Source organism: Folsomia candida, unplaced genomic scaffold (genome assembly GCF_002217175.1).
Source record: "Folsomia candida strain VU population unplaced genomic scaffold, ASM221717v1 Fcan01_Sc011, whole genome shotgun sequence".
Taxonomy (NCBI): domain Eukaryota; kingdom Metazoa; phylum Arthropoda; class Collembola; order Entomobryomorpha; family Isotomidae; genus Folsomia; species Folsomia candida.
Genome location: NW_019091203.1, coordinates 3,690,972 through 3,835,150, shown reverse-complemented (window position 1 = coordinate 3,835,150; position 144,179 = coordinate 3,690,972). Strand labels below are relative to the sequence as shown.

The following is a 144,179-nucleotide window of genomic DNA, read 5'->3' as shown; positions in this document are numbered from 1 at the left end:
CTGTTCAAATAACATGTGTGAACATCATAGAGGTTTAAAATTATATCCATATCTCTCCATGGGCTTTTAGGCAATTTATGCGATGCCGATCAAGGCTAGTCATTAATTGCATTAAAATTATCAGGATGGTTAATTCATCTTGATCAGGTCAATTCAGTAAGAGGAGGCTTAGATGATCAGTGTTGAATTGTAGAAAAGTTTCGTTTCTGTTCAGTGCGGTATCTTCATGGTTGGAATTGAGGACCATAACCTCTAAACAAACATTTTTTTACCGTTTATTGGTGTATTTGAATTACTTGTCATTCTACCATAAAATAATCCAATATTACCCGGAAACTAGGGACTTGATCCTCTTCACGATGAAGCTGCCGTAATTTTGACCGGCATTATCGGTTCTTATGTGAGACAGCTACATTGTATTCTATGAATCCAAAAATATACGTGAATACTCCGCTGGTCGGGTTGCAAGCGTAGCAACAAAGCGACTTTATTTCTATGAAGGTCAGGACGCAGTAAAACGCTATAACAATGAATATTAAGGTCAATTCTTGTTCGTAGCTTGGTGCATCTTCAGGCATAGTTGTGGCCGTGCTGTTCGTTTGACTCGTCATGATTCTCGCTACATTTTTTCGACTCATCAATGCTTTAATCGATTTCGATTAATTTGCTATGCGGTTGGTCAGCTAAAAACAAAAATTCAATCCTTATGTGCATACAGCCTTATGCCCAGCGATAAATGTTGCAGTTTTTTCAGATATAGACTAAAATTGATCAAGTACCTAATTCAAAGCATAAGCCACCTAACCAGCAAGATGCAAGTATAAATTATATGTACAAACTGTGTAAATGTGCCTTGCAAGACATTATATTTCTATACTCGAGTGTTTTGTGTGCCTTTTTGACTGTTTCGTGCATTTTTGCTAGATTTTTAACGTTTGCCCCCGATTTTTTTATCATTCATCGAATATTTAAGAAATTAAAGAATCTATTTAATTTTTTAAAATTGTAATGGAGGATTCTGGCTTTCGTCGATACTTCAAATTAGTTGCGTACTTTCCCCTAGATATTTTTAGGGTTGTTTTTACATCGTCATCAGCTTAGTTAATCAGATTTTAGGCTAAAGATCATATTTGGGAAAAGTGCAAAAATCGCAATAAATAACTATCACATTAATTTTATCTCAGATTTTGTCTCCTATAATGTCGCATATTATTCTTTCACAAATCTTTCTACTTTCATCTTCAATACTATTTCCACCGCAAATGACAAAACATCCAACCCCACCAGAATCACAAAAATTGTAAACACCGAATTTATTTTTCCCATCTTGAGGGAAAGTTTTACTGGAAGTTTATTCTTAAACGCGCGCTCCTCCCATTTCATGGCGAAACTTTTTTCCTTCAACCGTACCTCATGACTAAAGTATTGCATGATCAAACCGCTTTGCCTGAACAGCTCTAATAAGGAATAAAATTCTGTTCTGAGACGATCTATGAAAGAAATGTGCTCGTCAACAAGCATTGGATCATTCGGCACTACGTAGCACCTCGGAGACGACTCGGTTTGCTCTGTCCGCAATATGGCGAGATCCCAGTTGCCCATGGCATTTCGTTGTGTCGTATTTCCATGCCGCAGCACGGATGACACATCGGATGGATGATTCTCCCAGAAAAAGAAACTGTTGTTGAACCTTTCCGTTATTCCAGCACGTTGAAAGACCTCTTTATAAGCGGTGAGTAATATGGGACTAAGATCCGGAACGGCGATTATTTTATACCCACCGGACATGAGCTTGCTAACCGATTGAATAATTTTCGGGCCGAAAGGAACAATAACCCCACTTGTTACGCGGCTTTCATACGATGACGTGACGATGGAGGACATCAAGGAAAATAGACAGAGCAGTAAGGTCCCCTTCTCTTCCCAGTGATCTTGTCGAAGTAGGATAGCAACTACATCGAAGAATTGGATCGTTTTGAACGAAACCACGAAAATAGCTCCGCTCGTGACAAGAATTAAAATCCAGATCGAATTGGGAAAAGGGTTCGACCAGAGGGCAAAATTGGTTAGGCTCAAAGTTTCCCGTGTTTCTGGCCGGTCACAATATACAAATTTATATACTCCTCGATAAAGAAAATTTGAGATGCAACGAGGAGTTAGTTCAGTCTCGCAAGGCGCGGAATTAATAATCGAGCCGACTTTCACGCTTCCAAACATAATAATTCCAGTGGTTGAAGCAAGTGAGGGTTCTTCTACAGTCGGAGCATTCTCGCTCGGTAGAAAGACAGTGCTAAAATTGTAAAATGTTGCCATATTCTGGGCTAAGGCATCTTGATATGAACATATAGTTATTCTGTATTGCAAATAGTTTAAGCAAGAGGATCGGTTTGATGGCTTATAATAACCCCAGTCAGCCAACATGGCGATCTTGTTGCCTTGCTGATCATTCCAGAGACGTTGACGGTATGCATAAATTGCTGAAACTGTTTTCAACTCTGTCGGAATTTCGAGGAGAGTGTTAAGTGGGGATTTCACTTTTCGAGACGCGATTTCTATAATTCCCACGTTTTCAACGAAATGATAGAAATAAACAAACAATGGCCTTCGAGACAAGTTGGGTAAAATTGAGGTAGTTTTGAAATAAGTTGGAAGGAGGAAAATTGCTGGGATTGATGACAACTGTGGAATACTGGAGGATTGTGGTGATGATGATGAGTTATATATTACAACTTCTAATGTGGGTTGCTTTTTCATATTAATGAGATAATGCTGGGAAGCGGAGATGTTAGTAGAAATGGACCACGTAATTGCTTTGTCCTGATTAGACTTGAGGAAATCTTGCAGAATGTCAGTTGGTCTATAAATCTCAGTTGACACATGAATGTAATTGGAAGCATGCAAGGCTTCGTTAATTAAAGTGTTGAACTCTAGAAATGTGACTGCTACCGTTGGAACGTAGATTAGTAAGATAATAACGCCGGAAATTTTATTCTGCTTCATGCTGTAAACTCGTGGTCATATAGATTAGGAGACTGCGAGAAGTTTATGGCTTCATATTTGGAAAAGATAATAGATTACGGGCTTCATTGATTCTTGTTTAAGGTACCTGCTATAAGTTTTGGATTTATATAATTTGCAATTATCCGCAATTTTAAATAAATGGACATGCTACATAGAAGAGTGTTATGGCACCATTATCTCATTTCGCGTCTTAATTGATGTACATTTCCTGAAGTATTGATAAATTGACACCTAATCAGAAATTCCTATTCTTCATAATGCTTCTGAATTTTCAAGCAGTTACGCAGTGCAGAAAATTCATCATATGGACGGCTCAAGTACACAATTTATGTCACTCATCTAAAATAGTTGTTATTGATGCGAAGCCCACAGTTGCAAATAATATTTTTAGTTAACTTCTAAGGCAAAACCGTTCAACTTTTTTAAAAATCTGCAGGTTTCCTAGAATCCAATCCAAATAAATTTAATCAATAAATATGTATATATATTAAGTATTTACAGAATGAGGCCAAATGCAATTCTCCAGTAATTCTTATAATGAGTTACCATGCTACTAACTACAATCCAGAGGTCAACGCCGCCGATCATACGCCGCCGCGCCGCCAGACGCCGAACCGTTTTGACGCGCCGCCGCCGCCGCGAAAATCTGGTCGGCGCGCCGGCGGCAATATGCGGCCGCCGATTTACATTTAAATCTGATGAACTTTTTAATTTAGTGTATTTTTAAATATCTTTTTAACTTTTCTAAAATTTTAACAGTTTTTTAAATATTATTTTTGTTTAGTTTTGAAAATTGATATTTTAAAAATTTTCGTATTGAAATTTACCAGATCACATTTACGATACCATCAAATTCAAGTTGACTACTTGATGTTCCAGGCAAGAAATAGGAACAAAGACTTAATACCTAGTTTAAACCCCTAAAATAGGGATGCATAATAAAATTATGTAAGAAATGTTACAACCAACTGCGTGAAATGAAAAAGCCGTGATCTTTGACACAGTTTTAATGAGCACCTCAAATGGTCAAAATTTGAGCGTCAAATATAACATGTTCAATTTTTCTCTAAAATTTTTCTAAAGTGCATGAAGAAACAGTTGACGAAAAGATACATTCTCCAAGAAATATGTCAAATTTTAGATAATTAGCCATGTTAATTTAGCGTGTTTCAGATCCTTCCTATTTAGCATATATACGTTTAGTAATTTATGTAGGCGCCGCCGAAGATATTTGATCACCGCGGCGCGGCGCGCCGCCGCCGCCGACCAATACAAATTTTCACGCCGCCGCCGCCGCGTAAGCCGTCGGCGTTGACCTTTGCTACAATCCAACTATGATAAGGGTAGTAATAAAATGTTGCCTTTCACATTCGATTTAATATTAACTGCTATATTCCGGTCTCAACTTAATACATATCTTGTAAAATCACTACGCATTTTCCTATACTTTCCAATGAAAATTGTATTAAAGATAAAACTGGACATTTTGGGAGAAATTTAACCAAATGTAGGAACATTTTTACCAAATGTTCCTACATTTGGTTAAAGTAAATCTGCATTTATTTTCTTGGTTAGCATCATATTTTTACCCTTGATGTTCCGTAGTGTTAAGACATTTTATTATCTTAGAAAACTGAATAAATTATTGTTAAGTTTCATTGATCTCATGTACGAAAAAATAATTTGAAGCAGATGTTAACCTGTTTTGAGCTGGGGTTCTTTAAATTCCAATGGGCCGCAGCAACATATTTACTATGCACTCGATATCCTACGATTTGTCATTCACAAAGAAAAGACAAAATAGAATATTGCGCATTTACAAAAGCAGAAACAATGGAGGTTTCAAGTGGAAAAGCTGCTATGCACACATTTCCAGCTTATCCATTCGAATCTTGTACATAGTGTGTCCTTATTCTTTTTGTTTCCACAAAAATTCTTCCTATTCGTGTGGGGTATTATTACATTGCACGAGGCACTTGATCAATTGAAGTCTATTTATGTACAAAAAAATCGATAAAGACATTTATCGCTAGGTATAAGCTTCCATTTTAGTGTTTGAAAACCAGACGAGCTGCAAAGCAAATCACTATAAGAGGTCCCCACAGTATTGATACGTTGGAGATCTTTTACATAAACCATGGCAACTGTAACGAACAATACGATGACGCCATTTTTCGAGGTGGCGCCAAGCAACGAACAAGATTGGACTTTGATAATAATTGTCATAGCGTTTTACTGCATCTTGACCCTCTTTGCGGTAAAGTCTCTCTGTTGCTATAATTGCAACCCGGCCAGGTTGGTAGTCTCAAGTTATTTGGTTTCATACAAAAATAAAGGTTTTTTTTTCCAATTCTTTAGCAGCGAAAATACCGATGGAAACGAGGAGAGCCCATACTTGCATCGGGAAGATGATCAGAATGCACGTCTGGGTTTTCGTGTAATATTACAATATTTTATGTGCGAAAGCTTAGGGATTAATAAAACAAAATTAAAACGGGCAAGTATTTGTTTTTGTAGGTTATGGTTATCAACCAGGAACCTGTCCCAATGAACAACCACGAGGATTTCCTTTAATGCAAGGTAGAAAAAGGTAGATCTTTAGATGAGTTGATGCACAATGGATTAGCCAACATTGGAACGTTTACAAATTAATAACTTGATTAGATCGGTGTTACAAAACTTGCTTAAAAGCCTATAGTACGATACATATATAATTATGTATACTATATATATCTTCTAGAGATCCTCCAGCACGATGATTGAACTGGAAAATATGAAAATTTCAGACATAGTTTTTGTGAAAACATAATACTCCGGACAAAGTTTAAAATTGAATGACGTGTTTGGCGGAACTAGTATCAATGTTCTTTTTAGCAAATGCATAAATAAATTATCTTGTCATCGATAAACTTATGTAAATATGCTGGATGATCTAATTATTGTCACTCTAATTATTGGCTTTGAAAACTTGACGAATGCATAACGAAGTACATATACATCGATGAGTATCAAAAGCTGATAAAAACCGTGGCTTACTATAAGTACACGAAATAGAACAGCCGGGAGAAGGTACACTCGGGATATATGGCTGCAGTGGGGTTATCTGCTTCACTGGCAGAAACATGTATTCGCAGGGCAAGTCCCGCGTATCGGGCCTCGCTTGATCAGCCTTCAGATGAGGCCATTAATATATTTCGTTTACAACAATTAGTAGTATTATAGAAATAACTTTATTTGAAAGGTAACCTTACTAGTAGTAAGTTACTACTGTTACTATGATATATTCTGAAGACACTGAAGAAAAGCCTACTACCGATTCATATATTTATTGGTCACAAGAGGTCACAAGGGATGGATTTTCCACCATCGGTAGTCAATAATTGGTGACAAGATCAAAATTTCCAAAACATAAGTTGATCCCCACTTTAGCATTTTTGCAAAGTTTACTAAAAATTTCCTGATTTGCTGAAAAAATCCGATCCACCACAAATATACACAGAAAACCAGCCAGCACTGAATAATAAAGGAGGACGAATCTAGAAAGATTATTAAACGTAATAATATCTTGCCCCCTTACTCCCGTATTATTTGACTCCGACAGAACCCGATATTTCTGCGTCTGCAGATACCACTTGGTCCAAACATTGTAAATTCCAAACTCTTCCAAATTTTGTAAAGCACTAAAAAACTTCTCGCCGAGAACCGTGTAAATTTCGAAATAAACAGGTCTAACTAAGCCCACGTTCTTCGCAATGTAACATTGATACACATTGTTATAAATTGATTCCACGATTAATAGTTTGATCTCTTGATAATCTACACTACTGTAAAATGCGTTTCTCTTGTGTTGCACGCCAGGGAAAATATATTTCGCGATACTATTCGCCCCAACCCCATTATTGACTGGTATGAAAGATTTGCTAAACATTTCTGAAGGAACCCCTTGAATCCTGAAATCCTCAAGGACAAAATCTTCCCACGGAAGTACGGATGAATCTCCTTTTGAAGGGTTATCATAATGCAAGATATATCCTTTGTCCATAAATTCTTTTAAAGTCGACAATTCCTTGAAATGCGGAGGAACAATTAGCCTCGACGTAAAAAAGTATTCGTAATGAGCAGCCAAAAGTTGTAGTAGTACTATCAGCATGCTATTTAATGCTAGTGGACTCGTCGCCGGTGCCTTAAACATCAGGGCAAAGTACCCCAATAAATTCCAAGTGTTTCTATACAATGGATTATTTCTTTGTCTAAAAACCCCAAACACAACGAAGCACCAGACCAGAAAGATGATTAGTACAAGCCAAGTCCTTCCTTGCAACGGGGTTAGCCACATTGCAAGGTCCGTGTTCTCACCAATCTTATCAAAGTTACAATAAAATATTGAGTGACCTAGGGAGTAGGCGAACTTTAAATGGTTTGTTGCACTATACCATCTTGTCTCATAAAATCTTAAGATGATATAACCAAACGGATTGAAGGTAGCGGTAGTCATACTTGTTTCCAAGTTAGTAGTAAAATTTGTCGCGTAACTGAGATATTCTACCGTATTAAGGGCCTCTTCACAATAGTATAGTTTCACCAGCCCACCTAATCCCTTGCAACTTTCATAGTTCGACCAAATCATTGACATGAAGACGGATATCTCAAATTTTCTGAAGAGCGGACGAAAACTTGAAGCAGTGAGGGAGGATGGATCATACTTTTTATGTAATCTCAAAATCCTAAAGTCACGACAGTATACACAGTAAAAGTAAAACTCTAATTGGACCGAGACCTCATCAAAATGCTGAACGACGGCGAGATACAATTTCCCTGGGTATATGGCATCGTGATTGATGTAAATGTCAGTTTCGAAGGATTCATTTATTACTACGAAATTCTGAAATTTGTCCGTCCTATGATTGTCTTGGCTATAAATATACCGGATTTGATGCCATTGTTGCCACGTCTTAATGTTGAAGGCTATAGTGATGGAGCACTTTTCGAAGAAGTGATAATCCAAGGAGAATGTATAGTCTTGGATTATACCGTAATATTCTAAACTTGTTAATCCTTCAGTTACTGTATACACTAATGGAGGAAGGTTTTGTTCTCGGGCTTCGTTATTTACATGAATTAGGGCTTCGTTCAGGTCTCGATAATGGAGAGCGGAATCGGTCCGGTAAAACTTCAGGGTGCAGTAACCCCAACCTATGAAATTTCCGGAATGGGCAAGATGCCCATGAACAGAAACAATCAAATGAAATAGAATAGCTAAATATAAATTCATATTTCCTCAAGTATATTTACGCTTAGGAAACTGGTATTAAATAATTACTGGCTGGCGGTGGTACATACATGCATGACTCTACCATTTTAATAATATGAAAAAATATGAAAGATTTACCACTCAGAAACAAACTATTTAGAATCGATTCTGTAAAAAATTACCAGTAAAACGATATTAATATGAAGCTCGTGTATCTTACTATATGGGAGTTTTGCAGAGTGAGTGCCTTGAAAGGAATTGAGTAAAGAAGGACACATTAATATGTATAAATATACAGGTTCATATAATAGCATACTAATGATATGTTAGACAAAGTCTATTTTTACCTCATTGCCATGCTTATTACATATGTAAAAGGTTTTGGGAGTCCTTTACGTAAAAGGTTGGCCAAATGGTGCTATGTCAAACTACGTGAATAATTAAATACATACTTTTACTCTTAAGACACCATCTGGTAATGCATGTGTACATAACTGGTCACGGAATTATTTACATAAGAATGGACGTCATGCAAAGGATTAAAATTAGAGGTAAAATTACAGTTACATATACGAAAATTATTTCTTGAAACTTATTTCTTCGTGATATTCGTAATAATTACTTGGTGGCACTCGTAATAATTAGATTGTGGTGTTCGGAATTACAAATTCATAAAATTGTAATACTTTATACTAATAAATACATGTATATACATGCAGAATTTCGGTTTTCCTTGCAACCTTGTTTCGGGAAATTATCTAGAATCATTTGCATAAAATGATGTTTTTGAGTCCGTGGTACATCCCTTAAGTGAGACCCGATTCAATGGAATCGAGTAGACCTGTCAGTAGGAATCAGCACCAGCTTATAGTGCAAAAAATGACAAAAGCGTGGCTAAAAAACCAAATTCTGCACTTAATCTCCACTTAGGAATGCTCATTCTACTTGCTGGAGTTGTATCCCCGGAATATGAAATATGGTCAAAGTTAGGGACAAAGGTGTGTTCTAAGCCTCGTAGATAAATGATTTTTGACCACGAAATGAAACACTATGTCCACAAATTCAGTGCTGCATTCGGCGTCTACAGCGCTGCGTTAGTGTGGGGAGAGGCAATTTCAAAAACTAAAAATTGGTTTCTAATCAGAAATTAACTGGCTTTCGACTAAAACTTACTAGAATTCTGTAACGTAAAAACTGTTGTAGCTGTAGCGTTTCATTTAACGTACAGTTTCAGTGGGCCACCCTGTAGAATTAAGGATGGATTTATGTTTCAAACGTTTAATTTTATTTTTAACAGTTTACATTACGTGCAAAATAGAAATTTATTACATTCGAAATTGAATTTCTTTCGGGTAGATTAATCCCGGGACTTTGTGCATTTGTGAACCAGCCAATTTAAACCGATCATTTCACTCTAAATTTCAGCTTAAATGCAACTCCTGCTCAGAGTTTTGATTGATAAAGACCAAATTAACCAGGGCAGCAGGAAAAAGTGGGAAAAGGCACTTTTACCACATACCAAAGAGAGATGGAAAATGGGAAGATTGGAAGAAGTGGGAAAATCTCTTGTTTGCGCCAATCCGAAACAACTTCTCCAAAACCTAAGATCTTCAAAATTTGACTTTATATTCGCATTATATATCAAATTCTGAGAAAATACTTAAGTTGACAACACTGTTCAATGTGAAATGTGCTAAATGTGATTTAGCCCTTTCAATGACCCCGCTGGGGCTAGGAAGCTGGGTCACTTGGAGATGAGATGAGATGAGGAGATGAGGAAATAAATGGCTCGACTTGAGACAGGTTGAGATTCAGCAGATCAACTTGTATTCTCTTTATTTCTTGCACACACACAATAGCAAAGAGGTTGGATCAGGCCAGCAGCAGTCAGGACTCGTTCTACCAGTAACGACCCCAGTGCTGTGGCTGCTGCCAGTTTATATAGTAAACTGGTACCTAATGAGTATACCTATATGCTATATCGTCATTGGTCCGTCGGTCAGATAGACAGGAATGGAAAGTGGGTTTCCATTCCTGTGTCTAAGAACTTGTATCTTGAGAGAGAAGATTCGCAATGATGATCGCGACATTAATCCATCAATGCCCTGAGGCAATCACGATTAATGAGAGGAAGGAGGGATGGGTTGCATTCTTAATGAGGCTGACCTATTATGCCAAAAGCTGCGCTTTTCATGGGAAGATTGGAAGAAGTGGGAAAATCTCTGGTTTGCGCCAATCCGAAACAACTTCTCCAAAACCTAAGATCTTCAAAATTTGACTTTATATTCGCATTATATATCAAATTCTGAGAAAATACTTAAGTTGACAACACTGTTCAATGCCAAGAATCTCTCAATTTAACATGTATTCATTTGTGAACATTGGATGAAGAATCAAAGCTGACCAAAAATGCCAGTATTTATTATATGTCATAGTTTTCAGAAATTCGCGGAGATGGTGAAGATGAATTCAAATTCCAAAAACATTGATTATTAAAGAAGTTAGCTCTGTTATATTTCCCCTATTTGAACGGTAAATACTGTATAATATTTTCCCGATTTTCCCCTACTTTTTTCACCTGCCCTGAGAAAATATACTTGCTGACGGGACAAAGGAAACCCTGGTAACGGTAATTTGATCAGGAATAAGTTTAGTTGGGATTTTGTAGACGGCGAAATGTACTTAATTTAGGCCACCAGACATATTTAGGTACGCTTTACCTGTTGGTCAAGGATAATAAACTTAATTACATACGTAAATGGGCCGGTTACTTTGTCCAATTACAGTAATCTGATCTCCGTTATTCAACTGGTATCTATTTTCAGGGTCCTTACAACTACAAAAAGTCCAATTACCGTTAATACTCTATTTATAGCCGGGGCTCAAATTCATAGCTGGGTGTCTCAGACCCGGCTACAATTATTTAAAGACCAGCTATAATTAGAGACCCGGCTTAATTTTAGATGTTATAAAATTAAGTATAAATAAACCGTAGTAACGTTAGAAGTAGCTCACCCTGCAATAATGATTTGCTATAATTTTGCACCAAAGGTGCAGAATTAGCCGACAAAATAAGTGCATATGTGTTATACAATTTTGCACCATTGGTGCAGAGCAATCACGGAAATTAGATATTTATGGTAATCATATAATTTTGCACCAATAGTGTAGGATAACGCGAGAAAATACATATTTAATTTTTACGAAATTTGGATTTTTGGCACGAACGAATTAATTCGGGATGTCAAATTTTTGTAATTGTTTCTTCCAGTTATTCTGCACTGTTGGTGCATTTTGCATCGGTTCTCCCAATTGTTTCGTATCATTTTGGACAACCGATTGTTCGATACTAACGGTGCGACTTATTTAAAAATTCTAGTCCTCCGTCGATCAATTGTCCCAATTGAGTCACACCATGTGCATACTGATTGATCAAAATTGTGTAATTATTTTTTCCCGTTATTCTGTACTTTTGGTGCGTTTTGCATAGATGATCCCAATTATTTCGCATCATTTTCTTTAACCGATTATTCGACCCCAAAGGTGCTAGTTATTCCATACTTGTAGTCTTTTCACTATCGATTTTCTGAATTGATTCGCACCAATTGCCTCATGGATTGTTCGATACCAATGGTGCAACTAATTGATTCAATAATGGACAAGGGGATTTATAATTAGCATCAATTGATGCAAAAAACTCGTGAACACACGGACGGACAGACAGACAGACGGACAAGAGGAATTCAATAGCTCTCGTGCTACGCAGGGTGAGCTAATAAACCGTAGTAACGTTATAAGTAGCTCACCCTGCAATATAAATTAGGATGTATATAATTTTGCACCAATGGTGCCGCATAAGTGCACAAAATAAGTATAAAACTCTATAATTTGGTTCCAATGGTGCATTATAATCGGAATATGTAAGTGTAGAATTTTGAGATTTTTTGCATCAATAGTGTAGAATAAGGCGACAAAATAAGGTTCATAATGATTTAGACATTACTTTGCACCAAAGGTGCGGAATAAGCCGACAAAAGAGATCATAATTTTTATATATTCTTGCACCAAGGGTGCAATATAAACGGAAAAATGATGAAACGGCCGAATTAGTATGCACCACCTGCGCAGTATGAGAGACCAAGGGCCATTTTTAACTTTGAAGACTTTATGTCAAAATTGTAGGATTATCTTTTCCGGATATTCTGCACTATTGGTGCGTTTTACATCGCTTCCCCCAATTATTTCGCATCATTTGGTGTTTCCGATTGTCAGATACCAACGGTGCTATAAATTTATGAAAAAATGGAGCAGGGACATTTTAATTAGCATCAATTGATGCAAAAAGGCCGCTAACAGACAGACGGACAGACAGACGGACGGACAGGAGGAATTCAATAGCTCTCGTGCTACGCAGGGTGAGCTAATAATGTCAACCCAATTTAAGCTTTGATATTTAGCAAAATCTGTCATCCGTCTACCATTCACTTTAAGTCTATGATTTTAAACGAGGTTTCATAGTTATCGGTTTAGCATTTTTTGTCATGATTATATGCACTTTTGTTAAACTGAAATTAATAGTTTTGTATCTTTCGACCTTATTCGTTGAGTAACCGAATGCGCAACATTTTTCTTGGATGCACTATGAACCGGGACAAAGCGGACAAGACAGGCCATAATTAAGGACCCGGCTATAATTAGAGACCCGGCTAAAATTTTGAAAACTTTGTCTCTATGTAGAGCCGGCTATATTTGGAGACCGGCTATAAATAGAGCTTTTACGGTACGTTGCTTTTACGGTTTTCTAAAAATAAATTAATTGGACACCGATAGAAAGCTAATTTCTTCGTAAGACCTGTAATTTCGTATGATCGTTCTCCGTGTAGATTATCGACCTTTTTTAGCTGTAAGGGTTTTGAAAATCCAAACCACGTCGAATAACCGAGATCAGATTACTGTAATTAGACAAAGTAATTTTCTCAACCTTCTTTAATTGCAATGTTATGGAAGAAGAAAGTATTTTTATAACGTCACGTAGCTAGTTGCACGTATGATTCATACGCCAGTTCAATTCTTCATGCGGTATTAAGCCTTGAACTTGCTCGGAAAATGGTGGTTACAATTGGATATAAGTCCAGTTCTTGGCAAGGAAATTAATTTCGTTTCAAATATTAAAATATGAACTGGAGTATGTAAAGTTTGGAAATTTTGAGGGTTTTAATTTCCGATAATATAATTTAAAACGTGTAAAATATTTTGAGGAAATTTGGAAACATACTTCAGAATTTGTTAGTGAATAGCAGCGTTTGATTTTTTGGTCGAATTGTTTGCAAATTTTGTTCGCAGTCTTTTCCAAATTCTTCATATTTTTAAATTTTGTCAAATTAAGTTTGAATTTACATAGTTTCAAATTTTTAATATTTCCTGTACAAGCAAAATTTTACTCCCTCTTGGTTGAAATCTGTTAAAACAGTTTCTCTCCTGGTCTGAAATGGAATCAATCCGATTTTTTAAAGTGCTCCGTACTTCGCTTCACTTAACAAATTACTTTGGTTCTGCACCATACACGAGAGAACCATGGGATGCCAAATACCCGGGAACATTTCTGATCAAAACGTCCCCGCCTTTGATTAAGAAATGTTACGCGGGATGTATCATGATTTTCTGCCACGGAATATTTTTCGCTGCAAGAGCTGCGTCTAGCATAATGAGGAAGGAGTTTGGCAGGTTTTGCTTTTCCATGCTATTCTGTTCGATCTGTGGCAACCTTCTGTCAACCATGTTGATCTATCTGGTCACACCGAAACAATTTTCGCAAATGATGAATGCCCAGTACGTATACTTTCGAGATTACCATAGTAAGTGAGATACCTAAAAACACTCTTAAAAACATTGTTACCCACAAATTCACACTTGACTCTATGATCAATTTATGCTCAGGCAATTACATACTTTTAGGCAATTGTGAATTTTTACGGTTACGCGAGACCAAATAACGGCAGTTATTAAGATTTAAGTTAAAGTACACCCAAAAATTGTTCTCAATTTTCCTAAATTGGTGAACTACTTGATACTTAATAATTAACTCTTTCATTAATTCATTATTAAGTAGTCCATTAATTAATTATTAATTCATTACTTTGTTATTATTAAGTTGTTAATTAATTACAAATTAATTTTAATTTAGTAATCGTAATTAGTCACTTGTTCTATGATCTAGGGCGATGGATGCCATTATATAACCCGGAGACATCAAGGGTCAACAAAATACTCGACTTGATGTCTTACACCACAGTGTTTTTCGTTGGATTAGGACACATTTTGTGCTTTCTCCACTTCCTCTACTTACCGAAAACGTCGATTTATATAAGTTCTCTGAACATTTTGCAGTTCAAGGATTATTTCGTGCAGAAATTGGCATACCTGGGTTTCGCAGGGTTCTACTTTCACTTTTTTGGAACGATCTATTCGCTCATTTTATTTCACTGTTTGGTCGTCAAGACGTACGTTTCCTTCATATTTCACAAAATTGTGAGCGATTTTAGATGCATTTTGGGCAATGGGAAGAAACATGGGACAATCACGGTGAGTCTGGAGCAATTAAGTTGGTTGAATTATTTAAGTGTACATACCTGTTCAAAAAACAGTTTTTTTATTCAAAAGTCAGAAATTGTCAAACTACTAATTTCCAACATTAATTGATTACTGGGAACAAAAGTGCATTAAATTATGAATTACCCAAATTTTTCTTGTAGAAATGAATTTTGAATTGTAGAAATTGCGTCACCCGGACAATCTGTTCATTGAGTTTCGTTCCTTACAAGTCATTCATCGCGTCACGATCTCCATCTACGGGCCGATCCTCCTCCCCACGGAAACGTTCTGTGGGGGCATCGTAATTTTGGGGGTGTACATGTTAGTCCGACATTCGCAGGATTTAAACACTACGACCTTATCCATCGTGACCACGTGGTCGATAAGCATGTTTCTCATGTACACGGGAATTCTTCGCGTCGCGGGAATAATGTTTCGGAAGTCGAAGAAGACCATAGATTCGTGGAAACATTTTGGGGAAGCGAATGAAGTGAGAAAATTCTGGAGATCTGAGTGGGACAGGAAGATTATCGGGAGATTTCGAAAATCTTGTCGTCCGTTGGCCATAGAATTTCCGGGATATTACAGATTTAATCATTTAAGCGTGTTGAAATTCATGCAGGGAATTGTACGGGGAAGTATGAGGGTGATATTAGCATTAAAATAAGTAGGCATGTAAAGCCTCAAACTTAATGAAACTCGTTTCCGTGGGAAACTGGATTAGCTGACAACTGAAGCGGGAACTCAAGCAAATTGTTAGAAATTTTCTTTGCAAAATAAACTAAAAAATTAAAAGTAATATTCGCTTAAGTATTTAATTGCATTTTAAAAGCCAAATTTAGTTAACTGTCTTTTTACACTAAATCTAGGGTAACTCTAAGAATAATTTTTTTAATAATGTCGTATTTTGCGTGAAGCCTCACTTAATGTAAAAATTGCCTCCCATAAAATATCCAGTTATTCTCAAATTCAAGAATGCAATTTGGGCATTTCATTTTTTTGTAATTTCATTTACTTGTTATCTCCTATGTCCTAATTTCAGTTCCAATTTTTCGCACTACGCAAGCATATGTACTAAGGACAATTATGACATGAAAGTAAAATCGATTATTGATGACTATAAAAAAGGTTATTTTATTAATTCTAGATTTAGTAAGCTAGACAACTTGTGAGCAAATCGAGATAAATAATCGGTTTCGGCATCAAGCTTACGACCCCCTTGGAGAGGATCACACCTCAATCGGACCACTCCCCCTCGAGATAAGGGGGTATGGTCACATGATTTTTTTGATAGTCAATTTTATCTCCCTATTGCCACATTTATTTTATTACTCTTAAATCACTTATTACTTTTAAATCATGCTAGCCCGAGACAATCAGCAAAGATATCAGTTGACGGATGCAAAATTCCTGAATTATCAGTGGAGTGATTGCTTCCACGAAATTATCGCCAAACTTTATCCTCAACGGAGACATCCCTCTCATCACTTTCTTATCAACTTTACTCTTTATTTTTCTCCCAAATTGCGAAATCCTCTTCTTCGAGAGCGTATTGATTTTCGCCGTGGCGGTAAAAACTAGTAAACAAAAAGCCAAGAAATCAAGATACGTGAGCAGAAAAAATGCCAATTTGCCCAAATTGACGTCTCCACTTTGGTGCAGTTTAATACAAGTGAAGGAAATTTCAATTTGGTTAAACGGAAAAACTAGCGCGATCGTTTTAAATATTCTTCCCGCCGTGGCGGAATTTAGCGCGGTTTCAAAAACACGCAGTTTCTCATAAGTCGTTTTGAATACATCAAAGTTTGCCAAAACGTCCGATATTTTGGCGAGCTCAGTCCACAAATAGATTACAGAGGGAAGGAGGATAAAGACTGCGTAGTAACCTCCCGACATTACGGCTTGGCGCGCTATTATGAATTCGACGAGGGAAAATATAATTTTAAACTGCAGCGCGGGACCAGCTCCACATTCTTCCGGAGAAAAGAATAAGGCCGAAAGCAGCGGAGGCTTGCAGGGGAAAATGATCGTGAAAAGTCCAAGTCCCAGGGGAAATATCCAATAGGTGACTTCCATTATGTAGCAGAACGCGATGACCAGGATGGACAAGGTTTTCTCGCTTTTGGTTGGTTCAATATCTAAAAAAAATATTGGAAAAGATTAAAAATAAGCATTTTTACACTATTAAAATTCTGGCGAACGTGGTTAATGCCGGGTTCGTGATGGTATTCGACTGCGTGGTAATTGGGTAACTTGTGGTGGGTTATCTTCAAACGATGATGGAACGTGCATATATAACGTCCTCAAAATCCTATGATCTGTAACCCATTCAGCCACCTTTTCCGTATCCTACTCATGTTAAACGTAACATGTACGGGTAAGATTGGAGACCAAAACCCACCCATCGCCCTTTTCGATAACATTATATTTGGACGCTCCCTCATCAAGCTTGATTAACAGAAATCTTGCAGCGCGAACTTGTAAAATTTAAACAGTAAACAAATCTCACCTTCTTTCTTGATTAAGAAATTGATCACCTGGACCGGAGCATGATCCCCGTAAAGATCAAGGCGTAGCATGAAAGCCGAGAAATTGATGGCTATCAGGCAAGTCGCCTCCCCCACTTGGGCGACTTCTAGTCTCTCCGTGTTAAAGAGAAGGGAGCCGATCTGGAGGACAAAGTGTACCCCTTGAATCAACATCGACCATACGGCCAATCTCCGGGTGGCATCTGGTTTTAGAGCGACCAACCCTTGTACCGAATCCCATTCATAGTTCCCACTCTTGTGAAAATTTGAATATGCAAGGTGCCGTTGGACACAGTGGGCGAGATTTTTGCTTAACATTGTTGGCAAATGGACTACAGTGGAGGAGCAGTAAGATTGAAAGGTATGCTAACTCTGCAGAGTAATTTCTCACCAACAATTAAGCAGTAAATTGTGAGATTTATGTAACTACTTTATTATGTATGTATTGATTCAGAATTGTTGGGATATCTGCCCATGTTGGTAAAAGTACCAAGTACCTTCCGCGACCGCGGAAAGGACTGGGGATATACAGTGTCGGACAAAATTGAACGTCCACTTTTTATGCCGGACTAAAATTGTCATAGCGACTGACCTACTCACCCAATCTCAACGTTCTTGACACCAAATTGTAGACCCACTAATACTCTTTCGAAATCAGTAATCAGATATTATATTTCAATTGGGGGAGATGTGAGAAAAAAATCTTGAAAATTAAAAGTGAAAATTAACGCGTCAAAATTGCACGTCCAGTTGCGTTTATTTTCAGATATATCAGGATAACTTAATTTCCTCGTCGAGATAACTTAATAAATATGACCTACAAACATTATTATACTAAATTTGATCCAAACTATTGATATCATTTGGTCGCAAAAAAGTCCCAACTGCAATAAGTGATCATATAATTTCCAACTTGAAATCGAGGTCAAAATTGGTGTTTACGCCAACGACAATTAAGAGAGAATTACAAACTAGCAAGTACAACACTTCAAATACTCCTAGGAACCTACAAAAAAACCGGATGCATTCACAACAAACTAGGAAGAGGTTGTAATGAAGTGTATCACAAAAATATGTCGCATATTTAGTGAGGAACATGGAAATAAAATCATCCGTTTCAGCCTCAATTCTAGCGGCTAAAGTCGACACTATGTTTCACAAACACGTTACTCCTACGACTATCAAAGACACCTGAAACGAAAAAATTCTTCCCGCGAGGTCATCCAGTTTCGAAGCTCACAATCTCAGAATATAACGCCAATAAATGAGTCAAGTTTGCCATGGTACATTTTCTTAACGAGAATGTTATTCGTAACCCCGTTTTAAATACTAGTTAGTCGGAATTTAATGTATTGCGATCCAATTGAGTATGTCGAGTTTGGAGATATCAATATGAAGTTATAAAATCGTAAACTCTGAATCCTACCTGAATGTACATAGGTCACAAGTTTGGTTCGCGTCCAATTCTGACATGACGAGCTTCGAAACTGCAGGGCTTCGCAGAAAGATTTTTTTCGTTTCAGGTGTTTTTGATGGTACTAGGGGCAACGTCTTTGCGAAGCATAGTATCGACTTCAGCCGCTAGTATTGAGGCTGAAAATGTCGATTTTAATTCCATCTTCCTCACCAAGTATGCGACATATTTTTGTGATGCGATTCTTTACAATCCCTTCCTAGTTTGTTTTGAATGCAGCCAGTTTTTTCTAGGTTCCTAGGATTATTTGACGTGTTGGGTTTGTCAATTTGTATTTCTCTCTTAATTGTCGTTGGCGTAAACACCAATTTTGACCTCGATTTCAAGTTGGAAATTATATGATCACTTATTGCAGTTGGGACTTTTTTGCGACCAAATGATATCAATAGTTTGGATCAAATTTAGTATAATAATGTTTGTAGGTCATATTTATTAAGTTATCTCGACGAGGAAATTAAGTTATCCTGATATATCTGAAAATAAGCGCAACTGGACGTACAATTTTGACGCGTTAATTTTCACTTTTAATTTTCAAGATTTTTTTCTCACATCTCCCCCAATTGAAATATAATATCTGATTACTGATTTCGAAAGAGTATTAGTGGGTGTACAATTTGGTGTCAAGAACGTTGAGATTGGGTGAGTAGGTCAGTCGCTATGACAATTTTAGTCCGGCATAAAAAAGTGGACGTTCAATTTTGTCCGACACTGTAAAGATTGGCAAGCATTCTTCCACGTGTGCGATTCAATATGTCCCCACGGGTTCATCACCCAAAGAATTTCCTCTGTTGAATCAATCTAACTAAATATGTGCAAATGCGAAATATTTAGCATGGCTTTTCTAATTGCCACTTACAACGGTTAATCAAGTATAATTGGATATATTGGTTAGTAGTGTCAGTAATTGTGAATTGAGCCTTGTGCAATCAACTTAATTTGACTTGATTGCTTGATTTCTAACCGATCCCATATATATTTATTTATTTACTAGTTAAATAGTTACATTAGACAACCAACAAACTTAGCAACTTTGTTGAAGCGTTTAGTCGTAGCAGGTCAAATTAACCCAGTCAGATTGACCCGCTTCGTATTGGCCCCATGTAAAATGGACCCGTTATATTGACCCATACAGTGTAATGTACCAATCGCTGTAGTGCATTAGGAAATATAGTGGTACAATTTATTTCATGATACCTCAAATTCAAGTTAAATATTCCTATCAATCTTATATTGAAAACAATAATCCTTATCAATAAAGCAGTACTACATAAATGTCAAAATTATAAGCAATGCCCCTCAAAATATCCAGAATTCAACTTAATTTTTTCATTTAACTGAAAACTGAAGTGTTTATGCATTTTTGTACACTTTTCTGCTTAATATTCGTAATTCTAAAGAAAGCAGTTGGTGGGTTCATTAAATTACGTTTGCAAAAGCTGCAAAAACTGATCCTTTGTGTAGGATCAGTATGAGGCGGGTCAATATTCTACGGTTCAAATTGTAGTTGGGTGAATAAGACTTACAATGCACATGTCAGACATGTTTCTCACGGATCCTCATCAAACCAGGACTAAAATATCAAGGAACTAAACACAAATAACAATTGGTGTGGCACTTGAGCACTTCTGCAGAATTCGCAAAGATATGAAGGTTTTAAGTTGGCAAAAACGCGCATTTTCACCATGCGAAACTATACGGTGTTCTCCACTTTCCAATCTTCGCCAGGTCATTGGTTTTCACCTTCCATACAAAATTGAATTCATTTACTTCCGAACCAAATTCTCATCAGATTTTTCATCTCCAGATTTTAAATGAAGTTTTTAATACTTTTTAATATTTAAAATATCTAAATTTAATTAACTTCGTATTAGTGGAAAAAATAATTAGAAAATTGGTTCAGAATAGTTGGTCCTATTTTTTTATTTCTTTGACTTTGCGTGGTTTTAAGGACTTTTATGACAAAAACCATATATTTTGTGATGCTCGTCCTTATCGCACATACGGTTACGAATCTTATTATATTTGGCTTTATACATATGTTTTAGAACTAGAAGGTATACGAGCGAAAACACTCAATCTGAAAGAGATAAAATAAAAAAAATCGGATTAACTATTGTGATCGAATTATAAAAAATTCCAATGATAAGAAGTTAATTGAATCCATTTTAAATAAATAGTGAAAAGTATTAAAAACTTTATTTAAAATCCGGAGATGAAAAATCTGATGAGAATTTAGTTCGGAAGTAAATGAATTCAATTTTGTATGGAAGGTGAAAACCAATGACCTGGCGAAGATTGGAAAGTGGAGAACGATATGAACGCCGTATAGTTTCGCATGGTGAAAATGCGCGTTTTTGCCAACTTAAAACCTTCATATCTTTGCGAATTCTGCAGAAGTGCTCAAGTGCCACACCAATTGTTAATTGTGTTTAGTTCCTTGATATTTTAGTCCTGGTTTGATGAGGATCCGTGAGAACCATGTCTGACATGTGCATTGTTAGGCAATTTGTCGTGGGTCAATCTGACGGAGTCGATTTGACGTTCTACCGAGTTTAGATGGAATTTAAATGTGTATTCAGTCAATTGTCAATGGTGTGGAGTTCGTAATGTATATCCCGATTAAGTCAAGAAAGGCTAAGTAATTAATGCTTGTTTGCAGATAGTTAATAAAGTCTAACTAGTATTTATTACAGTTCAAGTCACATCACAAAATTTGCTAATATCGATACGTAAATCCATAATATGTCCAATAATAATACCCACACACTAATTGCTAGGGTTGCCGCGTGTAACAAAAACGCTACCCGTTATACAGACTATATAAAATAAAATAATCAAATACTGAAATAAACTCGACTTAACTATATGTATTTGCTCTTTTGCGTTAATAAGCACTTTCACAAAATGCAATGAGAGTTATTTTGAAACTTCTTGACTTACAATGGAGGTCTCCCAACGTATGCTCACAGATTTGGACCAAACTAGCGTCGATCGATCACAAATATAATTAGTATGAAATTTGTAAATAGCACTATCTGCCAATGCTCAAGTTTAGGGGAGATATTTGCATAAAAAGAGGAGAAAACGCACCCCTAAGGCTGGCAAATTTGTCATTTTCCAAATTCGCTGCGCATTTTTCCAGTTTTGGATGCAAATATCTCCGCCAAACTTGCGCATTGGCAGATTGTGCAATTTGCAAATCTCATACTAATTATATTTGTGATCGGTTGAGGCTAGTTTGGTCCAAATCTGTGAGCATACGTTGGGAGACCTCCATTGTTAGTAAAAACCTAAAAATATAAAAAAAAATATATCTTATAACAATAAATCACATTCATTTCTTGTGCTTCCTGAAGTTATTACATGATAAAAACAACGAAATCCTTTTTCACAAATGCACTTTTATGGCACTCTCGTCTCACACTCCTGATCCTTTCCTTTGTTTACCCCTATCCGAGGAATGATCAACCAATTAATTCCTTTTCAAAAGGGTAACAATATTTTTAAGAGTATTTCTAAGATAGAAAAGGTGTGGATACTGGGTAATTAAATATGCACATAAAAACATTAATTAGATAATATCCGAGTCAAGGTTTCCAATTTATCAGTCAGTCTGATCATTTTATTTCAAATTCTAAAACTAAACTTATTAATTGAGTATTATCAATATTCTAAGCAGATTTGCATTCTCGGTCGGGTCTGCTTATGCTGAGCCCGAGCAATAAAGGAGGAGGCACTGTCCTTACGTGAAATGCCCCGCCGTGATATTCCCCCCAAATTTTGATGTTGTACATCTCGAGAGGCTGAATAAAAAATGTATTGGTCCCTAAGCCCTAAGTGACCTGGTTCGACCGGAAATAGAGGTCAAAGGTCAGTGCAGTATTCCGCTCGAAACCCCATAAACCGCATATTTTTGGAAAGCTACGGACCTCATACATATGCATATGTATGTATTAACATGTTGAGCATAATAAACGAAATTGTAAAAAAAATTATCGCACAAACCGGATTCTTTAATTAATTTGAAACATGTAACTTTTATTGCGCAATTTTTGCATTAAATTAAGCTATTTTCAAGGATTATTTTGCAGAATAGATCTTGAACCCTTGAAGTTTCCGGTTTTACTATTCACATTCCTGGAAACCAATTGATCTTGTTTCGAAGCCTATTTTTACTCTTACAATACTTTCAAACTTCCCCTTACAAATCCTTGTGTAAATTTTAACATGTTTAAGTCATTAAATAAATCTGTAATAAATATCCCTGAAATTCTATTGCCAGATGTTAAAAATTTCGCGATGTTTCCTTATAAGCAGCGAAACGCAATCGGGAGATTGCGCAATTCCTAGAAAGGGGCTTGATCATTCATAATTTTAAAAACTATTTTATCCTGAGTAATTAATCAAGTGGTAGCTTAATTAATAATTAACGTTGCAAAAAGTTTAAGTTTTTAACACAATTTTAGCTCTCCTTCAATCCAAACTTTAATAACGGAATACTTATCAAGGCGTACATGACTTGTGTAATCTTTCAAACTTCGGGCGGTCTGGCCACACCCACAAATTTCCTTGAAGATAGAAAGTTACCGATAACGGACACCATCACGTGGCATGTCAAGACCACGATGCAAATCCCGATGAGGACAGCGGCCAGGGCAAACTCGATAACTTCGCTTCCCTCCTGTTTCTCCGGTACCTGTTCAAAATGTAAATAAATTCATTCGCTGTGGAACCTTCTTTCAAGCTACATACATCAAGATTTTCTGACGTTTCGTTTAAAAAATGGACCCAAAGATTATTTAGCAACCACGTGACCCTCAATTGGCCTTTTTGAAGAAAAATTTTGGGGGGGTAAAGTTGTGTTTCGGAGGAAAAACGAGACAAAATTAATTCCAAAATTTAACCTTGCCGCCAGTATTTTTCTTCAACAGAAAGATAGGTGTCATGTGACTCCTAATCTTTGGCTTGGTTTTTGATATAACTCGCAAGAAAATACAGGTGTAGCTTGAAGAAAGGTCAAACTGTCAATTTTTATATGAGAAAAGATTGTTCATTATTGAAAATTGGAAAATCAAAATTGATTCATTCTTCATTTACGTCACTTCCGTCCGGTTGCTGGGATACCTGTTCAAAAAACGGTACTTAACTCAGTCCTAATTAAACTTTATTCGGAATATTTAGATGTTTTTTCATTATTCATTTTTTATTCATTTAATCTCAAATTTGTGGTATTATAGGGATTTCTAAATATACCCCATGTACTAAGCATATCTTAGAAAATTACGAATGACTAAAAGCCATCATCCTTTCTGAATGAATATGAATGAATAAATAAGTATTTCGTGAATATTCTTTCATTCATAATTTGAATAACAATTTATTCATTATTCTTTCCTTGTTCGTTTTTTGTCTGAAGTTCCCCTTATGGAAATGGAATTATTAAGAAATAAAAATGGAGAAATCAAATTATTCATTCATTCTTCATGACTATGAATTAATGTTTTTCAATATTTATTAATTTACAAATTTAAAAAAAACTATTCACGATTTTATTAGTAGTGAATGAATAATTTTGTCATTTTCTATCAAGTATTTTTTACTCACGTTCTGGGCCTTAATTTCGCTCTTCACCATGCCCCACATTGAAGAAATCACGACCGCGGAGGACACCAGGGCCAGGCTGATTCCCGTCAAAGGGTTGAAGTCCAACCAGGGTTGGAAGGTGAATATGAAGCTTGAACCAAATATGCCGGCCAACACGGAAAAGAATAAGACGCACTGGTAATAAGTGTCACTGTGAGAAAAATTTGGTTAAAAACTTAACCAAAATTTACCAAAAAACCAGAAAAATTAAACACGCTCTTAAAAATAATGGCACGCTTTAAGGAACTAAATAAATGCACTCTGAATTCTAAATTTAGTAATGTCCTTAAGGCTACTGTGGACAACGCGTTAATCTCACTCTACCCCTATCCAATGTATTCAAATACAATTTTTAAAAATTGAATCAAGTTCATGAGTTTTGGGATAAATGCAACTTTAGATATTTTAATCTAATTTTTGGTAGAAACAAGTCGATATGAAAAAATAGCCAATTCCTTTGCCATTGTATTAGTATAAATTTCCTCAAAATTGAAAAAACGGGTGATTTTTATAAAGCGGACGAAGCAAACCCCACTAAGGGAAAAATCGTCCATTTTTCAACTTTGACCTCAAATATTTTGACTAATTCCGTCCGGCGCACAAGCAGCCGCAAGAAACGTTGGTTGTATTGAGCTGGACCACATAATTATAAAATTTCAACAAAATCTGAGAGTTACACCTTACACCATTGCATTGTATGAGAAAGTGTATGTACTTACTACGGGGTAGTCGCGACGGCACACACCGCCAAATATATGACGCAGCTCGATAACGTTGCCTTCATCCACCACCGATTACGCCACGGTTTGCAAATGAAGCAGGTAATTAAGGTCACCACACCGATTATTGTGGCCCCGATGGCAGCATAATTAGCGATGTCGGAGCGAAACACGTTATGATTTGGGGTGGTTTTTGATCTTGCAAAAATCATGCCCCCAATGGTAATAAGCATGTGGAAGAACAACACGGAGAAAATTTTCCTGTTGAAAAAAAAAAATTTAGTATTCAGTTCAAACCAGAGAGGTTCACTTTCATTCATTTGGCTAAGAGTGAAAATAAAATTCGTCATTTGAATCCTGTTCACTGATTTGGCTAAGAATGAAAATGAAATTCCTGTCGTTTGAATGAAAATGATTGAAGGAATCCCTCAATTTAGACGAATGAGCGTAAATGAACGAAATTTGCACTTCTTTCATTTTTCATCGCAGGTATGTCTAATACATGGGGTCAAGTAGGAAATGAAGTTCGATGAATTTGAGCTAGTGCAAATGACTGAATGTGAATGAAAAATACTCACTCAGAAATCGGGATGACTGACTTTGAATGAAAACTAAATTTTTGAGCAGGTACATATGTTTCAAAGTGATGTGTTAGTTTGATGTGGGGGCAGTTCAGAAATGATGTAACCCAAAAAATCGCCTTTTTCTAAATAATTTATTAACGGCCCAGTAGTAATTGTAAGTATTGAATATAAAATCCGGATAATTCTGATACAGTCATACATAGCTGTTAAAAAATTCACTTTTCATTCAAAAGTCCGTCATTTAAATGATTCCACCCCATTTTTCAAGACTTAATAAAATATTACCTCACGAATAGCACCCTCCTCGCTTTGTAATCCAGCATTAAACCTGTGACAACCTCAATCTTGGGACCGGCGGCCGGTGCGATTTTTTCCCCGGGGGGAGCACCACCCCCAAGGGTAGCATTTTTCTCTTGATGAATATAGAAAATCTGAGGTTCGGTTCGAAATAGGGAGGACATGTGCACGTTTATATTTTGCTGTGGGTGTGGTTGTGGGGACGACTTGTAATTAGCATCATAATTGTGATACGGTGGAGGGGGACTCTTGTTTGGGGGGAAGGGTAGAAAGGTAGCATCCAGAAATTGAGCAGCCTGGCTTTTATTATCCAGCATGATTATTAAGTAATTATCCTGCTGTAAGTGTTTTATTAAGATATGACTCATCCCCAAAATTAGCACATTTTCAATATTTTTTTACCTCTGGGAATTTATTTTGAAATTCTGGTAGACCAGGTCGTTGCGAATTTTTTGTAATACGCACTACAGATTTTGACACTTTTTGAAGGAAGAGATTTCCAGGTTAGGAAGCTTTCAGAAAAATTGGCACTCGTCGAAACTAACTGAAAAACTCGGCAGAATTGTAGATAATTGTGTTGTTCTATTGGCCAAAAAGTTATCAAATATGTATGTTTTATGTATTACTGGTCTCTCGAATTAACTAAAAATTCCACGTAAGTAATTCGCAACTCAAAGATTATGAGGTTACGATAGAATGTCCATCACTTCCAAGGTGACAATTAATTTAGTACCTGGCACGCCATGGATTTGTGATTAGCATAATCTTCTTGGTATGCAACGTTGACTTGTGTGAATGTATGTTAAGTGGTCGTAACTAGCCAAATTTTAGTTGGAAAAGCGTCATAACATGGATTCGTTAGGTAGGAAATATGTACATGAGCAATTAGCATTGCTAATTGCTTATTCAAGCAGTGGCCGTGGACTGTGTGGGAACATAGGGACACTATCTCCACGGAAATTTTGCCATGACGATAGGCAATGCATTTGTCCCCACGGTTTATAAGTACAAAAATGACGTAATACGCCAGCTTGAACCATAATTTCAATATTATATTGAAATTAGTTAATTATGTACATATGTACATTGGTCTTCCACTCCAATTTTAAGATAATTGATTGAATCTATAACTAGTACCATTCAAATATGCAATTATTTTTATAGCAATCCGTTTGATCTTGTTTTATCCAACTGTTCTAAATAAATCATTATGAGAATTTATGTTCCCGCATGACCTTCCGCGGCTACTGAATTGAACCATGCTAATTTAGCTTGATTCTTTGCTTTATTTGTTTATATGAAGTATTGAAAGTTCCAGTGTGGCGTTCAAACTAAAGCATTTCATGGAAGATTTAACCTGTGGAAATTGAAATACGTATGTATACCACTCTTAAAAAAAGATCCTTTTGGAAAGTATATGCTATCCAGAAAATAATGAACCTATACTAAATCCAGGCTGGACTCTACTGTTTATCAAGTTAATGCTACTCGGGATTTTGCATAATTTATTTATATGCATAACTCGGACAGCATACATACATACTTCTCAAAAGGGTAACATTATTTTTAAGAGCGCAAAATGATAATAAAAGTATGAAGTTGAAACGTACAATACAGATGTAACACAAATATAAATACATACGTTCCGAGTCAAGGTTTATAATTTACCAATCTAACTGATACTTTTATATCATACTCTGGAAAACTCACAGTATGGATATGTAAATATGTAAGCATACATTTAGCGTATACACGTCAACCTTCGCATATCTCGCATATCTCGCAAAATGAGCATAGCAACATAACTTGCGAAGTTTTGTGAGATATGCGAGATTTCGCAAAAATTTTGCTGGAAAACCATGCGATTTTTTTCGCAAATTGATCCAGCAATTGGGCATGTTCTTATTTCGCAAAATTATTTCGCAAATTCATCCTCACCATCTCCAGCAAGAGAAATTAGAGAAATCCATGGAAACAATACGAAAATTGGTGTTTTTCAATAGATTTGTGAGACTAGAGAGATTTGCGAAGTCATATTTTGCGAATCCCCTCGCGACAGAAATATTTTGATTTTCGCAAGTTTGCTAAATGAGTGGTGATACGAAATAACAAGTTGTCGTGAGTACGCCCATTATGCATATGTATGTATGTATTATGTGAGGAGGATTCCTACCCATAGGGGTAGACATCCAGCTGCGCAGGTCACCAGTTGGACCTATTGCAGACACCTCAATGCACTCGCATGCGATTATTGTGTCGCTTATGCATATATATGTATGTAAATACATAAATGCGCATTTTATTACAAGTTTTGAGGGCCTTTAGAAATTAATAAATATTCATTTTGTCCGAAAAAATTGTTGTAACTGACATAAAATTATGTCAGTTACAACAATAAATCAAAGGACAATTTTTTCCTTTGAATGGATTATGGAATCTGGAAATTTTTTAAAACCAGAATATTTTCATAGTTTACATAATAGATAACTGTAATTACAAACATATTTTTTAATTTAATTTGAATGATAAAATTTAATTGGGTAATTTTTATTGTGCAATTTCTCAATTAACTTAATCTTTTAGACACAACGGATTATTTTACGGAACAAATTTTGAACGATTTTTAACTTTCCGGTTTTACTATTCACATTCGTTAAGACAAATTTATCTTATTTAAATGCCTATTTTAACGCTAACAACACCCTTAAACTTCCTCGAACAATTCCCTGTATGAATTTCAACATGCTTAAATTATTAAATCTGTAATATCCCGGAAACTCTATGGCCAGGGGGCGACATGATTTTCGAAATTTCCCGATATGTTTCCGGGCCCACTCGGATCTCCAGAATCTTCTCAGTTCATCCGATTCGCCCCAATGTTTCCAAGAATCTATGGTCTTCTTCGACTTGAGAAACATAATTCCCGCGACGCGCAGGATTATCGTATACATGAGAAACATGCTTATCGACCACGTGGTCACGATGGAGAAGGTCGTGGTATTTAAATCCTGCGAATGTCGGACCAACATGTACACCCCCAAGATTACGATGCCCCCGCAGAAGGTTTCCGTGGGGAGGAGGATTGGCCCGTAAATCGAGATCGTGACGCGATGAATGACTTGTAAGGAGCGAAACGCGATCGGGAGATTGTCCGGGTGCCGGAGTTCCTGAGAAAGGGGAGATAAATTCGTAATTAAAAAATATTTTATTTTAATCCACTGATTAATTACACAATTATTGTTGTAAGATTTCTAAATTTTTAATGCGTTCAGTAGGTATCAAATTTAAGTTGTACTAAATTTGCAAAAGATACAATCTCCCAATTCTAAGATTTTGTTGAAATATTCGCATCCGCAGATCTAGATCCGTAGATCCGCAGATTACGCACGGTAAAATTAGGAAGGTGTAAAATTTGCCGACTTTTTGGCTGATTTTCTCCTTTTCAGATGCAAATATCCCCGAAAAACCTGAAGGTTGGGAGAGTGTACATTTTACAAATTTCATATCAGCTAAATTTGTAAGTTATTGACACCGATTTGGTCAAAATTGGAGCGCATGCCCTTCGAACCATCTATTTTAAGTTGTATACTTCGGTACGTATTTATATAAACATATGCAAATATTCATATCGGAATTTTCCCCAACTCACCGTAATGGTCCCGTGTTTCCTCCCATCGCCCAAAATGCATCTAAAATCTCGCACAATTTTGTGAAAAATGAACCAAATGTACGTCTTCGCGACTAAACAGTGAAACAAAATGAGCGAATAGACCGTTCCAAAAAAGTGAAAGTAGAACACGGCGAATCCCATGTAGGCCAATTTCTGCATGAAACAATGCCTGAACTGCAAAATGTTCAGAGAACTTATGTAAATCGAAGTTTTAGGCAAAGCGAGAAAGTGGAGAAAGCACAAAATGTGTGTCAAGACGACGGAAAACACGGTCGTAAACGCCATCAAGTCAAGTATTTTGTTGACACTGGACGTTTCCGGGTTGTACGATGGCATCCATCGCCCTATAACGAAGTTGAAAACATAATTAATTATTTTTAGAGTAAAATTAATTCCGTAGCTTAATAGAACACTTTGTCATTTATCCGGTAATTAATTTATGTAGATAGATTTAAAGCACGAGAAATTCTGGATTATAGCTTGGCTTTAAATGTTAATTTGAATTATACATAATATTGGTCTTGCGAAACTTCAAAAATTGACAAACGTTTCTGTATACATAAACTGCATTTTTCAAAATTGAAGGACGCTCTTCAAAATAGTATGATTCTTGAAAAGTGCAAATTAACATGCTAAACTAAGTTGAAATTAAGTAAACTACTAAATCCAGCTTAACGTTAACTTGAAGTTTTTTATGCATTTAGGAAGTTTACTTAATGCGGAATTAAACATTACATATTTTTAAGGGTGTGATCAGGAAATAACTAAACTTAAAAACTAAATAATAATATGAAATAAGTAGTTACACAACTTACTGTGATATTCCATAAAGTATACATACTGGGCATTCATCATTTGCGAAAAGTGTTTCGGTGTGACCAGAAAGATCAGCATAGTTGACAGCAGATTACAACAAATTGAGCAGAACAGCATTGAAAAGCAAAATGAGCCGAAATCCTTCCTCAGTATGCTTGTCACACCTCTAGCAGCGAAAAATATGGTGTGGCATAGCACCATGGTCCATCCCGCGTAACACTTCCTCACCAGAAATGGGGACGTTTTAACCAGAAATGTTCCCGGGTATTTGGCATCCCATGGTTTTGTTATGTAAGGCGAGGACCCGAAATAATTCGTGAAGTGAAGCGAGATACGGAGCATTTTAAAAAATCGGGTCGATTCCATTTCAAATCAGGTAGAAAATTTCGAACAAAAATATTTTAACAGGTTCCAAATGGTATTCCAGATTCGTCAAAAAATATTAAGAATTGGAATAAAATCAAGTCAAATTTGCCCAAAAATTCAACAAAAAGTAGCCAAAAATTGCGTCAAATGTCACCCAAAATTTAAACCAAAGTCGCCAAAAATGCAACTGATATTCAGAAATCGAATCAACTCTCCTGCAATTCACTAAGAAATTATGATAATATGTTTTTAAGTTTCCAGAGAAACATAAGTATTTTATTTAACATAAGGTTCCCAGGTATCAAAAACCCTTCAAATTTTCAATTTTACTCTACTTCATATATATTTATTCAAAACGAAACGAATTTCCCCCCTCAAGAACTTGACTTTTACCCAATCGAAACCAGCAATTTTAGACAAAATTTATTTTTTTCTACGAAAAACTAGCTACGTGACCTTATAAAAGCACAAAATTACTACCCTCGTCCCAAAATTGACCAGGTAAATCGAATCTAAATATGTATATATGTGAGTCGACTAACCTAAATTGTTTTCCTATCTTGATACAAAAACAAATAAATAATTAAGAACCCTTAATGTTTGATTTCTTTAATCTAGTTATTTTTGTTTTGAGTAAGAACATATTTACTATATGGAATATTTCCTCCTTTAGTTTACATAAAGGCCAAACGTCAGATATTTATCATTATAAATTTACTTATTACAATCGAGGGGAGTTGGTGGAACAACAAGATTACCTGTTTTTAAAGCAATCATCCATTTCACGTTGGACTGGCATGTTTGCAAAGTTAAATTTTAAAATGTATGTATATATCTGGGTGCTTTCCTTTACGATTACAAAGCAAAATAATAGGTTGGTCAGGTTAAAGTAGTTATTTTGCATATTTTGCCACTTTTAAAAATTAGTTATAATCATTTTTGCATTTGCTAAGCGTAAGCTTCAATTGCCTCATTACTTCTTAAAATTATCCAAATTACATTGGGAGTAGTCTAAGTATAAATGTACCGGTTATTTACAGCAAAAATTGTCAATATAAATATTCCATCACCTTTATAACCCTGTCAAACACAATGTATTCAGTCTTAATACATACATACGTCAGCAATTCTTAATCTAATTTAAATCTTTCATTAAGGCTCATCCTCCACGTGGCGTAGTTCTACTTACTTACATACATAACTACATATGTACGTATTTGTGTATGTATACATAACTTGCCAGTCCATTAAAATTTAACCTTAATCTTATCTTGATAATGAAAAGAAGGAAAAAATAGCTCACAAGGGATGTTTCCCGCAATGGGTATGTTTCCCTGCTGATTTGAGTATACAAAGTTGTGTGTCAACTGGAGCGACGGTGGCGCACATACCCATCTGTGTATTATTTAGTTGCTAGGTGAGAAGTGGTGGCGCTCGGGTGCAACACCTACCAGTGTATTATTAGTTGGTGAATGTGCATAGACGGCGCTCATAGTGTGGCTACTATCGCTCGTCCAGTACTTCTTCTAGATAGAATAGTATAGTTCTGTGGTTTCCCGACTGCTTGTCGTTTTCCATTTCATGGTCTACTGTGTGTTTTTTTCAATCTTTTAGCGCCCAAGATTGTAACCTGATGCTTCCGCAAAAAAGAGGTGGTGCCGGAAATATGCTCTTATTATCGTGGGAGAGCGGATCAAGCGACTGAAACACTTGATAAATTTCATACAAAAATATATTTATTTACAGAATTGGAGTTTGTATGTGTACCTAAGTCGTGCTGGACACGAAAAACAAAGATGACTTTAAGAGTCTGAATCTAAAAACTAACTCAACTAAAATTTATGTTTCAGGGAGAGCAGATCTCTTCATTCAAACTAATCTAATTATCTGGTGTCTCTGTTACATCCTGTAACAGAAACACCCTTATCTCTAGACAGAATAACTCCTATGTCTATAAATGTCTTCTCGAGTTCTTGGTGAAGAACCAAGAACTCAAGCCAATTATATATTCAATGCTTTTTATTTTGATGGACATATCCATCCAAGTCGAGCCGAGCCTGGGTGGATATGTTACAAGGTGAAAGGTCCATTCGCTACTCTGATTAAACTCATATTTAGCGCATATGCGTGACAATAAGTTTAATAACTTTTAGCAAAGTTCTGACAAACTATCATAAATTTCGATACGTCAATGGATTTTGAAAAATCTTTGGATTACAATTATCACAAAGCCCTGAGAAATAAACAAAATGCAGACACTTGTAATTGAACTTCAACACGGATATGCAAATGGTTAAAATTCGTCCAAAATACAAATTCAAGTATCTCGCCACGCTGCGGCACCGAGTAAGTATACGATTTACATTAACATATGTATGTATGAACTGATCGAGGAGTAGACTTTGAAAATCATGGTGGGCACCCTGGGCACGATAAGCAATCAAGAACTATCCCTTGTAAGTAGATATTTAAATTTAAGCCATTTCCTCTCCGAACGAATTTTAATTTCCTTCTCAATTCATCATTTACTTATTAGATAATTGTCCTCCATTTAAATCAAGGTTTGCCCATATAATAAACATCTATTCTTAGCTGGCTAACTTTTAATGAAAATTGCTTTGACTTAAAAAACAGAAAAAAATGAGTCTATTTTTATTGTTCCAGAATAAATCCAACAAACCTAAATAATTTGATTAAAGATTAACGATATAGCTAAAATACTATTTAAAAATTACTAAATTTGCTCTACTTATTTAGAATTTATGCCTCATAATTATGAATCAACATTGTATGTTTTGACATTTTGAAACTGAACAAATCCGAAAATATCTAAAAGAAGAATGACTTGTTCCCGGGAAATGTTGATAAGGAATGAATTTTATTAAAGAGTCTTGTAGAGCAATTCTGTCATGTTTTTCAAATTGTTTAAGAAAAACGTGACAAAACAAATAACACTGGTCCAAAAAAAGTCACGGTGTTTGGAATCGTATAAAATAAACACAAAATTTGCATAAGAACTGCTAATTCTTGCATAATTCATTCAAAACGCTTGTCAATTGTTTAATTGCCTTGCTTGATTACGATAACAATCTGCAGATAAGTAACTAACTCGACTCTCCAATAAATTCCAATTCATCCATCCATACTCAATTATTCCCCTCATTTTACCATTATTCACTCCCTCAAATTAATCACTCCTGTCTGACTCGTTGGTAAACTGACTCGTTTGCCAAATTTGTCCACAAAAATGACGAAATTTCGCACATTATTTTTCGCACTTGTTGCGTTCATAGTTTCTGTGCAATCTGCACCCAGGCAAGATGAAAAAGTTCCCATTACACTGGACGATTTTTTGTTGGGAACACTATCCGCGGGTGGATTCGGAGGCTCATGGGTGCCAGGATCGGGTAAATGTGTAAATCGATATTTGCAAGAAAAAGGTTGCAAAAATTTTTTTAATTTGCATATGTGCCAATTTGCAGACGACACTCTTCGCGTAATTGAGGGAAACAACATTATAGATTACAACCTGGAAACCAAGGTGAACAACACGATCGTATCCAGCGATGTGTTTGAACCCAAATTTGTAAGGAAACACAATTTTTTCAAAATTTTTCAAAATTTTGTAAATTATATAAAAAATTTACAAAGATAACTATTAATCCAGGGTAATCAAGCCTTAGGATTGTCCGTATCGAAGGATAACGCATTCATCTTAATTGAGCACAGCAGACGACCCGTGAGTAAATATTTTAAAATTTTGCAGTAGAAAGTTTTACATAATTTGCATAATCATTGTTTTTTCACAATTGGTGACATAACTCGCCCGTGTAAATTTGTAATGAATCCATGTCACGAATTTGTCGGCTGGATTGATTCATTTGATAAGCAAGATTTGATAATTGGTTTGGCCTTATCTGTCTATAGCTCTGGCGTCACTCCTATCTCGCAAAGTACGACGTACTCGAGCTGGCCACTGGGTGAGTGAATAATTAATTAATTAATATATGCATAAAACTTAATTGGTCCGAGAATGCCATGCGTCACGACCCGGTGAACATTTCCAAACCATTTAATACTGGCTTCCTTCTGATCAATTTTTTAACAAATTGGTTTCAATCAAAAACAAATTCAGTTACGACGAAATTTATAAAAGACTAAGCATAATTTAGATATTTGCATCTAAAGAGGAGAAAAGTTAACAAGTTTTACACTTTCCAAATTTACTGCGTGTTTTCTCCTCTTTCGATGCAAATCAAACGTAGCCATTGGGATATATTTTGCTTTTTTTTGCATATTAGTAAATTTGTAATTAATTGACACTTGTTTAATCAAAATCTGGGAGCATACTTTAATCGTTACTTATTATCTCACCCTGCGTATATAAACCCCGTTTCAAGCTGTCTGATCTCACCGCCACACGAAAATAACATTGGAATCTCACTTTCCTTACCTGTGGCTTGAGCTCAGTCAGCTTGAAATGGAGTTTAGCATGAAAGCTATTGAATTCCTCTTGTCCGTCCGTCCGTTTGTCTGTCTGTGTGTGTTCCTTAGTTTTTGCATCAATCTATATTATAAGCTGGAAATGTTTGTCTGCAACGGAAGTGAAACTACTTTTCCGTGACGGAAGTGAGAGTGGAAAAAGTTTTACTTTCCTTGCGAACAGGCATTTCCAGCTAATTATATAGATACAATACTAAAATAATTCCGTGGAATTATGAACAATCCCCTTAATTTTCACGACAATCAAAGTGTTCTAGCCCAGCGGGAGACGGGCTTATACGCTAGTTAATACTAATTTAAAATGTTTATTTGGTATGTTTCCAGCGAGTTCACCGTAATTGAACCGGCCGGGTTGGAAGGTGGTGACCAGGAGGAGTTACAGCTCGTCGTGTGGGACGCGAATGGTCACTCTGTCGCCTTCGTGTACGGCAACAATGTTCACTACAAGGCGGGCCATGGGGCAGGCGATGCGGCCGTGCAGATCACGCAGGACGGAGGGGATGCTATCTTCAACGGTATTTCTGACTGGGTGTATGAAGGTGAGTCACTTACTTAGTGGGCAGGTGTACATACTGTTCAATCATAACGTGGCTAAGACACACATGCTTGACAGATAAGGTTTGAGTTTAAATGTACCGAGGTACATAGGTATGTAATTTAACTTTTCCTGATAAGAATAACTTGGTCGCTATGCAACTGGAATTTCCGTGGTGACATGTATAAGCCTATGCACATTTATCACCGGTTTTTCATAAAATACGTATGGGAAACATTAATTTAATTTTGAAACCAAAATTGGACCATGCAAATGACGATGAAATAGAATGCAATCAAAAATAATAATTTGGCCCAAAATAAATAACTGATAATTGAACCATATTGTAACCTTTACTGGAGAAATGTTCTCTTGTTAAATTTCTACTTGAAAAATCTACTTATCCCAAGTGTTTTTAAAAATTCTTTGTATACTTTAAATATTACTTTCTGGTACTGGGCTTAAGCTTGTGGAACTCAACTTTTTTGGGAACAAAGCATCTTAAATTTGGTGCTATAAATATTAATTTAGAAATTAGTTAAACAGATATTTAAGTAAAAAAAATAGTAACAAATATACAATTTCTGCACAGAGGAAATGTACGGAAGTCCGGTGGCCATGTGGTTTTCGAAGGACAGTTCGAGCCTCGCCTTCGTCCGGTTTGACGACTCCGGGGTCGACTTTTTCCAGTGGCCGCTCTACGGAGAGCCCGGCGTGAGGGAGACCGTGTACCCGGTCTATGAGCCTCTCCGATACCCAAAGGTACCCCACACTCTTAAAAATAATGTTACCATTCTCAAAAGTAAACACACTCTGGATTCACTTTTAAGTCAACTGCACTAAATCCATAGTAAACTTTACTTTTTGTTTAGTTAACGTTACCCCGAATTTAAATAACATATTTATGTAGTTTAGTATTCTCCTTTTCAAAAGGACAACATTATTTGTAAGGGTGCCAATTCGTTTAACATGTGATCAAATAAATCGTAGTCTACTCATCTCCCTGGTCAAGCATGAAACAAAAATTTTTTGTTCACTTGTTTTTGAAAAGAAGGCCAAATAGTTTTTGTATTAAACAGATGCAACCAAAAATTTAAAAAAATAGTTACTGGATTCCGAACAAATCTAGTAAAATTAATTAAAGACAATAGGTTGAATTAATATACATTTCCCAAATCAAAGATTATATTTTATTTGATAGGCTGGACGTGATAATCCCATTGTTTCTCTCCACATCGTAAAATTGGATGATCCCACTGCCATCCGACAAATCGTGTACCCTCCCGGACAAGATGTGGCGTAAGATTTTCCAACTTTACTTCAATATCTATTGCAGTATCGCTTATAACATTTGACATGCATTTTTGGTGTAAGTATATTCTACATACATACATACATACATTATGCTAATATGCATATGTTATGACATATATATTTATCTACCCCTCGCTAATCGTCAAAAAACCTGTTCGCTTATGGAAGGTGCTTAAATAGCTTATGTTTCTCTTATTCTCATTCTCACGACAGATTGCAATATTACATCGCCACCATCACCTGGGCCACAGCGGACCAAGTGATTATCCAAAACCTCAACCGAAACCAAGATAAAACGGTTTGGAACCTTTGTAGCGCGGCAAGTGGAACTTGTTCGGAGGTAATGCCGAGTATTTACATACTTTATAATTTTATGGTACGGAGTACATGACGACGTATTTAATTCTAAATATCGTGCAGTGATTTGAATTTAATTTCCGCTTAGAAATAATCATTCAAAATGAAATACCGAGACCGTAGAAATTTAAAAGTCTGAAACAAATCTCAATTTTCGTGCCAATTTTTTTTAGACTTGATATAACTCCCGGTTAAAGAATAATGATTCAAGATAAGATTACCACACGTTTGTAGAAACCTAAAACTCCAAACTAAATTTAAATTTTCGCGCTAATTGATCGTAGACTTTGCTTTAACAAAGGACTTGTGCAATAGGTGCTTGAGAGGTGGGCGACAACTCCTGTCGGTTGGTGGGACCCGCATCGGCCCCTCGTTTCTCGAGACGGATCAAAATTCCTCACCTTTGTAAACGCCCAACAATCCACGGACCCTAATCAGAGGTCCTACCGACACGTGCTCTCCATCAATTCGGTCCCGCCAAATCCAGAATTACAACCTCTGACGGAGGGTGCCTTCCATGTGGATGCCATATTGGGCTGGGATGAGGCTAATAACAAATTGTGAGCATAAAATTCAGTATAAAAATACTTTTGGGAAGTACTAATTAGTCAATTTTGTGAAGGTTACAAAATTTAATAATTATGCGTTTATAATTTTATAACATAATTTTGACGAATTTTGACGATTAATAGACAGAAATTTCGAATTAAGGGCTTTATGTAAATTTTCGTGCACGAGCTAAATATATTGTTAGATATATATTGCTAAATATATTTAGTCCTTAAATCCTTTAATTCACATTACAAAGTTTACAAAATTACAGAATTACAAAATTACAAAATTTGGACAATTATCTTTGCAAACGTCCAGAAATGTAAATAGTATCATAAAATTTTGCGGATTTATATTTTTCTCTTAATCTTACCAAATTTCGAAATCGACAATTTTTTTCCGAAATTTCGCAATGTTCGCAAATTTCTTCAATTTCCCCATCACTAACTTAAATGAAACGTCGTCACAGATACGTTTCCGGGACTGGATTTCATCCAGAAACGTCTCCGTTGGGAGATCCTAGCGAACGTCATGTCTACTCGATTGCTACCACGGGACCAAACTCGCCCCCAGAATGTATCAGTTGTACCGTTCTGACCAGCACGAACGAAGAATGTCGCTCCCATTCGGTTTCATTCAGCGCAAATTTCAAATTCTACATGCACACCTGTCGAGGACCTGGTGTTCCCGAGGTCACTACAAGATTCACTTCGGTGAGTGAAAATTAATTTTATTAATTTCAGTTTAGGTGAAGGGGCCGTCCATAAATTACGTAATGCTAGAGGGGGGAGGGGGTCTAAGGCTCCAATAATATCGTGCCTATGTTACACATGTTAAAGGGGGGAGGGGGGTCTAGAAAATCGCGATTTTTGCGTTACATAATTTATGGATGGCCCCGAAGTTACAATACAAAACTTTCACGTGTAAAACTCAGATCTAGGTGGGACAAATGTTCATCATAAAAAACGGATCCATATATATTTCAAATTTTCAGAAATTTGAATCTGAGGCTCTAATTTTAAACTTTTCAATTCAAAACATCGGATTTATCAAGACCTGTAATTTTTGAATTTTTGTTGGAATTAAAAGGTATGTTTATCTTTTGTTTCGAAGTGAAATTGGTCCCAACCAAACCTGAGTTGGACAAGTGAAAAATTTAATTTAATTTTTGCCAGTGTGGAAAAATTATTTGCAATCAAAGTAAAAGTTTATGAACCCGGTAGCAAATTAATAATCCGCAACCTGATAATTTTTTGAAAGTCGACCACCAAAAATGCAAATATATACAATTGGATTTTCCCTCCATCCAGAACAACTCAATTGCTGTTGTTTGGAACGACAACGCCCCAGTTCGTGAACGTCTGGCAACCAAGCTCCTGCCATCCTTGAGAGAAATGGAGGTCGAACTTCCACTCAGTTACAAGGCTAAAGTCCGTCTCTATCTCCCGCCAAATTTCGATGAAAGCAAACAATACCCACTTCTCGTGGAAGTGTAAGTTTACAACTTTCAAATCAATTTATTTATCAATTTCTAAAATTAAAAATCTCAACATTATGTAAATACGTAGTTATGCGGGCCCTGATTCGCAGAAAATCACGCAAGATTACGGCGTCAATTGGGGTTCATATTTGGCCAGTTCGAAAGGAGTAATTTTCGCAAATATCGATGGCCGCGGTTCTGCAAGACAGTCTGCAGAACAAAAGTTTGCTGTTTACAGGAATTTAGGATCTGTTGAAGTTGAGGATCAAATATCGGTGACAAAGTAAGCTCAAAGTTGTTAATCGTGGGTTTTTCGTGAATTCATTTTCACTCTAATTATCCAAAAAATTAGAGTTTGATTAAAACCTAATGCTAAATTGGGTGCCCTTCTAATAAATAAATATTTTAGGCACCTTATCAACACCTTGAGTTTTATTAACCCGAATAAAACAGCCATATGGGGATGGTCATACGGCGGATATGCGACGGCAATGGTAATTAAACTTATGTGTAATTTCTACTGAAGTACATAAAACCTGGATGTCCTAGAAACACGATAAAAGTTTTGTACAACTCTATGAAACCTGTGTAAATTTATACAAAGAAAATTTTTCGTTTTAGGCGCTTGGAAAAGACAACGAGAACGTGTTCAAATGTGGTATTTCCGGCGCTCCAGTTTCCAGCTGGTTGTACTATGGTGAACTAAAAATAAAACAGCACAACCTACCTATATTAATTAAGCAAATTTTGTGTTATTGGCTACACTACGTCGGATGGTTTTCGTAGTATTCCACACCACCATCTAACGTTTTTATGTTTTTATATATCCAGATACGATTTACACCGAGCGATACATGGGACTTCCAACCGTTGAAGACAATTGGGAGGGTTACAACCAATCCTCCGTGATGGCAAATATGGCAGGAATTGTTAACAAAGAGTTTCTCTTGATCCATGGCAACGCAGATGACAACGTTCACTACCAGAACTCCATGATGCTGGCGAGAGCCCTCGAGCAGGCTGATATCTTATATACTGCATTGGTTAGTTAAATTGCCCACTTTTCTTTCATTGATTTTATAGCTATACATAGTCCGTGGTACTGATTTTAAAATTTTATAATGTAGAGTTATCCAGAAGAAAATCACAGTTAACGGACCCGGCATGCAACGCCATCTTTACCACTCATATGAACATTTCTTAACCCGGAACGCCTGCTTTGGACCACTTGGAAACCCATGAAATGCTTAAATTTATCAATATACTTAGCGGGTAGTGACTTTGATTGATATATGCTAACAGTATGTATGCTTAACCCCAACTAAATGTCATGCAAATTTTTTGCTTCAGGGATAAATAAAAAGAACTAAAAGCAATTTACAAAATATGTAATTCGTTTTCAAGAAATTATTTTCTACTACACTGATTTTGATCATTTATAATTTCCTGGTATAGTAATGATTAAAATATTTATGCCACGTCGTCGTTACTGACAATATGGAAATTAAATTTGTTGCATATTTACATAGATAATTTTAGTCTCGTGGAAACCAAATCGAGAAATTTCTAAAACATTTACACGTATTAATTAGTTCCAATAACACCCTTTCGGGAAAAATCTGCACATTGAGTACATTACACGTACTATCAAGATGTTAGATTACTAATGGATGCGCTTAAAGCTAAATATTCGATTTGAATTAAACCAGCATAGAAATTTTAATTCAATACCTTTAAGTATGTAAGATTCGTATGGAATTGAAGCTTGTTATGAAACACTGATACGGTAAATTATTTATTCGGTTCGGATTTAGTGTCCCTGATGCTACTTTCCGCCATTGACTTGACACTAGGTAAACAACTAGTGCTCCCTACATGTATTCCAAACCGGAAAATCATTACGATTTCTCAACTCGTTATAACTCAAACAGAATGATACTTTGTGTTGTTATGACTACAAATTTCAGTTGGTTAGTTGAATGCACATACAAAGTAGACAATCGAAACGAATTTTATGCATGTTTACATGTGTAAATAATTTATAATAAATTGTAAAATGCGAAATCGAACGAGCTTGGGTGTGATTTGTGGGGTGATTTATTTTTTTTGGGTTTTTAGATGGTGCAACAGATATTCATCGAATTATCAAATCATACATATTCATATGTAAATATTTGTTAAACCAGGTTTGAATAGGGAAATTATTATATTGTAACCTAGCAATATCTTGACGAATTATATAATTAAAGTATCAAAATCATTATTTAAACGAAGACAAAATTAAGCATACAGTTCGTTATAAAAAATAAACACCATTGTTACATGAATAACCAAGCAATAAATAAAAAGAAATAAAAAATAAATAAGAAATCGAACAATCTCAAAATTTATTTGTGTACCTAAACCTTATAATGAAATTGTGTTGTACGTATGTGCATACTTATTTTTGAAGTATTATGTGCATATCTATGTATGTGTTAGTGTGACTAAAAAGCTGATGGATTAGTCAAATGTGCTCGTGATCTGTCTGGAATTTTAACGCTTATTTACGTGCTATTAATTAGCGGAGATTGCTTCACTTGAAGTATTTAATATATTTACACAAATCCTTAGTTAATTAAGTACAGATCAAAGAAATCACGCAATTTTTCCAAAAATTTCTAACGACTAGTTTTTTAAATCCAGTGAAATGTATGATTTTGGAAATGGGCAGTTTTAAAGTTTTTAAATTGAGATGACTAAAGCACGTGAAATTAAAGCGCAGCGGTCTATTTTTAGCATAATGATTTTAATTAAAGGTTTGAGCGGCAAGGAAATAGGTATTCTATAAATCAATTCTGACCACAAATAAATATCTAGTTGATAAATAGTTCTAAAGGTGAAACATGTATAATTATCATAGTGAATATTACTTAAGTTGAAATTCTGAATATAAAGTTAATGTATACATATTCGAATTCTTTTGTGCGTATCAATTTGTATATGTGCATATTCATCTAGGTTTTATATGTGCATAATTAAGCCATATATTACAATTCTATGCAACTGTCAAGCTGGTCATTGATAAACTGTATGAAATATGTACATACTTACTTAAGACTGAAAGCTATGTCAAATTTTATAAACTGTGTTTTCTATCAAATGTGTATTTAGATCAATCCTATGTCTATAGCTAGTGTCTAATTTACAGATAAAATGTGAAATTGGTGAAGAATGTAAATATCTTGAGCTATTTTAAGTTGTGCTACTTTCCTATTCATATGAGTGCAGTATCATTTTACAATTTTATTACTATAAACAAAATCACGCAGCGATAACTGTGCCTTTCATTAAACAGCTTACAATGGAGGTCTCCCAGAGTTTGCTATCAGATTTTGATCAAACACATATTAATGAATCAATTTAGGTATCTGCATAACATATCTATTAGCATGAAATTTGCAAATGAAACTATATGCAAGTGCGAAAATTTGGCAAAGATAATTACATATTTGGACCCCAAGAGGAAGAACAGTACAGTAAATTTGAAAAATCAAGATTTAACTTAATACCTCACCTGGGACACATATCTATGCCTAACATGTGCACTGGGAGCCTCATTTGCAAATTGGTGGGAACTTAAGGTTCTTTCACATTAAATAAAAATAATTATTTTACACTATCAATATTAGGAATAAATAATTTTAGATAAATGGTTTTATATGGTTTCCTTACTTTAAAAATGTTCAATAAAGCTAATATCAAGCTGTGTGCACCTTGTATTATACTTTTGTGATTTTTGGAAATATACATAAATTCACAAGAATTTAATGGCTCAACGTCACTTGTCAACTTTTTCCTGGTCAGACTAATATAAACTACGTCACTTCCTTCATAATAAGAACAATACCACTTTATAATGCTACGTTGTCGCTATTGTTTCAAGATTTTACAATGCAAGCAATTTAAGCTTAGTTTTAGGAAGGGAATCGTGCATGGATTTTGTGAAATAAGACTGATTTAAGGATTATGTTTCTGCATCAGCGCAAAGCAATTTTTTGGGAAACTCTTCTGACTAAATGCTCGGTTGGATTTTACAATTAGTTTTAGTATCATGACCTTATATTTTGGTGGTGGACAATTTGATTTATGGAAGATATCCAGGCATATTCTCCATCGGATGGAGTCGACGAGGGCCTGGTAACGCTTGTCTTTCGACAGGTCGCGGGATTTCAGCCATCTCAATTTCTTCGGGAGCCACCCTGTTATTCCGTCTAAAGCACTTGGGGATGGCTAGTTTCCATTTAACTGAAAGAAATATACATGCAAAACATTAACTCTTGTTATGAATAATATTATTCGAGCTTGTTAGAAACCAGATGTTATTTTAACGTGTATAAAGCTGGCACAAGTTACTCACAGCTTGGGCCTCCCATTCTTCCAAGATTATTCCACACCTTATACTTTGACACTACTATTACCGCGATTAGTACAAGAGTCTCAATTACGTCCAACAAGGACAAGCCAGTGATCATGGATACGGTCCCACCGATAAGGCCTTGTCCGAATCAAAGCCAATTAACGTTTTATATTGATCAAATTTATACTACAAACCTTACCAACTTCCTCGAAGGTGCTGTACCTTGCACTCCTTCGTGTTGGGTGTACCGAATCAACCACGAAGTAAACATTTACCACTGATACGGAAATATTCCTGTTGCCCCTAGATATATACACAAAAGTTATATGCATAAAAAATACCAGGACGAACATACGATTTAATCAAAACACCTGTAATCTTTGCCATAGAACATTTTCTGGTAGTAATTCATGCGATCTTCTGTCATTCGACTCCAGGTAACCGATGTTCGGTATTTGGTGTCCCGACAATTCGGGCGACACTTTGGGCATGCAGCTTTCAGTCCTTGGTTGTGCATTTCTTCTAAAAGTTTGCCATTTATATGTTCATAATGTTTTTAAACTATTGCACATCAATTAATTATTCACCCTCTTTCTCCCTGACGCAAGTATTCACTTGGGGTAAAGAGCACAATTTCCGTCCCGGGAACCCTGATCATTGGGAATAAGATACCGTAGCAAAAACTAGAGAATATGTACAGTGAAAACTCACCTGGAGAGGAGACCTTAGCACATTTGCACTTTTCGTAAACTGCTTTGGCGAAACATTCCTCCAAGCAGTTCTGCCTAGAATACTTTTTGTAGAAATCCAAATGCGCGTCACCTTCGTCATCGCTAAAGTAACAGCCACGTCGATCCTTCCCCAAATCATAAATGCAGTATATGTGTATACATATGTACAATAGGGTTTATCCATTGTAAAATTTCTAACCATGGAAATATCTTTGGCGTCCTTTTCCGCTAGGATGACTTCTGGGTAAAGCGAGACATAAATTTCTTTCCCATATGGCAATGATGTTCCAAATCGTTCGATCTGTGGCTCATCTCTTGGATTATTTACAGCCAACTACACATGAAAATGAGATTAGGTGTAATAATGATTTAATTTAGATACGAAATAATCTTACCATGAAGCCAGTATCATCACTGTGAACGCAGGCTCTATCCTCCAGATTTTCCCTTATGACAAAGGTCAACCCGGATGACTTACCAGGAGCCATTTGCCTCCAGGGAACCGCAGGGCGGTGCTTCGTATCATTTTTCTTTTCCACATTAGCAACATCTTCGTCTAAGTCGGCTTGCTCCCATTCCTTAATTTCTTCCTTGGTGCTGCCTCCTAGTTTAGATTGAATTGTTTCATTTCTAGCACCGAAAATATTTGATGGAAATGTAATTATTATCATCTTTGTATATAGGCTTGAAATTGAAGAGTCTAATGGTTACCGTCGTGTCGCCTCTGTGGGAATTCCATTGAAAACACATGTGCTTCCCCATTCCGAAAAATGTTCTTTAAATAAAACTTTGCAGTCATAGCTTTTCCCATTTAAAAGGCACCCCCTTATGATCTCATCGCAGTTTATCATTCCCTGGAATTTTATGAGAAGTAAATGTTTTTGCTGCTATCGCTGCATAATTTTTACATTACCTCTTTCATGAGTGGAATAACCTTCGATTTCATTCCTGCTTCTTCAGGATTGTCCAAGTGAGTTCCCTGGATTTTAGTGTTCTCACCAAACATTTCATCTACATCTTCTGGTATGTTAACGCCATTTTTGTGTGCATTGGTGGTACCTGGATGACAGGTATGATAGATGACCTTCATTATTCCTTCAACTTCGTTTTTGCTCCATTTACGGCCATCTTTAAGCCGGACTTCTTTTCCATCCCATTCCTCGAAGTAGTTTCTAGAAAAGAAAGCCTCGTGACATTTACACTACATGCACACGTGTGTAATGGATGCATACATATTCAGTAAAACTTTTATTTAAAATGCATGCTCACTTCCAAGCTTGACGCATATATCTCAACTTAAAACCACCATTTGGACTAATTCCAACTTGCGGGAATTTAGCATCACCAATATTTATTTCCTCAGTTTCGATGGTAACCGTCAGTGGATGCCCCATTGTTCTCCGGATGCCTTCTCTGATGATGTAGTACACAATGAACACGCACAATACGAACACGAGCATCCAGAAGGCCCTGAAACAATACAATGCCATTAATTGTTAACCCATTCTTGAATTTCTCTTTTTCAGTTATTTTAACTGACGATTTGACCGGAATTACACTTCAAATAAATTTGAGCTTAATAAATCGGAGACAGGTAAGAAGTTTAAGAGAATTTTCTGGTTACGTGGATTTTCACAATAAATATTTTTTTAATTTAGATTATTTAACAATTTGCGTATTAACTTTGACTGAAACGCTGGGAGCTATCTAGCCAATTATGACGAATTCAGCATTGCTGCTTGTCGTAAGCTTAATCTTCCTCAAGGGAGCTATATCCTTGACGGAAGAGGAGGATAATCATCAAAGAAGCGTTCGAACTCAGGATCGAGTTTATTGGGACGAAAGTGAATCTGGCTGCATGTGTCCTCATGTTAACACAATAGGAAATTGGCTATATTATTGTGGTTATGAATTAAAACCGCACAACAGCACCAGCAAATGCTTCCCGCAAGCTGTTTACAGGTGCGTCAATGGGAGAAAGGTCGCAATTCAAACTGACACTGACTGTGCCACGACGAGGACGAAATGTCAACCAAGAGTAAAATATGATACAGGAGAACGATGTGAAGCCTGCATAAAACATTACGGAAAGACATGTATCTGAATATTTATGTCGTGTAATTGGCCACATAGCTTTCAAACTGGTTCCAATTTTATGTGTAACACGTCACAGAAACGCTAAAATATATTCTTATGTACATGCACACATTTTTAATTCTTGTGTTATTTGCATCACGTTAAAAATTTGGAGACCGATATGACACAATAATTTGATTAGCTTTTTTTAAATCTAAATTTACCATAATATTTAAAATCGGTTTTAACCACAAAGTCTTTGTACCTTGCTAAAACATGCATCCCAGCTTGGGCACTTTGCCGTAAACCGGGAACTTTTTTGAGAATTCTGACACACGCGGCTTTATGGGCTGGTTCCCATTTCATCAAATTTTGCCACCGGATTTTGAAATTTTGCCAACGTCGTTTAAAAATGTCAACTAGCCAGGGATAAGAGCTTCGTTGGGTGTAAACGCAGAACGGGCGAGACCCCCTTTCCTCCCCTTGGGCAGCTTCCATTCCCCCGTCCCCCTCGACATCCATGATCACAACTTATCTTCTAATTCACACCATGCTGGGATAAGTATCAAAGTCCTAGTTACTACATCTTGAACAGAGAAAAAATGTTGCTTTCACATTTTTAATGTCATTTTCTAACAATAAATTCGGTTGAGGGCGATTTGTAACAGCAGTGTTCGACTATTTTGTTCACAAATGAATAATAATTTAACCTAAAGACACAAATTAGTGAATGTCTTGCCACTTTCACTTGTGACGTCAAATTTCAAAGTCAAGCAGTCTTGGATTTACATGCGATACGTCTCGGGCAGCTCACATTTCCAGGTCCCTTTCGATTTACTTACACGGTAACAACTTATTTATTAATTTATCTAATAATTTACATCATGCTTGCAATTAGATAATTGTCTCTATCCTAATTATATAAATAACTAAACACTCCATCTCGAATTGAGATGAAGTTTTGTACTTTCACTTTCACATTTTTATGTCATTTTCCAACAAAAAATTCGAATGTCTGTGTTTAAGAATTTGTGACAACAGTACTCGAGTAATTTCTTTAGTTTATGATTAATATTTTAACCTAGAGACTCAAATAATTTACCACTTTCACTTGTGACGTCACATTTTTGAGTCATGCATTAACAACTATTTTTAATTTATAGGTATGCGAGACCCTTCGTCGTTTCAGGCCACGTCCGCGTCCCCTTCGGCACCCACGGTCACAATTTATTTATTAACTTATCCCATAATTTATTCCAGTTTGTGATAATTGTCTACATATTAATTAACTAAATAACTACTAAATCTCGAATTGAGATAAAGTTTTGCTACTTTCACTCTTGACGTAACATTTTTAATTCATGCAGGGACATTACTCCTAGATCTATACGGCTTTACATATTTGTAAAGATGTGATATTATTAAAGTTTGCTTCGAATATGAATAATATTTTAAAAAATTGAGCTTAAATACACAGACAAGTGAAAGTTGGCCAGATAAACTAGGTGTGGTCTAGCTGACTCATTGGTCATAAGACGAAGAAAAACACGTATGATAAGAACAAAAGAATTTAAAAAGAAACATGTACTCTTACCATAGCTTTCTTGCTGGGTTTTGATTGACAGATTTTTGCATGTAAGGTTGCCACGGAATAGCCGAGTTAATTGCAGGTGAGGGTTGGCGAAAGCTCTTTGATCTCGTCCATGCTCTTTGTTCTGGGTATATGAATCCGCACGTATCGAGTGGAATTTGTGTGCCATGCATATGCAAATATGTATGAAATGTATGTTGCTCATCTTTTTTCGAAATATTTAATTTATATTAATTAGCATGCAAGATATAATTTAGCATATGTAACAGATGTGAAAGAAGTGGAATCCTGAACAAGATGTAAAAAATTCAAGTCAAAAAAATATTTTATGGAAAGTTTGCTTTTTCGGGTCAATATTTTCATTCCGTTGGAAAGTTGAATTTGTGTGCAATACATACATATGTAGGTGTGTTTGTTACTAATCTTTGACAAAATTTGCAATGTACATATGTATATTAATCTTCATTTAAGTTTAATCGCCCCATAAACGTAACTAAACAAAACAGATAAGACATAAATATATTTTGTGTATTTTAGCTAGTTTTAAATAATGCGGTGCACACGATGCTAATCTTTTTCAAGATGCATTTGATTCTAATCTCCTCTTAACTTTAAACAACCCAAGAATTAAGGAAGATTCAAGATGTTTACAAAATTAGAAATCTAGAACGCGGTATAAATTTACAGGTCAAAAATATTTTTAATGCAGCACCTGATTAGAAAACAATAACCGGTTAATAATATGAAATTTCGTTCTAATACGGAATTTTTGATACTAATTCGAAATTTTGTTAACCTCGCATGTATTTAGATTTGTTTAATCAACGGGATAACAAATTGTAATTTATGATTAAAAATATGTATCAATATCATTCAAAAAATGGATGTGATTCTATAAATTTCTTGAGATTTGATTTCGAGTATTATGAAAAAAATTGTACCGTCCAAGAAATGAAGAATAAAATAAATGCCCCAAAACTTGTCTTATACACTATTTAAAGGTTTCTTCAGTTCCATGAACTACCTAAAAAATCAGAATATAACGTGCAAAAGGTACTCGTTAAATACTTATTAAAACTTTAACAAAACTTTATTAAAACCCTAAATCAGAGTTTTAATTTTACTTAACCAGGAATTTATATTGAACTAATTTTAGTGAAAAACAAATGTGCACCAGCTACTGACGAGTATGTCGTAAATTTCATCTCATTTTAAACAAAATTCACATTTCTATTAACCTACTAATAGAAAATACAAATGCAAGGAAATTTGGACACAGTATTTGAAAACTGGCAAAAATTCCGACCAAAATCAAACATATTTATTATAAGCAGAATTTCTTTTTTGTAAAATTCTTTATTATTACGTGAAAATTGACAAGTTTTGCATATGTAAATCATCAAATTCCTAGCTATTTAATAAAATCACAAAATAATCTTAAATGAGAACAAAAAACACAAGCTTCATGGGAAATTCATAAACTTTAAAACTCATTATGATGTCAAAACCTTTTAATAAGCTGCATTAAACCTTTTAATCAGCTGCATTAAACTTTTAATTCATTCATTAAGCAGAGATACAAATAGAAAATAAGAATGTTATTAACATCAAATATCTTTGTCTCAATTTAAGTAGATTTAATTAAAATATTTGGTGTAAGTTTTGCGGTGTGGATAGGTACTTATGATAATCGCTAGTTGTCACATTATTGAAATTGTAAACAACATAAAGTAGAAAGCATGCTGATACAGGGAATGTGATGCCCTCTCATAACGAGACTCCGTTCTTGAGAAGTGTGTGATTTAATTAACTAGATCAAGCAATATATTCAATTTTGAAGGAGCATATCTCAACTATGCTTCCTCAAAACACTGTTCCACACACAAAATTATACATGAAAATGTACATAAATAAAATAGCTCCGATACATACACAAAACTAACAATGGAACCTTTTTTCAAGCTACACCGGGATCGACCAGCGACTTATGTCAAAAAATCAAGCCAAAAATTAGGAGTCACGTGACACTTATCTTTCCCTTGAATGGCCCTTTGAAGAAAAATATTGGAGGTCAAAGTTCACACGAGCGCCTTGGTTTTCGCCCCGTGTAGGAAAATGCAACAGAAAATTTGCTCAAAAATTGAACTTAACCACCAATATTTTTCTTCCAAGGGGCCACTCAACGGAAAGAGAAGGGTCACGTGACTCCTAATTTTTGGCTTGATTTTTTGACATAACTCGATAATCGATCCCGGTGTAGCTTGAAAAAGGTTCCATTGTAAGACTAAGAAATAAAGACTAAGATTAACCTACATAAAAACTTGAACGTGACAAATTATGATGAAATCACTACTCTTACAACTAATATTACTCCAACTACATCGAACTACATGAGGAGAAGTGAAACAGTTTGGTTAAGACAGAAATCCTGAGTCACCAAGGCGGTTCCTCCATCAATAAAATTGCTCCCCACCTTGATCCTCATCGATTGCAGGGATCGAATCCTTTTCACATTAACTTTTGCGATTCCTTTCTCCATTAACCAATTATGACACAGGTTCGTCGACTTTTCTCCAAATTGTGCCGCAAATGTTTCAAATATCATGCAAGATGAGCCAACCATAATGATGATGAATGGATATGAAAGGAACCCCTCTGATGGTAGGGAACTTGCCAGCTTGATGAAGACGAAGCTGACAATTATTTGCATCATAGGCGCTTGTATGACAAGTACGGGGATGATACGTTTCGATAAGGCGTGATTCATCTGCTTCTCTAGTACTTGGAGACATCGGTAGAGTTTGATACGCTTTATGAGACTGATACGACCAGTTGCAGTATCCGACATCCTGTTTAATCATTAAGGAACTTAATAAAAAATTAGGTAAAATATTTATGTGTATACATGCTTATATATTTACTCTGCTCAATATCCTGCATTAATTTCTAAAAATTTGTTGCCTATTGTATTCCCTCCTTCATACTTTACCCTATATATATATACTTAATTTGACTTTAATTTAAAGGTTCGGGGTGTCGCTCTGAGTATGAAATACTTCAGACTGGGGACCGTATTCTTACAAACTGCGTATTTTATGAAACTACCTGTTCAATATGTCGAGATAGTCTAACATACATCCCGTCGAGATGATGGTGACATTGAATAGGAAGAAAAATCCTTTGCTAGCGGAAATCGTCCAATGAAAGCTATCTGCGAAGATGGCCATTGTTTTGATACACTTCCAAATGGCTGTGTCCAGACTGAAAAGTTGCTCACCACAACTGGAACAATATCCCAAAAAATAGCCAAAGATGGGCGGATTGCAATGGTTGGCTAATAGCCGTCTCCCTCTGATAAAGAAGAGTGCGGGACACATAAAGTGCGGATATAGCAAGACTTTCCGCAACATGGAGTTACGAGCGCTTCCAAGTAATTATGAAAAAATAATTAGTTTACCCGACAAAAAAGTTAGCATAATATAAAGAAAAACAAACTTACCTCAGCTTTCTCTTCCCCCAGTTTTAGACGACACAGTAATGCCCATCTCCGGAAACGTGGCTTGCAGATATTGTTCGAATCGCATCAAAATTGTCCCCCTTTCCTCGCCAAGTCGATTCCAATCCCGAATGAACCATTAATTATGGCCGACAACCAAAAAATCATGTTTTGGAATAGCTGGAACATACACATGGATTGTGATTGATGGTACAATACGACAGAGAAGATGACGAAATAGCTGATTTGATACATTTCGATGATTCTGACACCAATAACCTTCCCGTTCTGAATTTTTACACATTTACCAGATTTATCCCAAGCTAGAGGAAGAAAGCGAAGGCGTGACAAATAATTTAAGGATACCTTTATGAATTGTAGGTGGTCGTACAACATTGTGAAAAGATATGAATTTTGTCCAAAAACCGAGACAATTCTTGGAAGCTACATACTTACAAGCAGCAGTGCTGGCACAATTGTGGTCTCAGAAAATGTTGTTTACTGCAATTTATGTGTTTCTGGGGTATGGTATTGATTCAGTTTAGCAAGCGTCCAGGTCCAGACGGAGGGAACCTTTAAAATATTAAATTTACTATTCGTACAAACTTGCATGTATATTTTATTTTGCGTGATGCGCGGCCGCCATCGTCATTAAATTGTACACAAACAAAATGATCGATTGTGAAAAATTTTACGACTCTTATCTCGTATTTGAGGAAATATTTTCACTTTATGTACCAATATTTACCTACGTACTGCTGAAATATGTAAAGTCATTATTCTTTTAAAACTTTTCTTCTAACGGATAAGCCGATTTACACGTATAAATATGTGTGTGTGTCAATACATATCCCAAACACATAATCATATATTCATATACACCTTGTTTAATATAACAAATCATGGATGACAACTAAATAGTTATAATACGTCAACAATAGCGCAGCTTTTTTGTAGACTTAAGGTTTCTAACAAGGGACACTCACGACCTGTCGTTTGAGTCCAGGGTACCCACTATGTTTTTTAGAATCTACTAGGACCCCAGATGAAGGATTCATTCATATTTCCGTGTAAAACTCATATTTGGCGTCGTGCCGTGGCGCCAAATTCGCCAAATTTGAATGTTTTTATTTTTGAAACCGCCATAACTTTTGAAATCCTGGACGGATTTTCAAAATTTTTGGCAAAGATCATGACAAGGAGTTCAACTTTCTTATCCCATGAATTTTTTTCCAAAATTATGGCTTTTGACTTTTCGCAAAATTTCGAAATTTCGGGTTCGTCGAAAAAATGCTAAAAATATCTCAAAAATTAAAATTTTTTTATTTTTATTTTTTTCTCTAAAATTTCGACTTTTCTGATCATTTTAAGCATAAAATTTTAAAAATCCGACATAAACTGCAAAAGTTATGGGGGTTTGAAATTGGTCGAAAATGCAAATTTTTAAGTTTGGCGCCACGCCATGGCGCCAAATATGAGTTTTACACGGAAATATGAATGGATCCTTCATCTGGGGTCCTAGTAGATTCTGAAAAACATAGTGGGTACCCTGGACTCAAACGACAGGTCGTGAGTGTCCCTTGTAAGAATAGAACAAAATTTCAAACAAAGCTGCAAGGTAAACTGAATATTTGGCAGTGGATTAGTGATAAATGTCAAGGTTGGGAATTGCCTTTGCAAATTTTATAATGTCCTGCACAACATGAGAAATTAGTAGGGAAAGAAGTTCCTACTGAACTGTCTTTTATATTCTGCCATTTAAATACAACTTTAATGGAACATGGACGTAAATTGAGTTGTTCAATAAACGCCATGGTGTCGAAGTGCATGCTTATATAAATTTGAAAATTTTTATTGCAAACATAATCGCAGCCTTCTGTCGTCGTTATTTTTCAACATTTTATAACCAACTATTTATTAATTTTTATTAGTTGTGAATTATCGAGATATTTTGTATACATGGAAAATAGTAAAAAAAACATGATAATTTTAAGTATCACTATAAAAAATTTTAAATGTCAGCAATATTTAGAAATCTAAACATTTAACTTTATTGTAAACAAACATATGTATGTATATTGCTTGCTGACATTTAAGATTTTTTATAGCGATACTTAAGATTACCAGGTATTTAAATACTCTTACTATAGGCATTCAAATGTATGTATGTAAGATATCTAACATCCAAAGTAATAAAAATTTAGATATTTTATCCAAACTTTCTATTGAATATTTAAATCTCGTTGTCCCACAAGCAAAGTTTTTATACCAACTAGGTATAAAAACTTTTAACGCAATTGGTAGCTGCCTTACATGAATTAAGAAGGCTGAACTTTGCAATATATAGTGGCAGTTCAGAAGCTAAATATCAAATAAAGAAACCACCCAAAATATGTATCTAATTTGGTTTTATGTGCGCACACTAGGTAGAATCTATGTACGAAAATATGGGATTGTTTTCAACGTTACGTTACCTTAATATTTACTGTCTACCCAACAATTACCAAATAAAATATTGTCCTTGTTGTAAACATAAAACTTACGGTATGAAATTTCTTCGTTGAAACAGGAAGAAAATATAAAATACGAGTATCAAACAGGTAGAAACTATCGCGAAAATATGCCTGATTACAAGTTCTGTCTTCGAGAAAATTCGACAATTCGTGCTCTGCCTTTGAAAATTGTGGGTCCTCCTCTTCCGCGTTCTACTTAATGTAGAAAAGTGCATACATAATTTTGCCTGAAACTTAATAAACCCCAATCAACGATATGTATGTAAGTTAAGGTTATGTAAATAGTTCTCGTATCAAATTAATGTCTTTTATGGGATATTTCGTGGTATCTTAATTTCAAGCTCGAGTTAAGGGCTAATATGCTCCTCGTGTTCGTCTGTCACACGTTTGACACACTAAATAAAGCCAAAACGTGTGAAATCTACATCTAGTTTGCATCATATGCAAGTCCTAATTATGTTTTTCGACCCGTTTTTATGGGTAGGTAAATTTATTAATGCTCGATTGATGTGGCCGCGGCCTTTACAATCATATATAAAAGAAGTTTTATAAATTTATTTAAATATATATATATAGATATTACTATTTAGATACTGGCTAAGCCTAGTTTAAATATTAAATATTAGCATAATAGTACATCTGTATTATTTTTCAGTTTTTTTTAGTTTGATCATAACATCAAACTAATAGAGCAGCAGGTTTGTCTCTCTCGCGATTATTATTTTTTCTTTTTAATTTTTTGTGAGTTATTGACCACTCCCAATCGTCGGGTTTGTGGCATTGTCATACTCTTGGACTCCGTTGGTCAGTGGTAGATGAGTTTTGAAACCTGGACCTCGGCTGACCTTTTTGTGCGACATTGCGATTTGACGTCAGACGGCCTCCCCTGAGTTGTCTGAATGGACTTTTCCAAGTTCTTGTTCGTGCTTACTTCAGTCAGCTCCTCTTTCATTGGAAAGGAGACTCGGGGGGCACTCATATACTGCAAAGTTTCTTTATGGTTCCTGTCCCCTCCCACAACGTTGTCTCGCCGCTCTCCACATCCGTTTTGGAAGAATTTTCAACATATGCGCTGCGGGCAAAGCGGTTTAATTTGCCCTTGAACAAGAGCGCTCTGACCGACGGCGCTATACAAATCTCGATCCTCAACAGGTCTATTGTTCCAGTTTTTAAATTTCTATGGCCAACTATTAATTGATAAATTCTGTCCAGTAATTTCAACAACGGTGCTGGAAAGGAACAGAATTCTGAACAACATCAACGGATTCGAATAAGAATTCAAACACAAAAAATGGATCTGATGCATGTCGAGGATGTAGTGAAGCTGGCACATCCGATAACCAATTCAGTGGTCCTCTCTGGTAGTAGAGGGGATGATAAATACAGGGAGCTGCATAACCTACTGGAAGGTCAAATATGGGACGACGAGCGACTTATGGGACCAGAGTGCCACCTGTGTGGTGAAGATGTATATGATTATACCAACCCTATTACGTACAAAGACTCTATTATATATATTATGTTCCAAGATGATTTAATTGAAGATTTTTGTTGGAAGGACGGATTGCTTCAATGTGTTTATTGTTTTAATTATTTCCACAAAAACAGGTGCAATTTGTCTATGTCGGCCCAGTCGTTTTTTAACTGTTTTCTCTCTAAAATCTGGGCGTGTCCTAATTGTATTCCTGATTTTGAATGTAAACCAAAAACTGTTAAACCGAACAAATACCTTAAACTAGCAAGAAGGTTGATTCCTTTACGAAACCAGTATGATGAAATGTACTCTTATGTACAATTAAACTTTTTAGAAAAAATATGACTTATTTATGAACACATTTGAAGATTATGGAACAGGTTAGATATGTTTCCCTTCATCGTTTTTAAGGTTACAATTTGGATTCCTGTGTTGATTTTACATACAATTTTTATGGTTTGATGTGGCGAATGGATAAAAATGTATAGTAGATTTTGAATGTTTTAGTTAGTTACATATTTGTTTATATTTTATGTGTCACGTGTGGAAGAGCATGGTTTGTTACTGTGAACTTGGTAGACACTTGAATAAAGCTTAATCAATCACTCAATCAATCAATCAATATTATAGGCTTCTCTGACCTCAGTAGCTTGAGTCAGATAATGCTTGATACATTTTAATTTAGTCTCATTTAAATCGCGTAGAAAACTTACAAAATCGTTTCTACTTGTGGGAAGACATTGGCCGAGTTTGGTATTAAGTATTTTGCGGATTAAGTTGTAGCATGGGCAAATACATATGAAATGATATAGGTCTTCAATTGCAGACTGGCATAGGTTACATAGAGGGTTTGTATCTTTGTTATAGATAATATTGATCCCATTTAATAGTACAGATTTGTTTTTAATTGTAAATCTGGGGTACATTGTTCTTAATTGCATGCCCAACTTAACTAAATTCCATGACATATTTCCGTTTAAGAAACCTTCAACCTGGACATGCAATTTAATGTGTTTAAAGTGAGACAAAGAGTTTGAGCTTTGCATTCTGATTACATCTTCTTCAACTATTCTACCTCTAATCATATTGGTTATTTTATTTACATTGTATCTTAAAATATTTATCGTATCTAAATTTACATTTTCCGGATCAAATGAAAATAAGTTTTCACATTCAGACTTTTTTAAATAATCATTCAAGTCACGATACCAATTAAATTTCATTTTATTTTTTGAGAAAGTACTAGTTTTAATTAGATTATTGAGGACTTGTCTCAATGCAGTACTGTACGGACGTTGCAGTATCTTCAGCACAAATTTCATAGCATTTTTAATTACACTTAATTGTATCGGGTAGCAGTTAGTTTCTAATCTCAGAAACCACAAAGGAGTATGGTTAGGCAAGTAAAATAACTTTCGAAGAAATTTTGCTTGAAACATGACTAGTTTATCTAAAACTCCTAGGCCCCATATGTGTGAACAGTAGAGTAGTACAGACTTGGTTAATGAATCAAACAGTTTAAGTCTTGTATCAAGTTTTGTTATATTGGCTTTGTAAAATAAAATGAAAAGCTCATTTTCAGCCTGTTTTGCTTTTAGGAGAAAAGAGTTGCAGATATCTGAGTAGTTCATCCTGCAATTAAAGTTGACCCCCAAGTATTTGTATGATTCTGTACATGCGATCTTGTCATTTCCCCAAAAATGATTGGTTCTAATCTCTTAGGCTTGCTATTTCTAAAAATCATGAAATTAGTTTCTGAGAGATTAATTTGCATATCATTTCCTATTAAATAATCTCGCAAAATATTTATTTTTTCTTGCAAGTGAATGGCGTTTGTTGCCAACAAAATGATATCATCCGCATAGCATAGCAAATGAATTTCAGCGGTTCCAATTCTTAAAATAGACAGCTCTATATTACTATGCATGAGGTCAAACAGGTCATTTGTATGCAAAGTATACACTTTTGGACTGAGCGTTTCTCCCTGAAGTACAGCTTTTTTAAAGGGAAAGAAATTGCTTTCTCCGTGGCGCGTACGGACTTTTGCCTTCGCTTTGGCATAAATATTCTTGATAGTATTCAGCATTTTGTCACTTATTCCTGCTAATTTTAACTTTTTCCAGAGCTGATCATGCTTGACTCGGTCAAAAGCTGAACTAGGGTCCACCAGTAATGCATATACCTTTCCCCTTTTATTCCTGATAATATGTTGCAAAATTGAGTTTAACATGAAAATATGATCTTCACAACCCATTCCCTTTCTGTATGCAGCCTGAAATTGTGATATTTTTTCATTTTTCTCACACCACTCATTTAAGCGATTTGTCAAAAGCATAGTATACAATTTTAAACCTGTATTTATTAAGGAAATAGGCCGATAATTTTTTGGATCAAGTTTATCGCCTTTTTTGTTTATGGGTGAGATAATAGTATCAGCCCATCCATCCGGGATTTGTTGACTGTCCCATAATAAGTTTATGCTATCTAGTAATATAAGTCTTTGCATGTCATTAAGTCCTTTCCATGCTTCATTTGGGATAATATCCGGTCCGGGCGCTTTTCTAGTACTTAATTTCTTGATAACTGCGTTTAGTTCTGCAGATGTGAAAGCTCCGTCCGTATCGTCATTAATTATACTGAGTTCGTCGTTTGGCAGTGTGTCATTTTGTTCATTTGTGTAGAAAATTTTAGAAAAATGGTCATGAAATGTTACAGGAGTAATTGTTTGATCATTGTCATTACCATTACAGTTCCGCTTTGACCTATAGTAATTAATCGCTTTCCAAAAATCCGACGAATTTTTAGCGTTAGAAAGTGAACTTTGGATTGCATTAAAAAATTTTAATTTCTTCGCCTTCTTAAGATTGATATAAGTTCTCTTCTTTTGTAAGAAAATCAATTTTAATTGGTCTTTTTCTAATTCGTTCCCAGCTTTTCGGAAATTACGAAGACTACTATTGAAAGCTTCTTCTCTAACAAGCATTTTTGATCGAACCATCTTGGTCCATACGTTATGTTTTTTACTCCTAATAGTCTTCTCTTCAACATTTCACATGAATCTAATCCTTTAAGCATGCCCTGTTGAAATTTGTCAATTGTGATGTTGCTACTATCGCAGTTTTCCAGGATGTTGTCGAAATTGTCTTGAAATTTTCCAATTTTGTGTACATCCCATTCTACCCTGACTATTTTTGTGAAAGTCTCATAATGTGGTATTGCATTTAATTTTAACATGATAGGGAAATGACAAGACTGATCGCTGGACAAAACCTTGAATTCTTTCTTCAGTTATTGATTGAGAGATGATACACAAATCAACAACGCTTGAACCATTCTTATTAACAAAGGTGAAGTCACCGTCTGTACTATGCTCTCCGTTACCATTCAGCAGACTAAGATTATTTTCCTGTATTATTTTAATAAGCTTGGTGCCACGTATATTAATGACTTTGTCCTTGGATTTACTTGTATGATTTCCTGTTCTCGAATTGAAATCACCCATGTATATGCAAGAAATTTGTGCTGAATCTACTGCCTGAAATATCTCTTCTATTTCGATATTGCTATTAGGAGGTAAATAGCTAAAAATAATAATTACTTTCCTAAAATTATCGTTTAACTGTATGACGCTATATTCATTTTTGATACATATAACTTTACTAAAATTAACTATGCTATTTTTTATGCCAATGTAGTAACCCATCGATGCTCGTCCTTTGATTTTTGATTTCACAGCTTTCATATCAAAAATTTTATACCTATCTGTGATTTTACTGTTTAATATATAGTCATCAACGTGCCATGTTTCACAAAGGAAGAATATCGTTGGGTTAAACTCGATTAATTCATTATAAAATAAGATATTTTTAGACCTTATACCTTCTATATTCCAGGAAATTATATTAAAGTTACTGATTCTTGATTGTTGTGTTAATTGTAGAGGCCTGCCATATCGTCACGTCGTTTGTTTTCCATCCTCCACAATTTGATTCGAGGCGTTTAATGTGTACCAGGTTGTAGCTCCTTCCGTTGTGATTTTCTCCGATTTCCTGTAACATCGGAACAGCAGGTCCGGTTTCTGTTTCTTTTTCGCAAATTCTCTCAGTTGCGAACGCACCTTTCTTTCCTCGGGGGCCAGATCTTCATCAATGAAAATATTGGTTCCGCTCAGCTTCATGCGAAGAGACAGGATTTGTGCTGCGTCGCGTTGTCTCACCATTTTAAGCAAGAGGGGTCGAGGTCTGGCCATATCTGGGTTAAAAGTACCCATTCGGTAGCAACAATCATAATCGATTTGTGCGAGTCCCAGTTTTTAGCTAGCTCTTTAATATGTTCTTCACGGTCTGACCATTTCTCACCGACTTTCTCCACTATTCCGTTAATAACAACATTTTTCTTTCGATCTGCTGTCTGTAATTTGTCGATCCTTATTTTCAGTTGGTTAATATTTTCTTTCAGAGGACTTGTTAGCTTTTCCAAATTTTGTAGTCGGGTTATGACCTTATTTTCACTGTCTGTGACAACTTTTAGAATGTAGTCTTTTAGGTCACTATCGCCCATATTGGTTGTGGGTTGAATAACTTTAGGCTTTTTGGTTATTTTTGGTTGTGGCGAAGGTGAGGATTCGAACGAAGAATTTAATTGGTCATTACATCTAGATCTTTTACTACTTGAAGATGTGGGAGTTTGCGGAAAATTATTTACACCTTTTATCATTTGAACGTAATTTTGGATTTTGATGTATAACTCGATTTTATAGACGAGTTTGTTCAATTTGAGGAAGGCATGTAGATTAGACGGCGACTCGATTGAATGGAATAATTTCTCGATTTTACAGACGAGATATTTGAATGAATGAGACTCATGTCAGAGAACCATGTTCTCTCTTCAGAAGCTAGACTGAGACAGCTGACCCGTTTTTATAAAATATTATTGAGTTATTAATCCATCTTATAGTTTTTTGTCAAAATTACTAATTGTAGCAAAAAATATATACAACTATTTTTACAGATCTGTATTGCATTAATTATTTAATTCCGTGAAGAAGTGGCCTACTATTTAACCCACAATTGTCCTAAATACATATAAACATTTTTGCGTGATATGTATTTATATCTACACTCTGGCCAATATTATTGGGACCATTCATATATTACGTCATCATAAATTCTCGATTTTACCACACACCCAGCCAAGGTATACATTAGCGGATAGGGAATTTTAACATGAGAAAGATAGGAAGCCCAAAACCATCCACTCACTAAAATCATGACGTAATATATGTACGCACCCTCAGTCTGGTTGCTTGATTGCTTCAAATTTTTATGAATCTTACCACATATTGGAGAATGCACGCTTTTATGTATACATTTTGAAATATTTATGAAACGTATAAACTTAAGGAAAGGTTAAAAAGAAGATGAATTTATAGTGCAAATCATAAAGTCTTGTTCTTTTTAACCTTTTCTTTCCACGGACAAATCGATTTGCGTGCATATTTATGAAAACAGCCCAGACAAATGTGCACGGCTGCAAATGTATAGAGCTTTGTTAATCAAGCTACTGACGGATGAGGACGGAACTGCGTATTACACAACCTAAGAAAACGGATATTACATAATTCCTGACCGGTATATATTTATGATACATGACCCGAACTCCATGCACTCTGAGAAAACTTGTATTAAATCATTACCCACTGGAGTACATATTTGACTATACCCGGACTAGAGTGAATTACCGCTTGGTAATATTGTGGTAATGAAAAATTTACCCTCTGCAACAATTTACCACCAATCTGGTAGAAAATTATTGCCAAATCAATACCAGCTGGTAGTATTTATGCTACTCTACCAGATTTGTAACAGTTTGGTGATAACGGGCATTAAGATTTATGTACCAATGTTGCCGTAATGAAAAATTTACCACTTAAAGCCAAACTACTACCAAAACAGGAGGAAGTAATTACCAATTTGGTCTGAAGTAAACATGACTCTACGAAATTTTTAACAGTGTGACCAACAGAAACTTTGGTAGATCGGTGGTCTCCAAGAACAAAATACAATTTATTACAGGACTGAAGGCGTGGTAATGGCTTAGCAGCAGAAATGTTTAGGGAGTATATACATTTCCGAAATAAATTTCTTAATGAAGTGCATCATATTTACGTAACTGTCTGCACGAGATGAATAGTTAGTAATAAAGTAACCCATAAAAAATAATTGCTTAGGTGTTACTGGGTTATGTACATATGTCATCAAAAGGAGGAAATATTTATTTCCTCAAGGAGGAATTTACTCTTAAAATCTTGAATTTCAGAGACAAAATTTCAGTAATTAATGAAAAATAACCGAATTTTTTGCATTGACAAATTTTCCAATGTCCTTATCGTGACATTAATTATTAATTTATTTAGGGAAATGTTCTTAATGAAATCTGTAAGCAGGGCCCGTTTAAGGGTAAGGCAACCTAGGCAGTTGCCTAGGGCGCCAAATCCTCAAGGGCGCCGTGAGGCGCCCGGCTGTGCGCTAGATAAAATCGACATTTGCGAAAATTGATAAATGACTTTCTTATATTCATAAAGATAGAATGGTCGGTAGAAAAACTTATAAAGAATGTTGTGAAACGGTCTGAGGACTATTTGATAAACTTTTTAGCTTTATTTTGTTTTTGCTTCACATAGTTTTCGACAAACAAATATTGGCATCTATAGGCGTTCCTCGAAACTTGGTAGAGGGCAACTGAGCATAACGCTAAATTCTGAGGGCGCCGCTGGGCGCCCAAATGTAATTGTTTATACAAAGCTCCACAAAGGATTTTTGTATTCAGAAACAAATTAATTGATGTTAACCAAACTGGTCCAAATTTAAAAACTGTAAACGCAGTTTGAAAAGTTCACAGAAATGCGTCTCTTAACTGAAAATCAATTCGGAGCACACATACAATAAGTTAACTCATCGCGTTCTTACTTGACGCGTGAGGGGGTAAGAAGGACGTACAGCTCCCCAGCGCCCTGAGACGCCGCTGATAACATATGAGCGTGAGGGGAGAATTTAAAACTGTTTAAAAAATTAGGTGGTCAATTTATTGTTAGTGTAATTGTTAAAATTGTTTTTTTGACACAACAAAACCTGGTTTTCTGGATATTTGGAAGCGTTTAAAAATTTTGGAGTTAGCCGAAATCCGGTTACCGAAGATCGATTTACTATATTTTAATACACTAACTAATTTAGTAGAATTAACAATTGTGTGATAGGAGTACTCAACCCGTGTGTAAGATTGCTGCAGGGTAGTTGTGTCATGGCATCTTGGCATCAACCGTTGAGTAAAATGTGATCAAGGTTAAAAACATTTTTACCACATTTATTTAGCGTGCACACACTCGACAGCAGTTTGGTACAAATTTTGTAACTTTGATACCTTTGTATCTCATCTTGTTGAAATAAGGATGGATAAATTTAAAGTACCTACTTCCCAATTTAAGTGGTTGTTTTAACTTTTGGCATAAAGGGTGGCCCAAATGTATCTCCCGGGTGTTTTTTTCGCAAAAGTTTAAGATAAAATTGGCTGTAATTCTTGAACCAGCTGATGTTTCATTTTGAAAATTTTACCATAAGTAGTCCAATATGGAAGGTCGATCGTGACTATCATATAATTCAGACAAAAGTTTCGGTTGTGCAGCAATAAAAAATTAATCAAAATTTGGAGAAATTGTTATATGGCGGGAAAATGGTGAGGCTATGCAGCAGCAGAAATTTTTTCAAATACAAAAAGCGACCTGACCGACGTGGAACGATGTCACCTACCCGAAAAACAACAATTAAGCTCAAGTTTTACCCGAAAACCGAAGTTCGGTACTTAGTTGTTCAAAAGAACGAAGTGACTCAAAATGCTTGAAAATTATTAACAAGTAAATTTACAATGCTACAATTTAGAAGGTTGCAAAATCAACTAATTCTAGTCAGAAAACTTATAAACTAAGCAGAAAAACATTACTATCTCAAAAGAACATTAATTGCAGTCTTAAATTTGGAGAAATATTTCAAAAAAGTGGCGATTTGGGTGGAAAAATGTAAGGTCAAGAACCATGGCGTCATTTCCTTTGGACCATTGAATCCGGAATTAAGCTGCATGTAAAATTCAACCTACAAAATATGAGATACAAAACCGAAAAAAATCAGATGTACCACCCATACGTGTTTTACAATTGGTATCGAAAGTTATGGTTGCGGGTGTTTTTCTGCGCGTGGCTTGAAAACATTTCATAGTATACAAGTATAGCACATATCCAGGTAAAGAATTTTATAGTGAAAATACAACCTAAACACTTTGATAGCATGAGAAACAAGGAATTTTTTCCAAATGTTAGTCAGTACTTTTCCTGCAGGATGGTGCTGCAAGTCACGCTTCAAAAATGACCATGGCGCAAAATGAAGGGCGGGGTAAAACGGTTTGGGGCAATGGGGTGTGGTCTACTAAAAATCCGGATGTGGGTGTTTTGGATAACCAATGGGCAATACTGAAGTAAGATATGTACATGGATCCAAAACCATGCTCAACAGCAGAGATAACAACGAGAGTCAAAGAAAAGTGTAATTTCATACCAAAAATGACTTTGGAAAAATCATCATAGAGTTTCAACAAAAGCGATGAGGAAATTGTTAGGGTGAATTGTTGAAAGACCAAATACTGGGGTATGTGTTGAAAAAAACTTGGGTTCGCAAAGTCACACGGTTTTGAAGAATAGGGTATTATTCTTTTGAAAGAAAAAGTCGGGAGATACATTTGGGCCACCCTTTATGTACATACATACATACTATGTACATTTGTTTTCTGTAATTCGCGGTTTTACACAAAATGGAAACCTGGTTATTTCAAAATTTAAAAAATCGAAATCGGATTAGCAACATATTTCAATTTTTTAATGCCTTACTTTACATATATACTTAGTGGGGGCAGGCTAAGTGTTAGTAGAATGAAACGCCATAGCTTCAACAGTTTTTGTGATACAATTTTCTAGTTAATTTTATTGGAAAGCCAGCTAATTTCTGAGTACAACACAATTTTTAGTTTTCGAAATTTCTTCTCCCGGCATTAACTCAGCGCTGAGAAGGCGGCCGCCAGCTCTCGACGAAACTACGCACTGAATCCGTGGACAAATTGTCTCATTCCGTGGTCAAAGATTTTTTTAAAGCCTCCAAACTTCTATGAACCTTAGAACACACCTTTGCCCCTAACTTTGACCGTTTTTCATAATCCGAGGATTCAAATCCAGCGAGGAGGATGACCAGTCCGAAGTAGAGATAAAGTCCGCAATTTGTTTTTTAGTCACGCTTTTGCAATTTTTCGCACTATGAGCTGGTGCTGAGGCCTGTGGAAAGGTCTAATCGATTCTATTGAACTGGATCCCATTGAGGGGATGTACCACGGACTCAAAAACGTATTTTAAAAAATTGGATTCCATCACCTTCCCTCCATCTGTGACGAAATGATGAGAAATTACCCCCAATCAGCTTGCAATAGCCAAAACCTTCACAAAACCTGGATCATGTGAACTTTTGACCTTCTTCTTTATTGGGGGATATCTTGGACAGATTCTGGGTAGACAGTGTATTTTTTTTGTTAAAATATTTCCTCACAGTTGAAATCTCCTCATCTGTAAATAGAATCCTCTTAACCTTTTTGGCGCGTACCGCCTGAGGAGAGCCCTTCATTTCTTTAGTAGGGCTTTCCTTGTGGGTACCATCAAGAGGTGTCAAGTACCACATTTCAAAGCCTTACGCCTAAGGTTCAGTTTGAGTACTCATTGGGTAATCTGCATCAACAATGTCAGCTGTGAGGCTATTTTCCGTTGGAATTTCGAGAATTTCTTCGGATTCTGTCCTTCAACGCCTTCACGATGGGTATGGTCCTTGTAGGTTTTCCAAAAAATTTCTTCGACTGTTCTCAGTGGAACCGGTCCCCATGAACGTTTTTACAATCCGCTGGATTAAATTAAAGTCCACATTCGGTTCCTGTCACACTTCTCAAATTCGCTATTTCTTTTTTCATTTTTTAGTGGAAAATTATTGCCACCCGCTTCCTTTCAGTATTTTCCCTGCTAGTATTCTTTGCAAGTTGTTAAAAACTCATGTGAGGTATTTATGTAAAATCGCCCGAGGAATTCAATGCGCTTATCAGATTTTCATTATCTCCAGAGGTTTTAAAGTTATTAGCTATTAACACTTAGCCTGCCCCCACTAAGTACATAAGCGCCCCCTTGTTAGTGTAATCTTTACAATTTTAGCATGGATAGTAAAATAATTTGCATTTGTCCGGAAACCTTTCTTGATCTAAATTCCCCTTGCAAAAATGCTGGCAAAGAAGGCATTCGAAATATTTATGTGTTCGATGAAAAATTGCATCGGATGGGCGCCGTCGCGATCAAGCCATGCAACAGCAAACATATGGACAGGCTCGGTCGCTGTAAATGAAAGACATATATACCTGATTTATTAAAAAGTAAACTGTCACGAAATTTAAATTTTAAGATTTTTGATCAGTTTCTGACATTATTACACAGACTACTGTTAACTCCTAAAGTTTCTGAAGGAACATGTATACTCAAATTCTTAATTCAGACTAAAATTTGAGAAGGAACCGAGCTCTTAGCTGGATACAGATAAGATCCGCGACTTGTGCTCATACATATGTATTTGCGAATTCCGATACAAGAATAATGCAGCCTGCATAATACTGGTATGCTTATTTTTTGCGCGACGAAAATATAATTGGTATCATTAGTAACAAGAACGAAGACCGGAATAACTTCAAACCTAACAAATTTCTGAATACAGCGGTGGTAGTCCGGCGTTTCTATTGTGCTCCTTCACGGAGTGAGAGCTGAAATCTAGAGAAATCTACGATTTTTAGCTCAAAGTCAATACTTTTGAAAAGCGTTTTCGCCAAGAGTTTTCTAATTTGTGTCCCTACAAGCTGTTTTTTGAACGTTTGAACGTTTTTCAGAATTTCGTATTAGAGCCTGGTATTAACGTTTTCCATTTTCCATGCACACGAAAGCCCCAGACGTCGGTTTTCTCAAAAAAATACGTTTTTTTGTCAATTCTTTTGTGTTTAAGTTTGATACGAAAATGAATCTCTTTCAGGAGCACATGTGCCAAAAATCAAATTCTCTTTCTAAAATGTGGTATTTCATGTGAGGACTAATCCTGAGTATTTTGTTCCTTTAAAGCCCAATGAAACCCCAAAAAAAACATTAGAACCAATTACTTAACCCGTATAAAAATCATGTGGCGACTTCTGCATAATACGGCACACTTAGTCGGCATAATGATTAATGCATAAAAAATTGTGAATAATTCTGCATAAATTTCTGGAGAGTATATTCTGCATAAAAGTTTATAAACCGATATTTTTATGAAGAGACTTTTCTTTATACAAAGCTTATGGCTATAATTATCTCTTGTGTATAGAAAAACCTTAGCATAATTATGCATAATCCTGCACAGTTTATGCACAAATCACGCTGCATAAATTTGTGTGCATAAAATTCAGCCAAATTGCTGCATAAAATCCTTTAAAATTTTTATACGGGAAAGCTCCTAGGCTGTTCTTTTTTTATTAAAACCCTCGGTTTTGTTAACCCTACAAGAAATAAAAAAACTGCACCAATTCCAACGTTCAAAACAAGGATTTGAAACTCAAGTGTGTTCAAACTAGAGGTGAGTCGAGCAGCGGTTTTCAAAAGCTCGGCTCGCTCAAGCTCGGTTCGCAACAAGCTCGATAGAAATCGGCTCGCTCAAGCTTGGCTCGCAAAATGCTCGAAAAAGCTGGGCCCGCTCCGCTAAGTTAAACCTTGGGGAGCACGAGCATACTCGGTTCAACTGAGCATTTGGCTCACCTCTAGCACCCCACTGCTGATTTTTCGTATTTTTAAAATTTTTATTTTTAGAGAAAATTATGTTTTTAAACAATTCAGAAACTTTTATTAATATTAAACTTTGAAATTTTAGTTTGAATTAAACCTTCAACCTCGACAATGCTCTAACTCCTTATCGATTATTCATATTTATCCATATTTCTTCTTCCTAATTTGGTCATGTCCTTCCCGAGTAAATCTCTTTACCTCAATATCCAACTCTGAAGAATATGGCTAGTTCCATTAGTTCAGCTAGTTGGTTGTATTGACTTAAACTGTAGAATTACAAAATTTCTACAAAATCGGTGTATTACACTTCAAACCATCACATTGTGAGTGAAATTCTGTTAATGCTTGGTTTCATCTCTTGGTTCTTTCAAATGTTACACCATTTATCTACATACAAATTTAAATTTCCGCGAGATTTATCATTTGCACTTTCAGTACGAATATAAGTTTTAGCAATAAAATAATTGTTAAGCTCATTAATTTTTGGACAATGCATATGCAAAGTGCTCCTGAAATGCATAATATATAATAGCAGGTTTTTAACGGAATTTTTCTCATGAGGGAAGGTTAGGGGCGCAAGAAAAATTTTGCCTAGGGCGCACATATGCCCAGTCCGGGCCCTGTCTGTAAGTTTATGAAAATTAAACATTGTCAATATGTAAATATTGATTTATGTAGATATAGTCCGAAATCAATTTGACGTAAAAATTAATTCCCCAAGGTCATTTATTTTTGTCTAAAATTGTTAGTTGTTTGCTAGTTAGACAAAATTTGGAATTAAATTTGAGTCATTAGTGGGATAAAATAAAACCAACCACGAGCAACAATGTCGATACAAAAGTGCTGGACATTAGTGATCGGGCGCAAGCCTCTGTGGTGGGCGGTTCCGTAGTTGGGCCGGTAGTTGGTACGGTTGTAGTTGGTCTAGTCGTGGTAGGGGTTGTTGTAGTTGGTGGAGTGGCCGTAGTAGTTGGTGGAGTGGATGTAGTAGTTGGTGGTTTGGCCGTAGTAGTTGGTGGTGTGGCCGTAGTAGTTGGTGGAGTGGCTGTAGTAGTTGGTTGTGTGGCCGTAGTAGTTGAAAGAGTAGTTGTAGTTGGCACGTTGGTTGTAGTTGGTCCACTGGTGATTGGAGTTGGATCCGGGGTCGTTGCCGCTTCTGTAGTCGTGACCGCATCAGTAGTCGTGGCCGCATCAGTAGTTGTAGCCGCATCAGTAGTCGTGGCCGCATCAGTAGTCGTGACCGCATCAGTAGTCGTGGCCGTATCCGTAGTCGTGGCAGCCTCTGTGGTCGTGACTACTTCTGTGGTTGTAACAGCTTCTGTTGTCGTTGTAGGTTCGTCAGTAGTTGGTTTCCGAACGCACACGGGCAACTCGTTCTGCGCTGGTTCGCTTTGCATAAAGTCGTCAAACACGAAAGACAATGAGTCCAACATGGCAGATCCTCCGTTCGGCTCGAGAACGATTTGGAATTTCTGGCAAAATTTGTCAATTTAGTTAAAGTGGAGGAAGGGAAATAATAGTTGAGGTGAGATCATGACCAAAATTGTCCCATATACTTCCCGTTGCAGAAATTTATCAGACATTATTGTGATCTGTGTTGTATCGATTACTTAATAAATCATACTCACAATTCTACCAAAAATAGGTCTACTAAAAAAATAATTTTTATACACTATTACCGATACCGATTTCATATTTAACTAGAAAACCTTAAAATAATTATCAGAAAAATTCTATTCCTTTAAAGTAACAAAATTCATGGAAATATTTCGTTAAGTAATTTTGTAATAATTATTCATTTCTCATAAATACTTACATATTTACATAATTCTTGCAGAATATCGAAAACCAATTTTGCAAAATTTTATAATTTTACTGTGGAATTAAAAACAACTTACATGATTCCTGTACGGTTTCAAGTCGACCGTATAATCCAGCCATGATCCCAGTCTAACCGATTTAGTGTGGATTGTTGTGTACGAAATATTTGTGCCTCTTCCGGTTACGGCAGCGACCTTGATTTGGCCTTGGTCTGAAATATAACCTTTGATCTCGACCGCGGATGGGATGATGCTTGGACTTGTCCCGTACTCAATTTTGCATGACCTTTCCTGACACGGGGACCAATATCCGATCCCGGCTTGATCCTCTTCCGGTTGGATCGGACACCCGAACGCCCAAAAGTCAGAGTAATCGTCGAGATGTTGGCAATCATCGTAAGTCCAATGTTGCGAGACCTCATCGGCTCTCTTGTCGATGGATATGGGAGAAATTGGGGCGTCTCCGAGGTCAACGACGATCTTATCGATTAGTACGTATCCGCCAGATGGGGCACCGGAAACGGTGAAGTTAATCACCTGCCAAGAAATTGGGCAAAAAGTAAAATAATGAGAATTTTCCAATTGTTTGTATGAAATATATTTATAGCAAATTTCTAAACACTCTAAAGCTCTAAAACATACTTATCTCGATACCTGATAAGATGTTAATACAAATGATAAGAGCGCATATTTATGTACTTTACATTTTCATAATTTTGATCAATAATCAAAAAAATTTTGACGTCAAATTCGTAAAAGTTGTAAATTTTTGAAACAAGATGCACATTTCTTGCAAGCAATCCAAACTTATTAATACAAATTTTCACGACAGTTACAATATTAGCATTTAAAGGATAAGGCATTATCTACATTTAATTAGATAAGATAACACTTCAATTGTGTGAATCACATCATTCTTAATTTCCACATTTTTTTAAACGCATTGATTAATAGATACCTAGAATAGTACAAACTGTGAGATTCACCTAAAAGAAATCTTCAACCTATTATTTAAAAAAAACGAAAAATATATATCAAAATTCAAAGTACAAAAATTCTAAAAAAAAACATTTTTAGCTTCTCGTATTAAATTTGACCACATTACTTTCTCTATCCAACACTTACAAAATAAAAAAATTGATTTTACAAAGACATGCATCTCCTCACAAATATATTTTTTTCTTGAGATACAAATGATTCGTTAAAACCAAAATCACTCCAAAATACGAAAAATCCAATAAACAATAAATATATCAAAATTTTCAAAAATATCATTCCAAAACATCTCCCACTTACGGCTGAATCCTGTCCGGGAACGTTCGACAAATCAATCTCCTCATAACACCAAACCTCCTCGTTCGAATCGATATATCCAAATTCCCACGTTGAGCCCCCCTCCCCCGGGGAACTTTTACCCGATACCTCAATCGACGCTGGGGTACCCGTCATATACGTCGCCACCCACAATTTGGCCGGTTTCGGTAACGAGCCCCCATGGTAAATCAGACTGCATCCGGTCCCACATCCCGTCCAGAAACCCATCTTATCCGGAAATACGTCCTCCTTTGGGTCCCGGGGGCATCCGTACACCCAAAAATCGGCATAATCCTCCTGATAAGGGCAAGAAACCGAGGCTACTTGCCCAATATCGGCGGCGTTATCGAAAACGACCTGAACCCCGGTAACCGTGACGACCAAAGTGGTCAAAAGGCCGACAAATTTTGGTAACATATTGGTAACAAAGCTGGGATTGACCACACCTTAAACTTGACTGAATAAACTTGCTATAAATACGCACACTTGACAATACTTCAGTCCCGTGAGTAAGAGAGAGAGGTGACGAAATTTTATCACCCGAGGTGACCAAGACAATTGACATTTTTTTGTTAGATAAGCCCCCTCGATCGATAAGTCACTCAATCATTGGTTCTGGAAAGAGTATCGTGCGTAAATTACAATACCTTTCTTGTGTATTTCTGGATATCGTGTGTATAGTCTTTAAAATAAACGGGACAAATGATACGATTCCAATATTTAGTAATGGGTTGAACCAATAAAAAACGGGTTTGACTTTGATCGATTAATCATAGTATGCAAATAATTGTTAAGATACACTCTTAAAAGTAATGTTACCCATTCATAAATTAAATGCACTCTAAATGCCATCCTCTCCTTAATATTGGAGTAAGAACTGATTGACTTTGGATCAAAATAGCAACACTATTTTTAAGAGGGTAACAATACCAGATTATTGTATTTGTACGAATAAAATACTAAAATTTATTCCACAAGAAATGATTGACATCACAAGTTTTTATCTATTTATATTTACCAATGATCATTAAAAAATTGGGTAATCTGCACTCGCAAATCTTCCTTATTCGCAGCACTCCAATTCCACCCGTGTCCTCCGGGATACACGGTAAATTTATTGGTGACGTTAAACTCGGTCAATTTCTCGCGTAAAATGGGCATCTGTGTCGATGGAACGAGAAGATCCAACGTTCCATAGAAACCGATGGTTGGCGGGGAAACGGACGTGGCATAGGTAATCGGACTCGTGGCGTTGTAGAGGTCGGGGCATACTGAGAAATGGCATGGTCCAACGAGTGAGTAGAATAGTTCGTCATAGAGCGTGTTTTCGACGTAGGAAGGGTCAGTAAGGTCACCCGGTCCGACGTGGGATACCACTATTTTGACGAGGTTATCCGAAGTTTGATAAGCATAGAGCATCGAGAGGTGTGCCCCGGCCGATGTGCCGAACAAGGCAAAGGTGACCGGTTGAGTGAACGTGTTGCTAAGATAAGTCAAGGCGAGGGAGATGTCGTCGAGTTGTTTGGGGAATCCTGGGCTTTCGTGAGTTCCTGAATGAAAATTAGTATTTTTTTTTACAAATCGAGACAAACCAAAAAAAAAAAAGATTTCACAGAGTAAATTTGTATAAAAATTTGTGCCCCATAATTATCAAAAAGTAGGGAAAAATAATACGTGTAAAAGTAATTTTTATGTTGTCAGACAAATTTTGTGTAGTACTGTTCCTTAAAAAAATGAAGACACAAAGAAATCTGAGAATTTATCTGGAACAATTGGCTTTTTGCAAGAATCTAACCTTGAAAAATGTGTCTTTGACTTTTATCCCTATTTTTTAAACGAACCTTAGGATTCGAAGCTGAAGTAGTTTTTTTGGTTAAATGAAATTTATAATTGAGATATGCCACTATTGTATTAGTTTAAAAAAATGTTTTTGCTGAATAATATAAAACCAAATTTTTTGGAAAATTTAAATTACCTAATCTGTAATCCATATTTGCGATGCAATAATCAGGAAAGTCTCTCTGTATAAACGGGATGAACTCGAGCATATCAGCCTTCTGACCACCACCCCAGGCACCCCCATGGATCAGGACGACCACCTTCGTCACTCGCGTCGTGTCGGATGAGGGAAGGTAAAGATCCATAATTTGTTCCGGATCGGAGCCGTACGGAACATTAGGAATAAGGAGACTTTGTCCTATCAAAATTTTAAAAAAAGTTAGACATTTAATAAATATTTTGAAGATGAATATACGAAAAATCTTTGAACTTTTAAAATACAAATGTACACATGTACCTAATGTTTTTTAAAGAAGTCCAAATTATATATTTTTAGAAAACGTGAACAAAAAAATCAAAAAAAAATTCGCAAAATTTGACTCTTCAAATTTAATTCTATGAATTTTTTTTCATGCGTGGTAGAATAATTTCAACCGATTGAGTGATACACGTGCAAAGTCTGTATCAATTATTTGATTAAAATACCCTTTTTAATGAAGAATTAAAAGTATTAACTGATAGTTTTTTAATTAAAATGCTAACTAAAAATTAAAATTGAATTTGTATTTGCATGTTCCAAATAACTTACCCGCAACATTGGACTTTTGTAGGAGTAGAACAAATGCGACTAATTTTATGAGAAGTGACTCCATCGCGAGACTGGTGAGAACAAGAAGAGCTTCAAAAGTAACCTAACTCGGGAACAATTGCTAAAAACGACTTTGTATGTGAGGGTTATATAAGCCTCGTTTGACTGCTTATCTTGTTTTTAATAAGTATTTACATATTCACAAATTAATTTATTGTGTGAGTGAGTCGTCACAATTAGCTTGTTTGTCGATTAATTCGCGTGACCCCCTCCTTCGTGCCGAGATTCATAACTAATTACGATGACGAACGGGACATGACTTTGCAATTTTGTAAGTCATGTAAAATTTGCAAAATCATCCAAAATGTGCAAAGTCATGGACTTGGTTATGTATGTAAATATGTCTGACCCTTACCTACATATGTAGGCATCTACTCTTCGCCCAGTATTATTAGTCGTACAAACTTCTGAGAGTTTACCTGGCAGGTAAAATAAAGTAGCTTGGGTGTTAACAGTTTCGAAATTTTACAACACTTTTGCAATTATTGCCAGTGACGAAATTATTAAAGTAATATGTATTAAGCGACATCTATTGCGAAATATGTAACTTCTGAGAAAAATTATCAGACTTTTGCGACTAGTAACAATGGACGGACAGTAGTTGCAAAGTTTGCAAAAATACGAGTTTCTTAAAACACTTAATTTTACATGGTAATTTTGGCATTATCGGAAGAAACGAGTGTTTACTTTCTCTGTATAGAGGTGAATCCCGCATTGGTTTTATGGATTACGACGGATTACCAATTGATTTATGAAAAATTTTCTTGCGATTGAGATTACTTTGCTGGTTTCCAAGTAATCTGTGGTGTCGTGCATCTTGGATTACGGGACCATATAAATACATGTGTTTTTGGATCAGGGCTTGCCGATTACAGTAATCTGATTAAAGATTGTTTTTTACATGTCAAGAAATACGCTTTCTAATAATTTCGTAGACAAAGTCGGTCCAAAATATCAATAAACACATGATGACATAAATAACATCTCGACAGCAAAGTAATCCAAAAATGTAATCCATAATCCGATTTTAGTCGCCATAATCCAGAAAATTTGGATTGCTAATTGGAGTACATGACGGATTATCTATTTAAAATTTTAAATGGGATTACGAGATTACAGATAGCACTCCTGTAATATCACATTCCCGATTACGCAAACACATATACATATGTAACACAAATTAGAAACAAAACAAAATTAAATATATGCAGCATTAAAAAACATATTATACAAAATCCACCTAATTAACGAGCCCTGTGTCATACTTAATTGTCTTACAAAAACCTCGAATTGACCATTACAATGGGTATGTTAATACTTATCATGTCTGGGTTATCGTGTTCAAATTAATTGAATTGCAATTCTATTGTCCAAGAATTAATTCATTTTTACACCCGAACTGTTGAGCATTGATTACGCCAGATCCAGGGAATTTATCTCGTCATAAGTGTCAATCGTGTTGGTCCATTTAATTGATTATATTTCGGACAGGGTTTCAACCACTCAAAACTCAGCACCTCACAATTAAAACAAATATTTTGCAAAACGATAAAATTTCGACATGCGGGTAAAATATTTTTTTTAGTAGAGCACACTTAAAAACAATACTACCCTTTTTGAAAAGTATGTAGGTAAGTGCACCCTTATCTGAGTTCTAAATAAGACATATGTACATATCTTAAATCCAGAGTAATGATAACATGATTCTGAGTAAAGCTTACTCTGCATTTCGTGTATTTAAATTAATTTGAGTTTGCATTTACTCGTCCAAACTGATAACTCAATTTTTTAGAGTGTAGATACGACATTTGTTAAAAAACAGATCCGTCAATTTACAAAAAAAACACGTTACGATTTGCAGAAAAAAACACGAAATCAACGAACCCTAATTTTGTCCCCGTGTAATCTCTCTCGATCAATTTATTCGATATGATCACTCCGTTAATAGGTGTGATCCAGTCAGTTAATTAATTTTCCTCCCTGGCAACAGAAATGTTCAAGTTTTTTGCATTATTGGCCACCTTGGTCTTATCTGCGACCGGGGTTCAGGTCGTTTTCGACAACGCGGTCGACATTGCGCAAGTAGCCGACATTTCCTGCCCTTATCAAGATGATTACATGGATTTTTGGGTGTATGGTTGCCCCCGAGAGCCAAAGGATGACATTTATCCGGATAAGACAGGCTTCTGGTCGGGATGTAAGACCGGATGTAGTCTAGTTTACCATGGGGGCTCGTTACCAAAACCGAGCAAATTGTGGGTCTCGACTTATATGACGGGATTCCCTGCATCTATTGAAATTTCGGGTAAAAGTTCCCTGGGGGGAGGGGAGTCAGAATGGGATTTTGGATATATAGATTCCACTGAAGAAGTCTGGTGTTATCAAGAGATTGACTTGGCCAATTTTCCCGGACAGGATGCTGCCGTAAGTGGGGGAGATTTTCTGAAATTAAATTTTTCTAAATTGGGATTTATGGAAAGTTCATATTTTGGGTACCGATTTTGGGTTTTGGAAGAAGTTTGTATTTCAAGGGATTATAATTGGGAAGAGTTTTATTGCTTATAAAATACATTTTTGCATTTAGTAATATTGTCGGGGATACAATTTTGTAGTCCAATTATTTTGGAGGATTTAACAGGATTTGTTTTTTGTAATTTGAATTTTCAGTTTTTTAAAATACTTTTGTTTATAAAAGTTCGGGATTTTTTAGGTGAAAGTTACAGAAATTTTATGCGTTTTAAAAATATGTGGAAATTGTGAGTCATACGCGTAAGTCACTTGATTCGAGTGTAATCTTATCTAAATGTAGATAAAATCTTGTCCATTAAAGGCCAACGTTGATTTACTATTGTGACAAACTGGTAGCAAAATTAACATTAAGAACACAATATTTTTTTTAATTCTATATTTTCATTAATTTTTTACATTTTAAACCAAATTTTCATTTAGTCTGTAGCAGCATATGCACTAAATATTTCAGGAACTTAGGATATTGAAAATTTTAAAACCTTGTATCAATTTGCTTATATGCATCTTCTTAAGGCTCTGTACCAACTTTAAACACCCAAATATATTTTTGACCTTAGTTACCTAATTAATTCTAAAATTATATCCCCCCCTGGAAAAATGGGGCAAGCAAATTTGGAAAAATTAAGAAGTCAAAAATCAATGAACTAGGAAAAATAAATAAGAACTAGACCCAAACTTGCTTTTTACCTTCGAATTGCCTTATGAATGCGAACATTTTGATGAATTCAAAGTTTCAAAATTAGAAAATTTGAGTTTTTTTCAATACATAAATCTTATTTACTACTTGACAACTAGTCGGATGCAACTTTTCGAAAGACGTTCCTGTCGATATTAAAGTATTTTGCAAGGAATTTTGAGTTAGAAGTTGTAGCTAATATAATGGCCGAGGTGGATTAATCAGTGAGAGACTCCAAAAAACTTCCAAAATTTTGATATTTATGAAATACGAGTGCGTAATTGGGTCAGTGCTAAGTTTCCTGAAAGAAAAACTGTCCAGCGCAATTTTTCTGGGTCTATGACCTATTATACCATCTGCGCCACACTATTTTCCACCGCTATGAACAAGAATTATTAAAGTAGAACTGCCCTAAAATTTGTGAACGTCTTTTGAATTTTTTAAAACATTAATGGCTGTTTTATTTTTTTCTCAAAGTTGGTGGTACTGGGTGGTATCATATTTCCATTAAAAAATATGCTGATAAATTTGTCATCAAAGCTTTTTTTCTAAAATATGCTATCACGCTTCAGTCCCAAGAAATTTGGGTAGTAAGGGTACTTAAATACCTTGGTGAATTACTGGTACAGAGCCTTAATTTTAATTTATCTTATTTATTGCCCCGTTTTTTTTTTTTAGCAAAATTTGCATTTCCATGTTCATTTAAGCATTTGATAAATTCATACACTAGGTTTTATTAAGATTAAGAAATTGACAAATTTATGTTATTTTAATATTTGCCTTATTTTTTAATCCAGGTGATAAATTTCACCGTTTCCGGTGCCCCGTCTGGCGGATACGTGCTAATCGATAAGATCGTCGTTGACCTCGGAAACGGTCCAATTTCTCCCATCTCCATCGATAAGAAAGACGATAAGGTGGCGGAACATTGGAGTTACGATGATTGTCACCATCTCGACGATTACTCCGACTTTTGGGCGTTCGGATGTCCCATCCAACCGGAAGAAGATAAAGCTGGGGTTGGATATTGGTCCCCGTGTCAGGAAAGGTCATGCAAAATTGAGTACGCCACGAGCCCGAGTATCATCCCATCTGGCGTCCACATTAAAGGTTATATATCAGACCAAGGTCAAATCAAGGTCGCTGCCGTAACCGGAAGTGGCGCAAATATTTCCTACACAGTAATCGACACTAAATCCGCAAGGCTTGATTCGTGGCTGGATTTTCCGGTCAATTTGAAACCATATAGGAATCATGTAAGATGTTTTTTTTTATCTATAAAATTATGAAAAATTTTGGTTTTCAATATTTTGAATGGTTTTAAATATTTATCAGAGAAAGAAGCATCGATAAAATATTTGCACCATCTAAATACGGATTGTTCAGGCAATAATATGAGTCTCAATTTGTTGCAAAATTTTATTAGCAGTTGTTTTGTTGCTGTTTGTTACGGTAAATAACCTGCCAGGAAACCTTTAAGATTTTTTTAGGATGTATTTTTTTGCTTGAACGTAATTACTAAATAGAATTTTTTAAGTTCTGGGTCCTAGTTTTTGAATTGAATACCGAACCACTAAAGTTTTTTAAACAATCTTCTGATAAATTTCTGTAAAATATAGGCATTTTTTACGGGGTGGGGGGACAATTCTGAATATAAATTCTTCATATTCTCTGAACACCCTAATTTAATTTGAAATTTTTTTTCAAATTTGGTCAGAAATTCCAAATCATTCTCGAGCCAAACGGAGGAGCTGCCATGTTGGACTCGTTGTCCTTCGTTTTTGACGATTTTGTGCAGAGCGAACCTGCGCAGAACGAGTTGCCCTTGTGCGTTCGTAAACCACATTCAGAGCCTCCCACGACTACCACGCCCCCACCGACGACCACGCCACCACCAACGACCACGCCACCAGCGACCACCACCCCGAGCGAAGGTACTACCGGTGGACCAGCACCGTCCCCTGGACCTTCGCCTTCCCCAACGACCACCGAACCGACCACCACCACGGCGGGTACGGTAAAATCCGGGACGCCCAGCTATGTCGTTTCGATTTTCTTAGCCGCATTCATTTTATCCCGATAATTTTTAAAACAAATTTAAATCTTGTCAGATTAAAAAACTTGTGAAGAAAATTGAATAAATTTGCGAGGAAAAAAATTTTGTGTAATTTTGACTTTTACATTTGACCAGCTCACCAAATTTTGTAAATTTTGAGAGGGTACTTTATTATCGGAAATGTAACAACATTTTGCAATTCTTGCATGTAATTGAACAGATGCATGAATACATACATATGTACATTTACATATTTGCGTGTCGTTCTACTCACAAATGGATATCGTTATCTTATCAGAAAATTGTTGTCATCCAATTTCACATGCTTGCTTAACTTACTTAATTAAGTCAGGTTAATTGAGTATCAGGCTTCTTCAGTAATTAGTTAAAAGTAAACAGACCAAGCTTGAAACGTATCTTGAAAAATTCATAGCTCCAATATTTTCTATGAACTTGTAAGTACAAAATATTTTATTGCAAATCCAAATTTCGCATGCATAAAACAACATGGAACACAGATTGCAATTTATCCAGTCGAAATTATATGAATACAAAATTTGACAATTTTTTTGGTGACATTTTTATGACATTTTTTTTCGTAAGACGACCTTCGCTCCACAATTTACCCACGTGTTTATGTATTACTCATCGGGATTATTTCCTAACTAATTTGATTAATGGGATGCGAAGAAGGTGACGTGAGTTTGCCAATTGTGCAAATCGATTGCATTGTCCCAACTAAACCAGGATAAATTGTCATCTACACATTCGCACTTCTCTGCAACATAATTTGTCACTCTTCTGACTTACTGATCGATTCTCTGCTTATCTGAGGATGAATGAGCAAAACAAAAAATGTCAATTGTCTCGGTCACCTCGGGTGATAATCAACCGTTACAACATATGTAACAAAAGAGTGAAACCAAGACGTGGCGTATAGAGATATACTGTCCGGTTGATTGAAAGTTTCTTTCACCATTCCTAACTTTTAAAGTAAAAATTAAGATCAATATGGATTCGGGGTTAAATTTCCTATCAATTTGGCTTACACATGAAATTTGACCCTACGTTGACTTTTCGTTGAACGTGACCTTTCTGACCTTGTCGGGTGTACCATATTCAAGCTCTCAATGCACCTGAATTTAGTAATTTACGTTGAAAGTTTTAAGGTTTTACATACGTATTTTAATTCACGCGTTACTAGACCAGCCGCCGGACGGACAAACCGATCTTATAAAGGGGCTTCACCCCCGAAATACATATTTTACGTCATCTCACTCCGTCTCTGTCTCACTAAATAAAAAACCTTAATTAGCATTCTACTTCAAGGTGTGGTCAATTCCAGTCCAGTTGTAAAAATGCTGCCAAAAATTTTCATAATTTTCGCCACTTTGGCCATCTCCGTGTTCGGGGTTCAAGTCGTTTTTGACACAGCGGACGACATTGCTAAAATCCTTCAAGTTTCCTGCTCTTATGCGGATAATTACGCCGATTTCGGGGAGGACGGTTGTACCCGGGAGCCGGAGGAGAACCTCTTCCCCGAAAAGACGGGGTACTGGACAGGTTGCGAGACGAGTTGTAGTCTGATTTATTACGGAGGCTTGTTGCCAAAACCGCAAAAATTATGGATTTCCACGTACATGACGGGTAGTCCGGCTTGGATTGAAATTTCGGGTAAAAGTTCCCCCGGTGGGGATGAAGGGGACGAGTGGACGTATGGGTATATAGATTCAGATCGGAATGGCTGGTGTTATGAGGAGATTAATTTGGCAGCTTTTCCCGGACAGGATGCAGCCGTAAGTGGGAAATATTTTGATGTAAAATTTAGAATGATTTGGGTGATGATTTTGATTTTTGTAAGTATTTTTTCGTAAGAATGTTTACAATTACATAAAAAGTAGCATTAAATTTAAGCGTAAGAGTAATTTTAAAATTTAAAAGTTTTGAGTCTTTTGATCTCAGAAAACTTGCTTTGGGGTTTAAGTAGCTAATAAAGTTTGGGGAAACGCTTGGAGTTCTTGAAGTTTTTTTTTTTTTTTTTTGGAGAGTTTTTCAAAATATGTAAATTTATCCCAAATTATGTATCTATGTATGAGTACTAAATTGAAAATATATCTACCATTTTTCTGTGTTTTTTGATACTTTCTATTTTTACCAATTAATATTGAACAAGTGTCAGCATGAATGATTGAGATGAAATTGATTACGAATTTTTGTTTTGGACAATAAATTGAGGATTAGTGAGTCGCATGAATGGAATTTTATCTTATCAGGTTGTTGATATCATGTTATATGCATCACGTTGGTAATAACCAAGTTTTATTTTAATTTGGTAATTAATGTCCTGAATCTTAAACAAAATCAAAATTTAAGTTACTTTTATGGCTAGATTTTCATACTTTTTGCAAAATATCTGAAAACAGGAAATCAACTTCACCGTTTCCGGTGTCCCGTCTGGCGGATACGTCCTCATCGACAAGATCATCATTGACATAGGAAACGACCAGCTTTCTCCGATTTCAATTGATACGGAGGCCGACATTGTACCGGAACATTGGCCCTACAACGATTGTATCCATGCTGATCAGTACACCGATTTTTCGGGGCTCGGATGTCCCCTCGTCCCGGAAGAGGATCAAGCTGGGGCTGGATACTGGTCCCCGTGTGATCAAAGTTCATGCAAAATTGAGCACGCAACCAGCCCGAGTATCCTTCCCTCCGCGGTTCATATCAAAGGCTATATTGCTGATGAAGGTCAAATCTTGGTCGCCATTGCTGAGACCGGAAATGGACGAAATGTTTCGCATACCGTGATTGACACGAAATCGGCCAGGCTCGGGGCATGGCTGGATTATAGCGTCGATTTGACCAGATATCGACATCATGTAAGAAAATTTTTGAAATTTGTTTACTTAAGAGGTTCCGTTACACACATTTGTAAAAAATGTGTTCGTATGTATGTTTCCTCAAAAATAGTCAAATCATGATTTATACATCCAACTTTGTATACCTTATTTTTTTAATTTTGATGAAATTTGTCAGAATAAGTATATTTTTAAGAAGGGAAATCCCTTAATGATATTATGACATCAGTCTGTCTGTCGGTTGGTTGGTTTGGTAACTCGTGAGCGAAACGATATTCATACCTGAAACGCGAAGCTTGAGTAGATTAAGGGCTAGAAATGACCAATGAAGGTCAAAAGGTCAAAGCGCTAGGTCACAGGAGTGATTTTCTTAAAGTGCATAATGCAACGACTCAAATCAATAGTATTTATAAAAAAACTGTCAAACTTAACAGGTAATTTTTGCCTTGGACATTTTGCTGACCGTGTGAGCTAGGTCAAAGGTCACAAATGTTGGAAATACTCTAGACATGTCCAAAACAAATAATGTGCTTCAGATTTTGACATGTGTGATTTCAGCCCTTGGTTACGTTCGGTGTGATGGTTTATTTCATATGCATACTTAAATTTTTCAGATACATAAATATCAATTTCTTAAAAAATGGAAAAATCGAATTTTTATATTGAGTTCTTTGGTATTTCAAAACTTCTATTTTCCAAATTTTATTAGAAATTCCAAATCATTCTTAAATCGAACGGAGGATCAGCCATGTTGGACTCGTTATCTTTCGTTTTTGACGATTTTGTTCAAGACCAACCAGAACCAAACGAGTTACCAGTGTGCGAACGGAAACCTGCCACGGAAGAACCAACTACGACCACAGAAACAGTCACGACCACAGAAGCAGTCACGACCACAGAAGCAGTCACGACCACAGAAGCAGTCACGACCACAGAAGCAGTCACGACCACAGAACCGGTCACGACCACAGAAGCAGTCACGACCACAGAAGCAGTCACGACCACAGAACCGGTCACGACCACAGAAGCAGTCACGACCACAGAAGCAGTCACGACCACAGAAGCAGTCACGACCACACAACCAATCACGACTACCGGACCAACTACAACCCCTGTCCCAATTACAACCCCGGTGCCAACTACTACTACACCAATTTCTACGACCACTGCGCCACCTACGACTACCGAACCAACTACTGTCACCACTCCACCAACCACGGTGACTACACCACCAACCACTACAAGTCCAACGACTGCTGTACCAACTACAACTACTAGACAAACTACTACGCCCGTAACAACTACCAGCCCCACTACCGAGCAGTCCACCACGGAGAGTAGCGCTCGCTTCCTTCTGTCCAGCATTTCTGTCTCGATCTTCTTGGTCGTAGTTGGACTAATTTGGTCCCAATGATTCAAATTTTATGTCAAATTTTGTCTAACTATTTAACAATTTTGGACAAAAAATAAATAATTTTGGGACAAATAAGTAATTTCTGCGTCAAATTTATTTCGCAATTAAATTTATTTATAATTGTTAATAAACACCATGTAAATACATAAATTATCAAATTTTATTACGAATATTTCCGATTTTACAATTTTTTCAAAATTTCAATTAACCCACGTTTCCAGCATACACACAAGTACTTGAAATATATGAACTAGTTTTTAGTTTTACCCTGGTCCAAATCCACATACCAAATCTGATCCGTGTCCAAATTCCTTAAATCATACCCACCAATGATATAAATCCGATTTAACCCGGGCACATAAACCGTACTGGTGGACGTAAGTTGGTCCGCGAGACCATTAACGGGGATAAATTCGGCCTCAACGGAGTCCAAATTAAATTTTATGATCCCATTTCCACGCGCCCCGTTATCCACGACGGCGCCCGCGATGTAGGCGAATTCACCGTCCCACGTGATAGATCCGTCGCCATGGCGAAATGAGGGGAACGTTGGCGTCGCCCGGGTCGTGGTGGCATTAATGGAGTGGTTGTGGACCATCAAGGATGGCGCCCAGGTTCCCATTAGGCCCGCGAAAAGGAAGGTGGATTCAAGTTCAGTGGCATAAACCCCGACGGAAAGTTCGGATGGGGCGGGCAGGGTGCCGAGGGGGCCCTGCACACCGGTTCGGATGTCGTACTCGTACACGGCGGTGGCATCGGTGAGACCGCCAAATGCGAAAATTTTGTTGTTCCAGGTTCTCACGAGGGTTACGGTGGAAGAGTCGCCACGCCATTCGCCGTGAGAGATAGTTTCGCCTAGAAGTTATCAAATATACATTTATTCTTTAATTTTTGATGAGAAATTTAAACGCTTGCCCGATTTTCCAAGTTTTTTTGTAAATGTACACAAAGGTGTTTGAAAACTATTAATTAAGATATGTAATTTGGTTCAACATTAAATCCTAAGAGAAGTGGAAGATACCATAGAAAATAAGTTTTGCAAAAAAATTATGTACAAGAAATTATAAACAAGAAATTTGAGATTAAATCGTGCAAAAAAGTTTAGACAAATGTCCTTAATTTTTTTTATAAAGTTAAAATCTGCCAATCTGTTACCCTGCCAGATAACCTCTCAGATTTTGTTACTCTATTTTTTTATTTTATTTTTTTAAATGATCCTTATCAAGTTCGGGAGGTCGGTCCCTTACACCCCTTACTCAGTCGCCTTGTACAAATCCAATTTTCTTTAATAAACAATAGGTATTAGACTAGACTAAATATTTTTGTAGCTTCTTTTAAGAAAACCTTTGACTTCTAAATTCTACTTGAAACATTTTATGGAATTTTAGAAAAATAAAATCTCCAAAATTTTATACATACCTGTGGATGGAGTATATTGCCACAAAAAAGTTCCATCTCCCCTTAGAAAATAAATATTTCCAGTCGGCGCATCAAACCAGGCGCCCCCTGACCACGAGGTCCTCGGCAGCTGACCAATCACGCTGATCGTATCCGACGTGATATTGTACGCATGGGTGTCCGCGTACGGAATTAAGGTGTCCGATGGGTCGTAAAACCATCCCCCAAAAATGTAAATCGTCTCAGCCCCATCGTACACAGAAGCGACGTCAGATCGTGGCGAAATTAATTTCGCCGTGCATTCCACGCCGGTAAGAACAGTTTGCGCGTGGGTGTGGCCGACCACGGCCAAAGTGACCACCAGAAGTAGAAAGTTGGCAAATTGAGACATGGCAGACCAAGAAAAATAAGAGAAGGAGACGATAAGATGATGGCTTATGGAATGATTGAGACAATGAAAAAACGTGCTGGCCCAGGTTGACGTAGGTTGGATTGGATGTCAGTTATGTAATTCGAGATAACATATCGATAAGGATTAATCGATTAAATTAGTTAGTCAGGTGAATTAATTCAATTACTTATTAAATTTAAGTTGTGTTACTCTCAAACCCCTCGTTTCACAGAGGTCTTTTTGGTTCCATTTTGGCCATGTGCAAATGATCATACAGTGGGGAAAATTATGCTTCGTTTCGAGATTTTTCGGAAAACATGGCTAGTATTTAAATATATAGTTGATAGAAATGTTTACAAAATTATGTTGTCATATGAACATTTAGCATCGTAATGAATGCCTCAATAATTTGCAAATTTTCTCATAAAATTAGAAATGTTTTTGGCAATATGTATGTATTTATGTAAATGCTAGAATCCGCTATTTTCTATTTTTGCGTACATAAAAAGCTAATATTTTCACCAAGATAATAACTTCAGTTACTTTAATTACAGTTGAGTATCATTTAAAATCTATTTCTTCTGCAGTAAATACATTTGCATGCATGCTTACGAGAACGCAGATGAAGATGCGAGTTGCTACTTTGACAAGTTGATACTTTGAAGTTTAATAAATGCGCAACGAAAGTGCGATCTCGTGTCGGGGTGAAAGTTTGCGTGATGATCTCTAATTTTGCAAAAATTGACACTCATTTGGGAACTTGTCACGCATATCTCATGGTGAAAGTAGTTTGCATGTTTAGCCTCAGTCTTTACATATGTAATTAGAATATCCCCACACATTTGTAATAATTCAGGCGTCAACTCTTTTCCTCTAATAAACTATTTGTCTCCTCTCTCTGCCAACAACTCAACAGCACTTTTAAAAATCTGGGGGTATTGACTTCCCCGTATTATGCCCTGGCTACATTACCGTCATAATATTCTAGAGTTTACTGGTAATATGGGAAAATGCATAAGGCCAGCTACATGTGTAACTTGCAACCAGTTCAGAGTTTACTCTAGAGTTTTACTAGTAAAATTTCACTAGTAAAACTCTAGAGTTCAGAGTTTTACTACGAACTCCAGCTATACTAATATGTTACTTCAGCGCTAAACATTGAAATTTTAAGCGGGATTTCCAATTTAATGACGAGAGTCCACTTATTTTTCCAAACATTAATTCTTCGTCTTCATTTAATTTATAAGAACATTTAAATCAATGGAGTCGCAAGTAAATATTGAAGTTGTTGATAAAAAAGCAAATCATTTTTCGCAAGACGAGAACCTCTCATTAATACGGATTTGGGGATCGCCTGAAAATCAGGCCCTTTTCAGCGCCAGTAGTAGACGCCACACAAAGATTTGGCACGACATTGCAGTTCACCTATTCGAGACAGGGAGTCGCGAGGACGGAACTCACTCATTCCCTCAACGGACCTTGACGGAGGTCAAAAATAAAATTAACAATGTCAAAAGGGCATACACCAAGCAAATAAGTGCAATCAAATCCGGTAAATTCTATTTGAGACTTCTTAAATACCTTAAATTATTTCTACACTTGTAAGTTTAATTAATGCTATTCAATAAAAATTTGTTTTTATAGGAGCTGAACGCCCTAAAGACGACCCCATTTTTGATGCACTTGATTGTATTTTGGGATTTCGACCGGTGACAAGCAGTGAATTCGTGCAAGACTCACTGGACGAAAGTACCACCGAGCGTGAAGAAATTTCGCAGGCCGACACAAATGGTAGGTGTGATGCAACTTTGGCGACATGGTATCTTTGTCCTTAACAAATGTGTTACAGGGGAAGGAGAACAAGGAGGTGACTCAGGAGTCGAAAGTTCTCGGGAAATGGCTGCAAATCCAGTTACTCCAAAATCGTCGGAATCATCAAAAAAGTAATAGATATTTATATGTAAATTATTGCTAAAAGTACATATTAACAAGGTTTTCTATATCCTAAAATTGTCAGACGAATGCGGACATGGGCAAATAAAGAGGAACTGGAGACAGAAATTGGTCAAAATCCAAGAGGACGCACTCCAGTTAGCCACGGAGCGCCACGGTCAGGAACAAACGATGCTACAGGCCATGACGAAATTCTTTGACAGTGGAGCGACATATTTTGAAACTCAGACACGAAAATTAAATGAAAATTGAAAGCCATGAAAATTGATATTCATGAAAAATGAAAGAGAACAAATAAACATGTGCTAAATATGATAAAGTTTTATGTTCGCATTTATTTTTCTGCTATAATATGATTAACAAATTGTAAATACAGTTGAAAACAACAACTCTTTATTCGCTATTTAATTAGTAATTAAAGGGCCACAGATTTTCATTCATTGGCAAAAGAGCGTGCCATATGGTCAAGTTTTTCTTTTGCGGATGTAGATCCAGAATTATGTGGGCGGGCCAGTGGTTGCTCGAAAATAGGCACAGATCCGATATCGTCATCATCTTCCCAGTTTTCAACAAAAAATCCATCCATCGTTTCGCAGATGTTGTGAAGAATGACGCAGGTATTGACAATGTCGATAGCGACTGGAACGGAATTGTCCATACGACGAAGTAGTATCCTCCAGCGTCCTGAAGTCGATAATGTAAATTATTTTGTTACTAATTCATAGGTACACATGTGGGTAAAATACCTTTCAGTCGTCCAAACGCATTCTTAATTACCATTCTTGCTCGTGAGAGACGGAAATTGAATTCTTTCTGATAAGCTGGGGTATTCTCATTGTCGAGATATGGCTTCAACAACCAGTCCTTGAGTGGAAAAGCAGCATCCGAAATGAGGTGCCAAGAATTACCCCCCAACAAAGTCCCATTTGATAACCTCTCGTGCAGTTTTGTCCTCGCGAAAAAAGTAGAATCGGAGTTTCGTCCAGCTTGCCCCACATTTGCATACCTACGCAAATTACGTGCATCGTATTACAAGCAAAATATTAACAAGAATTAAAGCAAAATATGGCCTTCTAACTTCTATACTCACCAAAACTTGTACTTATGGTCGGCGACCGCCATAAGTACGATGGAGAAATACTTTTTGTAATTATAGTAATCGGTGCCACATTCCGCTGGTCGCAATATTGGTATGTGTGAACCATCTAGTGCCCCAATACAGTTCGGAAAATCCCAAAGTTGTTCGAAGCCATTAACGATGTTGTTGAGATCGTCCAGAGTCGGGGGCTTCAAAAATTTTGGGCGAAGAAGCTTGTTGACGGCCTGACAGAATTCTTTAAGCACTTTCTTTGCCGTGCTTTCTCCAATCCCATACAGGTCCGCCACGGTCGCGGGATCACAGGTGGACTTCAGAAGATGTAAAGCTACTGCCACTCGTTTTTCCAAAGGCACCGCGTTCCTAAATACGGTGTCCTTCCGTGCAAGAGCTGGTTTAAGCTCACAGCAAATAAACTCGAAGGTAGCTCGAGACATGCGGAATTTCCTTAGGAATCGCTCGTCACTATAGTTCGACCAAACATCTTGAAAATACGTAAGCGAAACTCGATAAGCCCAGCAAGACCTTCTTTTTTTACTTTTCCAGAGTTTCGCACTCTCAACAGGGTCTTCACTTGATGGAAAGGAAAGGGTGATAATATAGTCGGTCCTGGACGTCTAATGAAATTCCAAGTATGAAAAATTGATGAGCTAATTATTGTTAAATCCATGTCGAAAGTTGGGCAACTCTTTCTCGACACTTTTATTTTAAACTAAATTATTATTTTTTAGATGGTAAATTTTTAAAAGTCCCACCTCTGAGAAGTAACTCTGAGATTTGGTACCCTGAAAATTACAACGGTACAAAATGCAATGTAGCTGGAGTTTTCATTTCAGCGTTAAACTCTAGAGTTAACTCTGAAAAATTTACGACAGTAGTGTAGCCAGGGCATTATAGTTGCTACCGCATGGTATTAAGTAATATTATGTGAGGATTTCTACTCATTTTCGCTCAAATTCATTTCATTTCACTTCATCTTGTTTCATTTCTTATTTCGTCCCCTGTACATATATGTATAGGGTGAAAAATAAAAGGAGTGATAAATCCTGCATTCACAGTCGCTCAACTGACTTTCGCTCATTTTCATTCAAATCACAGGAAATTCATTTTCATGCACTATCATTCTCTGTCATAATCAGTCACATGAATCAAAGTAAACAGGTATGGTTACGATTCACACTAAAAAGTAAATGTATGCGACTCTACCGCCGTTTTTATAAATTTGTCATCGAATGGTTACAATTGTCACGGACTAATTCACCGACTTGGTATTAAATTGTCACCAGAGCTAATAAATTTATAACCAGTTCGTGAAAAATTCATAACTATAACTAACCCTATTTCTAAGAGTGTATATACTTATTACAGATCCTGGTTAATGTTTCAAGCTTGATCTCCTTCGCTGCCGTATTCGCCAGGTAGTTACATACATACAAACAAGAATACATCGCAATTTCTGGGTGGGGTCGATATGACTCCAACTGTACTTCATTCTTAAGTAAAACCAAGTATTTATCATGAACTAGGCTTGTCCACTGTACATATGTACGTACGTGTGGGCATATATAAGAACTCAACAAACCTAGCATTATTAAGTTGGGTTATAAAAGGTGTTGATTTAATTCGTGATCATGTCAATGTTTGAAATTTTTTAACACGAAAACGGAGAAAATTTGGAGGTATTTTTTTTATTAGAGACACCATGCTAATTAGTCTTCTGGCCTTTTATGTTAACCATGCCCTCAATTCTTTTCACTTTGTGCTAATTTTCTTAAATTTATGTCGGCTTCAAAAATAATCGGAACAAATTAAATCAACACCGTTTACATAGTTCTAATTGTTGTTTTACATACATGCTAGACCTTATTGATCTGTTACTTTCATCACGGGGATCTACTCTCATTAAGTATCTACATAGTTACACGCTTTCATTTCACTGATAAAACATTTTTACTCTCCAAACTTCCGAATATTTTTAAACTTTGTTTAATTAAAATCCAACATAAGGATTGATATGTGCTACGGAAGCTCGTCGTCCTTCGGTTCGTTTACAATGTTTTTTTTCTTTCATGAGAAAATATTAATTTTTTATCTATTTTGTTTCCATTTTCTCATAGAAGAAAGAAATTTTAAACTCTAACTTTGCAAACTTCAAAATTATTGATTTTTAGATGCATTAAAATAATTTTTCATTTTTTTAAACACATGTTTGAAAATAGCATATGAATTGAAGCTGAGAACATTGAGACACAAAAATTTAAATTCAAAACCCGCATGCTATGCACCCTCAGTACATATACAATGTATTTACTTAGACGGATACTTGTTGTGCAATTAATTCTAAAAGGAACCATGTATTTTAACTTGGCTCATTTTTAAATTAGGAAGCGCATGCACGTATCACTTTTCAAAATTAAGAACCGCATGCCGCTATGCAGATCCTTTTAGGATTATATATGTAAATACGATACCCATGTATTTATTCAAGTGTGGTTCAAAAGTGTGGAATTTTTGGGAACTTAATCCAATCTGTGTTTTTTTTAAATAGACCATTTATGCCATCCGGTTGAGCTTATTTCTCTTCGATACTTACAACGTCTCCATAGAAACCGAGGAGCCTCAATACTATGGTCCGATAACGAATCAAAGTACGAGAATCCCTGAAATTTATATGGATGGTTTCTTAAATATTTCTATCTTTTTTTATATTTTATTTGTAGCCCCTAAGTTGGTCCTGTGTTCGATTGATGTCGGAATTTGGGTGACTCATCTTATCGCGGCAGTTATACTGATATTTGGTGTAATTAAGGTAAAAATATGTAAAGGGTGGTCGGAAAAAAGAGGAACAAATTTTCTACAAAAAAATAGCTAATTTACCTACAACACTTTAAAAAACTGTAGAGCATACTTGACAGCTGTATTGATTTGCTAGTAATTGTCTACCCACTTGCTAGTTGTTTATTTCTGAATGGTAGCTTATTTTTATTACCGTAAATTTACTAAATGGTATGCTCTTTATTAATGTACCGGTTTAGTCATATACTCTCCATCCACGCAGGATTGAACTTTTACAGAAATTGGGAATTCTGAAAAACTATATACGCTACTGCCAGTCTCAAAGTTCCCCGTCAGCATTATTTGAGGGAATTTGAGACTGAAAGTTCCGTAGTTTCACGGAATTTGCAATTTTTATAAAAGTTCAATCCTACGTGGATGGAGAGTAAGTACATACACATGTACATACTCCGGTCAGTAATAATTTATTACCAGATTCCTGAGAGTATTGGAATACGAGATTCAATGATTGGTTTCCCATTATTTAGCAAAACCGGACCCTCTGCGTAATCTGGGTAGGGGCAAACTGCATCAGTTTCTTTGTCTGGGTAGGGGTGAAGATTGGGAATCGTGCTGCTGGAGTATCAACAGGGATAGCCCTCCTCCCATTGATTTCCTTTGTTGCATTCTTCTTCTACTCATTTTACATTGTGGTTTCCTACATTGAAGAGTTAAGAAACCCTGGAGAATCTACAGGAGGAAATGTGGCAAATGAGGAAGCTTCACAGGGAACCGTGTTGGATGCTTGAATTTAAAAGCTTTACGTTGTTAAACTTATTGATCTTATTTAAAAATTTGCAACTTAAAAAAATTATGTGAATTTATTCTGTCTCCTTTACAGCAAGTAGTTAGTTTAAACAGATGGGAATAAAATCATTAACAATTTAGCTGTATATCACTGTCTATAAGACATAAAGGAACGTAATCATTGCTTCGAAATATGTAATTCACACTAAAAAAATATTGTTCTGCATGCAAATGTCAAGATATTAGTTTTGCATGTATGGGTTACTCCACGAGAAATGGTAATGGACCTAATGTCTAAAATCGATTTTTTTGAAATCCTTCAAGTATGTGTTAGAGGACCTTAAAATATGCAGAAAAATCAGTTTCCCCGAATTTTTGAAGTTTCAATAGGGCTGATAGGAGGGGGTGTGCCTTCCGTTGAGATACCACCTTTACGCAGCCGCTATTTCACGCAGGAACTCAAAATTTCACATGTGGGTACCATGGGCCAATACAATTGCGGGTCCTTTTCTCTTTTTTTGAAATTAGGTCACGATGACCGTTTTTAGGTCAAAATGTGCATAATATCTAATTTTTTGTAAATCGCCTTTTTGTACATAGCCCCGTAAATGTGGCATCATTAGAAAGGTCTTGGCAAGAGGATTCAGAATATATATACTTGAATGCATGAATGAATGAATGAAAGTTTTATTTAACTCTTCTTGGCAAGCCCATAGAGATACATTTGTTAGATTATATTAAATTAATAATAAATATAACTAATTAACTAATTATATTGAAATAATTTTTAAGTCGTTCCATATTAAATTAAATTCAAATTGAGTTCCATATTGAATTATTGAGTTGGAGTATTGACAGAGAAAAAGAGAAAGAAAGAAAAAGAGAAAGGTATTACTTAATTACGTAGAATGGTAGTTTTTCGTCCTTAACTAAGATATCCTAAATTAACCTAAGTTTAAATTCAAGCACATAATTTTGATTATTGATTCTTATTATTTAATTTTAATTTTAAATATTCAAAAAATATAATTTTTAAAAATATTCAAAAAATATAATTTTTAAAAATATTCCAAATATCTCAAAAAATAACATTTTTTGTAAAATACTTAAAAAATCTTCAAAAACATAATTTTTAAAACTATTTTATAAAATAAGGAAAGCGATTCAAATAACATAATTTTACTAGAATATATATTTATAAACTATGAAAAGCGACTCAAATAACCTAATTTTACTAATATATATATTTTACCAATATTTTCGCTTAATTTTACTGATTTGATTCACTACTAGTGCCACTAGTCTAATCAGGCCCTATCCTCCATGAGGATGTTCTCCTCCTTCCTTGCCTCCTTCAGGCCCCTTGCTAATTTCCTGTAAGCTTTACATACCCATGTGCAACATGCACCAATGATTGCCATTCCCATCATTAGACCTCCTGCTAAGCTCAGTGTAAGGCCCATATTGTAATCCCCCTGTGGCGATTGTTGTGGATGGGTGGATGTGTGGACAGGTGGTGAATATATGACAAGTTCCTTTCTCTCTTTTCCTGCATCAAGGCTTGCATCCACTCCTGCTACTACAGCCCCCGTCAGTAAAATTTCTCCTCCTTTTTTCCAAATAGTTTTCCACAACTTCCCCCATGTGATGCCTGCCTTCGCTACCGGTGCTCCATTTATCATTTCAGCACCACAAATGATGACCAGAATCATGCATGCGATTTCTTTTCTCTGCATCTGAGATGAAAGATAAATATAAGTCTAAGAGTTCTATGAGTTCTAGCCACGAATTAATCATTCAGAGAAGTTGTACTTGTACGTCGTTTCTTTATGGATGCAATAATATATGTTACCTTAATTTAAAGATGATTACGGTGCAGTGAACAGCAATAAATGTAGTTTTGGGCGAATATATATACTTTGTAGGGTGTAGGACCATCCCCTGGCAGAAAAATGAGGATTTTCAATGTCCCAGATTTTAACACAGCGGCAGATAGGAGAGCTAACATAGAAATAGATGGCAAAAACTCAAAAATATTGTTCTGCCTCTGGAACTCCAGGGAGTGGTCCCAGACCCCATAAAGTAGATATATTCTTAATCCTCTTGCCAAGACCTTTCCAATGATACCCCATTTGTGGGGTTATGTGCGACCTGAAGTTTTCATACTCATTTGACGTGCGGTAAATTTTGACCTGAAAACGGTCATCGTGACCTAATTTCAAAAAAAGAGAAAAAGACCCGCAATTGTATTGGCCCATGGTACCCATATGTGAAATTTTGAGTTCCTGCGTAAAAAAGAGGCTGCGTAAAGGTGGTATCTCAACGGAAGCCACACCCCCTCCTATCAGCCCTATTGAAACTTCAAAAATTCGGGGAAAATGATTTTTCTGCATATTTTAAGGTCCTCTAACACATACTTGTAGGATTTCGAAAAAATCGATTTTCGACATCAGGTCCATTACCATAACTCGTGGAGTAACACGTATGTAAATGCGAAGAAAAATGTAAATATGACGGATATACGTAGGTTAATTATGTATAGCCCAACTCTATTTCATCTCATTAATACAAAACCCACTGAGGAAATTGTGCAAATACTAATTTTTGTCAGGTTATAACCATTTAAGAGCGCTGTTTTCTCACTAAATTCGCCCATCATGTGAAAGGAACAAGTTTTCTTTAGTTGAACGACAAAATGACGAAAGCTATCACCCTTTTCGCCATTCGTTTCTTAATATCTGCCCATTTTGCTTCCACCTTAACAAACTTCAACCATAATCCGACATGTTTACTGATGTCTACTTTAAGGAGTGAAAATAAACATTCTGATCTAACCTTGCAGTACGATAACCACTTATCGTTCGTCCATCGTAGCGCTCTCGTCGTGATGCATTTACCCTTTAACATTACAATTAATACGTTCTTCTCTTGGAAAACGACTTGCATCGAAATTGTCACCTTTTTCAAATCTGGTGATCCCAACGTGTTCTTGCATGACCTACAAAACTGGGGGTATCAAAGGAATGTCGTAATGTACACGATATTTCCAGTCTTGGCCCACAATAATTTGATATCGACGGATTTCTTTTCCCGTTTAACAACTTTTTATGCACCAGTGTACTTAATTGAGCTATATTTTGGGGAGGATGGAATCAAGGTTTATACCGGATTACTGCATCCCACGGAATTTATGTGATTGAGAGAATGGCAAATAATTCCTCCGTCAAGTGGGAAGATTCAATTCGTCGCAGCGTTTCCCACAGGAGACGTTCTAATCAAGGAGAGACGGATGGCAGACAATAACCAAAATTTGCACAGATTGCCCTTAACAAAAAGTTGGGTGCCTTCTTTGATGCATTATGATTGCGAAAACCATCGCTTCTTCGTATCCACGGGGAGGAGATGTTTCGCCGCACAAGGACCTCTGCAACTCCTGCGGAAGAAGCTAAATATTACATTTGTGCCAGAAGCCGGGTAGACAATGACGATCCTTATTTTTAATTATTTAGTTGTATGGGTTTCCACTAGAGGTAACCCTTAATGAATTAGTAGATGATAATTTCTGCCATCATTTTTTTGTAGAGATTGGCACAGCAAATTTACAGAATTCAGCGTTTTCCAACAAAGCGAAAGTTTAAGGTTGTCGATCATATTTCTTGCAATCTATTCTATAAAAGATTTTTAACATTTCTAAAAGCCTTTTAATTATTCTAGGCTGGGCATCGGGGTTAAACGCCACATCGAGAAAACGATAGACTACTATGTGCTCTACTGTCAGGAAAATCCAACCCTATTGTCATTAAAGATTTCACAGTTTTTCACCATAATCGATCCCTGGATTTGGGCGGGGTCAGTACTGCTCTCTCTATTTCTGGGGATCTCGAAGTTAGGCGGGTATTCCGATATTGCTGCGGCATTTGTGAAGGTTTCAGTACTTGATGGGTAGAAATCAATAAATTACCTCCTGATTAATACACATCGATTTATTGTGCTTAAAAACACGATGATTTTTTCCAGGAGAAGACTTTCCTGGTTTGGACTACTCTGCATTGTCGCGATGATTGCGGTCAGTTCATCTTACGACGCTATAATTACCACGGACATTACGACACCACTGGAAAAATACGTTGTTGCAACAATTCGCGAACTATTGAAAGATTTCGGATTCAAATTGTACGGATCTTCGTTCTCAAAAGATACAACCAAGTGGCATTTATCTGTACGAAAATTGCCAAATGAGGATGACCACGTATGGAAAGAAGGTATGCACTTTGATATTTTTTATCCACGGCTTATGATGTTGATCGGGCAGAGGGGTTGTTTTCGATATTTTTAGAAAGATCGCTAAATTTGTCCGATTGATATGAACTTATGCTTACTTAATTTTCGGTGAGAACCAGTTAGAGCAGCCGACACATATCAGTTGGCATACCGATTGCAAAATAAAACTTGATACCTTAAACATATTTTTTAGAAATATTGCCGCATCACACTTTCCACGAAGAATTTTCTGGAGCCGCAGTGTTTGCCGATTCTATCGCTTTCGACCCAATGTCCGACTACATAAGAAACGTTTTGTATTTTCTGAAACGTCATTATACCAACGTGACGTGTAACGTTGTCAAGGAAATATTTTACAAGCGCAACATTATCTGGGAGTTTAAATACCCTGGCGCAGAAGGATTATACAGAAATTTGCAATGGTTAAGCTCGAACGGACTTTTCCAGCTGTACGCAACTCTTTGGAGATTCGTGGATGAAGCGAACATTCGAAAACATCCAGTCGTGGAACAGAAGGGTATTGGGGCATTGGAAAACCTTTTTGTGGCCTTTCAACTTTACCTGATTTTCATTCCACTCGCAATTTTGGGATTTTTTGGCGAAATTATGTTTCGCAAGGTGCATTTGAATACAATCGGTATTATCATGGAATTAAGACATAGTGTTAATGAAGTAAGGAACTGGGGTATTTTTGTTATGATTGTCATAAAGAATGTGTGTACTGCGCTGGTTGAGAGTTTCAAAATTTGTATAGGTAATATAATTCATAATTGTAATCGGATTTTTCTTGAATGGTATGTAAATGTTATATCACAAAAGTTTACCCACCTGAATCAACGAGTATTCGCTCCTCCTTAATAATAGATCTCCGAAATTTGATCCTACGTATCGAAAAAAATGTTGCTTCATTGAAAATTAGTTTATTTTAAAAATTGAAAGAAACTTTACCAAAATTAAAAAAAAAGAAAAAAAATCATTCAGCATTCATTATTCAGTAATTATAAAAGTTTGGCAGTCTAAAAAGTGGTTGTCACCGTTGTAACCGGCGGAGGTGCCTACCCCTCCGGTAATAATTTATCTTTGAAAGGTAACACATGTACAGAGGCTACATAAAGAACGTCCGGGAATGAATGGGAATGCGCGCTCTAGCGAGTATATTGACAAATCAATAAACCCGCGAACTATAATAATTTAAATTTCTGAAAGCCCACTTCATTAGGGTCAATTTGGTATATCACTCTTAAATTTCAAAAATGGATAAGGGTAGAAGAAGCTTGTTTGAAAGGGAGCTGTTAGCAAAACGAGTGATGGAGTTCTACAACACGACAGCCAACCGAGACTCCAAGGTGACCTGGAACTTTTTTAAGCAGGAAGGAATTCCAAGTTCAAATGTGTATTCCTACATAAAAAAGTTCAAGGATTCCGAAAATGTGCAATTCAAGAAGCCAGCTGGTCGTCCGGCGAAGCTAGCGACCACTCGAGTGAAAAATAGAATTGAAAAAATTTTCAAAACCAAGCCATCAACGTCAGTAGCTGTAGCTGCCAGGAAAGTCAAAATTTCCAAAAGCTACCTGGGGGAAATTAAGGTCCATAAATTAGGAATCAAAGCAAGGACCAAAAAACCTGCACCAAATTACAAGCCCGTACAAGAAAGTCGGATCAAGGATTGCTGTCAAAAATTGTTGAAGAAAATGCGTGGAAAAGTAGTGATCCTGGATGACGAAACGTATGTTCCGGTTGACCCTTCAAATCTTCCAGGGCGTCATTTTTTTCATAGCTCGGATCCCTCTGAAGTGGCTTATGAAGAAAAAGTACGAAAAAAAGACAAATTTCCAAAGAAATATTGCATTTGGCAATGCATCTCCAGTCACGGACATGTATCAGACCCGGTAGTTCTCGAAGGGAATATCAATCAAGATATTTATCTGAAAAATTGCGTCAAGGCTGGATTGGAAGCATTTATTAATAGGTTTCACAAAAATGATAAAGTTTTGTTTTGGCCTGACCTCGCCACTTGTCACTATGCAAAGAAAGTGACCGAGTACCTCAGAAAGAAAAATATTGATTTCGTACCAAAATATATCAACCCACCTAATGTACCCCAACTCCGCCCAATCGAAAAATTCTGGGCACGTTCTAAGTCAGTATACTCCCGGCTTCAAGATGTGCCTGACACCTTTCGAAAATTCAAAGGACGATGGAAGAAAATCACCTCGGAAGTGGCAAAAACTTCGGGAAAAAATTTAATGAAAAATCTTCGCAAGAAAATCGAACTAGTCGCCAACGGGGGTGTGGCGGCCTTAGCTATTAATTAAATTATGTAGGTACGTATTTGGTATTATACATATGCAAAAAGTTTAAAATTCCGATAACTCATTGTGATTTTATGACCACATTTTCAGACCATTCCCATTCATTCCCGGACGTTCTTTACATCCTGCTTAGCCCTTCATGCCAACGCTCTGGTCCTAAAATTAGTACGGACATCAGAGGCAATTTGTTACCCTCAGATGACAATTCATTACTATTTATAGGGTCACCAAAGAGTTTCATATTACCTTCGTCGGTAACAATAACATCATACCATTATTAAGAGCGCATATTGTTAATCTTACTGATTTTATTTAAAAATTGCAGCATAAAAGAACTGGTTGAGTTATTCTGTCCGATTTTTCGCAAACAATACAAATTAAAATTCATAATACTATGTATATTCGAAATATTGGAGTAAAATCTTTTGAAATGTAACTGTGTATAATATGAAAGATATAAGAGAAGAGGACAAAGTAATCATAGCCTCAAAATAATTCATAATTAAGAAAAATATTAGTTAGTACCTACTTAAATAAATGTAAATGTCAAGAGAAAATGTAAGTTGGACGTATGTACGTTGCTTTATTCCAACTCTATTTATGTATTTCATCTCATTAATACAAATAGCACACAGGAAATTATTCGATACTAGTGCTGTCCAAATTATAATAATTTATTCGCGTCATCATTTTTTCTCTTTACATTCGACATTCCTGCGAAGAAAACCAAGGTTTCATCATTTACACGACAACATGGCTATCATTCTTTTCGTCAACTGTTTCCTCATTTCCGTCCATTTTGCGTCCACCTTAACAAACTTTGACCATAATCCGACCTGTTTACTGATGTCTACTCTAAGAAGCGAAAGTAGGCAATCTGACCTAACCCTGCAGTACGATAACCACTTATCCTTCGCCCACCGTAGCGCTCTCGTCGTGAAGCATTTACCCTCTAACATTACAATTAATACGTTCTTCACGTGGAAGATGAATTGTATCGAAATCGTCACATTTTACGAATCTGGTAATCCCGCAGTGTTCTTGCATGACCTTAGCAATTGGGGGTATCAAGCGAATGTTGTGATCTACACGGTTTTTTCAGTCTGGGCCCATAATAATTTGAGACGGGATGATATGGTCTTTTCATATTTAGAAAGTTTTTACACACCAATTTACTTAATTCAACTGAATTTTTGGGATGATGGGATCAAGATTTATTCCGGATTTCTACACCCCACGAAATTAAATTGGTTGAAAGAATGGGAAATAATTCCTCCGCCGAATGGGGAGGCGCATGTTAGTCTCATGTCATTTCCGCCAGGAGACGCTTTAATCAGGGAGAGGCGAATGTCTGACAATAACCAAAATCGGCATAGATTGCCAATCGAAGAAGAAACTTGGGTTCCTTTCTTGCAAAATGATTGTGAAAACCATCGCTACTTTGTATCTATGGAGAGGAGATGTTTCGCCGTGAACGGACCACTGCTAATTTTACAGAGGAAGTTAAACATTACGTTTGTGCCGAAACGTGGGTAAGAATTTTAATTATAATTTTGTAGTTTATCATAATTATGTTTTGGCAGTGTATTTTAAATTAATTGTATGGTTTCCTTCTGGAAGCAACGGATTAAAAAATTTGTAGGTATTAATTTTTGTAATCACTTTTTTTTCTAGCTATTGGTACAATAGATTTACAGAATTCAAGGTTTTCCAACAAGACGACAATTTAAGGTTGCTGGATTAAATTATTTAACAAGTACACTAAGAATAACGTGGTATAAAATGGTCATTTGGTACAATTGTCATAAAGTGGTAACAATAATTTCTGCGAATTTTGAATTCTTTATCCTCCAGACCATGTGATACCTTCCCGTAATAAATTTAGTAGTGTCACGACCTCGTTATGCTTCTTGTGTACAAAAATTACCATAATTTATAGAGTATTTATTTCGAAAAAGTTTGAACATTTGCAAAAACGTTTTAATCATGTAGGCCGGATATCGGAGTTAAATACCACATCGAAAAAACGCTGGACTACTATGTGCTCTATTGTCAGAAAAATCCGACCCTATTGTCATTAAAGATATCACAGTTTTTCACCATAATTGATCCCTGGATTTGGACAGCGTCAATACTTCTATCTGTATATTTAGGGGTGACCAAGTTAGGCGGGTATTCGGATATTGCAGCGGCATTTGTGAGGGTTTCAGTACTTGACGGGTAGAAATCAATAAACATTTACCGATCAATATTTATCGATTGATTTTGTATACAGGTTATTATAATTCCAGAAAAAGAATAACATGGTTTGGATTACTCTGCATTGTCGCGATGAATGCGGTCAGCTTTTCTTACGATGCTATAATTACCACCGACATAACGACACCATTAGAAAAATATGTGGTGAAAAATATTCGCGAACTATTGACAGAATTCGGATTCAAATTGTATGGATCACCTGACTCAAAGAATACAACCAAGTGGCATTTATCTGTACGAAAATTGTCTAACGAGGACGATCTCGTATGGAAAGAAGGTATGAAATTGGAATATGTTTTTCGATCGAACATCGGCAAGCCCATTTTACATATGTATGTTATTGATAAGAATCGGTAAATAAGTACGTCCGATGGTTTTAAACCTATTCATATATAATTTTCGTGGACCAATCAGAGTAGCCGAAACATTTCTCTTGCATACTTTGATTATGTGATTCGTCGTTTCGGCAAAGTAATTAATCAATACCTCAAATATTTCTTAGAAATTTTGCCGAACCACACTTGCTACAATGAATTTCCTGGAGCAGCCGTGTTTGCCGATTCCATCGCTTTCGACCCAACGTCCGACCACATAAAAAACGTTTTGTATTTTCTGAGACGTCAGTATACCAACGTGACGTGTAATATTGTCAAGGAAATATTCTACAAGCGCAACATTATCTGGGAGTTTAAATACCTTGGGGCAGAAGCGTTATACAGAAACTTGCAATGGTTAAGTTCCAGCGGACTTTTCCAGCTGTACGCAACTCTTTGGAGATTCGTGGATGACGCAAATATTCGAAAACACCCGGTTTTGGAACAAAAGGGTATTGGAGCATTGGAAAACCTTTCTGTGGCCTTTCAGCTCAAACTGATTTTTATCCCGTTGGCAATTTTGGGCTTTTTTGGCGAAATCGCATTTTGCAAGGGGCATTTGAAGGTTGTCCGTATTGTGATGGAATTAAGACATAGTTTTAAGATAGTACGAAATTGGGGTATTTTCGCAGTGTATGTCGTAAAGAATTGGTATACCTTGGGGGTTACGAGTTTTAAAAGTTTTATGAGTCATATAATTTATAATTGTAGTCGTATATTTCTTGGATGGTATGTAAATGTTAGATCGAAATGCTGCACCCACCTCAATCATCGAATATTTGCTCCTCGTTAATAACAGATATTTAAACGAAATTTGGTCCTACGTATTAAAAAAAATGTATGTTTCTTGAAAAGGCATTTATTTATTTTATTTTACTAAAAGAATGTCCCGTTCGTTATTGAATTCATCAAAATTAAAAGATAAAATATTCGTTCACTATTCATTAATTATAATTTTGCTTCAAATGTCTTGAGGAATTTCTCAATTTATTTATCCTCTGCATCTATTAAACATTGGGTAAAAAACTAAATAAGTGAAAAAAATATTCATTCATTAATATTCTTTATTAATATGAAAAGAATAAATATTAGGGGTATTCATGACGAGATCGCAACATAAATTTTAGCAATTTTGTCCGAACTAAATTCTATCCTTGGAGATGCATGAATTAATCTTCAGGCCTTAGTATTTACCTTAAATATTTTTTTATTTGCTGAAGATGCTAACTCTTAGTAAATACCCACATCATTCTTTCAAAAATCCCCCTAAAAATATTCATTCATTATTCCTTTATTTTGTAAATTATTTATTCAATCATTCGATCTATAATACAAAACCCTACTTAACTGTTCTCCACAAGTTGCTGCACAATATAAGTATTGGCTATCTGTTTTTTTTTTATTTGTAGCATGGCAAATATTTACATATTGCTCTTCATCAGTGTTACATATGTACACACACAAGTTGAATGAGATTCCTTGCAGTATGCACGTGGTGAACATTTGCACGGTATGCAGATACATAAATACACGGGTAAAATTAATGGCTTATGTTCTTTGTGGCAAGATTTTTATTATATCTACCGTTTTATTACACGGGTTTTATCGCTGTTTACAATTATGCATCTGGTTTTACGTATATAGGTATGTACATACATATGTGGATAAGTATGAGTTTGGTTTTCCAGAAGACGTGTCATGGGCATTGCATCTTTTGTTTCCAGTGCTCGAGAAAACCCACAAAATCTTCCAGTTTTATTATGTACCAGCTAGCTTTGTATTTTTACCAATACATGACAGTTTTGTTAAACGTGTTAATAATATGAAATAAAAGCTTTAATATTTTATATTTATTTGTGAAAACGCTTCACCCAAAATGAAATTCATAATTTGTTCTTAGCTTATTACTTGTATGCTTTATTGCTTTTTATAGAACTGTTGTCGGTATGTATAAGATAGGAGCCGTATTGGGGATATGCATTAAAAGTTTACATTTTTAGGAAAAATAGCACGGGATAAGATTCGTGAGTTGTTAGAAAATCATGAACCCCGCTGGTGGCTAAGTTAAGCAAAATATTTTTGAAAAAATACGTTCTCATGGAAATATATGTACGAACTCGTAGAAATGAATCCATTTATTGCACACCGTTGGTTTGTGATTAATAGGGAAGAAATAATTAAAGATTTTTTAGGTATCTTTTTATCTTACATACATTCATACGGAGTCCAGCGGCTGGACTTTGGCATAGTATTGAGAACTAATTTTGTTACGACGATACATACATATACAGACAAACTCTAAATAATTTGATGATAAATCTTCCCTCGCCGAGGTTTTATGCATATCATGCATAGTAATTTAGATACATATGGTAACGATTAACGAGGTAACGCACTTTAAGAAAACTGGTATTAAAGCATTGCCGACCGGAGTACATACATATGGGACTCTACCTGCACTGGTGTTACCGTAAAGTAATGTTGGGGTAATGAGAAATTTTCCACTCATGAACAATTTACTACCAATCCAGTAGGAAATTATTACCAAATCAATACCAACATGGAGTATACCAGATTTTTAACAGTGTGGAAAATATGTCGAAAACTCATATCATGTGACATCATTATTATAAAATAATACAACATTTGTGGTAAATATTTCAATGGAAACGTCATTTTTTCTAATAACAACGTCACATTTGTTTGGTACACTACGTTCTTGACATACAGATAATAGCGTAGAAAAAGCGATTGCACCTCGCTAGACAAACTAATGGGCTACACATTGAAGCAATTCACAAAATTCATAAACGAAGAATAAAGCTACAGAAAAATAAATAAAAGTGAGTTTTGTATCTTGATTTACTCTCTGTACATATTTGCCCTTAGTGATAAAATGTCTCTTTAATCATTACACAAAATATGAGTACTGTAGGATTTATGCCTCCATTTGTCCCCAAATTATTTATAGTGTGGTATTGTATACATTAATCTCGCCTGGGCCATATGTCGATATTTTTAATCAGAGCAAGTAATAAATTCGGTCACTCCTAAGCACGTCCCACGGACTGTAGATATTTAGCAGCATATTTTGCATTTGCCTATTTTTCGAGATGTATTTTATTCCGATAAAAAAACTGTAGACGTGACAGAAATGTCTTTCCGCTATTACACTGTGTGCATTGCTCTCTTCCAAATTGTAAGTTGATAAAAATTTATTGGAATACTTTTTACCAGCCAGTATCGTAAACTAGTTAAAAGAAAAATATTTTGCGAACTTTATAGAGAGATTGACAAGTTCGCCAATTATTTCCTTTTTGTTGCGATTTTTTACGGACATTCACGTAGTCGTGAACAACTTGTAAAATCCGTAACTTTTAGGGTGACATTCATAAATTATGAACGAGATTTTCTACACCATCCTCCCTCGTGTTGTGTCACATAGGCATGATACCTATCACTGTAACTAAACAGGTCCCCTCGCGCATTACATAATTTATGAACGGAACCTTATAAAATATGTTGATATACACAACTTTACAACATTAAAAACCTGAGTAAAGTTGTATTTTTTTTTGGCTAATTGGCCAAGGGCTTTTTCTAAAAGTGGTCATTAATTTTTGCACTAATACCTCTTTTTTTAGATTCTTAACACAATCAAGTTGAGCTTAGGGATCGTGTTGGAAACACGTCTGGATCCACAGGCTAAAAAACTGTGTAAGGATATTCTCTTAATTTGAGTAAACTCACACTGTTTAATTAAAACTTTTCCAACACAGCGGCAACATTTATCCTGTCCACGATGGATCTCGGAATTTGTGTGATTTATATTACGTCTGGAATAATATTGCTCCTCGGCGCAGTCAAGGTACAGTAAAGTAAATACAGATAGTAATAAATAAATATGAAGTCTTAAAACTTAAAAAATAAGGGGTAAAACATTGCAAAAATTTCTGAATCTTTGAATCCAGTTTTCCTCAAAATTTATATATTCATTTTCAAGACTTGAATAATAATTTACATATTTTTATCCGCAGAAAAATAGGATGCTCTGCATAATTTGGTTGGGGGCACACGGGATCCTTTTTGCGATGGGGGTCATCGTCAAAATAGCATATCTTACAACCGGACCAAGAAATGTGACCATATTGTCAATATTTGGGATTGCAACATTTTTCTACTTTTTGGTCGTCGTGGTCTCGTACATTGAAGAATTACCGGTACGGGGAGCACAAGCTGGACGAAAAATATCAACGTAGGATCCACCACATGAAGACGTACTGGATACTTAATGTTTTCTAAAATATGTTTCTAGCAGTACGAGAAAGTTGTTTCATTTCCTTATGTTTGCATTTTTACTTAATCCTTTGATTCGTGAAGAGAATTATCCTTTTATAAGAAATGGTAAATGTCAAAGGAAGACTAAAGTGATTTTTAAGGATTGTGGTGCCGGCATTGTTTCTGGAAAGTCATTAATTTTTACATTTTCTCCTCGCCACGTTAAATCTATTGGAGTTTTGAAGAATTTATCATATGCAAGCTGCATAAATGTTTAGCTTAAACTTTCTCTTGCCAAAAAAATTTGGAATTCAACATACAACATCCTTTAATTGATGCATGCATTTTATTTTCTTGATCTTAATCATACATCTTAAAAGGTTACATAAATCCTTTTTATTCGTACGTAATGTTAATATAATGCACATAAATATGTATGTATTATCGTATATGTTGAACTTATACACACACCTTTCCAATTTTTTTCTTTCGTCCAAAATTCATTCATTTCGAAAATCAATTTGAATTATTCATTCACTAGCCTATAAGCCCGTCTTAAAGACGGTCCATATTTAAATTTTAAGCGAAGACATCCAAATCGTTAGATTCAACCAGTACGCAACTAATCTAATCTAATTCGAGAGTAAAAACAACATCTAAATATACTTTAATTTCATAAGGAATGTATGTCGCGTACTTTCCACGACGTTCCTGAATTCTGATTGGTAGCCGGCCTTCCTAATTACCCAATCAATCAATCGGATTGGGATTTTTCTAACCTTGCTACATAATCTGGTTAACATTGATAGAAATTTTTTAACGTTCCTAGGGAATATTTTTAACGTTGCTCAGGAATTTTTTAACGTTGCTAGGGAATTTTTTTAACGTTACTCAAGAATTTTTTAAAGTTGCTAGGGAATATTTTTAACGTTGCTCAGGAATTTTTTAAACGTTGCTAAGGGATTCTTTTAACATTGCTAGGGAAATTTTTAAACGTTGCTAAGGAATATTTTTAACGTTGCTAGGGAATTTTGTTAACGCTGCTAGAGAATTTTTTTAGCGTTGCTAAGGAATTTTATAAACGTTGCTAAGGGATTCTTTTAACATTGCTAGGGAAATTTTTAAACGTTGCTAAGGAATTTTTTTGACGTTGCTAAGGAATTTTGTTAACGTTGCTAGAGAATTTTTTTAGCGTTGCTAAGGAATTTTTTAAACGTTGCTAAGGGATTTTTTTAACGTTGCTAAGGAATTTGTTTAACGTTGCTGGGGAATTTTTTTTGAGGTTGCTAAGGAATTTTTGTAACGTTGATAGAGTTTTTTTAACGTTGCTAAGGAATTTTTTAACGTTGCTAAGGAAGATTTTGAAGGTTGATACGGAATGTTTTTAGGATTGTTTAAAACCAGACCGAAATCATAACCGAAATTTTAACCGAAATCATATCCTAAATCATAACCGAAATCATAACCTAAATCATAACCGAAATGATAACCGAAATGATAACCGAAATCATAACCGAAATCATAACCGAAATCATAACCGAAATCATAACCGAAATCATAACCGGAGTCATAACCGAAATCATAACCGAAATCATAACCGAAATCATAACCGAAATCATAACCGAAATCATAACTGAAATCATAACCGAAATCATAACCGAAATCATAACCGAAATCATATCCTAAATCATAACCGAAATCATAACCTAAATCATAACCGAAATCATAACCGAAATCATAACCGAAATCATAACAGAAATCATAACCGAAATCATAACCGAAATCATAACCGGAGTCATAACCGAAATCATAACCGAAATCATAACCGAAATCATAACCGAAATCATAACCGAAATCATAACCGAAATCATAACCGAAATCACAACTATAGTCGTAAATCATATCAGTGCTCTGATTGGATACGGAAAGCCGGCAACCAATCAAAATGCAGGAATGTCACGGAAAATTACACGGGACGGACTTTTCGAAATTATAATATAGATTATCCTTCATTCATTCGTCCCATGTATTTAACATTGGGCAAAAAATGAATGAATAAAAAACCCACTCATTCATTTTGAAATATTGAATTATTCATTCCTTATTCATTCCGTCAATGAATTATTTATTCACTTATTGATTCTTCATTGCGTAGTAATTAAATAAACGTGAACAGGTGTGCTTATGCATACCCGTACTTAACTATTTGCTAAATTGACATTTTAAGTTTGTACAAACATAGGTAAACGAAGTGGACTTTAATCTAAATAGGTTAATACATAGATATACACACTTTCATTTATTGGCCTGCTTACGCTTCAACAAATTCAGAAAAACATAATCCCGCCTAAGACTCTATTTTAATTTAGTTTCAATTATTTTTTGATTTCACTTATTAACATACATATTCAGATACTAAGGATAAGCGTGTACGTCAATGTGCTGCTTTACTACTGCTACACATGTACACACATATTACATGTGTAACACTACACAAATTTTTTTAATACTTGATATGGATAAATATCTGACACCTTACCCCGATTCCGTTGTCTGATTAGCTTGAAGATTTGCATTTAACCCCGAAGATTCCAAAAACTTGGATAAAACGTATGAATAATTCCTGCGGCTGCGATGACTTGAAGCAACTGTGTAACAAAGAAAATACCAAATAAATCTCTGGATTTAGATAATTTAAAACTGGTTTCGGATTAAGAACAGCAGACCGATGGTTATGTCGTGATTTTAAAAAGCCGGGTGACCAAAAACCAGTGTTGCTTAATTACTCGATTTTGTAATTAATTAGTAATTACTTAGTTATATCTGACGAGAGAATGTAATTACTCAATTGCATGTTACATCCATCGGTTGGGGAATTAATTACAATTACTTCCGTCAAAACTAATTGATGACTTAATTAGAAATTAATTACATTTTTAAATAATCATGAAGGCACAATGTTGGAATTATGAAGTCATGCAGGTATCAATTTCCCGGTATAAAAGTTGCCACCACTTGGTCTCAAAATTATACCGGTCGACTGGTAAATTTTTACGTATGCGTAAAAAATTTGCTACTGATATGACAAAACTTTAATCCCGAGCTATTTCATAAAACTTATGTCCAATCAGCCCACAAAGTGCAAAATATGTACATACTGATACATGGCAAACAAATTCTGCGATAACTTGATTTGAATTAGAAAATGCTACATACTCATTGCATATATCAATGGTACATATATTTATGAGCTTCGCACTTAAACTTACTTTAATGACACTCCCCCAAGTGATGGCAACCCTTTTGAGGGCATAGTGTCTTATCTTGACTGTTAATAGTTCCTCCCGGAATGTCGAGTGGTCACTACTTGGAGGAAATATTGGTCCACCGTGTCCCACCAATTTGACGGATTCATAGTTCAGAATAAATCGCCGCAACATTTCCCACTGCATACGGACATAAAGAGGTATGTATATTTTTATTCTTTTCGAAGATACCTATGTATCACCGGAAATTTTGCTCAATCTGGCTGTCATTCCTACACATGCAAATAGAGGTCTCCCAGTGTATTCTATTAGATTTAGGCTAAACACGTGTCCCTCTACATATCTTGAATTTCTGGTGTATGCATGTCTAAAAAAAGCGGATCTGGGTTTCATCAAAGTCGGTGAGAGACGGCTGGCGTCATCACATGAGAACTTACATAGTTCCTGCTAAAGCTAACAGCTTGTGCACTATTCCTTTATAATTTAATATGGCAAAGCGCATATATTTTGCAAATCTGTGCATCCAGCTCGGCTAGCAGAACGATTGTCAGGACAACGATGCCAGCATCGACACTTGTGTCAATCAGGTCGGAAACAGTGAGGGTATAATGGGTTGAAAAAAACGAAACAAAAAACTGAACAAGGTCTAACAATCCCACTAGAATGTGAAGGGTAATTACCAAACTGAAATGTTCTGTTATTTTTCCGGTCAATTCGCGAAGGTTTATGATTTGTTGTAGAACGTAAAGTCTGTCCTCAGGTGTGCAATCAGCCGACAGCTTTGCACCTACATCTTGAATAACGCATGCCAACGCTATGAAATTAATTGCAGCCAGTTCTAGTGGAACCAGCTGCATCTGCCAGGTTCGGAAGATTAGAAAATATAAAACTAGGATAGAACTAGGAAGAGAAATACATTTTCCGAACAATAAGTCAAATTGGGGACAAATACTTTGCTTGCTAATTTCACAAACCAGGGAAAAAATGGCATTAAAATTGTCTCGGAAATATGAAATGTCTTTCTTGCCATATAGGATTGTTAGTTCACTTGTGAAATGGAAAATCGGGATATATATGAGATGCAGGAGATGGATGGAGGAAAGAGTGACAACTGCCTGTGAAATCGAGAAGGGAGAAAGTGAGATTAATTTTAGAAATGTAAGCATTTCCATGAATGATATCAATCTACTATTTTCTGTACAGTATTTGTAGTAAAATTCTTTATATTTATATCAACAATATTAACCATTAAAACGTACTAACCATTAAAAAGTCAAATTCGTTTACTTACACAGCACCAGGATTTCCGTAGTGTAGTGAAAGTATTCCAAAATATGGTCGTGATTTCTACAAGGGCATCCCTACCGGTGAAAAGATTCCACACGGTCGCATACACCCACAGGACACGCAGCACCGATCGTGCAACAGGTAGTCGAAAAATATTCTCTTGAGTGAGATGGACATACGTGAGAATTAGTGTTAGGAAAACGGCCATCAAAATGTAGCCACTTGAGACAATCACCTGTAAAATGCAAAAACAGTGAATATCCAATTTAGTGTGGTGTAACAAAGAGTATGAACAGTCAAGATAAATTCATAATAAACAACGGAAGTAACCCAGGGGCGCTAGGGAAATGTGACCTTTGACTTCACTCACATAGGACGCGAAGAAATCAAAGTCTGACGATGGCGTACTGTTGGCCACCATTCCTCAAGCTGCGTCTTCACCGCTCTGGCTGGAGTTTAATAAGGTTCTGGTCCTTCTTCTTCCTCCTGTAGTAAAGCTTATTTCTTATACTCTTAATCTTCTTCTTCACCTCGGGGGAAAGCTTCTGATGATTCACCCCACCCCCCATCGGTGGAGACACAAACGATGGTGAAGACACGAAGGGAGGTGGAGCAATCGGCAAAGCTCCTTTAACAAGTCTGCAATGTTTTGGAGGTGGATGAAAATGTTTGCTGCATACAATCGTTTTAGGTGACACGTATCCCAGGAAGAACAGATTATGGGATATCTCAGTTTTATCTTGGGGTTATTTTCAGTAAAACATACATGGTTTTGGCCGCCCAACCCCGAGTTTTGTCCCGTGTTTACCCCACTCGTTTCCCATTAGTTTTACAAAATTTATACCCAGATATTTCCCCAGCATTTTATGACAATATTACCGAGGGGTTGTCCCTCTGTATTTAAGGAGATTTCCCATGCTTTTCCCAGTGCTTTTATTCAAATAAAATGTCTTTTTCCCAGTATCTCGTACTCCACATTTCAATTCACATATTATTTATTTGCCAAAAAAGTTATAAAATTAGATGTGATTAATTATTAAAGCTTAGATTAATTAACAATAAATTGTAAATTAGGGGTCCTGCTTAACATAGGGACACAGGAGAGATATATTAGACACATTTCGGAAGGGGTTTTTTATTTTAGGTTTTTAGTTTTCCTTGGTTTAGTTTTTTTGCTTCCCTCAGTATCTGTCGAATTTAGCACGTCTTCAACTGCACCTTGCTCCAATTTCCTCGGACGGAATATGTAATAAGCAAAATTTCATGAAATATTAATTCATTCAGCAAATTAGTTAAAATTGGAAATACAAAAAATGAACACGTAAATATACTTACCACGTGTTTGCGGACAAAGATTTAATGTTCTTTCCACTCCAAAAGTGCTAGCTTCCTCTGCTTATCTTTCTACAAGACCCGGCCTGTTGGCCACTTGCAACTTTTCTTATTCGGGTTTATCCAACACGAGGGAAGAAATTGCACACATTTTTCACCAGGAAATTTTAGTACAGAAAATATTTAAGATTCTGGACAGGGTTGAATAATTAATGTATGTCGAACGGCACCAAATATGATACTGACGATAGTGACGACGAAGGGAGGCAAAAAGAATTTGCGCTGAAAAGTGTCCATCTCGGTTTAAACTCGGGGATATGAAAGCGTTTCCCAGTAATAACCCCATATTAAAATATGAATTGACGCTTGGGCAACCCCTGACTAAACCCACCGAATTTATAGCAAAGCATATCAGGCAAATGGATCTACCCAGAAGTATTATTGAGCTTTTCCTTTGTTCTGTAAAACTAAGTGATTTTCCCAAAAATAATAAGGGCTTAATATATGGCGTGTAAAATGTTAGGGAAATCTTATTGGTTTATCGCAGTTAAATGTCATTTAAATCCCATCACACGGTTCCCCAAAATTATATCGGGATTGTATCTTGTAGCTAACCCACCAAAATAAATTCCCAGCCTATTTACAGGCCTCCCATAGAAAACCCAGAGTAATTACGATATCTGTTCTTCCTGGGTTTCCTTATCGATGTCGAGAATGTCACACCACTCCTGACACCTTTAAAAATACTCAAATTAACGATCAGACGAATAAGTTATTTTGCATGGGAAACTATACCTCTTCGGGCACTTTGGCAGACTGAAAAAGGACGAATTGTGATCTTCTTCATTTAATGAATTATGACAGTTAGGAGCGTGAGCGTCCAGCCATGAGCGTGTTTTCACCATACATTATGTATATGTATGTGTTTCCACCGTTCATTATATAAGTTATTGTTTAATATTATGGCCGAACCTGGTAAACTTTAAAGAAGTTTCCGACAATTTCACACTGTTACCAGGTCACGAGCAACATCTCATGGTAATTGAGTCTATAATTAAACAAAATATAGTGCATTACAAAATACAAATTCCTTGGTCCTTATTTTTGGAGAGTTAAAGTTTGCATTTACCAGTTTGGCCGGCGATGACACAGATTTCTGGTGAGGGCACGGCAGAGAGGTCGCAAAATTAATCGATGAAAAATTGTCGTTAGCAGTTACCTATACCAATAAACCACAATAAATTAACATCGAAATCACTCGTAAAAATGAACGTGTCACCACCATATTTGCGTCCCCACCGTTCATTGCTAAAAGAAAATAGTAATTACTTTACTACTTACCTAGAGTTGAAGTTTAGAGCTGAACTTGTGGTGAGTTGAAGCAATTTATGTAGTTGAGTGGATGTCAGAAAATTAATTTGTAGGATATTAAATAATCTTTTAATTACTCAGCTTTTCCGAGTTTGGCAGCAAGAATGATGGTAAAGGAGACACCTGATTTTGGTGCCAAGAAAGGAGTGAGATTTCCAAGTAATGGGGAAATTGAGATTGGGAAAAATTGAGTTGTGCCACGGCCCTGTTTTTATGGGCGGATGCCCATAAAAACCGTCAGCCAATCACAGCATTTGGAACCCCATTTCCCTATACTGAAACAATAACCATATCTTCATCCTTCTTTAAGTGATCTGTATTCGCTGGGTGGGCTGAAGTAATATGGAAAAGTTTCAATGGTTTAGTTTTTATCCGAAAGTAATAATTGGTTTCAAAGTCGTTTCATAATTTGAGAATGGCAGAAAGGATGAAATTAATTTTGCATTGTTTTTTATAATCGATTATATAAGTAAACCTTGATTATGGCACTTTTCGTTACGTAAAAACATAGTTTGATCAAGGCTAAAAAGTGCGTTGTTGCAAAACGGATGTTTTTGTTAGTCATGTCCTTAAATGGGGGAGTCAGAAGGGGGGGGGAAGTGCGGTGTAAATTTTTTACATTAAATAATAAATAAACGGCCCCTTATTATGGATATTTGTACATATTTAAATCAGTTCGGCTGGAAGTAATTATTTGCAGTGGCCGCGGATGCGTGAGGGGATAAAGACGGAAAATTTGTCGTGCGACCATGTCCCCCCACGGTCAGTGGGCCTTAATAGATTTGACATATAGATTTGTAATGATAAAGTACTGAATAATGTATTTCTTTTTTGGCACAAAGTCGCCAAATATTTTGACCTATGTTATGAGCAATACTTTATTTTATCTATTTTATGATTATCAATAATATGTAACCATTCATGAATGTGCAAAGGCTGTTGGCTATGATGCAATAAATAAATTATTTATTATTTATTAATAGATTTGACATAAATATTTTCTATTTGAACTAAATTCATTCAAAAATTGAAATTTGAAGGGAGAAATTACGAAATAAATAGGTCACCAAGTGATCTGGAGAAAGTGAAAATCTTCACGGAATTTATATCAGCTTTGAATTGTCCCCAATTCGACAAATGGTAACAATATTGTTCCCCACTTTGTACCAATAAATACTTACATACCTGCGCGTCTTATAAGAGCGTAGCGTGCTTAGAGCCCCGAGTTAGAAGTCAAGCACGGATCGCAGATCTTGGCAGGATTTCTCCTGGGTAAAGGATGTAGATCTGTGTAATCACAAAACAATCAAACCAAAACGTGAATCCGTACCCGTGGCTGGCGAATTCAGTGAAACTTCGCATCTCATATATGTATGTATCATTTTACGATTTGGAAGTGTTGTCAACCACGCGTTGTACGATGACAGGTGTAAGATGATGACACGTGTGATAAACTCATCACCTCCAATAAATGGATGACAAAGTAAGAGAATGGTGAATTAGAATTGTAAGACAGGGCACAGATTTGCCACTACTTGATGTTAAATATGTAAACATTTGGTAAAGATAAATATAAATGGTTACAATTTTTTTTATAAGCTTTAAATTATATGTAATATCGTCTATTTAATTATAATCAATTTTTCTAATTTATGTATGCAAAAAATAGGTTATATTTACAAATGGTTTGATAAATTGGAGCGATTTTTTGCCCACATTACAGCCCTTAAATAGCACGATCCCTTAGGAAATTATCCGTTTGTATCGATCAAAAGATGTCTTGACCATGCAGAGTATTTATTGCTTGAGTCAAATAGAATAAAAATCTACTTATTCAGTGCTTTTGGACAAAAATTATTTGTCAAAAAGGCTTAATAACTAATTAAATAATCAATTTATTAAGAAGTGAAGTCGAGTAAGAAATGAAATAAATTTCAAATAAAATGACTGAATATGAATGAAAGTCTAAAGTCAGACTGACTTTAGAATGAAAACTATATTTTTGACCAGGGATGGACTGGATGTCCCGAGTTCCTTGCAGTGATTGCTTTGTAGTAGAGGAAACGAAACAGTGGACGGATGTTGACTAATATACATAAATGTGTATGCAGACTTATGGGCACTTTCTCCCCGAGAGAAAGTGAACACTAGGATAAAACCGGGTTTCTGAGAGACTCCGGGTCCTGTCAGCCAATGCTTACGAAAGAGATGATTCTTATCCCAAAATCCGACTTGTGCTTTATATTCTCGCCATTTAAATAATCACATTCGCCCCGGAGGACCGAACGACTTTGGCGAAGACAACACGAAGGACCCCCGTCCTTTAATGATGAACCGGATAGATAAAAATCATTTAAATATACGTACGAAGCTAAAAAAAATTTGCAAAATGTAAAAACAATAAAATATGCCAAAAAATGTAAGACGCAATAACGCTTTTGTTTTTTGTCGAACACTGGTAGCAAATAATTGGCCATTATTAATGCATATGTACATTTGAGGGCCGTTCATAAATTATGTAACGCGGCAGGGATGAGAGGAGATCTAAAGCTCAAATGTGATATGTGACACGTGTTTCGGGGGAGGCAACAAAATCGTGATTTTTTGCATCACATAATTTGTGAACGACCCCTAACTTTACGAAATCATATCGCCCTCGAGACAATAGCTTCGACGTCACTGTAATTTAACAAAGACGGCATTGTGATTTTCAATTTCACATTTTTTGTAATGGCTCAAACGACGACAAAATTTGAGAGGTGACCTCTCCCAAAAAGAATAACCCGGGTGGAAACCCGAGCTCCATTTCTGATCACCAGACGAAAACTGCGCGTAACGACGGCTGAAGGGGACAAACATACATATGTATGACATGAGGTTTTTCATTTATGTAAATAAAATTGTAACAAGTTTTAAAAAAATTATCGTTTTTGATGAGCATAATTAGATTATTGGTTAAAGAGAGTGCTGGTGGTAGATTCATATAAAGTAAAAAAAAGTTGAACAATTACAGATTCAGTGTCAAAAAATATCCGATCAGGTTATCAAAAGACGGATATCCGACTCATCAATTTTCAATACAGCTAAATTGAGCTTCACGTCGAAACGCCAAGGTCATGTTGCACTGCACATTTGTATTTCTTGATTAAAAATAATTTATTTCATCAATCTGAGCAATGGACATATGTAGATCATCTTTTAAATTTAAATTAAATTAAATACACGTAAAAAAATATGTTCCCGGTTAACTTAATAAATTTCTGACAAAAAATTCCTCCACTTTATTCATCTCCACCTACTAAGACCACCACATCCGATCTTTTCCGACTCGGCAGTTTGAACCCGCTCTTCCGCTCGCCTATTTTATGCGTGTTCCTCGAATGCAGGGTGAGCGACCTAGGCGCTTCCACACCCCGCCTGGTCGCAGGTGAAGGGCCGCTCGCCTGTGTGGACTTGTCGCACGTGCGCCTGCAGCTCGACGTTGGAGTGGTACCTGTTCAAAAAATTAGTTTTCATTCAATACTCAATATAAAGTTAGCCCTCCCAAGTTATGAGTGAAGATTTTCATTCATAGTGACTCATTTTTGTTCAAATTCATTTCACTTTACTTTCTTTAAACAGCTTTCTCGCTGACGTAACGTTTACTTACCTTATCTTGAATTCAGAGTGCATTTACTTTTAAAAAAAATAACATCATTTTTACCGCATGACTTATTTATCACCAAAATTGAGACATTTTTAACCATTTCTCGGATCCCGGAATTTATTTTAAAATTCTGTATATTAGGTAGACCACATATTTTTTTACATCTTCGATTAATTTATCATCGTAAGAATGATGACAGTGCGTGATACGCTGCAATATTTGCAACCAATTACGTATATATTGTCTATGCGATTTTAGTTCTCATTAATTTTTTGCAATTATGAGTAAACGTATTATGGAAACTGGTCGTTTATGCCATGTGACTTTTATAGAATAAAAATTCTGCAATAACCCTTATTGAAAAGGGATTATGCAAAGTGACCGGAGACGAGCTCGAATGGAACATTGTCATGACAACCAGTTCAAATCAAAAGATAAGAGTTTTATTTAAACTAAATGCGTATGTGCTTATGAAATATATTTACATTCGCATATTTACATATCTCTGTGGAAAAAAATCCATTCTGAGCCCTATCCCACGATAAGGTTCCAAATTTCACCATTTGATCATGCATGTAATCATTCCCTGATAACGAACCATTGATTGCGTGCTGCGATGCGAAGCAATTCGGATTAATCATCGTCATCGCAGTACATATCACACCCAATTTCCAGCAGAAAAGTAGAAAAAAATAGTGTGAAAACTTTCTGAATTTGAGATGGATAAAGTAATCAGCGTTTTTGAAGTGGGACCAGTGGCACTAATCTTGGAGAAGGATCCGATACTTTCTGAGGATATTGATAGGGTCATGAATTTCCTAGAAATACCCTCTTCTGTACAACACCGCATGAAGCCTCGCTACACGATCGGAGACGGTGTACGGAAATCTGCCGCCCCTCAAGTGCAGCCCGATGGATTTGCAGCCCATTTTGTGCCCCCTTGATTATCTGCAGCCCACCAATTTGCAGCCTATTAACTCCAGCCCGCGATTATTTGCAGCCCACCTCACAAAACGCATAATGCCACCACACAAGATGGAAAATATATGTACATCATATACAAAGGTTCATTTCTTAGATTGAATTATATTTATCTATTTCCCAGAAATAGATAAAAAACATAAAAAAGGTTCTTTCCAACCTTTTTTTTCTTTCCACCTTTGTGTGACTTGATGCAGTCAACTAGTCTTTTTTGTCAGTTAAAGGAAGTAGATCGACTGGAGAGAATACCAACAGTGTCAGTGAAATTTAAAAAAAATAAGTTCCCGAAATTCTGCCCAACTAATTTGTTTTTGTGTATGTGTAATTTATTTTGTTTGAATAATAAAAAAGCGTTAGTTTCTTGGTTCCCAAATAGGTAAGGTACTTTTTGAAATTTTGCATGTTAGTTCCAAATACAATACAAACTAATAATACGAAGTCAATTCACACATATTGTCAACCATTATATGACTAGTAGTAAAGCCCATCCCAAGTTGTACTAGAGGTTATTTTGGGGGGGCAGGAATTGGGGGAGGTGAGGGGAAAGGGGGGGGAGGGGGGAAGGGGGGGCCGTAAGGCCCCCCCTCCTTTTTTTGGCCAAATTTTCTATTTTTTAAAATGACTGAAATTTTTTCACTAATAAAAATTGGTTTCAACTTTTATTATTACCAGCTATGGCCACCATTACAATTTCCGAATCCATAAGAGGTAAACCTGTTGCATCATTGAACGGATACTCCTTCGTCTTCCACAAGTTTGGCGATGAAAAGCGCATTTGGGTATGTGACCGCTATCGTCATGCCAAATGTCCCGCCAGGATGCACACCTCGATCGGCTTGGAGAATGTGACCATCATATCCGAGTTGGGAAGTCATAATCTTCCCGAAAATCCCATCAATGTCGAGCTTCGTCAAGTTCGCACAAAGATACGTCAGGACGCCAAATCCACCAACGACCAACCAGCCTCCATAATATCCCGAAACGTGGGGCATGTCTCAGCCGCAGCGCAAGGAGTCCTCCCTCTCAAACAAAATCTGAAAAGAACAATCAGGGATGTACGTGCTTCTGGAGTAGGATCTCTTGTACAACCTCATAGGCGAGAGGATATTGTTCTTCCAGCCTCATTTCAAAAATCAAAAGGAGGTGCAGACTTCCTTTTGTTTGATTCTGGTCCTAAAGCATCCAGGATTCTTGTATTTGCGACCCGTGAAAACCTGGACTTCCTCGCATCCTGTCCCGTGTGGTTGGCGGATGGTACCTTCAAGGTGGCGCCTTCCCTCTTCGATCAACTGTTTGTGCTGCACGGAATTCGTGGAGGGGTGACATGCCCTCTTGTATATGCTCTCCTCCCAAACAGAAAAACCGAGACGTACAGTCGCGTTCTCAGCGCTCTTTTGGATTCCCAGGCTGGATTGGCACCTACGACCATAATGACCGACTTCGAGCGGGCTGAACTCAGTGCCTTTAATGAAGCTTTTCCACGTGCCGAACAGAAGGGGTGTTTTTTTCACTTCTCACAGTGCTTTTATAGGCATATCCAGAAGTTCCCAGAAATTTTGAATCGTTTTACTACCGACTCCAATTTTTCCCTCAATATCTGGAATCTTGTAGCTTTGGCCTTTGTCCCACCAGACGACGTATTATCTACATACGAATTGTTAATTCGCGAGGAATTCTTTGTCGACAACGCGGTCTTACTTGTGGATTTCATCTGGTACTTTGAACGGACTTGGTTGGGGCCTTGGAATCCTCTTAGAACAGCCCGAGTTGCTCCTTTGTATGCCATCCCCCTGTGGAACTGCTTCCATAGTGTGTTGGAGGATTTACCCAAAACGAACAATGCGTGTGAGGGATTTAACTCTGGATTTTCTTCTTTGCTCGGCGCTTCCCACCCAACTATTTATAAACTTATCGACGGACTAAAAGAACAACAGGTTTTGACAGAGTTAACCATACATCAACGGGTAGCTGGTACTGTCCCCACTCCACGAAAAAAGTTTGCAATAGCTTCAACAAAACTCAGAAAAGTTGTTGAACAGTACGGGGTTGGTGATTTTTGTCATATAGACTACCTTCGCCAAATTTCTTATCGTGTCCGATTCCATTAAAATTGATATATGTTTGCTATTTTTTTAAATTGATGTTTTGCTATTTTTTACTGATTGATTTTTTATTCAAAGATGTTTTGCGATTTTTTATTGATTGATTTCTTATTCAAAGATGTTTTTATTGATTGATGTTATACGATTTTTTATTCAAAGATTTTTATATTGCCTGATGTTTTGAGAACGTTTTAATACCTTGATTTTATATTTCTCCCTGTATGTAAATAATGACACTAATAAATACACTATGACCCAAAACGGGGAGAATGGACCTTTGTATATGATGTACATATATTTTCCATCTTGTGTAGTGGCATTATGCGTTTTGTGAGGTGGGCTGCAAATAATAAGGGCTGCAAATAATCGCGGGCTGGAGTTAATAGGCTGCAAATTGGTGGGCTGCAGATAATCAAGGGGGCACAAAATGGGCTGCAAATCCATCGGGCTGCACTTGAGGGGCGGCAGATTTCCGCAAATCATCGGAGACATACCCAAGTATGTCGTGCTAAATCACATTTTAGGAATATGGATCAGTATTAACGGGAACAATGCCACATTTCTAAAATTAACGGAAATTCTCGAGAAAAACATGTTCCTGGCTTGTGCAGGTGGCAGAAAGATAATTAAACATGCATAATAATTCCAAGTGTACTATGCAACGTTATTTTTAGACGAGTTAAAGCATGCATTTGGTTCTCGAATGGCACCACCGCCTGACCAGCTAGATAATTTCATCCTACCTGTTGCGTTGCCATCACAAAGGCCGCCGATCTACTTGTCATGTAATTCGCCATATTTTTCTATTTTATCCCTACTCTGATTACATAAAGTTCCACTTTCTTTACAGCAAACTCGGGCGCCCAGTCTAAAAAAACTGAGCGGCTGGAACGTCTCCGTAAATGGAAATCATACCAAGTACTCTCCTTCCTCGGGGCGGGTTCTTTCGGATTTGTGTTCAAAATCCGCAAACCTCTAACTTCAGAAGAAACAGCGGTTAAAATCGTGCTGGACGAATTTCACCATGTCGACACTGCTATGGGGTCTGACGATATTAAAGCGACAAATACCGAACTCAAGGTCATGACGGAGCTCACCAGGCACGAAAACGTGGTCCGGCTAGTAAGTTATGATGTCCTCTTGCCACCAGATGACGCCTCAATCTCAGGTAAGATTTAGATGGACTAGATAAATAGACAGGATTTATCCTGTTAAATGAGTCCATAGCTCGCAATGGACCATGGTCCACTGGACAAAAAAATGGTCCACATCTGTGGACCATGAACAGATTTATTGCGAACTATATATGAATGAAGCACAGCGCTGTGTTTTTTTTTCTGTGTGACTTAAATCAAATATCACTTAAGGTATGTTCGTGCGCCACAAAACCTTTCAGAAATATTTATATTCCCAGCCATACCTGTTTACATTCTTACATTCAATAGACAAGGAGGAATGTAGTCATTCATTATTCAATGAATACGTGAACAATGAGTGAATAATTTGTTCGAAATTTTTGAATGAATGAATTCTGAAAAAATTTATTTCACTAATATTCATTTAGAATGAATGAATAAATTTATTCATTATTCATTTCACCTTATGCTATGCATAATAAATACATGGGGTATAATGAAGAATCCATCGACACAAGGAAGCTAATTTGAGATAAACTGCATAAAAAATTACCTATAGTAAATTATTCAATTTAAAGTCTTAAAGTCTTGAAGTCTTGATTCAAGAATTTTCCAATTTTTAAATCGAGTGGAGATTTAATAAAGAAATATTTTGTGAACACAATTTATATGAATCATGGAGGATCAATTTTTAATTTACAGGTGTTTTTCAAACTTATGGTGACGCGGTAAACATAACAAATTTAAAAGACGCAAAGTTGGTCGGATTATATAATTCGTGCAATAATCTGTCCAACACGAAAAACACCTTCGTCCTAGAAATGGAGCTATGTGGCCCCACACTACGAGAATGGCTTAGTTTGGAGGAAACCTGGAAAAAATATAAGGACCCGAGTTCGAATCCTGCCTTTCTTGAGGAGCAGATGAACATAGCACAAGGAATTATTGCTGGATTAAAACACATTCATCAAAAGGACATGATACACCGGGACCTTAAACCAGAAAACATTTACTTTGCTCGTGATGGATTTGTGCTTCCAGTAAAAATCGGGGATTTTGGGCTCACCCGTCAGATGTCGGGTAATGCCAGCGTCACCCAAACTAAGCCGAGAGGAACTGAAATTTACCGAGCTCCGGAAGTATATTCGGGAACTTATGGTCAGAAAGCTGATTTGTTTTCTTTGGGTATCGTCCTATGGGAAATTTTTGAGATCGTGCCAATGAACTTTGATGCTCTGAGGTACAGAGTCGAGCAATTATCTATCGATCAGGACTTCAGTGTTGTTAAAGGAAACGACAAAATTCCTAATTTAAAGGATACAATTATTGGGCTTACATATCGAAAATGTAAAGAGAGAACGAAGAGTATTGACGATGTGAAATTGGATTTTGTAGATCAATCAGATGGGAGCGAGAGTGATTCTGTGACTAGTTTTTTACGTTAGTAATCACTTCCAATCATATCATCGTAGTTTAACTTTGCCCAAAATTGTATTCCCGCTTTCGTATCCCTTCCATACTAATATGTAGTATGGGAAGGATACCAAGGCGGGATGGGTGAATTAAACTGCATTAATATTGGAAATTGATAAATAGGTATGAATAACTCGTCCGTAACAACTGGTTCGAATATTTTGTTCAAATTTTAAACTAATTAAGTGGTGGAATATTTAGATATTTGTCTATTTACATAAAAGGATGAATTGAAATAAATAATATTATTATTAAGAGGAGCATCGGGGTTTGCTCAGGAAATTTACATTTTTGTCCTAAAGGGTGGCCCAAATGTATCTCCCGGGCAATTTTTCCGCAAAAGTTTAAGATAAAATCGGCTGTAATTCTTGAACCAGCCAATGCTTCATTTTGAAAATTTTACCATAAGTAGTCCAATATGGAAGGTCGATCGTGACTATCATAGAATTCAGACAAAAATTTCGGTTGCGTAGCAGTAAAAAATTAATAAAAATTTGGAGAAATTGTTATATCGCGGGAAAATGGTAAGGCTACGCAGCAGCAGAAATTTTGTCAAATACAAAAAGCGGCCTGACCGACGTGGAAAGATGTCACCTACCCGAAAAACAACAATTAAGCTCAAGATTTACCCGAAAACCGAAGTTCGGTACTTAGTTGTTCAAAAGAACGAAGTGACTCAAAATGCTTTAAAATTATTAACAAGTAAATTTACGATGCTACAATGTAGAAGGTTGCAAAATCAACGAATTCTAGTCAGACAACTTATAAACTAACTAGGAAAACATTACTATCTCAAAAGAACATTGATGACCGTCTTAAATTTGGAGAAATATTTCAAAAAAGTGGCGATTTGTGTGAAAAAATACAAGGTCAAGAACCATGGCGTCATTTCCCCTGGACCATTGAATCCCGAATTAAGCTGTATGTAAAATTCAACCTATAAAATATGAGATACAAAACCGCAAAAAAATCGGATGTACCACCCATACGTGTGTTACAATTGATATCGAAAGTTATGGTTGCGGGTGTTTTTATGCGCGTGGCTTAAAAACCTTTCATAGTATACAAGTATAGCACATATCCAGGTAAAGAATTTTATAGTGAAAATTCAACCTAAACACTTTGATAGCATGAGAAACAAGGAATTTTTTCCAAATGTTAGTCAGTACTTTTCCAGCAGGATGGTGCTGCAAGTCACGCTTCAAAAATGACCATGGCGCAAAATGAAGGACAGAGTAAAACGGTTTGGGGTAAGGGGGTGTGGTCTGCTAAAAATCCGGATGTGGGTGTTTTGGATAACCAATGGGCAATACTTAAGTAAGATATGTACATGGATCCAGAACCATGCTTGACAGCAGAGATAACAACAAAAGTTCAAGAAAAGTATAATTTTATACCAAAAATGACTTTGGAAAAATCATCATAGAGTTTCAACAAAAGCGATGAGGACATTGTTAGGGTGAACTGTTGAGAGACCAAATACTGGGGTATGTGCGGAAAAAAACTTGGGTTCGCCAAGTCACATGGTTTTGAAAAATAGGGTCTTATTCTTTTGAAAGAAAAAGTCGGGAGATACATTTGGGCCACCCTTTAGTCCTTTGTTTCTAACGTTCACACTGGTATGCTTACAATGTAATATGTTTTCTAGCACACCAGGATTTTCTATCGTGCTATATTTAAAAAATCAAGCCACAAATTAGACGTATCTTTCCGCTGAATGGCCTAACTAAAAAAAAAATTTGACGGCAACGTACGCCTTGGTTTCCGCCAGTGGAGGAAAAGCGAGAGAAGATAAATAAATGTCATGAGATTTCTAATTTTTGGCTTATTTTTTAGTATAACTCGCTACGTACATAATCATGGTGAACCTTAACAAATGGAACATTTTTAGTTCATTTCAGACACCGACTCCTGATGGTTACACGTCGGGAGAAAAGCTTCCTGGAAGATGGTGGTGTTGGGCATGTGGCATATTAAATGCTACTTCCGTACCTTCTCAAAAGGGATGGTTCCCGACTGCTACGCGTGTCCGTAGATTAGTGGTCAAAAGATGTACTTTACAACATTTTCTGCTACTGCATCGTTCATTCCTTTAAAAAGATTGTGTTCAGGAAAAGAAGTTGCGAAGAATAATTTCCCAAATTACACAAAATTTATGGGCTCACTTGCACTTGTGGTATGTATTACATAAATTATGGATGTATTACATAAATTTGCTACCGTGTATGTTAATTTTGTTAAAATGACCAACAAGTTTAAATTAGCCAACCACACTTCCACGTAGTTTTACTGAAGGGGCGCAAACACCCCAACGTCTCGAGAAGTGAAATCCCTCCGGACAGTTGGACATTGCCGATGGTGACATGAGTCCTTCGATAGGGTCTCCCCGCTCTCCTTTTTGCCCTTGGGAACCTCTTTCTCCCTTCATTCCGGTCATTCCATAAAATCCTGGAAAGTCAATCTCACTTGATAACTTGCATACTACAGAGGGGTGGGACAGAAGAAGGAGCCACTTTGCCTAAATTTATTCCGGCCTTATTATTCGTTTGTGAAGTTTGGTAATTGGTTCAGTGTGAAGCCCTTTAGTTTATCTAACGAGCCTCAGTCGCTTTTTCCAAATAGTCATGACCTTTGACACAATTTTCAGAGTGATTCTGCACCACTCGTCCTGAACACTTTTCCAAAGTGCATCAAAACGCACGCGTTTTCCTTTCAAGAAGGCTCTGTTTTAAGTACTCGAATCCAAAAAAAACATCGGATTGATATCAGAGGAACTAACGAGAGTTTCTATAGTAGGAATAATTGTTATACCCAAACTTTTTTTAAAATCCTTCGTGTAGGCTGATATTTTGTGAGAAATAAGTTGGGATGAGAGCATGATCTCGGGATTTCCTACGAGTCACTTGCTGTAGGTCATTGTGAATGACTCTAGAAATGTTCTCCTACTAACGTTCAACATTTTCGCCATGCAACTTTTAGTTGGTGGATTTACCGTTTTGGCGAAAAATTGATTTTCCGGATAAACTTTTTGGTTCAAGCGGATCTTGGGTATCCTTTCCGTGGGGGTGGAGCTCTAACCGCTTTTTCCCTCCGCTTGATTCCAACGTTTTTAAGTACATTAGAAACGTACTTTCGATCGACGATAAATCCATTTGCAGCAAATTTTCTAACAATCGCTCTCTGGCTCAGTATGTCTTTGGAAAACACTTTTATGCGTGCCTCGCACTCTGGGGGGTGCTGCAGGGGCATTTTTAACCGTAGGGAAAATCTGAATAGTGCTAAATTTTCGTTAGCTATCTGGGTATGACATATGCAAATTTTGAAAATGCCGCGACTGTGCATCACACGCCACCCCTAAAATTCAAGTGGCTCCTTCTTCTGTCCCACCCCTGTAGAAAATCACGTGATTACCTGGCAACCCAGTTTCACCCCTTTCCCCTGGTATTCCCGGATCACCTGGAGACCCTAACTAGCAAAAATGTAAGGTTAGGAGTTCTTTTATGACGGTGCTATTATTCAGATTTACCTTGTTGTCCTGGAACCCCATTTACGCCAGGAATTCCTACATGATTTACATATAGATCAGATCGAAGAGAAATTTTTAGTTGAAGTTTATGTAACTCTCACCCGGATGTCCTTTCTCTCCCGTGGGACAGATCGGGCACATAATCTACTCATTATATTTATATTAACACAGCATTTGTGGGTATGAAGTTTGTGAAATTGTTTGGATTCATTCTTACCGCTTCCTTTTTCCGATTTGCTGCCGTTTCCGCTAATTATATATAATCCTTGATTTAATTTGAGACTACCAAAAAAATTAGCAAGTATAAAAATATACGTTTGAGCTCGATCACTGCAAGTGCGAGTTGGTCTAACAAGGGACACTCACGACCTGTCGTTTGAGTCCAGGGTACCCACTGTGTTTTTTAGAATCTACTAGGACCCCAGATGAAGGATTCATTCATATTTCCCCGTAAAACTCATAATTGGAGCCGTGCCGTGGCGCCAAATTCGCGAAATTCGAATGTTTTATTTTTGAAACCGCCATAACTTTTGAAATCCTGGACGGATTTTCAAAATTTTTGAAACAAATCATGACAAGGAGTTCAACTTTCTTATCCCATGAAATTTTTTCCAAAATTATCGCTTTTAACTTTTCGCAAAATTTCGTAATTTCTTAGAAATGGGGGTTCGTCGAAAAAATGGTAAAAAATGTTTCAAAAATTAGAAATTTTTGATTTTTATTTTTTTCTGGAAAATTTCAACTTTTGTGATCATTTTAAGCATACAATTTTGGAAATCCGACATAAACTGCAAAAGTTATGGGGGTTTGAAATTGGTCGAAAATGCAAATTTTTAAGTTTGGCGCCACGGCACGACGCCAAATATGAGTTTAACACGGAAATATGAATGAATCCTTCATCTGGGGTCCTAGTAGATTCTAAAAAACATAGTGGGTACTCTGGACTCAAACGACAGGTCGTGAGTGTCCCTTGTAAGCGTTCCTCCATCGCTAGGGAGGAACGAGTTTAGCAGGAACGATTATTATGATTATTTTCCGGTTTAGCTGAAGAAGCCGAGATTCCCAGAGTATGATGGTGTATTATGGCTACCACAAAAAATAGGACGCGTAACGATATCATGATCACACTTATTGATCGATAACCTATAAATAGATACAGGTTTTGGTGGTGCTAATATTTTGCTTAGTTTTTTCATAGAAATTTAGCTTGCTAAAGATGCGACTATTAGAAATTTTCTCGTGTTATGTATAATCTTAGCCTTAGCTAATTTTCCTAAACAAAATGTATATATGTTTACATGTGTATGTAATTTGCCTCAAACATCGGATTATATTTAAGCAAAATGAATTTTGAAAAATTAATTGTGTTGTGCACCCGTTTTTAATAACCAGTGGAAGGAAATGACCTTATACATTTCTGTTTAATCAGAACTGACTTACAATTTTAAGGAAACAGCCCCATTCTCATGTTGACTGGAATTCATAGGTTCCGATTAATTGACTCGACTCTAAACTAAAATCTACAATGTGTGTCGTCCGATTAATTAAATAAACTCCGTTCACGCTGGGTGATGACGGAATTTCTGCCGCCAAAATCACGTACCAATTTACTTAACATTGGAGCCAGGCTGAAGTTCAACTTGAATACGCAATGTGAAACGGAGTTTAACAATTACCTCAGTTTATACAAAGAGCGGAAGGAAATGACCTAATACATAAATATTCTGTTTAAACAGTCCTGATATGCACGATTTCAGCGAAACTACAACCCAACCCTCGAGGTACCTTTGTGAGTCTAACTTCCTGTCTTAAAGATTGAGACATTAAAACACAGTTAATTTGTACAATAGGAGGACAATTCTTCACTACCCAATTTTCGCCATTTGACCGTTCACGTGATGGGGCACGCCGAATCCCGTAAATATTAAAGAATATACATTCTCATACATGATAGTGCCCCATTTACACTCGCTTGTTCCCAATCAGGTAGTGGAGTACGCCAAAATTGAGTAATAAAGAATGGGCTGCCAATTGTACAAATTAGTTATGTTTTAGAATCTTTATATTCAAAATAGAATGTGAAGTTGAAGTTGAGTTGTTGTTTCGTTGAAATTGTGTATGTCTACCAGTAGTCAGTAATGATTAAACAAAGCAAATATGTATAAGGTCATTTCCTTCCACTCACTACAAAAAACTTGTACAACGCAAAATTCATTTTGCTTAAATACGACCAAATCTTTGAGAAACTTTTCACATTTTCATACATTTAATTTATAAAAAATAGCTAACGCAAAAATTATATATTGGCAACGGAGAAAATTTCTAATATTCCCATCTATCTATCAGGTTAAGTTTCCTTGAAAAAGTTTGCAAAATATTAGCACCAGCAAATCCTGTATCATTAGCTCATTGATTATCATGGCATCGTTATGCCGCAAGTATTTGTGGTAGCCATAATCCAACATCATACTCTGGGAATCTCGGCTTGTTCAGCTAAAAAGGAAAATAATCACCCCGTCCAACCTGAAGATAAGATGAGCAAGCATGCCGAGGACGAGTCCATTAATCAGGACCAAAGTCCACGTGCAGAATTAAAACACGTGCCTGCTAATGTTTCTTCGCTAGCGATTGAGGAACGCTTAGACCAACTCGCACTTGCAGTAATCGAGCTCAAACGTACATTCTTACAAATACTTACTAATTTTTAGTTCTAAATTAATTTTTGATGGTTATATAGGATTTATAGAAACGGCAGCAAATTCGAAGAAGGAGGAGGTAAGAACAAATTTCAAAGTTTCAAAATTATTCAACTTTAGACCGACAATTTGTGTGTTAATATCAGTTTATTGGGCAGGTTGTATGCCCCATCGGTCCTACCGGAGAGAAAGGAGACCCAGGTAAGTTTCGGGTGAAAATTTCTGGTTGATGTCTAATAAATATTTAAATCATGCAGGATTTTCTGGCCTGGATGGAATTCCAGGACATCCAGGTAAATGTGAAGATTAAACCGTCATACAGATCCTTCTACTCGACTTTTTACCACTGATTACGCCTTCCAGGGTATGCGGGCACACCTGGTGCGAAGGATGAACGAGGATTCACAGGGAATAATGGTATAAATAAGTACATACATATTCAAATTCAGACCTGTAAGAGAAAGGGAATCTCACATCACCAATTGTGAAACAGAGTTTTTTAGCCGACACATTTAATAAAAGCATGAAAAATCAGCAAAGGGATCCTGCTTAACGTATGTGTCAGCACTCCCATGTTGCTGAAAACATGGGGCTTGTGTGTAGCCCAGATCAGGGGTGGAGTCAAAATTCCCTAAAAGTCGGCCACATGATTTACGCATTCGACCCGTAAAATATTTTGAGTTTAGCAATTATTATTTGAAACTACGTAATATTGATTTAACAGGAATTCAAGGATACCCTGGAATGAAGGGAGACGACGGTCATCAAGGCCAGAAGGGGGAGTCATGCTGAACAAGATAATTTTATTTTTAATTTTTTCTGTGAATGGATAACTCTAACTTTAACTCTAAGGAATAGTAAGAAACTGACAATGGAGGTCTCCCAACGTATGCTCATAGATTTGGATCAAACTGGGGTCAATCGATGACAAATATAATTAGAATGAAATTTGAAAATGGAACTATCTGCCAATGCTTAGGTTTGGCGGGAATATTTGCATCTAACGCGGGAAAAATGTGCAACAAATTTTGAAAATGAAAAATTTGCCAACCTTAGGGGTTCTTTTTCACCTCTGTTTATGCAAATATCTCCGCTAAACTTGAGCATTGGCGGATAGTGCAGTTTGTAAATTTCATACTAATTATATATGTAATCCATTGACACTTATTTGGTCAAAATCTGTGAGCATACGTTGGGAGACCTCCATTGTAAGAATGCTGAAATGTACGTGGGGCTGCATTCGATTTTTTTTGCAATTACATACAATTGCACAACAATAATACTGAAAGATACATATTTAACTATGTCAGGTTTCAAGATGATGCACGCTTTAAAATTGGGTAGCCTTTTAAAATTAAATTCAATCTTAATGGTATGCTACTCGTAAATTTGAGCATATAAATATTTGCATGTTTTTTAAACATGCGAAATTCGAATTATTTTAAAATAAAGTTCGCTAACTAATTTCATTAATTAAAACACTGATTAAAATTTATTTCCGCTTTATAATTTCATTTAATCAATCACATTCCTGACACGCTCACAATGGAAATCTACCATCGTATACAATCATCCGATTTTTATTAAGCTAGGTAGTGTGAATAGATCAGAAATTTAATTAACATGCCATTTGCGAAAGGCACGATCTCCCAATGGACACATTTGGCTGAAGTATTTGCATTCGTGTAGGAAAACACGTGTCAAGAACTTGAAAATTTACTAAATTTACAACCAAATTTGCCACTTGTGTTCACCTCTTTGAGTGCAAATATCTTTACTAATGGTGCGCATTGGGAGATCGTGCATTTTGTAAATTTCATACTCGTTAAATAAGTTATAAGTAATAATTAACCTTTGGTATTAAATATATGGGCAAAGAATACAGAGGTAAATGACATAAGTAACTACGAATAGGAATATACAGTTGGGTAAAAATTGAACAGGTATCTAATAAATAACTAGATAAATATGTAAATATGTAGTAGTATCGATTTTGGTATGTATATTTAGACACTATAAGTTTATACATACATATTTATACTTGGATAATTTTTAAACACAAGACAATAAGTTAAGAACTTTAACTTGTGTACTTTATTGGTCACGCCGCTTTTCTGCGACCTCTAAATGGTGCACAATTTCCCAAAAGCAGGTGGCCGAATGGGCAGACCCGAATAGTGCCAAGGGCACCGTCGCATACACCAGAACGGGCCAGTTAACCATCCCGAACATTCTGGAAGAACCCGAATGCAGCGAGATCGACTTGCACTCCATCGCCCAGGAAATCCAGATGCAAAAATTGATAGCAACCAACCACCTGAAGCAACCCTTCAATCCGGACATCTCGGCATGCTCCAGCCTCTGATAAGCCCGAACGATAAACAAGACCTGGTACGCGAACAGAAACCAGCTCACCGCAGCTAACGAAATATTCCAAAGGGTTTGAAATTCCCGCGGTAAAAAACTTGGTATGTAAACTGGTGTCAAGTTCATCATGCCGGGACACGCGCGCAGCGTAAATATTGCTCCGAGCGGGATCAACGGAAGAATTAAGAGGATTACGTCCAACTGGAATTTGGAAGGTGGACTGGGCAAAGGTTTCAATGCTTTCATACGTCGGCTATACCTGTGCAAAAAATATTTATTCATTCAAAATTCATTCAATATAACGATAGTAAAAATTATTCATTCATTATTCATTTATTCAAAAATGAATAAAATTATTGATTCAGTCTTAACGAATATGAAATGATGAATTTGTTTTAAATATTAATTCATTCAAAAATTTAAAAGGATATTGTTCGCTTATAATTCTTGACCTAAGTCAATAATGAATGAGTATTCACTCCCTACTGAATAAATTAATGTGAACAGATGTGGCTCATACATGTAGCGTTGCATGATTCCCGCCAGCGTTTGGAGAATGATCCGTTGGCCGTTGAACAACCACATGGCCAACGTGTCCTCGCGGTCTGCTAAGGCGTAAAATATTGCCCATGTCCAAGCCGCGGTGTTGAGGATGAGCAAAGTAAATTGGATTCGGTGGAACAGCCAGAGGAGGTTGAGACGGCTTGGGTCACGGGGTGGGATGTCCCCACTTAAAATTACGGCAACTTCCGGAGCTTGCCGAAATTCCGACGTGCTTGAAGAGATGTCGGGTTCAGAATTGATTTCAGGATTTGATTTTTCTTCTACATTATTCAGTAATTAATTAAGTTAATTAATTAGGTCCACTTGTAAATAATAGTGACAATAAAAGCAGCAAATATTCAATAATAACATTGAGCTTTCAAGTCAAATATCATTCAATTTATCATTTTAGGGAACCAATTCTGAGTGGAAAACTTAAACTATTTATTTGTAAAGTTACAGCGTTTTGAAAAATTCTGATTTTGGGTGGAAAATTAAGCTCCCCGCTACAGAAGAAACACGTGCATTATGAAAACTGCAAAAATACGGGCAGCTAATTTTTTGTGCGTAAACGATTTAAAATTATCCCCTGCAAAATCTGAGATAATCACCATACACCTCTGAACTGTGAGTAAATGTTGAGTCAACATTTAAGACTTTAGAGTTCACGTTACTGCAATTTTGCGAAACGTGTTTCCCTACCTGGTTTCAAAGTGCCCCACAACAGGAAGCAGAAGAACGTGGCGAAGGCGAAGAGTTCCGTGGAGAAGGGGATCATTTCCAGCAGGAACATGAGGATGTAGTGGTCATACAAAAGACTTTCTTCGAGGCAGATGGCCCTCTTTCTAAATATTTCGGCCACATAGTCCTCAACTTTAGTTATGTTTGAGGGAATATCCAGTCCATAATGGGGATCCTTAATGGATTTTTCCACAATTTCGATGTATGCGTAGACAACTTCTTCCACGACGTAGCTGTACGCCGCGGAAAAACAGGTGGCGCCCGCGATTGCCCAGGTAAAATAAGATGACGGTCCCCGCAAGGTTATCATTGGCTGAATATATCAGGGGGAAAATTGCCCTTAATTGCAGACACTTTGAGAAACCAGTACAAAAGCAATTCTCGCGGCGTATACTCCGCGAATCTGAACAAATTAGTGTCAAAAGATCACAAATTTAATTAATACGAAATTTAGAGAAATAGCGATACGCCAATTATCAGGCTTGTCGGCAATGTGTGCATAAGAAGAAAATTACGAAATTCGAAAAGTGTAAAAATTTTCCGATATATGATGCGTTTTTTTCTTCCTAGAATGCAACTATTATCGCTAAACGCTAGCCATGGCAGATCGTGTGTTTTGCTACTTGTACCTGAATTAAATTAGTAATAGATTTATACAAAATTGCTTAAAATCCGACAGCGTACGCTGGGAGATCTTCATTGGAAGCGATATTTATACATGGCTTGTTTAAATAAACTAATAAATAAATATTTAAATATTTGATAAGTAGGAAAAATTTGCCATATCGGTAGCAAATTTTTACGGAGCGATAAAATTGTTATACCAAATTTCGTTCCGAGATTGCAGTATCTGACTGACTATGCCAGATTTCTAGCAGTGTATGCAAGCACAATGAGTATAAATTTTGTCTACCTTGAAGGCAACCGAGGTCAGGATACAGATGGCGAGGATTAATTTACAAAAGTCAGAGACAAACACGAACGGGTTGAAACACTCCCATAAGCAGGTCATGAAGTAGAATTCGTTCACAATTCTCCACCCGTGGAAGGATAGGTATCCCACGAAAAACACTGAAAAAGGAAATTCATCCTACGTTAAATAAACCGTTTTACATAACGCATGTAACCAAAGAGTGAAACCAGCGGGTCGTGCGTCAAAATTAATCTCATCATATTGGTTTTGGCGGTCTAAAGATTGCTGTGTAAGGTGTTTTATGGAATATGTGACACACGTGCGTAATTAAATATTAACAATTTTTGACACGTTTTTGCTACGTTGGAGGTGACCATTAAAATTTGGGTTAAATTTCGGCTTAAATCTTAAATTTACATACGTGAAATTTAAGATTTACTGACTTTTTTACCTAGAGGTGTGTTTCATTCTGACGTGTGACGCTGGTTTCTTCTCTACCTACTACTGCCATATATTGAGGCAATTCACGCCCTCCTTCGTAACTACGTAAACAGCGTAAAATCCGTAAACTTACAAACGTTTACAAACTTTTACAAAAATTGCCAAGGAAAACCAGTTTACAAACTTTTGTAAACTTACGCAGCTCACAGGCGTCTTTTAATTTTGTAAAGTATTTTGTAAACTCAATTTGGGGAAGAAAAAAAATTGTTCGATGCAGAAACTTGGCAATATATGTTGCTAGTGACTCCTAATCAAAGAATACGGAGTGAAATTGGAAAATTTTTCAAGCAGAGGTACCCGAGGGGGTGACCCATACCGGACTTTCAAAATCATCCAATCGAGCTGAAATTTCGTATAGAAGCTGCTAAAGGCCCCTAATGGAAGAATATGAAGTGAAATCGGTAAAATTTTCACATCCGGGACCCGTTGGGGTGACCCATACCGATTTTCATAACTTGTCTCAAAAAGCTGAAATTCGGAACGGTGATACTTAATAGCTTCTCATCAAAGAATATGAAGTCAAAAATGAACAAAAAATAACCAGATGGACAATAAGGAAGGGGTACCCATACCGATTTCTAAGAAGTTATATATTCAGCTAAGATTTAGTGAGGAGTCGAAAAATAACTTAGGATTAGAATTTAGGAGGGTTGAAATTTTTATAGGAACAGCCTCCACTGTTCGTGGTATATATTATATCAATAAATGCAGCTCCACAAATTTCTTCCATGAATTTCCGTTTTCTGGAAATGATCAGCATTTTGTTTCAATTATCAGATAAATTTTTACGAAAATAATTGCAAAAGTGAATTCACGGGAAGCCGTTTGTAAACGTTTGTAAGTTTACGGATTTTACGCTGTTTACGTAGTTACCAAGGGTGCGTGAATACCCTCATTATGTCTCACGCATTCCGCTCACAAAAAACATCAGTAGCAGTTACGTTAGCCAGTTGTACTATTTTTTATTGAATTCCCCATGCAATTGTCTGTCAGAAACCATGTTCCGAAATTTTTTGTGATACAATTTGCTAAAATGACAGATCGGACAAATCGACGTGTTGCAATTTTTCAGAAACATTTTGGTAACCATAAAAATCCGGCATTTTTCAATAGCTCATTAAAAATCGGCACTAATCGCAAGATGGTCGACCGTACCATAAAATGATACACTAACATTGGCGGTGTTGATAACCGAAAACCGAGTTGAAGGGAACGGTTAAAAAGGTCACAAAAAATCCCGAAGGCGCGCAAAACCTGAATTCGGCCGAATTCATGCCGCACCCTAAGAAAAATTTCCCTACAAATGAACGGGCTAAGTCAAACTACGTCCCAGTCCCCTAAACTCGACCTTGGACTTATGTCTTTAAGATGTGAAGAGAAACGCTTGCTAACTTTATGCCAAGTAAAAATAGAACTCTCAAAAGCCGAGCACTGCTCATGCGGTACGCGCTTGAAAATTGGAAATAAGTATTTTTAAAAGATAAGTAAACTTTGACAATTGAGGCCATATAAAATAAGCAAAAGCGCTGTGTCCACACCACACCAGTCCATATTATTCGTAAAATTTTTAAAAATAGTAATCGGGCCCACCATCCAGATTCTGTGATTTTTTTATTCGGAGTAGATTGGATTTGATCATAAAAGTGAATTTTCTTCTTCTGGGGGGAAATTTCTTGTCAAAAAATATTTTTTGAAGTCATCGAGTGAATAGGAGAACCACTTGACCACACCCTGTTAAAAAATAGCGACTGGACATTGAAGCAGGGCTCAGGACCTTCTGATAAGGCCAAACTCGTAAAAAGAGGGTAGAATTCCAAAATTTCTGACTCCATTTCGGATCAAGAACAAAATTCACTGTCGCCGAACCTCAAGCTTCTGGAATATGACATGTGGTCCAAACTGAAGCTAGATACATGTGCTAAACCCCACACAAGTTTGAAATCCGAGAAAAAATCTGTCGCTTAGAAATCAGACTAATATTCCTTGAAATGAGTGCGTACCGCAAGTGGGATTTTGATACCTAAACTTTTGGCTCTTGTAGCTTCGAAAGGAGGAAATTTGGAAAAGTGCCCAGTATATTTTGTAGGGAATTTAATGGGCTTTCTTGTGACATCGTTATTTTTTCAAAATTCGATAAACTGAGTCCACTACATTTATTTGTGTAGTGGTCAAAACTTATGGCAGTACTAGGTAGGTTACACGCGTTGTAATGGTTTAAATATTTAGCGTGTGCCTACCTCTCGCCAGATAGTTTGCCGGCTCCACTCCATGCTCGCCAATGTGACGATTGAGTAAACGAACAGCCTCATTTTGTTGAGGATCAACAGCTTCCCGCTTCTTTTTAGAGTATCGTAAACAAAACACTTTAATGGCGGTGGGAACTTCTTTCCAAATTTCTAACTTGCATAATTCCCGGATGAGGAATGCGTCAGCGATCAAGTACAAGATATTTCTGAAAGGCAAGATATTGTATAGTCAGCGCCCGATCTTGCCAAATTTTACCAGGGGCAAGATCAATCTGGCGCCCTAGCAGATTTTATTAAATACATTATGTACGTTTTTGGATATACTTATTCTTATTTTGTCTGCGGAATTACGCATGTCAAATGCGTTTTATTTTGCCAAGCAAATATAGGAGCTTTAAATAGCAAATATTTTCATCTCTAGTAAAAATGTTATATCATTCGTTACCGTGTAGTTTATTCTGCCCGTAAATAACTCCTTCCCTCAAATATGCATATAAACTTTGACCAAAAAGGATGGCCGACTCAAGAATAAGAATTGCAAACATATTCTTGAATACGATGTGAAGTTTAAATTATGGCAAATACTTTTGTCTGTGTGCCCAGAATTCCTCTTGAGATAAAAAATGCATAGTTTTGAACTGATGAAATTTTTTCAAAAGTGTCTAAGTTTGGCCCTATTCCGCTAACATCAATTTGTAGATTTGTAGTATTTTCTACAATTTTTTCAGTCTCGCGATTTAGTTAAAAGACGTCAAGAATATTCCTAACCAAAGCCATTAACAGAAACCAGATCCGAGGAGCATTTGTACGAAAACACCTTTAGCGAATTTTCTCGCTCTTTTAAGATCAACATGTACCTTGTATATCAACAATTCATGCGTTAAATGATCAGATTAAGATAAGAATAAAGGGTGTTGATTTATTTCGCCAACATCCATTTTTCGGCCCGCGCTCGAGAAGAAAATTAGCTGTAGTTATTGATCCCTTTAATATTTCCCTTCAAAATTTTTAGCGTGGTTGGAAGGCAAGTGCCAATCATACGCATCATAGGATTGAGATACAATTCCTAGAAGCGGGAAAAATAAATAATTCCACCAAAATTCCGACTATGCGGAAAAAGTTTGTGGCAATGCGTGAACGATAATTTTGCATAAATGAAAAACGGTCTGAACAACTCAAAATGTCGGGGAAACCAAGTCCAGGATGAAATTGATGAGAAAACTTGAAGCTCTTGTTCAAATGGTGAAGGGGAATGGAACCAGAGAAACCGGACTAAATGAAAATCAAATAGAAATAGTTCATTGCAGTGAAAACTATTGTCGAATCTGCACAATGTTGTCACAAAACTTGCATGCTAACAAAGAAACTCATGCGCCTACCAAAAATATTGATGGCCTAGTTTCATTTGCGCAAACGCTTTGAAAACGTAGGTATTTGACAACGTAAAGAATTTCGTTGTCACATCCTGTGCACAGATGAATACCAAATTGAGTTATATCGAAAATTACTCTGACCAAACAGAATCATTAATGAGGGTCCTCAAATTTCAAGCGGCACAGAGCCTAAAACAAATAGTGCACGGCATGATTAAAGTCAATTGTAGAACGACCACTTACTAAAATATATCTCAAAAAGGCCTTCGTTTTCATTTTTTTTAACAAATATTTTCTTTGCAGGAAGAAATGTTATCGAATTAAATCAACACCCTTTATAAAACAGGGCGAAAATGGAGAATCATTTAGGGAAAATAAATGTGGCAAGTGAGATTGATGCCTGATGTTCAGGTACAAGGACCATTAGATATTTGCCATATTTGAGCTGTAACATTGTTGTAATGTAACAATTGTACTGTTTCTATAATTACTTGGAGACTAGGCTGTTGGTACAAAACCAAAAAACCTTCGGGCGCCTGGCGGCGCCCTCAGAAATTTGGCGCCCTGGGCAATTGCCCCGGTTGCCCCCCCCCAATTTCGGGCCCTATGTATAGTAAAGACATAAATATTTTTTTTTGTATAAATATTTTCTGCTCGACCCTCCTAAAAATTATGCAACCCTTTTAAAAAATCAACCGTTACCAAATGCACGTATGTAACCAAGGGGTGAAAACAGTGTCATACAAATACACGTCAAAATGAATACGCATCGCACTGTTTTTGAAAGTCAAAAATTTGTTAAAATAGGCACGTCTGACATGTCAGACATGCATGTTTTTCGGCATTTGAAGGTGACGATTTGTCTCCAAATTACTTAGGATTAGAGTGTAGGATTACTCATCAATCATGGTCACATATGTAAATATGTATGTATGTATCTCATATTGATTTGCACATATTTACTTATTTCCATATGTACATATATCCATTTGCATATAGGTATGTATGTAATGCCGTGATTCACCCAGTGATGATTAATCCCTGTCAACGTTCATACATATGTACATATGTACATATGTACACTGCTACATAAGTACTATTTAATCCGGTATATTCCCGCAGGTATTGATTTCTCGGTATTAACATTGCTTCTCTGCTTGGTATTACCAGTTAGTAAAAATTTTCTAAAAGGTGTGGTACATAAAACTGATCTATAAATATGCATTGTTACGTAATTCTGAATTGCTTATCAGGCCACTTATCTACATATATATGTACATTCATACATATGCATGAATACGGTATTATTTCCACACACCTTTTTTAAGAATGCACCCTTAAATATTTTTATGTATAATTAATTAATCTTACTCCCAAATCGCCGACACCCAGTTGGCCTTTCTCCTGTCGGGAAATAAAGGCACTGGTAGAACGCAGGAAATCGCAATTATTGCAGTGGCCAGCGTAATGGAGACAATCTTGTGGGAAAAATAAATTTCTGGCGGATTCATGTCGAAATTTCTGACTTCCGCTGTTTTTTTCTTCTATTTCCTGTTCAAAATATTCTTATGTAAATGGTGAGTTATGTATGTATCTTCTCTTCTAATAACACTGACACGATGACTGGAGAGGTTCATGAACAACGATTTTATGGATATGAACGTATCTACGTATAACGTTTGCGTATAACATATGGTTATTTATCTTATCAGGATTTGTCACCAAGTTTACTCACCTGCCTGGATTCGGGCAAATTATACACTCTTAAAAATCTGGAAGAGGGACATAGAAACTCCGTGCTGGTATTGATTTGGTACTAATTTCCTACCGGATTGGTAGTAAATTAGTCCTGAGAGGTAAATTTTTCATTACAATAACATTACTGAACGGTAATTCCCGTTAATATGTACAGTATAGGCGGGAAGTCTTTCCACCCTCATAATTTTTTCACTTAAACCCTTATATTTCTGGACAAGCTTGAGAGAATGAATTGAAATTTTGCACAATTACTTATCATGATGCAAGGTTTTTAAAACCATACTTTGGATAGCGGCGTGGTACAAGCAACGACATGGTGAAATTTTATGCAAAATTCCAACTGGAAAAAAGTCTTTCCACCCTTATTCAAGTTTAATGAAACATTAGTTGAAAATGTTTGTTTGTAATATAGTAGTCAAATCCGTATTTGGAATGTTCCCCTCGATCCTTTTGGAAGCAAGGACACGTCTTCGTGTCGACTTAGCAAATGAGCTAGTGAAATTACGCAGTTCAACATTGATGGCGTCATGCCGCTCTTTCTGGTTTGATGGTTTGTCCTAAGGAATTTAATATTTGATAACCGACAATAAATGTTTATTACCATGTATGTCCGATAATTTCGGACATCAATCCAACAATGCAATCTTCTCTGTCGTCAAACAAGTCTTCAATAATTTTGATGTGTCCTTAAGATCAACGTCCAATTTGAAAATAAAAATATTCCCCTATCGAAATTTTCTCCCGTCATCATCAAAATCGAATCAGATTGTCGTAATAGTAGTTGGAGTTCACGATTCCTTTGATTTTATAAATATATTTGACCCCCTTCCACGACGTACACACCCAAACCTTTCAATTTCCATCTCCGTGCTTAATGGTTGGAATACAGTACTCAGGTTTGTGTGCATTTTCTTGTCGTCACGGGATCTGAGTCATCCAATCTTAACCAAACAGGTCGACATTGATGTCGACACTCCATATTGAGCGTTTCCTGTCTTGAAAGGTCCAAGTTTGATGCTTTTTGGCCAATTAAATGTGATTAGGCATATGGGCCTCGGATAGAAGGTGCTATTTCCGCGCCGCTAGGCATTAAAATCCAGGTTTATCGATTCTATTCATTATTTTCGCACAAAAACTTGAAGATTGTATTCTTCCCTCATTTCCAGTTGGTTTTTAGAGCAGTTACCGAGGGTCTCACTGAATTTTGAAAAGGATGGCGTTATTGATTCATGGGTTCATGATCCTTAGCAGTATGGAAGCTGGCTAGTTCGGGACCATCCCGAATTTTTTGCACTTCTGGGCTGTTCGGGCAAATGAGTACTTCCTCGTGAGCAGTTAATCAGAAATTCTTTGATGTCGAAGCCCATTATCATGAAACGTTACGACATTTTGCCCAAGGGCGGTGCAGTGGCGTTTTTCAGTCATTGTGAACCAATATTGTTAGCAAACAATTAGTTCAACAGTAAAATAAAATAAAATACATAAAATAATCCTTTAAAGCCAACAGATATCAGTTAAGAGCAAACTGGTTTCCAATCTATGACTGTCCTTCTCACCATATAACTCTAGTGATGAGTCGGATCTTCTCATCCAATATAGTATAGTACAGTACAGTACAGAAGTATACAAATGTTATTTTTCAAACAATTTTGAATTCTCAAGTGGGTGCTGAGCGATTTTGGTGGATATTTTTGAAGACGACACCAAAAGTATTAAAAAATTCAAAGGGTGGAAAGACTTTTTTCCAGTTCGAATTTTATATAAAGTTCCACCGTGTCGTTGCCTGTGCCACGCCGTTATCCAAAGTATGGTTCCGAAAACCATTCATCATGATAAGTAATTGTGCAAAATTTCAATTCATTCTCTCAAGCTTCTCCAGAAATATAAGGGTTTAAGTGAAAAAATTATGAGGGTGGAAAGACTTCCCGCCTATACTGTACCAGTGCCAGTAGAGTCACATATGTACTCCGGTCGGTAATGATTTAATACCAGTTTTCTAAGAGTGTATGTACATATATATACACGCTAGGAAAAGTCATTATTTACAGGAGTACGTATTCAAATGCATTTGTTGGAACGGTAATAACGGATATCACTGTCTATTGATGTTTTGGTAATGAAAAATATACCACTAAAAAACTACTACCAATCTGGTAGGAAATTGTTACCAAATCAATCCCAGTGAGAAGTATGTATGAGAGTTTACCAGATTTTTAAGAGTGTAATAGTGAGAATTCTGGTATACTCACATAGATTTGTATGTATGTAAACAGGTATTGAATAGTTGGTGTTAAAATTAAATATTTATGTATACCGGTCTATCAAAATTGATTGCCAATATAATAACACTTTAATACTATTAAATTACGCTTAAATTCAATTATTATATTGTCTATAACTACATACTCAAAACCATTTTTATAGAGTCATACATGAATATAAATACCATTTGGTATTTGATATTTTAAGACAAGGATTTTTAAGGGTGTGTATACATACATAAACAAAATAGCTTATTATGTATGTAAAAGTACAGTGATGAGTTTGTTTTGGGGAAAAGTTATTGCGAAAATGCATCAATTGGAAGATGAGAACTGGTGTGTGAATCTGATGTCAGAGAGAGCATCAGTTACATAATTACTTACATACGTACCATAAAAACTCAAATAGTAGCCGGGGGCTACTAAATATTTACAAATTCGGTGGCTGGGACCCGGCTATTATTTATTTAGGCAAGGTTACTATTTAAAAAATATCCGGCTAGCATTTGAGTACGGCTACTATTTTACTTTTTATGGTAATTACGTACACATGTATGTACTTCAGTATGTACGTATTTAGTTAACATTGGCGGCGGATGCAGGGGCATATGGGAACATTGTCCCCCAGATATCTATTCAGCAAGTGTATATCTTGCCCATCATAATAAGTTTAAATTGAGGAACAAATACTTGATTTCCTGCAGTGCCGGTATATGTACATAAATATGATGAGATGATTTATGTATGAAGCAGTTGATCTTTTAAACAAATTGGTTAAGCTTACATATCTATATGCATATGTACATATTGATATTAAGCTCTTATGTACATATGCATGTATTTATATGGCTACGTGAGCTTAAAAAATAGATTTATTATTCAATGTGGCCATAATCACGCACATTTGTGTGACTATGTATTTGCCCTTTTCGGCTGGCTGGGTTTCCTATGCTTTTTTGCGTCACGTCAGATATATTTAGTCAAAACTGTTGCTTTGTTTCATTCGCGTGCAACCTATTTATCCTCGTGTCTGGATACTTTTCCGGGCTAACCAGGAACAAATCAGGGCCGTAAAGGTGAGGGGCTCGTCACAAGAGGCCGTATCAAGGACATAGTGCCATTATGCTTCTAAACACTTAAATGTATACTCATATAAATATTTTCAAATACTTACTAGCCACCAGGAAATTTATTATGCAATTAATTTCCTTCTATCAATTTGTCGTGTGTACCCGAAAATTAATCCTACTACTTCTTGACAATGTAGGGTCATAAGGAAGTCTATTTATTAAACTCGAAATTGCAGATTATCTGAATTATGTAGTCCGAAGACATCAAAGGAAGGGTTAACTGGAAACATTTATACGCTTGTAATGCTTCACTCAGAAATTCTGGAGATCTTAAACCTACTGGAAATTGGAAAGCAGCTGGTCAACAATTGTGAGATCGATCTTCCGCAAGGAAAAATTTTGTTAATTAAGTTCTAGTTTACAAACCTTCCGTGGCCCATAATATTCTTATGATTAATGCAACCGCAGAATGTGATACTATGTACAAACATAAGGATTGATTCATAAGTTGTGGCAATGTTTTAAAAATGAGTTTATTACAAAACGGGAAGTTGTAGTTTTACCTAATTTTCTAATAATTGTCACAAATGCGATGGTCTACATCACACAAAATCAATTAGGCATCGGCTCATACTTTGAAACCAATTTCGTGTAGGTCTTCCCAGGCATACTCTATCACTATTTTTCCTGACTTTCTCGCCATGCCTTTCAAGATTTGACGCATGACGCGTCGAATTAAAGCAGGGTTTTCGATCCATTGGGTCGTCTTGAATATACTCTTATGCATAAGGCCCAAAATTGTTCAACACCTCTTACTTGGGGGACATTGGGAGAATTTTCCAATTTAGCAACAAAATCGTTCTTTTCCTCCTTGAGGCAGTCGATAACAATTCGACTATAGTGGCAAGTTGCTATATTCGGCAAAAATAAAACTGTATTTTCCTGATGACTATATATGGGATGGATTAATCGGAGTTTGTCCCATTCCAATGAGTAAAGAGATGAGGGAGTGGTGTTATCCGTAATTAAGGGCTCCGAAATTGCTCCATTCTCGTCCAATGCTAAGTAAATCGGTAATTTTTTGTGAATTTTGCTTTGAGAAATACCGTATCTTCATATTTGACATCCCAATGACTTGTAGCAGGAAAAAAATGCTATCTGCAAACTTCCAGTGGCGTTATTTCAATGTACGCTTCGTCACGGCTGGCAAGTATTTTGGATTAAACTTTTTTGCAAATTTAGTTGCATCCCATTTTGGTTCTTAATTTTTCCTCTTTAATATACCTTGAGGCATTAGTGTTTAAATGTTGTAATCCCCTATCATTCTGCTTTAAATCGGCGAAAAGTTGGTTAAGATATCTTTACCCGTTTGGCTGCTAGGTTCTCTAACGTCAATGATGTTCCCTGAAAATTATTGGTACTGCTTTGATGACTTTGGATGTGGCCTGCCACACCAGGTGTTGAATAATTTTTTTGAACTAGGCTGATTTTGTTGCATCATACATTGACATGTAACGGCAATTTGAGCGATTTGGAATATTTTCATTTTTGAGGTGTTCGTGCATCTTTTTCTCGTCCAATTTGGCCGCATTTTTGTAAAAGTGCACCAAGAAATTTGCTTGGACATGTTTTGCTTTCTGTCTGACGATATTCTGGTTTAGTTGCCAACCTTTTCGAACTATAACCCTAACACTACATCGGTTGGACTATCATATGCAACAATTCATTCATAATAATTTGAGTCTGTTAAAGCTAGAGTACACCAAAAAACATTGCCACAACTTATGAATCAATCCTTATTACAAATAATTCGAACTGTTAGGTTTTAGAGTATCTATCAGTTTATTAAATTAACTATGGACCGCTTAATAATTAGATAAATACGACTATTTTAACGAGTACATTTTCAAGTATTTGCATTTCGTGAATTTCAAGCATTCTCTAGTTTACTCTGAACTGGCCTCCACGAGTTTTATCCTCCTGTCCTCCTGGCCGTGTTTTAGGCTAGGAACGGCTCTGCTCGTATACCTCAAAATAAAACACTTGTTTCTCATCCAATTCGCCCATTTGGTGATGGTTTTATCAGTTGCAAAAATGGTTGTCCAGGATATTATCCCTTTCGCGTTCTGTTTCTCCATTTATGTTCATTTTACCTTCACCCTAACAAACTTTAACCATAATCCAACCTGTTTGTTAATGTCTATTTTAAGAAGTGCAAATAACCAATCTGACCTAACCTTTCAGTACGATAACCACCTATCTTTCGCACACCTTAGCGGACTCGTCGTGAAACTTCTACCCACTAACGTCCCGATTAGTACGTTCTTCACCTGGAAGACTAATTGCATCGAAATCGTCGCATTTTACGAATATCGTAATCCCGCCGGATTCTTGAATGATCTTGGAAATTGGGGGTATCGCGGGAATGTCTTAATATAC

At 36.3% G+C, this 144,179-nt stretch overlaps 11 protein-coding genes across 14 annotated transcripts; 5 read left to right on the top strand and 6 right to left on the bottom strand.

Annotated features, from left to right (window-relative positions):
- Positions 1-22,874: 22,874 nt before the first annotated feature.
- LOC110854874 lies at positions 22,875-26,850 on the bottom strand. Of its 3 annotated transcripts, none has more exons than XR_004835844.1 (6): positions 26,511-26,850; positions 26,097-26,446; positions 25,228-25,488; positions 24,470-24,683; positions 23,963-23,989; positions 22,875-23,561 (listed from the first exon to the last, which is right to left on the bottom strand). XR_004835844.1 is itself a non-coding variant. In XM_035855764.1 (6 exons), exons 2-6 carry the CDS (start codon positions 26,423-26,425, stop codon positions 23,397-23,399), a joined length of 972 nt encoding a protein of 323 aa, XP_035711657.1. In that variant the 5' UTR covers positions 26,426-26,443; positions 26,511-26,843; the 3' UTR covers positions 22,875-23,396. The 3 variants fall into 3 exon arrangements, 2 of the variants coding, with proteins under 2 accessions (XP_035711657.1, XP_021958992.2); XM_035855764.1 differs by having other exon boundaries at positions 24,470-24,659; positions 26,097-26,443; positions 26,511-26,843; XM_022103300.2 differs by having other exon boundaries at positions 24,470-24,659; positions 26,511-26,842.
- A 7,272-nt stretch (positions 26,851-34,122) lies between these two features.
- On the top strand, positions 34,123-41,088 carry LOC110854923 (venom dipeptidyl peptidase 4). Its single transcript, XM_022103353.2, has 16 exons — positions 34,123-34,367; positions 34,443-34,546; positions 34,628-34,699; positions 34,888-34,940; positions 35,788-36,002; positions 36,591-36,760; positions 37,200-37,297; positions 37,526-37,652; positions 37,985-38,229; positions 38,691-38,934; positions 39,532-39,713; positions 39,790-39,984; positions 40,111-40,195; positions 40,323-40,398; positions 40,533-40,744; positions 40,829-41,088. The coding sequence occupies exons 1-16, from the start codon at positions 34,208-34,210 to the stop codon at positions 40,853-40,855; spliced, it is 2,265 nt and encodes a 754-aa protein (XP_021959045.1). The 5' UTR covers positions 34,123-34,207; the 3' UTR covers positions 40,856-41,088.
- A 2,739-nt stretch (positions 41,089-43,827) lies between these two features.
- LOC110854873 lies at positions 43,828-47,429 on the bottom strand. The gene is made up of 11 exons (XM_022103299.1): positions 47,173-47,429; positions 46,101-46,301; positions 45,745-46,003; positions 45,543-45,685; positions 45,227-45,461; positions 45,031-45,165; positions 44,812-44,956; positions 44,472-44,622; positions 44,300-44,403; positions 44,101-44,238; positions 43,828-43,988 (listed from the first exon to the last, which is right to left on the bottom strand). The coding sequence occupies exons 1-11, from the start codon at positions 47,427-47,429 to the stop codon at positions 43,828-43,830; spliced, it is 1,929 nt and encodes a 642-aa protein (XP_021958991.1).
- Positions 47,430-68,615: 21,186 nt separating this feature from the next.
- Positions 68,616-71,529, bottom strand: LOC118436987 (poly(A) polymerase-like). The gene is made up of 3 exons (XM_035855717.1): positions 71,024-71,529; positions 69,806-70,264; positions 68,616-69,379 (listed from the first exon to the last, which is right to left on the bottom strand). The coding sequence occupies exons 1-3, from the start codon at positions 71,456-71,458 to the stop codon at positions 68,699-68,701; spliced, it is 1,575 nt and encodes a 524-aa protein (XP_035711610.1). The 5' UTR covers positions 71,459-71,529; the 3' UTR covers positions 68,616-68,698.
- Positions 71,530-71,978: 449 nt separating this feature from the next.
- On the bottom strand, positions 71,979-73,997 carry LOC110855018 (esterase LipQ). Its single transcript, XM_022103453.2, has 3 exons — positions 73,629-73,997; positions 73,017-73,238; positions 71,979-72,591 (listed from the first exon to the last, which is right to left on the bottom strand). The coding sequence occupies exons 1-3, from the start codon at positions 73,690-73,692 to the stop codon at positions 72,056-72,058; spliced, it is 822 nt and encodes a 273-aa protein (XP_021959145.1). The 5' UTR covers positions 73,693-73,997; the 3' UTR covers positions 71,979-72,055.
- Positions 73,998-75,618: 1,621 nt separating this feature from the next.
- On the top strand, positions 75,619-79,052 carry LOC110854958. Its single transcript, XM_022103384.2, has 3 exons — positions 75,619-76,112; positions 77,691-78,149; positions 78,611-79,052. The coding sequence occupies exons 1-3, from the start codon at positions 75,681-75,683 to the stop codon at positions 78,974-78,976; spliced, it is 1,257 nt and encodes a 418-aa protein (XP_021959076.1). The 5' UTR covers positions 75,619-75,680; the 3' UTR covers positions 78,977-79,052.
- A 1,231-nt stretch (positions 79,053-80,283) lies between these two features.
- LOC110855020 lies at positions 80,284-83,302 on the top strand. The gene is made up of 3 exons (XM_022103455.2): positions 80,284-80,745; positions 81,373-81,834; positions 82,523-83,302. The coding sequence occupies exons 1-3, from the start codon at positions 80,308-80,310 to the stop codon at positions 83,225-83,227; spliced, it is 1,605 nt and encodes a 534-aa protein (XP_021959147.1). The 5' UTR covers positions 80,284-80,307; the 3' UTR covers positions 83,228-83,302.
- Positions 83,303-83,365: 63 nt separating this feature from the next.
- On the bottom strand, positions 83,366-85,088 carry LOC110855019. The gene is made up of 2 exons (XM_022103454.2): positions 84,647-85,088; positions 83,366-84,082 (listed from the first exon to the last, which is right to left on the bottom strand). Exons 1-2 carry the CDS (start codon positions 85,014-85,016, stop codon positions 83,478-83,480), a joined length of 975 nt encoding a protein of 324 aa, XP_021959146.1. The 5' UTR covers positions 85,017-85,088; the 3' UTR covers positions 83,366-83,477.
- A 2,314-nt stretch (positions 85,089-87,402) lies between these two features.
- On the bottom strand, positions 87,403-88,502 carry LOC110854871 (protein ANTAGONIST OF LIKE HETEROCHROMATIN PROTEIN 1). Its single transcript, XM_022103298.1, has 3 exons — positions 88,060-88,502; positions 87,716-87,975; positions 87,403-87,653 (listed from the first exon to the last, which is right to left on the bottom strand). Exons 1-3 carry the CDS (start codon positions 88,500-88,502, stop codon positions 87,403-87,405), a joined length of 954 nt encoding a protein of 317 aa, XP_021958990.1.
- Positions 88,503-103,891: 15,389 nt separating this feature from the next.
- Positions 103,892-105,314, top strand: LOC110855094. Its single transcript, XM_022103519.2, has 4 exons — positions 103,892-104,072; positions 104,518-104,590; positions 104,653-104,741; positions 104,911-105,314. Exons 1-4 carry the CDS (start codon positions 104,028-104,030, stop codon positions 105,130-105,132), a joined length of 429 nt encoding a protein of 142 aa, XP_021959211.1. The 5' UTR covers positions 103,892-104,027; the 3' UTR covers positions 105,133-105,314.
- An 11,379-nt stretch (positions 105,315-116,693) lies between these two features.
- On the top strand, positions 116,694-122,031 carry LOC110854870 (probable myosin light chain kinase DDB_G0275057). Of its 2 annotated transcripts, XM_035855768.1 has the most exons (5): positions 116,694-116,931; positions 119,636-119,747; positions 119,811-119,921; positions 119,987-120,304; positions 120,975-122,031. In XM_035855768.1, exons 1-5 carry the CDS (start codon positions 116,773-116,775, stop codon positions 121,715-121,717), a joined length of 1,443 nt encoding a protein of 480 aa, XP_035711661.1. In that variant the 5' UTR covers positions 116,694-116,772; the 3' UTR covers positions 121,718-122,031. The 2 variants fall into 2 exon arrangements, with proteins under 2 accessions (XP_035711661.1, XP_021958989.1); XM_022103297.2 differs by lacking the exon at positions 116,694-116,931 and having other exon boundaries at positions 119,535-119,747.
- The last annotated feature ends 22,148 nt before the right edge of the window (positions 122,032-144,179 follow it).

Excerpts from the sequence above, each read along its gene's own strand:
- LOC110854874 (XM_035855764.1), bottom strand. The coding sequence starts at position 26,425 with ATGCTGGATAATAAAAGCCAGGCTGCTCAATTTCTGGATGCTACCTTT. Across the intron at positions 25,489-26,096 it reads AGGAGGGTGCTATTCGTGAG|GAAAATTTTCTCCGTGTTGT; the intron begins GTAATATTTTAT and ends TTTTTTCAACAG. Across the intron at positions 23,562-23,962 it reads AGCAACCGGACGGAAGTGAC|GTACCGGAGAAACAGGAGGG; the intron begins GTAAATGAAGAA and ends CATTTTGAACAG.
- LOC110854923 (XM_022103353.2), top strand. The coding sequence starts at position 34,208 with ATGACGAAATTTCGCACATTATTTTTCGCACTTGTTGCGTTCATAGTT. Across the intron at positions 34,941-35,787 it reads GTACTCGAGCTGGCCACTGG|CGAGTTCACCGTAATTGAAC; the intron begins GTGAGTGAATAA and ends GTATGTTTCCAG. Across the intron at positions 36,003-36,590 it reads TTCTGACTGGGTGTATGAAG|AGGAAATGTACGGAAGTCCG; the intron begins GTGAGTCACTTA and ends ATTTCTGCACAG.
- LOC110854873 (XM_022103299.1), bottom strand. The coding sequence starts at position 47,429 with ATGGATGTCGAGGGGGACGGGGGAATGGAAGCTGCCCAAGGGGAGGAA. Across the intron at positions 45,166-45,226 it reads GTGATGATACTGGCTTCATG|TTGGCTGTAAATAATCCAAG; the intron begins GTAAGATTATTT and ends TTTCATGTGTAG. Across the intron at positions 44,957-45,030 it reads ACGCCAAAGATATTTCCATG|GATCGACGTGGCTGTTACTT; the intron begins GTTAGAAATTTT and ends GATTTGGGGAAG.
- LOC118436987 (XM_035855717.1), bottom strand. The coding sequence starts at position 71,458 with ATGTTACCAAAATTTGTCGGCCTTTTGACCACTTTGGTCGTCACGGTT. Across the intron at positions 70,265-71,023 it reads TTCCCGGACAGGATTCAGCC|GTGATTAACTTCACCGTTTC; the intron begins GTAAGTGGGAGA and ends ATTTCTTGGCAG. Across the intron at positions 69,380-69,805 it reads TGAAACCGTACAGGAATCAT|AAATTCCAAATCGTTCTCGA; the intron begins GTAAGTTGTTTT and ends AAATTTTGCCAG.
- LOC110855018 (XM_022103453.2), bottom strand. The coding sequence starts at position 73,692 with ATGGAGTCACTTCTCATAAAATTAGTCGCATTTGTTCTACTCCTACAA. Across the intron at positions 73,239-73,628 it reads ACAAAAGTCCAATGTTGCGG|GACAAAGTCTCCTTATTCCT; the intron begins GTAAGTTATTTG and ends AAATTTTGATAG. Across the intron at positions 72,592-73,016 it reads AAATATGGATTACAGATTAG|GAACTCACGAAAGCCCAGGA; the intron begins GTAATTTAAATT and ends ATTTTCATTCAG.
- LOC110854958 (XM_022103384.2), top strand. The coding sequence starts at position 75,681 with ATGTTCAAGTTTTTTGCATTATTGGCCACCTTGGTCTTATCTGCGACC. Across the intron at positions 76,113-77,690 it reads TTCCCGGACAGGATGCTGCC|GTGATAAATTTCACCGTTTC; the intron begins GTAAGTGGGGGA and ends TTTTTAATCCAG. Across the intron at positions 78,150-78,610 it reads TGAAACCATATAGGAATCAT|AAATTCCAAATCATTCTCGA; the intron begins GTAAGATGTTTT and ends AAATTTGGTCAG.
- LOC110855020 (XM_022103455.2), top strand. The coding sequence starts at position 80,308 with ATGCTGCCAAAAATTTTCATAATTTTCGCCACTTTGGCCATCTCCGTG. Across the intron at positions 80,746-81,372 it reads TTCCCGGACAGGATGCAGCC|GAAATCAACTTCACCGTTTC; the intron begins GTAAGTGGGAAA and ends ATCTGAAAACAG. Across the intron at positions 81,835-82,522 it reads TGACCAGATATCGACATCAT|AAATTCCAAATCATTCTTAA; the intron begins GTAAGAAAATTT and ends AAATTTTATTAG.
- LOC110855019 (XM_022103454.2), bottom strand. The coding sequence starts at position 85,016 with ATGTCTCAATTTGCCAACTTTCTACTTCTGGTGGTCACTTTGGCCGTG. Across the intron at positions 84,083-84,646 it reads GCAATATACTCCATCCACAG|GCGAAACTATCTCTCACGGC; the intron begins GTATGTATAAAA and ends GATAACTTCTAG.
- LOC110854871 (XM_022103298.1), bottom strand. The coding sequence starts at position 88,502 with ATGTCTCGAGCTACCTTCGAGTTTATTTGCTGTGAGCTTAAACCAGCT. Across the intron at positions 87,976-88,059 it reads GACCATAAGTACAAGTTTTG|GTATGCAAATGTGGGGCAAG; the intron begins GTGAGTATAGAA and ends TAATTTGCGTAG. Across the intron at positions 87,654-87,715 it reads TGCGTTTGGACGACTGAAAG|GACGCTGGAGGATACTACTT; the intron begins GTATTTTACCCA and ends TATCGACTTCAG.
- LOC110855094 (XM_022103519.2), top strand. The coding sequence starts at position 104,028 with ATGTCTTTCCGCTATTACACTGTGTGCATTGCTCTCTTCCAAATT. Across the intron at positions 104,073-104,517 it reads GCATTGCTCTCTTCCAAATT|ATTCTTAACACAATCAAGTT; the intron begins GTAAGTTGATAA and ends CTCTTTTTTTAG. Across the intron at positions 104,591-104,652 it reads TCCACAGGCTAAAAAACTGT|CGGCAACATTTATCCTGTCC; the intron begins GTAAGGATATTC and ends TTTCCAACACAG.
- LOC110854870 (XM_035855768.1), top strand. The coding sequence starts at position 116,773 with ATGGATAAAGTAATCAGCGTTTTTGAAGTGGGACCAGTGGCACTAATC. Across the intron at positions 119,748-119,810 it reads CATGTTCCTGGCTTGTGCAG|ACGAGTTAAAGCATGCATTT; the intron begins GTGGCAGAAAGA and ends CGTTATTTTTAG. Across the intron at positions 119,922-119,986 it reads GCCGCCGATCTACTTGTCAT|CAAACTCGGGCGCCCAGTCT; the intron begins GTAATTCGCCAT and ends CTTTCTTTACAG.